At 39.5% G+C, this 117518-nt stretch overlaps 9 protein-coding genes and 1 long non-coding RNA gene across 17 annotated transcripts; 5 read left to right on the top strand and 5 right to left on the bottom strand.

Moving 5' to 3' along the window:
• Positions 1-585: 585 nt before the first annotated feature.
• tut4 (terminal uridylyl transferase 4) lies at positions 586-13657 on the bottom strand. Of its 4 annotated transcripts, none has more exons than XR_013787872.1 (30): positions 13459-13657; positions 10788-11265; positions 10375-10511; positions 9542-9658; positions 9236-9413; positions 9061-9149; positions 8921-8972; positions 8520-8586; positions 7900-8026; positions 7704-7823; positions 7402-7587; positions 7147-7321; positions 6521-7056; positions 6209-6359; positions 6043-6129; positions 5836-5939; positions 5214-5271; positions 5026-5129; positions 4856-4945; positions 4615-4728; positions 4457-4534; positions 4206-4383; positions 4076-4123; positions 3900-3982; positions 3698-3813; positions 3424-3569; positions 3221-3324; positions 2316-2453; positions 1291-1443; positions 586-1063 (listed from the first exon to the last, which is right to left on the bottom strand). XR_013787872.1 is itself a non-coding variant. In XM_079478735.1 (30 exons), the coding sequence occupies exons 2-30, from the start codon at positions 11200-11202 to the stop codon at positions 981-983; spliced, it is 4452 nt and encodes a 1483-aa protein (XP_079334861.1). In that variant the 5' UTR covers positions 11203-11265; positions 13459-13648; the 3' UTR covers positions 586-980. The 4 variants fall into 4 exon arrangements, 2 of the variants coding, with proteins under 2 accessions (XP_079334861.1, XP_079334860.1); XR_013787873.1 differs by having other exon boundaries at positions 1258-1443; positions 13459-13648; XM_079478735.1 differs by having other exon boundaries at positions 1898-2453; positions 13459-13648.
• Positions 13658-15856: 2199 nt separating this feature from the next.
• Positions 15857-19791, top strand: gpx7 (glutathione peroxidase 7). Its single transcript, XM_079478859.1, has 3 exons — positions 15857-16128; positions 18149-18410; positions 18736-19791. Exons 1-3 carry the CDS (start codon positions 15994-15996, stop codon positions 18897-18899), a joined length of 561 nt encoding a protein of 186 aa, XP_079334985.1. The 5' UTR covers positions 15857-15993; the 3' UTR covers positions 18900-19791.
• Positions 19792-22657: 2866 nt separating this feature from the next.
• Positions 22658-32874, bottom strand: LOC306906330 (protein shisa-like-2A). Its single transcript, XM_079477643.1, has 3 exons — positions 32508-32874; positions 27509-27645; positions 22658-24210 (listed from the first exon to the last, which is right to left on the bottom strand). The coding sequence occupies exons 1-3, from the start codon at positions 32687-32689 to the stop codon at positions 24026-24028; spliced, it is 504 nt and encodes a 167-aa protein (XP_079333769.1). The 5' UTR covers positions 32690-32874; the 3' UTR covers positions 22658-24025.
• Positions 32875-39642: 6768 nt separating this feature from the next.
• On the top strand, positions 39643-65598 carry slc1a7b (solute carrier family 1 member 7b). The gene is made up of 11 exons (XM_079478531.1): positions 39643-39993; positions 46651-46730; positions 53739-53954; positions 55118-55160; positions 55335-55569; positions 55657-55756; positions 55848-56081; positions 58528-58722; positions 61877-62011; positions 62578-62677; positions 62938-65598. Exons 1-11 carry the CDS (start codon positions 39853-39855, stop codon positions 63199-63201), a joined length of 1743 nt encoding a protein of 580 aa, XP_079334657.1. The 5' UTR covers positions 39643-39852; the 3' UTR covers positions 63202-65598.
• Positions 65547-77934, bottom strand: podn (podocan). The gene is made up of 10 exons (XM_079478530.1): positions 77789-77934; positions 75283-75692; positions 74160-74253; positions 72972-73036; positions 71451-71560; positions 71221-71377; positions 70686-70801; positions 69943-70600; positions 68757-68905; positions 65547-66975 (listed from the first exon to the last, which is right to left on the bottom strand). Exons 2-10 carry the CDS (start codon positions 75571-75573, stop codon positions 66813-66815), a joined length of 1803 nt encoding a protein of 600 aa, XP_079334656.1. The 5' UTR covers positions 75574-75692; positions 77789-77934; the 3' UTR covers positions 65547-66812.
• A 5086-nt stretch (positions 77935-83020) lies between these two features.
• scp2b (sterol carrier protein 2b) lies at positions 83021-89199 on the bottom strand. Its single transcript, XM_079478898.1, has 6 exons — positions 89131-89199; positions 88792-88979; positions 87758-87857; positions 87183-87312; positions 86011-86090; positions 83021-84366 (listed from the first exon to the last, which is right to left on the bottom strand). The coding sequence occupies exons 2-6, from the start codon at positions 88812-88814 to the stop codon at positions 84271-84273; spliced, it is 429 nt and encodes a 142-aa protein (XP_079335024.1). The 5' UTR covers positions 88815-88979; positions 89131-89199; the 3' UTR covers positions 83021-84270.
• Positions 89200-90408: 1209 nt separating this feature from the next.
• Positions 90409-94747, top strand: gmeb2 (glucocorticoid modulatory element binding protein 2). 5 transcript variants are annotated; one of them, XM_079478885.1, is made up of 10 exons: positions 90409-90508; positions 90786-90955; positions 91041-91153; positions 91394-91518; positions 91882-91985; positions 92308-92465; positions 92585-92653; positions 92737-92874; positions 93410-93532; positions 93675-94585. In XM_079478885.1, exons 2-10 carry the CDS (start codon positions 90810-90812, stop codon positions 94247-94249), a joined length of 1551 nt encoding a protein of 516 aa, XP_079335011.1. In that variant the 5' UTR covers positions 90409-90508; positions 90786-90809; the 3' UTR covers positions 94250-94585. The 5 variants fall into 5 exon arrangements, with proteins under 5 accessions (XP_079335011.1, XP_079335014.1, XP_079335013.1 ...); XM_079478888.1 differs by having other exon boundaries at positions 90415-90508; positions 90781-90955; positions 91041-91120; positions 93675-94747; XM_079478887.1 differs by having other exon boundaries at positions 90439-90508; positions 91041-91120; positions 93675-94627.
• Positions 94748-95341: 594 nt separating this feature from the next.
• Positions 95342-97253, bottom strand: pdyn (prodynorphin). Its single transcript, XM_079478754.1, has 3 exons — positions 97123-97253; positions 96870-97012; positions 95342-96222 (listed from the first exon to the last, which is right to left on the bottom strand). Exons 2-3 carry the CDS (start codon positions 96993-96995, stop codon positions 95611-95613), a joined length of 738 nt encoding a protein of 245 aa, XP_079334880.1. The 5' UTR covers positions 96996-97012; positions 97123-97253; the 3' UTR covers positions 95342-95610.
• A 1077-nt stretch (positions 97254-98330) lies between these two features.
• On the top strand, positions 98331-103755 carry LOC306906977. The gene is made up of 3 exons (XR_013787874.1): positions 98331-99135; positions 99570-99687; positions 103320-103755. It is a non-coding gene; the product is annotated as an uncharacterized lncRNA (long non-coding RNA).
• Positions 103756-106130: 2375 nt separating this feature from the next.
• stk35 (serine/threonine kinase 35) lies at positions 106131-114612 on the top strand. The gene is made up of 3 exons (XM_079478333.1): positions 106131-107243; positions 108794-109553; positions 112254-114612. Exons 1-2 carry the CDS (start codon positions 106766-106768, stop codon positions 109510-109512), a joined length of 1197 nt encoding a protein of 398 aa, XP_079334459.1. The 5' UTR covers positions 106131-106765; the 3' UTR covers positions 109513-109553; positions 112254-114612.
• Positions 114613-117518: the final 2906 nt, after the last annotated feature.

Genomic DNA, 117518 nt, shown 5'->3' on the forward strand with positions numbered 1-117518 from the left:
TGGCCTTGTTAATGATGTGACAGCATGAGTCATCAGGGTATGAAGTGGCCAAATTTTCACTATATTGTGGACAAAATAATTGACTATAATAGTATTACTCTGGACAGAGTTCGTATCCATTGGGGGCAAAATAAACCAAGTGTGCAGTACCACGTATCAACCCGATATTGGCAAATAATTATTTTTGCTATTAGTGTGTGGTATGAACACAAAAGCAATAATCACTTTGTTTGCCAATACAATGTACAGCACACGTCGGAAAGCTTCCCTTTTCAGTTTTTTATCACTACACAAATGTCTGAACAAAATTAAAACCCAATGAAAATGTTAATGAACAAATTTGTATGACTTATACATGTAAGATTTAACAAATAAAAATGAAACTGGAAGTTTGTCTATAAGTGGTAAACAAATTTGGAATTATTGCAATTAAAATATTCACTTAAAAATGCTGTGATAATAATGTAACTTTAAATGAAAAGAAAACTGAAGGCGCACGCACAAAACACAATAACACGCTGGCATGTTGGTTTGCTTTTTCTTTATTTTTTTGGTCTTTTCTTGATATTTTTCTGCTGTTTTTTTGACGGTTTTCTTGGTTTGCTATAGGGAAGATTTTTGGCACTACATAATTTTCTCATTGGCTGTAATGTTCGATTTTCCTACCTAAAGCCTTTGTCCTTATGCAAGCAAAATAGGAATACAGCTAATAAAAATAAAGCGAATACATTTTAAATCCTTATTTTACACACAAAATAAAACACTTTTTTGGACCCCTTCCAAAAATAGGGGTATTAAAATATTTGACATTTTGCATCACAAATAAATGCGATGATAAACAAAGAAATTAAAGGAAAATAAAACATAAAAACTGTACAAAAATGATAAAATTCTTTTTTTAAAAGTTTCAAAACCAAATGATGCAAATATATTTTTTCTATAAGGACCTTGGGCATTGGTTTAAAAAGTAAAGTGTCATTTCATTTCTTCTGTTGAATGTAGTTCATATTGCCATGCCGATTGTGTTGAATAAGTGGATAATGTTGATTTGCCACCACCGAACCTGCACAAGAAAATTGTGTTAATATAAATCGAAAATCTGTGACCTGCTGTCAATAAACACTGGCATTCATTTTTTTCATTCATTCATTCCAAGTACTTAAAATAAATTACAGACGGATGTACAAAACATAGATCAACAGAAATTAAGCCTTAAAGAAAACACAAATGCACAGTCACAAACACATGTTTACTTACTCTTGAATCTCCCGCCTGTCTCTTTCGACGTACCTTGTGAGATGAAAGGTTTGTTGGGCGGTTGCAGGTAGGGTGGCACGTGGTAGGGCATGTACGACGGGGAGAGTGAATACTGAGCACTGTTGCTGGCCTCCCAGGACCGAGAGCCCTGATTCACAGCCCCATACTGAGATGAGAAACTAGGTTCTGTGACAAACAGAAAAAAGACAGATGTGTAAAATAATCCTAACACAAGAATCATTCCAAACACGGCCATTCTGAAACCATCAGCTTTCCCTTATAATCTACTGTTCGATAACTGTTTTTATTTTTTACTTGAACTTAACCACAGAGATGATAAAATCTTGCAATATTATAAACCCTGGCCAAAACAACGTTGAAAGTGCTCCGTCTTAAACAGGTGATGTCACCAAGTGAGCCCAACACACCTGTTAGACTTACCGAAGCTCGAACACAACATGTTTTTCTTCATCTAGTGAAGAGAGCAGCGAAATGTCCACACAAGTACATTGTGATGACATTGGTGTTAGTGAGAATATTTAACCTTTACAAACATAAATAAACCTGAACACACACACACACACACACACACACACACACACACACACACACAGTGATTGTGAGAACCACATCCGTGTACCTGTTTTATTTCCCACTGTGCCTTTTCCCACTAGTGGCCCTGGATTGAGATGGTGATTTTGCCAGTGGTGACCCCTATCTCTGCCCGGACCGCCCACCCCTCCAGTCACCCGTCCCCCAGAGGGCTGGGCAAATATTATGCTGGGGTCGTTCAGGTTCATAGTAGCGGCGTTTACCGCCTGCCCGCCTCCGGTCCTGCCCCCACCCCGCACGGCAAACTTAATGCCGGGCGAGGAAGCGTGCTGGCTAGGTTTGGAGGACGGCGCCCCGGAGCCCTGAATGATAGGACCGTGGACGGGCCAGGGGCCCGGGATCAGGGGTGGCTGTGAGGGGTGGGAGGGCAGCAGACCCAGTGCAGATAGTCCGGGGCGGAACTGGCCCGGGTGAGGGTGCGCTAAATTGAATACGTGAGGTTGGACCTTCTTCGATTGGGATGGTTTGGCGTGTCCAGCGGAGGTAGAAGAGGACGGGGAGTTCTTGCTGTTCTGGGGTGAGACGGAACCTTGGCTGTATGGAGAGGGCTGGGGGGAGTATGGAGGAGTCTGACGTGTATCAGACTTAAGAGAGAGATGGAAAAACAGATTAGAGTCTACAATTCCTAAAAAACAACGTAATAAATGTTTTCACTTTGGTTGTAAATATATCTTAAAACTGATTTTGTTATAAAAATATAACATTGACAATAAATAAGAATGTTTTTAATCAATGCATTTTGATGTTTAAGTAAAATTTACTTTATTTTAATTCTAACATTTGATATCAACGACATGACAACAGTGGATGTTGGTTTGAGTCTATTGAGCCATTTTAGACCAAATATTCGTATCATAAATAAAATAAATAAATATATTAAATATGAACACATTAAATCAAAATATGTATAAAAATGAAATTTACGTAAACAAGGTTAACTAGGTGTGTAACAATATATTGTGATACAAAAATATGAAGACATCATATGTTACTGTAGGTGTGGTGATTTTTCTTACGATATGACATTGTGATGATAAACGACATGACATTTAATCCCATTACTAACACGTGATCAGCATTAACGTGTTTTTAAAATAATGATGTGGTTTTACTGGTTTAAGAAGTTCTCTCTTGAGGTTTAGCCTTATGTTGAAATTTCCCATTCAGTGACAGACCTATTTTTTATCGATTCATTTACATACAGAATGTTTGATTGAACCTTTAATGTTGTAGATTCTGTAACGTATTAGTCTCTTATTTTGTCGTTCTAAATATTGAATTACATAACCGTTAACCCAGTCTCGTATCATGAAACGAATTTTGTTGCCTTCAAAAGGTTTTGTTCACGCACACATTCAGAGGTCTGTCTGTTCCGACGGACTCGATCCTGGCCTGGTGCACCTTGAGGAATGGGGATGGACTGAGAAGACGCCATTGTTTGAACCATATGAGGTACTGTAAACAAAAGATCAACTCCGTTAAATAAAACCTCTATACTATTTTGAAAACCTTTAATGGATAATTATATTTAAAATGTAAATGATGGATCTTTACCTGCGGCCCTCTGACGCAGGTGTTTATAATCCGGACAGTCTCTCCTCACGTGACCCATGTCGCCGCACTGAAAACAGCGCCTCTCTCTGGGCTCCCTGTCGTCCTCACGCGCATCTTCATCTCTTTCATTCTCCTTTTTCTTCATTCTGAAAACACAACGCAGTAGATCATGAACTGCTCGAGTCATGCAGTGGAAATGAGATTACACAATGAAAGCAATTTCACTCATGCCAGAATTCAAGAGGCAAAGTTTAGATGTAAATACAAATTTCACCTGCGCCTTTTTGGACAATCCTTCATATAGTGACCAATCTTCCCGCAGATCCGACAGCAGCGGTCATTCGGAGCCAACTCACCATCCGTCAACACCTGAGAGTCAAAGAAGTAATCCTGACAGAGAGAGAGAGAGCAATAAATTAAAAGACATCTCTTTTGGCACTGAAACTTCAGTGTCGATGTGCATGTCTGTAACTCACAACTTCTGTTCCGGGATGAGGGTAAAACGGGGTGCCGAAGAGCTTTCTGCCATTGATAAAGGCTTTCATGATAAAGTTGGTCACTGCGCAGAGAACAGACACCATTAAACCACATGTTTACTCTCAACTTCAAACTCTGACAGGTGAAAGTGTAGAGAAATATTCTTTCTGCTCACTTTTGCGAGAGACGCCAGCACCAAGGTTGTGGTTCAAGTCAAAGGGATCTGTTAAAACAAACCAGAAATGTCAGTTCTTCATCCACACAAAAAAAAACTATTTTATAAAATGTTCTAAAGATGTCCAGACCTTCGATTGCGATGCATTTGGATGTCCACTGCTTCTCGAAGGTGGTGAGGCGCTTGTGTTGGCGGATGGAGATGACGTTCTCTTTAAAATCAAACTCTTCCGTGTAAAAACGCAGCAGGCCGAGCCAAAGCTCTCCAACCGTCTCCTTGTTCTGACGAAGCTCCGGGAGACGTCGTCGCTGCACAGACACAGACACTCGGGTCAAACGTGAACTAAACCGTAAGAAGGACACATTCAGAAACGACACTGACCATCTCATCCAGGTCGTTGAAGAAGTAGGCGTTCCAGCCGTCGACCATCCTCTGAGGTGCCGAGTTCCCATCAAAGATCTGCAGAACCAGCAACAGAACATTACAGACTTGAACTGAACCCTTCCACAAGATATTCTTAGATGTGCACGTGTGTTTACCTCCTGTAACACGGGTATGACCGGCGGCTGCTTCTGCTGGAGGAAGTAAAGCACCATGAGGATGTAAGCGTAGGACGAGAGGCTTCCTCTGGAGGCGTCGCCGATGTCACAGCGCTGAAAAACACACAGATTCAGTGCCAAAAAGCACACACTCACAACATTTCAATGCCATCAATGTTAAACAAATCCTCCACAAAAAGATGTATTGCATGACAAACTTCAAAGTGATTTCGGGCCTTACCTTTGCAAATACTTTCATAGTGTAACCCAGATACTGCACACGAGGGTCTATGGCCGCATATGTGGCCAGCATCCGTGTGTTGTGTTGGGCCTGATAAGCAAGACACATCTATAAGAATCGGATTTACGTACGCACACATCCATGCGTGTTAAAGTATGCGCGTGTCTTACCAGTGTGTTGTAGAGGCTGATGTCCCCCTCCAGTCCGCTCTGCCGGTGCTCAAACTTCACTATAGGCACTTTAGCGGTTGTGATCGGCAAGATGTTCCTCAGACCTGATTCACACAAACAAAAGAGATCAGTTTTAGTTTAAGAAACACTCTTGAAACTGTATTTATCTTATGAGAGTCATTCATTACCTGTGTGCTTCTTCAAAATCTTCGCCAAACCTTCGATGATCTCCCTACAGTTAAGTTGCTGTGAGGAGAAACAGAACCGTGTCAAAATTGTATTTCTATTCAAACAAACTTGTCGCAATGTATAAGAAACAAAGAAAATCATAAACACGTACTACTGAGGTTAGATATAAGGCTGTAATTTAAGACAGCAAAGCTGATCGTTTTGAAAACAGGAGCAGAATTTCCTGCTTCTAACTGTTGTTTGTGTAGCACCCCGGGTTGTGTGTGACACCACAGGAAATTAAAATAGTTTGAGGAAAGATTTTCTGTTATATTTCATTATGGTTTTATTTCATCATAACTCATCCGCAACAGCACGAACGTAGTGCGGGAAAAACTCATGACATCTGCCCAAAGCTGGTACCTGATGACAAAATCTTACTGCCCTCTTTAGTTTTTAAGCCACTTTGGAAAAAAGCATCTGCTAAACGGATAAAAGATCATTTAAGAACCACTGGTTTAAAGGATATTACAGCAGAGAAAGAGACGTATTGATCCAAGACCGTGAAAAAGGGAACTGGGCAAATGAACAGCCTGACATGAAGATCAACAAAGAAATGACACCAAGTGTTAAGTTAAGCACCTCTGCTGAGTCATGACCCTCCAGCGTCATACAGATATCCAGATCACTGTCACGGAAGCCGAAGCCATTCTTTGAAGAGCCGAACAGACAGAGCTGGGCCTTATCTAAGGATAAACCAAGAATCAGTTAAAGACACGGTGAGCCTCTCTGGTTCATGTGTTTATTTCGCAAAAGCTACATTAAGTTCAGGAAAACTGTTGTACACACCGTTGTACTCTTTTCTAATGAAGCGCTCCAGACTGGCCAGGATCTGTTCTCGTTTCTGCTGCTCCCCAATAGACGGTGACAGCTCACCTACACACATAAACATTACATGTGAACGTGTTCACAAACAAATGCGTGTCTTTCATTTGGTGTAACGCTGGGCACTTACGGTAACAGAGCAGACAGAGGCCGTCCAGGATGTCTCTGAAACGCCCGCTCATGGGCGGCAGGGGCTTCAGCTCGATCTTCTTGAAGTCTTCAGGACAATCGTCCTTCAGGTGGCCGTCTCTCTTGCAGATGCTGCACACGACTGTCGGAGGCTGTGGAATAAACCAGGCACCCGATGTTTACCAGAAAAATGACCATAGTGAAGAAACAAAAATTAACTACATCCTTTTTACATGCACACTATATCAATTTCTTTCATTGCAAAACAAAAACTGAAAGGTAATATAATTGTAATATTGTTGGCAGGTGTTACCTTCCCCCCGGTGAAGATCATCCTGTCAAAGATATAATGCATGTCCTCCGGAGCAACACACTCAACCTTCAGCTGTTGCACTTTCTCCTCCTCCTCCTCCTCATCACTGTCCATCATCAGGCCGTTCTGTGCCGATGAGTACATGATAGTGGACGAGAGCGCTTGAGAAACGGCTTTATCCGGCAGCCCTGCGTCCGTCCGAACGTCACTCGCCAGCAGCTTCCTAAAACCTGCCCTTAGAGTCTCATCTTCATCCTCATCCTCATCCTCATCATCACTGGTTTCCTCATCCTCCTCTTCTCCAGCATTCTTTAAATTGTGGCTGTCAGATTTGGCCGTGCCGTCGCGAACGTGCCGGTGAGCCCTGGCCCTGCGTCTGGATTTTTTCCTCAGGTAGCCACGGCTGACATTCGTACCGTTCCGGCTCTGAGGGCAGGCGAAGTACTTGTACGCCGTGCGGAAACGCTCCTGTATGTACTCGAACACCATCTGACTGTTCAGACTGCGAGCCACGTTCCTCTTCAACGCAAACGGGTCTGAAAGAATCAAACCACACAATGTGCTCATTTACAAACGGTCCGTTACATTACATTTTGAAAATGACTGACTAACCACAGCTCACTTACCCTCGATGGCGAGCCTGCGGCGAGGCCAGTTCTTCAGTTCCCGTGGCAACAGCTCTTTCAGACGGATGCTGATGATGTGTTCTTCCAGCGCAAACTCCAACGTGTAGAAACGCAGGAGCTCCAACCACAGCTGACCCAAAGACACACTCTCTACTTCTTCCAGTGTCAGACGAGCCTACAACGAAACCCACATTGTCATTGTCAAAGAGTCTTTAAAACAGTCTGAATGAGGAAGATGTCAAACCAGGCGGTCACCTTGCCCGTCGCGCGATCTCCCTTCTTTTCTGTCTTAACCGTGGAGCTCTTGGGACCATGTTTGCCTCTGTTCTCCCCGCGGCCCTCAGACGGAGGAGCGGGTCTGTGTTCCCATCCCACAAACAAAGTCGATTCCATCCCTGTCATGTGATATTCATCCACACGCTTAACATCGAAGCCCTCGATCTGATCAGACACACAAAAAAGCCAAACACACTTAGTCGTTTTCCCTTCTCATGTTACGTTTTAACACTAAGGTTGTGTAATATCAGAAAACTAATTTGAGAGATGTCGGTTCTCACCCAAGTTCCCAGATAAACAGGCAGGATGGGCGTTTCTCTCTGCTGTAGGAAGAAGATGACCATCAGAGAGAGGGAGTATGATGGTATTCCGCCTTCTGTCTGACAGTCAATGTGACACAGCTACAAAAGAAAAAAAACTTTAGTCCACAGTCACCATGAGAAACACATCCTAGGTGAGTGTGCAAGCGAATCATACGTTTGCCCAGTGGCGGAACGCCAGCACTAGAGGCACCAGTCTCGGCTCCAGTGTAGCCAAAGCTGTGAGATGATTGGTGGTAAGGCATGCGACATCATTGCCTGCGCTCACTTTGCACATTAACCCACTGCGGAGACAAAACAATTCACATCAGTTTTACTACACACATCACAATATTTAAGGGATGCAACAGATCAAAATCTCAATGTACGGTGATACCTTGTAGTTAAGTCCACGGTACGGTTTTTGATGCGATATTTAAAATGTCAATGACGACTCTGAAACGTGCCATGAGCATCCACTTAATAACTGTTGCTTAGAGGTATGGGTTATAGTATGAGAGTGGTCAAACGACCTTAAATCCCCTTAATAAAATGAAATAATTGCACCAGATGGACCTTGACAAAGTTAACATCTATTCTATTTCCTAACATTCTCTATGTTCGGCCCGGAAGACCTATCGTTTCATACAGTCAAGTGACCAAAATAATATTGAGACAATTTTAGTATTGCGATAACACGATATCGATAATATTGTTACATCCCAACATGATTTATTCTGCTAAGTTTAATAGCTTCTGAAGTACGTTTGTTTGTTTTCTTGGAGTGGTAAAACTGACCTTATCACATCTCTGCAGAAGACGACAGGGACTTTGGCATGAAAATCTGACTCCACCTCTGTAAACTCTGGAAACAAAAGTGAAACTGGAGTTAAACTGAGCTCTCGAAACTTTCTTGTGTGTATCGGAATCGCTTGCGAGTAAAGTGATAGGTAGTCAAGCAGAACTTATCAACATCTGCAAAGAATCAATTTCCTAAATAAAGAAACGCTACTACTTGGCAGTATTTCTTCTTTTATATCCGAAATTCCCTGAAACACAAAGATTTATGTTTGCATTAATAACTAGGAGGTTTTCTAGTAAAACGTTCACTAAATGCGATGTTCTCTAGTACGTTTGGACAGATGTTTGACAAACGTCGTAAACTAAATGTTTTTGTAGGGAAATGACGGAACACCCACCACTGTTCTTTAAGATCTCCAGCACCTGGATCAACACATCAGGCTGAGTCATCTGCAAAACACGCACGTGATCATTCAGTGATTTATGTGCAGTAGAGAGAGGTCATATACTTATGTGAAATATATACGTTCACACTCACAGTGGAGGGATAAGACACATCGATGTTGATGTCGCTGGTTTTGAAGGCGAAGCGTGTGAGGCAGGAGCCATACAGGCGAAGAGAACAAGCTGCGTGAGAAAGACCTATGACCTTCTTGATCTTTTTAAACCATTCAGAGTTTACAGACTTGCATGAGGGAAGTAGTTCTGCGTACCGGTGAGTTGTTTACATATAATGTCCTCCATGCGGAGCAACACGGCATGCCTCTGCTGGAAGTCTTCCTCGGAGATGCCATGCACCTTTGCCACCTCCAGCACGACGGAGTCTAGCGCCTTCAGCTGGCCCGGAGAGGGAGGAGGAAGCCCCCGTAACTCATTCTCCTCCTGTTTCTCCTGCAAAGAGACACAATACAGCCAATCACACGATGGGAATGTATAACTAAACAACACGAGTTCACCAGTTTACGACTGAATCCAGGATTTTAGTTTAGACTTGATATGATAAAACCCAGTGTTCTTACCATTATGTTCTTCTTGTGTCGTTTCTCTTTAATATGCTTGTATGCACCCTGGATGTTCTCCACGTGGACTGAACACAGTTTGCATAGATACTGGAAATTCGGGTACTCTGGAGATTGCTGTGGGAATAGACAGTGACACGGAAACCTGTCAGAACGCACGGTAGAGATGCACACGGTCCACAGACGTGCGAATGGGTGAATGTCAAAAGTGAACGACCCACAGTCATTCAAAAACAGATCACCCTGTGAGTGTTGACAGATACGTACTTGTGATCTGATTTGCATTCCTATTGAAGTTACATTAACTGTCCATTCACACTGCCCGCGACAAAGCCACGCGATGTCATTAATTTCAATGGAGAGCCGGCGACTTCCGGCAACACAGGCGACAGTGACCGTGGGTGACAGGAAGTGGCCGTGTCTAGCGACGCAACAAAGTTGAGATTTGCTCAACTTAAGGCAAATGATGAGCGACTTTCGGAAGCGACTGTCAATAGGAGAACGGAGCTCACGCCATCCGTCTCTGGTGCAGGGTTTGTTTATAAATGTTACTAGAGCAAACAAAGCTAGGAACGCTTCTAGCGACCTCGTAGCACTGAAAACACAGTTAAAGGTCAAATATAGCAGCCCGCAACCAATGATAGTTTAGTAATAGTAGCGACTGCATTCCCTCAAATGTAACTGTAACTCACAGCTTATCATTGCAAATAACAGATTCCTTAAAACCATAAATATATGTTCAAGGCTCAAAGAGAAAAAGAGCCTGTTGTTTTAGAAGGGGAGATGTGAAACTTGTCATTTTATTTAAGCACACATCTATGGGTATTTCTGACCTTGAGCAGTCGGTGAATGTAGTCTCTCCTCAGTCTGTCCTCAGTCTGTTTGAGTCCCAGCTGCTGGTCAGAGGTCAGATCATCCACCTCTGTGAGCTCTGCTACAGACTCGCCCCTTTGTCTACCTGCCTCCCTACCTGAGATTTAAAGAAATGGCCAACCATTAAAAGGATAGCTCACATAACATATAAATTCTTTCATTTTCATGTCATCTAAAACCTGTATAACTTTTTCCTGCAGAACACAAAGTAGGTAGGATATAATGAAGAATGTTGGCAACCAAACAACATAGAACCCCTTTGACTGAACACAAAACCAGAGACATTTCAATGTGTGTGAGCAATTTAAGTAAGCTGCTAAAAATAACAGGCAACCAGACACAAAAACAAGGGAATCAGTTTTCATTTTCTCACCAGGCATCTTGTCTCTAGCCATGACGAAGTCCCTTCGTGTTAAGTTCTCCTCTGGTGTGCTGGGCAGTGATGTTGCTCCTACGTCTTTACTCACTCCACTGTTTCGGCCTGGAGTTCTGCTCTCAGGGGTTTGCTGATGGGAGTCGCTCTGCTGCGTCTTCACCTTCCCCCTCTCCCCAGAATTGGTTCTACCCGTGAGCCTGCGGCCTTTGCCCCTCCCCTGTTCCTGAGGGCTGCCAGTGTTGGTCCTGCCACCGCTATGGCCACCCTGAATCTCCTCTTTCACTCGGAGGACAGCATCTTTATTCTGACGGGGGGATTTTGTATTGTCCTTCTGTGGTTTGGAGGAAGAACCACTGCCCCGGTTTGAACGGGATGGTTTGACCACCTTCACGGGGCTCTTGGGGTCCTCCATATCGATCCACTACTCACCCGACAAGACTGAAGAAAAGCCCAAAGGGCTCTGGATTGAAGATTTCTGTAAATGAATATAGATAACTACAAATGTTTCATCAATGACAGAAATAGGTTTGTTATTAATTTCACTTCAGCATGTTTTTTTATGCCTGTACTTTACAGCCAATGAATGAGTTACACCTTACTTCAAAAGAACGAAAACATTTACATTTTGTGACCTTCGGAATTAAACCTTGAAACTTTTTTGTAACTATTGGTGACCCTTCATGTTTGTCTGTGGGGTTTGCAAAAATATATGAAAATAGTAGAAATGCAGTGAATATAGTTGCAGTTTAAAAGATTCAAGCTTTGTGTGGAGTTTTGTGCTTGCTTTGAAAACATTTTCACAACAATTTTGCTCAATTAATCGTGAGAAGCATGAATCGCTATCAATATTAGCCCTGGAAAGAGATTACATTGACAATAGAACTGGACTACAAATCTGTGAAATTTGGGCTATTTTTGGAATTGACTATCACATAGCAATGCAGTGTTAACTTCGTTTTTTTTCATTACTGACCTCATTATCAGTAAGTTTTAAGTTTATTCGACATCTGCACAAGCTGTCAGTGACATTTATACATTGAAATGCATGATGTGAGGCTCAGACATTCATAATATTTACTATAAAATAGTATGGCAACACAATAAGCTGCTATATGTTAACAATTAGTTTATGTATTTGTTAACATGAAATAACAACAAACAATACTTCTAAAGCGTTTATTACTATTAATTCATGTTGATTTCAGCATTTACTAATACATTATTAAAATCAAAAGTTGTCACTGGTAACATCAGTTAATGCACCATGAATAAGAATAACTGTATTGACATGAACTAACATTAACAAGGATTAATAAATGCTGAAAAACGAAATTGTTAGCTAATAGCACCTTATTGTAAAGTGTTACCAATATTATTTACATAATAGCACATCTACAAACAAACAAGCATGTGCGGTGTTGTTTTCACATGCAGAAGTTCATTGTCAACGGTGGAATTTATGGATGAAGGTATATTCTTGTAAATCACGTATGTGTGCAAGGCATGTCAATAGAATGCAAACATCGACAATGTGTTTAAAGAAATATCACGCCTTATATAACCTTTGTTTCGCGATATCACAATAGAAAGCAGCAGTCAAGTCAATTGCATTGCGTTACGGATGCACCGATACCACATTGGTTTGGAACTCGCAGATACCGATGCCTGCACCTCTTCACAACGTCGTGAGACTAATACAAATAGTATAGCTTCCACCTTAAACGCATTATGAACTAATAAATCATTGCATATGCTTGTCGCAAACTTTCAAAGCGGATTGCACAACAAATGTCAGTCAGTTCCGTCACTGTGCCTTCATCGGGCCGGTATCGGTGCATCCCTACATTGTGTCGTTCCATACACCATTCAATGCATTGTGCTCACAGTACAGGTATTTCATACATGCAGAGATGATTGACAGCTAACACCGTGTCAATCCACGATTTATAAGTAATATCACAATTTTAAAGATTCAAACAGGGATAAAGGATAATAAACATCCAAGTCGACATTGTTTGAACTTTGCAAGATGACACAAACTTACTTCTATATTTAAGCATAAGGTTTAAACGAACAAGAAGGTTAAGGGTTCATGAGAGTTTGCTTTAGTAGCTTTGTATACTGTGCTAGGCTTTAATGGACTAGTTTTGATGCACTTATGTTGTATTAATCGCTTCCGATGTTTCCTCGTCGTCTGCTAAATGACTAAATGTAAATGTTTTGAACATCCGAGTTTTGGTTTCAGGTGAACAAATGTGTCTCCGTTCATCTGCAAGTGTAATGACCTGTAGGCCCCAAGAAATACAAAACTACAGCCAAACAAAAAACGACATATTGTCAAAACATCAACGATGTCATTTCTGTGTCCAGATTCATCTCTTTTAGAACAGTGCTGGTTGATAACTGTTAGCATGCTAAAAACATTGCGTTCGCGTAACCTTGCAATGAGGAAAACATTGACAACGCATAGACACGACGACAACAGCTCGCTTCAACCGCATCCACGACTTCATTTCCCCGAGAGTTACGAAGACTTTCAGCCGTCTAACGTCTCGCGAATTTTATGAACACTTTCTCAACTTCTGTCTATTTATACGGACTTAGCTCTCGCGTCGCGCTGCAAACGCCTCGCGCACCCCCTCTCTCGTTTATCGGCTTTTCTTCTCACCTGAATTCTCGAACGCGCGATCGATCAGCAGCGCATGCCGGACGCGAGCGTCGGGAGGTGCGTTGGCGAGCGCTGTCGCGTCGGCGGCACGTTAAACGCAGGGAATCGCTGCGCTCAGGTTGTTGTTGTTTTCGGCCCGCTCGAGACAGCGAGCACGCACGCCATGTTAGTTCAGCTCGCGCGAAGCATTGTGGGCCGCGGGCCGCGTCACTGCGGCAGGCGGAGAAAACGAAACCGCAACCGAGCGTGTCATTCAAATTAATACATAGAATATTACCCTGTAAAACATGACTTTATAACATTTGAAAGCGATTTTGATGTTAATTGCATGTTTTGTGACAGTTGCCCTGAAACTGTGGTTCACTTATTCTGGAAATGCACATTTGTAAGACCAAGAGGCAAAATGTAGGTGGTCTTATCACAAGAAACATCGATTAATTTATGTTGTTTTGGAAACATATTTTATTCGGTTTTTGGGAGAACAGTAGAATCAAGCATAGTCTGGTTTATATAATTCATTTTATTCTTTTAATGGCAAACTTTTATGTTCACTAATGTAAATTTTCCTGTAAAAAAACTGTTTTACTTCATTCAAGAAAGAAACTGAGCTTTTTATTGATTCACTCCGATTTTCTATGAAGCATAAAGCAATTAAAACATTGAAAATTTGTAAATGCTTTAATTTTTTCATGTAAATTAACAATAGCCCCCTAACGTGCAAATCTTTATTATGTTTATGTTGTATTTCATTGTATACACGAATGTTTGTAAATAATTATTTTTGTTGTTAATAAAAAATAAGAACCGCCGAATACCGTACAAATACTGTATTCCTAATAAAATAAGAGAAGTACATTTTCAACCTTGCAATGGGCAAATACTTTGATATAGGCCTAGATAATATATGCACTTAGCAGTGCCGATGAACACGCTCACTTATTGTTTTCATTTAATTTGTTTTCACATTTCTGGAATGATCTGAGTTTCTACTGTTTTTCTCAAATGAATTAATACATTGTCTATGTACTACCAATTTTTTTAATTTTGAAAAACTAAACAAGTAATTTTTGTAGCAAAAAATGGCGGTCTTTCATGTTATGTAAACAATACAATTATTACATATTGTAAATATAATAATAGTTTTTCCTTTTTTACGGCTATATGTATGTATTAGGTTTCTTTTTACTTTGTTCAAATAGGTTTGTTCGTTGTAAAAAAAAATCGCTGCGGGCTCCAACGCTTCATTAGAGCATTGCGTTAACAACGCAAGGTTGTGGGTTCGAAACCACGGGATCGCACATACCTGTAAATGTATTGGATAATGCAATGTAAGTCGCTTTGGATAAAAGCGTCTGCCAAATGTAAAAAATAAATAAATGTACATAAATAAATACAATAAAATAACGACGCCAATGCATGCAAGGGACGCGCTGTGGCCCACGTGAAAAAGAAGTGTTCGTTGATGTTAATAAAATTAAATACAAAATACATACATTAAATACTTATAGACTTAAACATATATCTCTGTGCGTGGAGATGTTGTTCAGGTCTATAAATGGAACTTCAATTAAATTTAAACGTATTTATTTCCATAAATCTGCATGAAGATTCAACTAAGTACAAATGAAAGGGGGAAATAAATCATATAAAACATTAAAATGATAAATAAGAAAAATGCGTAATAATATTATACGTAAAATATGTCACCCAATTCTTAATATAATCATTTTACTGTTCATATCTGTTCATATCCACCTGTACATTAATGTTCATAGTATATAGCCATCTGTATATATTGTTAATAGTATATACCTACTGTCATATTTTCATAGAACATACCTACTTGCAAAGTATTTTTATAGTAAATGCCCACTGTATAATATTCTCTCATATTGTATTCTGTATTTATTCTAACTGTATATCCTGCACTTGCTAACTGCACTTCTGGTTAGACCTAAACTACATTTCGTTACACTGTACTTGTATATGTGTAATGACAATAAAGTTGAATCTAATCTAATCCAATCTTACATTTTCATATTTCATTATATATTAAAATGCAATGTATGCTTTCTCTGACTTCTAGATTCAAACGAATAAATTACATTTACGGTCATGTGGTCTATTTTAAACGATGATATCAGGATAACTAACACAAACTCTTTTCTTGCGCAATATTTATACGAACAATATGAACGAACTAGCCCCGCCTCCCTTCCGTTACGTAAGCGAAACTCCGTACGTTGAGTGCGTGAAGTGTCCCACGCTTCATATTTTCGGCATCATAAGTGCACTTATTCTTCGATCATTTCAACGTGAACGCACTACTCACACTATTTATACGACAAAATGGCGTAGAATAGTGCATAAGTGCGCGATTTGGGACGCGTCTCTAGCCACCGGAAGCGTTTGTGATTGGTCGGTTTGGGCAACGAGTCTCAGCGTCAGAACGCGCATTGCATTCCGTTCCAGGTTGATTTATTTCTGTCCCGTTAACTTCTCTTCTGTAACCGAGTGCAGGAACCCTGTTGCATTATGGAGATGATTGTTAGGGCGCTTACATTACTCACTTTGTCATGTCTGATTGAAGCTAAGCAGAAAGACTTTTACACGTTTAAGCTCGTGAACAGTAGAGGGAGGTTAATCTCTCTGGAAAAATACAGAGGGTCGGTAAGTGTGTAAAGACTGAGATGACTATGACGTACATGGTACTAACATGCATGTAAGAAAGACTTCATTACTAATGTTGCATGTGATGTAATGACACAATGCACGTGAAGTATCATGATAAATACCGACAAACCCTCTGGAGTCGTGCATGCATGCATTCATTCAATGCTGTCTGTCGGTGTGTCTACGTGGCATGCTCGATCTTACGATGCATCTCGGGCTACTTCTAAGAAACGCAGCATTCATTCCATTAATAATGCTCACAGACACTGCTATATTATTAAAGAATGTTAACAAATGCATGTAAAATGTAAAGGCTGGTAATTTCATGAAACGTTGGTTCACATAGAATATGCACACTTGATTTATTGTTTAAACGTTATGTAGCCAACACATTAGGGCTATTTTTTGAACATGCATGAAATAAGTAGGGTTTTTGTTTCAATTAAAATAAAAAACTGAAATTCTTAAATTCTAGTCTTATGATTGTAAAATAACAGCATATTTTGCGCGTTGAGTCGCAAGATGTCGCTGTTGACTAACGCTAAAATAACTTTTAAGTTAAAAGTTTTGCTTTGTGATTTAATATGTTTTCATGATTTTATTTGATTAAATGGGCCCATTATTTGCCTGGACGTGTTCTACATTTATATTTACATTTAGTCATTTAGCAGACGCTTTTATCCAAAGCGACTTACAGATGAGGAAACATTGGAAGCAGTTTTAACAACATAGGCAACAAAATACATAAGTGCATCAAAACTGGTCCATTAAAGCCTAGCACAGTATACAAAGCTAAAGAACCCTGAGTTTCTTTGCCTATCGATCATTATGCAGTGTGAGATCTATACCCAGCAAACAATTTTTGGTTCCCAGAACGTCCTGGGAACGTTAGCATGTGGTTCCTAGAACGTTCCCAGAAAAGATATTCTAACGTTCCCTGTTGGTTTTCCAGGAAAGTTTTCTTGACGTTAATAGAACGTTCCCTGTAGGTTAGAGGAACATTCCCCTACCTTTGTACTAACGTTAGGGGAACGTTCTGTGTTTGCTGGGTAGGTAAGGCTTCGAGGCTCGGGCGTGTTTCAAATCGCCCAAGGCATTAATGTTAAGAAACTATCATTTGGGCAATTCCATGGAAATGTCAACCTCATAAATGTTTTTACTATACTTACAGCACAGTTATTAACATTTTGTTTTTATTCCTCATAAATGGGCACATGGGAATGAAATGAAACATGTTCTGTGAAGAGGCATCACTTCTGCATGTGTTGGGTATCATTGCTTTAGGTTCGTGCATCAGAATTCACAGAAGTTTGTTGTCCAATAGAAACCTTGTGCATTTTTTGTCACATCCATAACGCAGGTTTCCCTTTTTTAAAATAGAAAACTTGTGCACATAGTGATATTTTTCTGATGTTTAAACTCTATCAACATGGGTGCGCTTAAATATTAACAAATGGTTCGGTATATTTGTAACAAAAAACATCTTGAGCGTTTATATGTCACGTGCGTAACGCAAAATATCACATCCATAATGCTGGAATTGCCCATTTGCCGTTAACCGTTTAATGGCTTGAGTTTAAACACACAGGCTCTGTTTAAAATTAAAATGAAATTGTATTCTATATACTGTAATGTATTTAAAATGCTGTGTTTCAATCCATGTTTGGCTCAGTGTGGGTACTTCATACCAAGAATTGAGTTGGTCCATATCGTACCCCTGTATGCATTTGAATAGTCAAACAAGAACTACTATAATCATTACTAGCTGTACTACTATGAACATCACTATATAATGCCATTGTGAAAACGAAAGTGAAGTGGTAAAAAAAGAGATGAAATAAAAGGGAATGGAGAGGGAGAATGAGGGCACCATTAGCAATAGCACAGTGGCACTCAAGTCTCTGAGTCATAGTGCAGCTTGAGATACACTCAAATGGCTTAATTTGGCTTTTAAACCATAATTGGTCAAACATAATCCATCTGTCTTCCTAAAAATGAAAGTTGTGTGTTTGTGTAGGTCTCATTGGTTGTAAATGTGGCCAGTGAGTGTGGATACACCGAAGACCACTACACAGATCTCCAACTGCTGCAAAAAGACTTTGGGCCTTTCCATTTCAACGTGCTGGCTTTCCCCTGCAACCAGTTTGGCCAGCAGGAGCCCGGCAGCGATAAAGAGATCGACAGTTACGTGCGGCGAGTCTACGGGGTTTCTTTCCCATTATTCAGCAAGATTGCTGTGATCGGTGCAGGGGCCAATAATGCTTACAAATATATCGTGGGTGAGTGGAACTGTGGTTCTAATAGGTTTGATAATCACAGAAAGAAGTCGATGTTACTGCAACCTCAAAGAGCAAGCGAGCAAATTAAATTCTCTGAAAGACATTTTCCCAGAACTAACTATACTTTTCTCGAGCAAGATGATATTATATGATATGACCTTTAAGAATCTGTCGTCTTTGAGATGTAACGTGTGTGTAGTATTTTGGTTATGTATTATGTATATCCGTCCTTATATTACATAGCACAACAAAATATGAGTAAAGAAGCATTTCATTTCCACATTACATCTGATCTGCTTATGAATTTGCTCTCTTCTGATCACAGATGCATCCGGAAAAGAGCCAACCTGGAACTTTTGGAAGTACCTCATCGACACAGATGGCAAAGTGGTGGATTCGTGGGGTCCTGACGTCTCCGTGAAGGAAATCCGCCCTCGCATAGCGGATATGGTTCGGAAGCTTATCATCAAAAGAAAGGTGGAGCTGTAGCGTCACATTAGTCTCCGAGAAACTCTGAAATCTGTCAACGCTCAGACCTCAGAAATGGATTTTTTTTGAAGAAACAGATGCTTGTTGGGTGATTTAAAAAAAAAGCACTGAGAAACTCGGCAAAAATAGACCACCTTTGGGACCACTTGCTCGTGTTCTGATATGCTGAATAACCCACTCTGCATCTAATGGAACGACAAAATATGAGAGCAACCAAACTACTTATATGTGTCTTTTACTTTACTTATATATTTTGGGGCCCAGGTGAAAAACATTCAATCTGTTTGGCATTTTGTAGATGTTAATCATAAATTTAATCTTTGCAAGATGCCCAACGTGAGGTCTGAACCACATAAAAATATAATTGATAACCCAAAACGATTTAGTATTTTAAGGCTTAACTGTGCGGTTGTGTTTTATACACACTTAAAGCAGAACATTTGGACATTATCAAGGACAGGTTCACATCTTTTTATCCATCTTGCACAGAGGTTTTCAGGACATCTTTAAACATTCCATTAGTTCAAGTAAATGCTCAGTATGTGTGAATGTGACGAATAAACGTGAATATCGAAATCACAATTCAACAATGGAGATGTAATGTCTTAAAAGGGCCCTATTTTGCTCTTTGATGCAATGATGATGATAAATAAAGGAAATCAATCGAAAGAACGGACTTAAACCATCTCATGTTTTTAATGATATTTCATGCAAAAATAAAACTGTCATCACTTTTTTACCCTTATGGGGTTCAGAATGTATATGCAGTGTATATGAGTCTTTCGTCTGCCGAACACTAAATTAAATATTTTGAGAAATGTCTCAGTGATTCTGTGTTCATACAATGAAAGTCATACAGGTTTGAAGTGACGTGAGGGTGAATAAATTATGGAAAAAACATGTTAATGTATGTCGTGTGTCATGTACCAACACTAGTGGGAGAGATAAATAGTTTCCAGTATCACCATATTTCTATGCAGTTTGGTAATGTGTCCCACACCAATATGTATTTCTCCCATATTATAACTTGGCTTGAATCTGTCAGGATGTGTTGAGTTTCTTATAATGTAAAGCTCTCATCTATAATCAGCTTTGTTCACAATGAACTTTGAAAAAACGAAATATCCGAAATAACATTTGATATATTATTATATATTATATATCATGTTTCAATTTGACCGTTAGTTAATATAAAACTTGGATTAACTGTTTCTTTATGAACACAATCTCAACACTACATCGATGTATACGAACCTCCAACATAATATCTCTAATGTCACTATCAGACTTTGACACGCAGACTTTAAAGCAACGCTTCAAGCACACACGGTGAAATCAATTCAACACTAAATCATTATTCTTTTGACTGATCACATGCAGGTACGTGACCATCAATTCGGAATATATTCATAACCAAGAAGCTTTATCTTATTCATATCTCCTCTGTATTTATGTGTTTATCCACATGTTGTTTTTGTGTGTTTCAAGGGTCAACGGCACAGATTGTGGTATAATGTATGCACGATGACGTACAAAAGTGCAACACACTCATTGATTTATGAAGCAAATTTCATGTTAGGCACAAACCCTGAGGACGAGAGAGAAAACACATCATGCATTCTGAATGAATGAACAAACAAATGGTTCTGTTAACCCACCGGACTCCACAATCCATGATGAAAAGTGTATAAACAAAGGGAGTGTGGTTAAGATCGGGGATAAGAAATCAGCTTGCTCATTTGCACTGTTATGGAAACTAAGAGCTGAGAAGGTAGAAAAACAGAAGAATAAAGCCAGAAAAAAATATCTCCCTGATCTGCAAACATGTCACGTTACTGACCTGTTGATGTCCTTCATTTTTAAAATCTAGAGCTTTCGAGTTACCAAACTTCGGTATTAGAATGTAGAGCAGAATCTAATATGAATTTGAATTTGCATAATCAGAAGCAGCACAATATAAGGAAAATATATGCAATCTCACAAAGTCTGTCAAGAACATGACTGGGGACATATTCCCCCTGAAAAAGAAAGGGAATTATACTTTTTTATATTCAATCTTCACGCACTTTTATTCCTCAGCTTCGAATTCAATCTGAGGGTGCATGGATTTCATTCGTCCACCGGTTTTTATTTTGATATTATTTGTTGTTTTGTTTTATATTATGCAGCACTTTGGTCTTTACATGCCCGTACGGAAGAAAAACACAAATTAAATCTCTTTAACATTTTACTTATTTCTCCAGGCGTCAATACGATTTCCGGGAGAACAAATGGAGACTTGCATTAAGTCTCAACTGTGTCTCAGATATTTCTATGCCATAATAACCCCCTCCCTCCCTTTGGTCCTGGTCTCCTGATGCCTAAAGTAAAGGACCAGAGCCAGGCCTGGCTCCAGTGGCCATCCCGAAGCATCGTTCTCAACAAATGAGGAAGGTGAGGTCAAGAAAGAACATATACACAGAATGCTTCTTTTCACTTTGACGTCATTTTGTTTTTAGTACAAGGTATGACCATCATCACTTCCTGGTCTTTCAGACATGTTTAAAATCGCTTATACTGTATGTGACGCTTGGTTGGTTTGGTGTGCTTGTTAAGGTTAAACAAGACAACACTTTCCTTGGTTAACCAGTATCACCAACTAGATGAAACCAGTTTGAGAGTTTATGATGGGCAAGCTGGTCTCCGAACATGCTGTTGTCATTGAAGCGTTTTGAGCAGCTATCCCATCGTGCTCTTGTGTTGAGCCTGTGAGAAACGGTGGCTGATGTCTCGTGAAAGGTTTTTAGGTGAAACAGCTAGCGGCCAAACTTCACCTCCTGTGCGTGGAATTGAATTATTGGCTGATGTGGTAAAACTGCCTTGAAACTTGATCAAACCCTGAAGGATAGTCTCTCAGGACTTCACTTTTTTTATCCTCACATTAAGAAATGCAACTTAGATTGAAATTTAAGGTACATTTGTTAACTCGAATAGAATCGCGAGTGGGTTAGCAGAAACATGAAAAAAAGATAGTGGTATGAAATCTGCAGTAAATTAGACTGCTTGATGTATTTCAATGAGCTTATCGACGTTTACAGCACCTTGCAAGACTATGGGGAACTGGTGCTAAGCTTTGTGTGTGAATTTTTTAAAGGGATAGAAATGAGAATCCTCATGTCATTACAAATCTGGGCTGTAACTCGCTGGTTAAGCTCTGCATCACGCTGCATCGTTTGAGAAACTATCTAGCTACTGTTTCTCAAAAACATGGTCACTTTGTCGCACATCCGTCCTTTGAACCAAGTCGGTTCAACAACATAGTTGATGATTGACTCCTGTTGTATATACCACCCAGACATTTCTCAAAATATCTTCTTTCGTGTTTACAGGAGAAAGACCTTTTTTTGAATGACATTATTTTTGTGCGAACCGTCCCTTTAACTCAATGTATGTACTCGCCTGCATTGCGAGGCATATTGTCTAGTCATATAGGGTAAGTTGTGACCAAAACCCATAACTTAACAACTCATGGTCAGCTCCTCTTAACCAATAGATTGTGGTTATCACAGCAAGAAATGTTGTGTGTGCCGACATGCAATGTGCAATTATAGTTTTGAAAAGTGTATGCCAGGAAGGCTACAAGGTTACAGCCGCAGATTCAAAGAACAATGTGACCTCAGGAAAAGAGAGAGAGAAGAAAGTGCTCATGGTCAATTATATTTTTTTGGTAAAAGAAATCTTGACTTAAGTTCTAAGCGGATCTAAGAAGAAAAGTGTTTAATAAGTATAGAGTAGGACCACTTTATTGTAACGACAAAGCGAGCACTTACTGTAGTAACACAAATTAAAAGCTTGAAACATTTTCTTAGCAAACGAAAAAAAAAGACTGTAGTTTATTTATAAAACACACATTCCAGGATGTTGCACTTTGAAACAAGTGCATTTTCATCATAGGTTACTTTGGGCAAGACTTGTGAAACACGGCGAGAACATTACAGACGACAACAAAGACCAAATATATTATTTAAAATGTCTGCATACTTTGCGCGCATGCGGTGTAGGTGTGCGTGGAGTATACACTGAAGCTCAGCATTGAAAAGAATTGAACGAGGCTTGGCAAAAAAGAACACACGGCACATGAGCAAAACCCAGGAGAATGACTGCTGTGGACAAATCAAGAGCTATTTGCTAATCACTGTTAATGACGGATACATCTGTAGTCCATGTTTCATTTGTTTCACTTTTTCTATGCATTTTTTGTATGCATTCAATTTCCTGATGCTATTTGCCACATAATGTTGTCCAATAAACACCGAACAGCGATGGCAGCCATTCACAAAACAAATACTGCAAATATGAAAAAAGCTAACATATCCTTCGGACATCACGTTTGGCCACTATTATATATATCCCATCCAATTGTACTCTAGATCGCACACATGGTATAAAAGCCACACATCTTAAGTCTTTACTCATTAAAATAAAACACAGATCTACTTTCAATGCAAAAAATAGAACAAGTAGCAAACACGTGTTTAACATCAGGTTTAACATTTGGAAAAACAGCTTTTAACAAGTCTGTTGCCAAACGTGTGAACAAAGCAAAACTTCAAACACAAAGAAATGCAATACAATTTAAATCATCTTTGTGACTCTGGATTCCTGCTGAAGTAGAACTTGAGCTCAAAGCTGAATTAAAGGCATTGACTGCATTAAGACAGGGCACAGATTGGACTCATGCTGGTGAAATGAGCTTCATAAACTCTTTTTGATGGCCACAGCAGGAACCTTGAACACTTTTCATCTGGTTCAGTTCAGTTCGGCTGTTCAGAAAGCACTTTACACGAGTCTGAGTCAAGGGTTACAAACCTCCAACGGCCGACACTGCGTTATTACCTCCTGATGTTCAGATACTGATTGAACGACTCTCAAAGAGTCTCACAAACTCTCAAACAAGAGTTTATTTTTTGGATTTAAAATAAGGTAAAAGGCAAGTCATTGAGGCAGTTCACTGAAATCATTAACCTTGTCCGACAGTTTACAGCACTTGTTGGATTACACCACATCTTCCAGGTTTAAACATCTGATCACAGGATAAAACAGGTGACTGCTGCGTAATGTCCTCTTCGTATGGACGGCTCTTGAATCTATGAAGGACCCTCTACGTTGATGGTGGTGACCGTGGCCATAAAGCAGCGCTGGAACAGACGGTCCGGGTCGGTTGGCTGATTATCACAGTCCAGTTTGCCTCTCAGGAAATGCTTGCGGAAACCCTGCGGTCCTGATGGTGCGCTGGGCTGACTCGGACCCTCCTGAGGACTGGCACCAAAACCTAGAGATGAAAAAGACATATCAAATAAGGTCCAATAGAAAAATGGAAATATGCATTTTGCATACATGAGAAACTGAAGATTCGAACTTTGTTACGAGAAATACATAATTTTACTACTATTAAAGAGACGGTGCACCAAAAAAAGACACCTCATGACTTTCTTCTGCAGAACACAAAATATAATATATACAGCATCATTTAAAACACTGCTAGTTTGAGTCCAGCTAACAGGGCCACGTTCCAATGGTTTAAATAGTTTGTAAGGATCTTGTCAAAAATGCAAAGCAACAAACTGTATGGGTCTATAGACGGTTTCATCGGACGTGTGCGTCAGGACTGCAATTAACTTCCGGTTTGTGTTTGACTAGTGTCTAATAATATAACTATTATATTTAATTTAATTTATGTTAACATTGTTATTTTATAGGAAACTAATTGCATTAAATAAACTATTTGTTGAATGTTCATTTTATTAAATAAGCAATTTGTTGAATGGGTCCTGTAGTTTTGTAGCATTTAAATAAACGTATTGAAATCTAGTGGTTGAGCTTGGTATCGCAGTCTAAATTCAAAATATTGGAGAGTCAAGTTTAGCGAGGTAACGGTTCTTATGTTTTTTTTTTTGCTTATCATCAGAAATAATCTACAGGCACAGACGTTAAGTGCAGCCAACGAATGCGTGCATGCGCAGTAACGTTTGTTTATGTTGTCACTTTGAAACCTTCTATAGACAAGCCATGCATGTGAATCTAGAGAAATGCAGATGAAATATTCACGCTTTTAAGTGAGATACAGGGGTCTCTAATGAATTTATAAACTCATTAATAATCATCCAATCATTTTATTCCTGCTGTAATTTAACATTAAGTATTTTGCTCAATGACACAGCATTGCCATGAGCTCACATTTTAAGTTCTTCTTAAAAAATCCATCACCATACACGACTCAAATTAAAGCATGTTATAAGAAAGAGCCTACCAGAGATAATAATAACAAAATCCACTTTAGGTGTTTATTATCCAGTTAAACATTATCATGTGTATGTAACCTTTCATTCCCAAGGATAAGTGAGGGTAATATCAGCCATGATATGTACTGGAAGCCCAAATGATGCCATTTGCACTACACTGCATTAAAAGGATATTGCTCTCTCATCATTTATGTCATTCAAAACCTGTAAACGACTCTTTCATCTGTTGAAAACAAAATATATTTTCAGAAATGTCTCAGTGGTTTTGTGTTCATTCATACAATGGAAGTCAACATTCTTCAAAAGCTCTTCCGCAGAGATCCTGGAAATACACGGAAAATGTGTCCAGGAATTTACAAGTGATTTTGTGGGATCTGTGCGTCCCGTGAAGATCCCGTAAAGACACGTGGCGTAATATACAGCAATATAATGTATAATGTTGTGAAAGGAAAAGTGCAATGTATATTATTTTGCTTCTGGGCTGGGCTGTTTTTTTGTGTAAGTTCAAGGGAAACATAAGATTTGTTGCCTTCGTGAAAATCCATGTTTTCCTTGTTATCCTTTTAAACCAGGCATTTGTGCAGACAGGAGAAAGGAAGACACATGAGGCTTTGAAAAAGGCAAGAAGAACTGCTTTCTTCCTATCACATCGATCTGCAGAGCCTTTATCAAAGCCCTTTTATCTGTTAAACAAAAAGAAAGAAAACCATAAAGGACGACTTGTCTGCTAAATTACACAAAGGGATATTGCGATACCGTTTCAACTCTCCCCAAAGAAAACAGGAGACAGTAAGGGCTATAAAAGACGACACTGCAGGCCAAACTGTGCCGTGCAGAACAAACACTGTCGTATAAAGAGAAATGAACCTTGCTGGTGAGACAAACTGCCCTTCTTTACAGCCCAGCTGAGCAATGAATTGTAGATGTTTGCTTGTTTCAGAGTTTGGGAAGACAAACAATGTGTGCGTTGAGGATTCCTACGACAGCTGCTCTGTAGTTTATAAAGGTCAAAGCTTTACAAATGGAAAGTTTGATGATAACTGCAGACTGAGCAAAACTTACATCAAAATGATGCTGGCGTGGTTGCCATGGGTGTTGCTATGCAAGTGTTAAGGCCTTCTGTGAGGTCCAATTCTCGAAATGTCCTTTAGCAAAGCGAGAAGCGAACGACGTGCACAAGTAGCACTGAAAACACTGCGTCAAAGTGGTACTCGTCTCTAAAATAAATGCAAATGCTTTGTTAAATAGAAAAACAGATCAATCATGAAGTGATCTGAAACGGTCTCAAAGAAAGTCGTTTTGTTTAACCCAGTCTCTCTACCTTAAAACAGCATGTCACATAAACAGTTCAGACGCATCTGAATTTGTTCAGCACTTTCATAAACTTGTGAACAGAGATCTTCTGAGTCGACTGTTAATGAACCATCTAATACCAACGTGTGTGTTAATGTCGCTCTCTCATACTCTCTCTCCCTCTCATATCCGAGTAGTTACTATAAGAACACACTTCATTTTCAATGAGTGGTGAAACAAATACGACATTATGCATGTTAAAGTGTTAACAGAAGCAATAATGACACCTGCAGGTCAACATAAAGAGCTGGATCTGGCACTTTAACTGGGATTCAACACAATTTAAAGCTATGATCCACCCAAAAGTGAAAATTCTGTCATGAATTACTCACCCTCCAAACATGTATACATTTCTTTGTTCGGTTGAACGCAAAGAGAGATATTTTGGAATAATGTTAGCATTAACTAAGATCCTTGAAAACACAAATAGCCACAAAAGCACGATTAAGCGACTTTGTGCTTTAATAAAGACAAAGAATCAACCGACAGAGACAAACTCACCAACCTCATATTGCTGAAAGGTCTTTAAACTGCTATTAATAATGCCTGTGCTGTGTGCCATATATCGGTTTTTTTATAAACTTTAATAAAAACATCCATCATGAACCTTGCGTGATGTCAATAGCTTAAATTAATGGCCTTGCTGAACTCATGGTCTGAAACCTAAACTCCTTCATCCTTTTGTATCTCCTCATGGCCACAAAAATTGAAGAAAAAAAAATCAGCAAAAGACCATTTTCCAGGAGACTGAGGGACAACATCAGGACCACCACTTACTCCAATAACAGACCATTTACTATTCTATCATCCTGAAAGCACCACTGGTGGCTTTATTAACCGTTTACCGCCTCACCAACAGACTAAAATGTATGAATGCGTAGGTCCTTTTTCCTCAAGTGTACAATGCTTTTGTGTGCAAAAGTGTAACATAATAATACAAAAAGATGCAGTTGTGTATTTGTGTCTGACTCATACCTGGAGCTCGCAGAGGCAGTCCGTTGTCCAGTCCTCTGGGTTTAGTAGCAATGAACAGATAGCAAAGCACACAGAGAGTAATGATGAATGCTAGGAGCACCACCGCCGCGATAGACAGACCCACCAGAGCCCCCAAACTACAAAGAAAGAAAGAGAGAAACGACTAAATGTTTTTTGCGTACAGGATGAGTAGCATTTAGATGTGAAAGCAGCCAGCCGCTCCTTATCACACCGGTAATCTTATAATGATGATTTGAGCTGTCGAGTTTGTTTTAGCAGGAAAACATGTTTATAACCCAATTGAAATGAGTGTGTATTTCAAGATGTTCCAAACAAAGATGGAGATAGAGAGGCAAAAGAAAAGAAAAAAGTTTGCTTATTAACAGGTGCTTCCTGGGCATCAATCCTGAAAGAACAAAGAAGCGGACAACAATGAACCCTCATGTGAGCACCCTTTTGAGGAAACTTATTGACTTTGAGAGGGCATCATAGCTTTTTTTTGCAGCGGTAGTTGACAGGCTCAGTTAGCCTTGTTCTTTTTGTAATTTTTACACAATGCTGTTGCGTGTGGACTGATCATGTGGTTTGAGACTGAGAGGAGCGCCTGACCCCTTTACGACATTCCTTCATCGCTCTCTCCCTTGCTCTCTTATCTTGCCATGAAGGCCTCCTTCCCATCCTGTCCATTACTGTTATTGTGACACAGCTAGTTGAATAGTTGAATTGTGAGACAGGTAGTTGAATTACAAGTTTGCACAACTTCTATGCATTTTCTGTATTTTAAGATGGCTTTTATGACTAGAAAGTTGAATTTCTTGAACTCTTGAAGTTCTTGGCATCTGCTGTACATTGAAAAATGTTTATTTGTTAATGAATATGCCATTGGGCTAACATTGACTTTATCCCAGAGTTGTTTGTTGGGGGAGGGGGTTAATTGTACAATGATTGTAAATTCACAGTAAATGGAAGCTTCATCTGCATTACCTTTACAGTAAGTTACTGGACAATTTTAGCATGACTTCCACAGTATACATTTTAAAATCACAGTAAATTATTGTCAACTTGTCTATTACTTTCACAGTACATACTGTAAAACTACAGGGCCTTGTTGTAATGATGTACAGCAAAACTGTAATATCACTGTAATATCGCAGTAATTATTTTGTCATTGAAGCTGTGAAGTTACAGTATACAGTTGTGCTTTTACAACAATGCATTGTAATATCACAGATAAAAAATTACAGTTCAGGTCACGTCCGAGTCGACCTTCCAGAGTCAGGTCACGTCCGAGTCGACCTTCCAGAGTCAGGTCTCGCCACGTCTGCCCAGCCAGAGACTGCCCGCGTCACGTCTGCCCAGCCAGAGACTGCCCGCGTCACGTCTGCCCAGCCAGAGACTGCCCGCGTCACGTCTGCCATATCTGAGCTCTGGGACAAAATGACCATCGCCCAGTCAGAGCCTCATCCCAAGATGGCCGTCTCCACGCCTGTGTCTTCGGACAAGATGGCCTTCACCTCGCCTGTGTCTTCGGACAAGATGGCCTTCACCTCGCCTGTGTCTTCGGACAAGATGGCCGAATCCACGCCTGTTCCTGAGGCTGTACCGGTTCCTGAACCGTCGGACCCGCGCTATACCCCTGAACCGCCCTGGCCGCCTTCACAGCCTGCTCCGCCCTGGCCGCCTTCACAGCCTGCTCCGCCCTGGCCGCCTTCACAGCCTGCTCCGCCCTGGCCGCCTGCACAGCCTGCTCCGCCCGGTTCCACTTCCGCCCCACCTGCTCCGCCCGGTTCCACTTACGCCCAACCTTCCTCCTGGAAAGTTTTAGGATCGTCTGGAATCCACTCCTTAAAGGGGGGGCTATGTAACAATCACCTGCTGGAGTGCCCTTGAAAACCACCAGAGGGCACTCCACATCAAACTTATCATTCACTCACAAAACTACATCTCCCTTAACACACTTCCCGGACTCATCATCACTGATTACATTCACCTGTATCTCATCCCCCTGTTAATCTCACTCTATATATACCATGTGCACTTATTCACACACTGCGAAGTCTTGTTAGCCTGTCTACAATTCTGAGCGTTTCCTGTATTGATTCTTCGTGTATTACCTTGGACCTTTTTTGTTGATTACGATTCTCTGCTGCCTGCCCTGACCCCTGCTTGTGACCGTTGACGTCTGGATATTCCCTAACATACCATACGCTGTTGTTGATCACTGCCTGTTTGACCATTCTCTGAAATAAAGCTGCATTTGGATCTGACCTGCCTGTCTCGGAGCAGTTTCATGACAGGCCCCAGTTGAAATCTTATTGGACCCTGAAGTGCCCCTTGTCCTCTTTGGGACTCTGTAGCCTACACCTGATATGCGTTTTGGTCGATCGGTTCACAAGTGGACGACGTTAAATACAGGTGTAAACGGGCTGTGAAACGTTTTGAGCTTGTCGACTTTTTACCACTTCCAGTATAAGGCATTCGACCGGATTGTGTTTGTGGTGTAGATGCTCATGTGGTTGAAGGCATTCAAGCAGCCACAAAAGACCGCCTACTCTGCGCGCGCAAGCCAGACACGATTTAAACTTTACTGGCTAAAGACCTAAAAGGTTGGTTTGAACTTTATATTTGTTAGGTTAATAGTTTTTGCTGTGTTATTATGGTATCTAATTTTAGATAGTCCAGTATAAAAAAGTGTGCTCTTTTAGTATCCAAGCACAAAACGCGTAAACCAATGAACAAGTACAATTTTGTACATGTTTTTAATTGCAGTGCACCGCAACAGCCAAGTGATCTTCCACAAAGGAAAGTTTGGGAACCACAAATTCTGTGAGTGCTGGAGTCGAAAAGCAGAGTATAGGCGATCCGGCCACTATATATGATTAATATTCCCAACGAGTTATTACAAAAACAATTACAGTACTGTTTTTGTCACCTCTGTCATGACCAATTTTCAAAGCGAAGTTACGCCACTGAATTATGGTGTCATACAAATTTGCTAATTTGAATACAAGATAACACGATGGGCAAAAAACAACAATAACAACAACTATTTCATTTTTTGTGTCAGGGCCAGTGAAAATGTTGGCAGAGCAAGTAGAAATTTGAATCGCTGCCTGGACCAGTCAAAAAATCCTTGGCATGAGCCATGCAGCTACAACAATACACTGGTTTATTAGCTTGTTTACCTTATTTGTTCAGCAGCTAGATTTAATGTAGGATTCGCATATTAATTAAAAGTTGCATATAGTTCAGGGAAGTAAAATAGTTCAGTGTCTGACTTAAAACCCTACAATATTTGGTCAAAAGCGTGTTTATGAGTATATAAAACTTTGTTTTGTGTTGTGTTGGCTTGCTTACTGAACTATACTCATCTCTGTTCATCATTTATAAACCTGCATCATTCTCAAACTCATCTCCAGTGTTTTGTTCAGAAATCCGTTAGTTCCAGCAGCAATTGAAATATGAAAATTAATTGCGCACTATACCTGTCCTGGCCCCCAATGTAAATTGTGGCCCTTGCTTTTAAAAATACCTAGATCCGCCGCTGACAGATAGCATCAGCAATTTCTTGTAAAACGGAAGACAGTTTGACCTAATGACTTTAAAGGAACAGTTCACACAAAAATGTTAATTCCCGTCTTCATTAACTCACCCTCAAGTTGTTCTAAATCACAAATAAAGATATTTGGAAGAAGGCTTGTAACCAAAGAGATCTCGCCCCACAATTGACTTCCATAGTATTTATTTTCCCTACTATGGCAGTAAATGGGGGATGAGATCTGGTTTCTTCCACTTATCTTCCTTTGTGTTTAGCAGAACTTAAAAAATATACAGGTTTGGAACAACCTGAGGGTGAGTCAATGATTTTTGGGTGAACTGTCCCTTTATGATCTGCAAAAGCATATATGAATTTAGGCACTATTGGAAAGTTCAACAGACACTCAATAATTCAATAGAAAAAAATATTTCCCTCACAGTTTATTAAAACCGTGTTTACTGCCGAGATGAGGTGTTTTGCATGAACTCCCAAGCCATAAATATTAATGATGAATGCAAAATGTTGACCTTATCATGATATTTATTCAGAATTAAACAGAAGTGCATACAAATTTCTGTGTGAACCGTTCATGAATCGTCTCTAACATAAATTGTCAATTTATGTTGCATGTCACTCATGAATAATTCACACTTGCTAGAATGCATTTACATGGTTTAATTAACAAAAACAAATTGTTACTGTACATTACAGCAGCTTTTCTTTTTAACATGTGCCTTAAATGCTGTTTTAACTTTGAACACGCCCAGTCAACTATGATTGGTCAGCTAGCTAAATCTGCCAGTTTAATCAAATCAATTAAATCATTATGTTGAACTGTGATGAAGGATTATTCTTTTACCTGTGTCTTAAACCTGTTTGTATGTTCTGTTGAACTGCTCGTGTACTGTTTCTTCGATTATTACATTTTCGTAAATATATATGACGGACCAGATATATGAACCCCCTCACGTAAAAAAAGCAAAATGCAAATTTTCAATGTATACTGTTTCAAAGCTTAATCTTATATTTGACATTTTTTTTGTGAGTCGCTTTGGATAAAAGTAATTTTCACTTCCCATACAAAATTACAACAGCAATTTTTACCTTTTAACAAGTTGCCGCAATTCATAACATGATAAAAAAATTGCATTTTACTAAAACTAATTTTGTAATTGACTTCATAATGATTAGTTTAACCACGGAATAGTTGCTAACGTGGTAAATTACTAAACAAGTACAAAACAAACTGAAAGCTACAACGTGCGCTTCAGTTCGGACATTTTCCGTATTTATCCGGAAGCAATAAAAATGATGCACATTCAAAAACGTCGTATACGGTGCACAAGTCGCGTCTCTTCATAAGGTTTATGTACTGATATTAGTCCGTTTATTTACGACAGTGGAGGCTAATAATGACACATGGTAGTGTTTTCACGAGATAAAACTGTTCAGTGATCTTACCTGAGCCACCACATGTATCCATACTCATATGGGAAGAAGCTGTTGGGATCGTCGCAGCAGTATTTGACGTCATTGAACCCGCAGCAGAAGATCGCGCGCTCGTCGCCCTCAGGTTTGGGGCACGTGAAGGCGCTGACAAACACGTTATCCGCGTTATAATAGTCCGCGCAATCCGCGCTCATGCTGCCGGGAATACGAACCTTAAACCTGCCACTTGTTAAAAACGCTACACCGGACTGATGTGTGTGACTCCATCGGGAACGACTGATGCGAGACTCATCTGAGGCGACTGAGGAGACGCGCGAACATCTGCACAGCACCCTTTACGATCTCTCTCTCTCCCTCTCTCCCTCTCCCTCTCCCTCTCTCCCTCTCCCTCTCCCTCTCTCCCTCTCCCTCTCTCCCTCTCTCCCTCTCTCTCCATCTCTCTCTCTCTCTCTCCATCTCTCTCTCTCCATCTCTCTCTCTCTCTCTCTCCATCTCTCTCTCTCTCCATCTCTCCCTTCTCTCCGTCTCTCTCTCTCCGTCTCCCTCTCTCCATCTCTCCCTCTCTCCATCTCTCTCTCTCTCTCTCTCTCTCTCTCTCTCTCTCTCTCCCTCTCTCTCTCTCTCTCTCTCTCTCTCTCTCTCTCTCTCCCTCTCTCCCTCTCCCTCTCTCCCTCTCTCTCCATCTCTCTCTCTCTCTCCATCTCTCTCTCTCCATCTCTCCCTTCTCTCCGTCTCTCTCTCTCTCTCCGTCTCCCTCTCTCTCCATCTCTCTCTCCATCTCTCTCTCTCTCTCCATCTCTCTCTCTCTCTCCATCTCTCTCTCTCTCCATCTCTCCCTTCTCTCCGTCTCCCTCTCTCCGTCTCCCTCTCTCCCTCTCTCTCTCTCTCTCTCTCTCTCTCTCTCCGTCTCTCTCTCTCTCTCTCTCCGTCTCTCTCTCTCTCTCCGTCTCTCTCTCCGTCTCTCTCTCTCCCCCTCTCTCCATCTCTCTCCATCTCTCTCTCTCTCTCTCCATCTCTCCGTCTCCCTCTCTCCCTCTCTCCCTCTCTCTCCGTCTCTCTCTCCGTCTCTCTGTCTCTCTCTCCCTCTCTCCATCCTTTCTGGTTTTGTTGTAACTCAAGATTTTGAGACAGAAAGATGAATCATGAATTACTTTTCTGATCACTGAAACACAGAATACCTTATTACATGATGTACGCATTTTTCTTTGCAGCTTTTCCACATTTAAGAATCCAAAGAAGATTTGATGGCGTGGCGTGTCGCTTTATGCTTTAGGGGTTGCGAGCGGCGGATGTGATTTGTTACAACAGACCGGCCGTAAAGCATCCGGATGATCACCTGAAGCCCACGTGGTGCAACGTTGCCATGGTAACATGGCAGCATCCGTGCGGCGAGGTATCCCTGTGCCGTCCAGGGTAGTTTCGGGCTGGTAATGGTTCTTTTAACATGGGAACCTGTTTGAGTTCTGAGACTAACGGATATACTCTGACCCATTTAATGAGCCTGCTGAGCTTTGGTCCTGTGTGCTCAGTGGAGAGATGAAAAGAATTATGTGGTTCAGCGAGGACATGGCAGTGCTAGAGCAAGGCTAGTTAACAGCAAAATAAAACAAGGAATGTTTGCAGGAGAAGGGTCAGAGCGATATATGAGAACAGCGGGTAAGGGCGGTGGATTGAAATGATTGAAGTTGAGTAATGTTGGTGTCGGCGTGACCTTGTGGTCAACCACTGTATTGACCGAACCATGTCTTTGAGTGTTTTTTTCCCTCGTAACGTAAAAATCCACGTTGCATGTTGTCAGCAGAAACAGCTTTCCGAAATGCCTTTTATTTTTTTCACGCATAACCTGTGCATTGTGCAGATGTTTTCCTGCAGAAATCTTGATTTATTTATACGTTTGTAGTTCATACTAGTTGTAAATGTAATTTGTATTTGATTCATTGGTTAAAAAGTGAACAAACATCAGTTGCCGATCAACACTTTGGTAAGTTTATAATACATATGTACAAACTGAGCTGTCAGGTATGCGGGATAGTCATGATTTACTCTCCCTTATGTCATTTCAGACCTGTATGACTTTCTTCTGCAGAACACAAAAGAAGATATTTTGAAGAATATAACCAAGCAACACTGAAAGCATTGACTTCCATTGTTAGAACACAAAACCTCGGAGACATTGCTCGAAATATCTTCTTCTGCGTTCCCCAGAAGAAAGACTGTATTAACGAATAAATTATGACCTTTTTGGTTATGAATTGCAAACAATGCATTATAGTGTAACATGTTGTAAAATGCTGTCTGTGTAGGCGTACTTTTTAAGCTAATGAGATTTCTGAAACATCATCACGAAGAGTCCAATGCATATTGTGTTGAATTCCAATTGTTTTAATGATCTTGATACAGCTGACCAGACTGTCTTCGTAGAGTAAATAAGCGAGAGAGATGAATTGTACAATTAGATGTTTACATTTTAAGGAAAAATTGTGGCGCCGGGGATAGGGTGTTGTGTGGGTGGTGGTTGCGAAGGTGTTTGTATTTATCTTTTGCTGTACAGAAAAGCATCAGTACAGTGTTTTTTGGGTGGTGCTGTACAATATATTTAAAGTATTGAAATATTGCAGCTGTGCATATTACAGTGGTTAATAATAACCAAATCATTTTAAACTTAAAAAAGTTGATGCAAATGGCATAGAGAACGGTGCATGAACGTTAACTTTGGTGCACACATGTTGGGTCATTTTAAAATCAATTTTAGTTCAAAATAAATAGTTCAAATACATACAAATTAAATTTAGTAAACTATGCCTTACAGCAACGGTAGTCAAAAAAATGGTAGTCAAAAGTTCCCAAGAACTGTTTGTTTTCCTAAATTCTTCAAAATATCTCATTTTGTGTTTAAATGTACAAAAATATGCATGACTACTATGGTAGTCAGTGCCAGTGGTGCCCCAAGAAATCTCAATTGCTAACATTCATCCAAATATATTTGTGTTCAACAGAACAAAGACATTTACAGGTTTGGAAAATTTAAGGATGAATAATTCATGACAGAAGTTTCCTTTATGGGTAGACTATCTCTTTAAATGGTTGCTATAACATTGTTAGGTTGATGCAGCAGTGCAGACTGTTTATTGCAGCTGGGACCTGCTGGTCTCTAGATAGACGCAGGTCCGTCTGCAATGCAAATCTATTGGATTTTATCTTCCGCCAGACAAGAAACGTAAATCCCATTGCTTAGAAAAATAGTTCAGACAGACAGTTTTGTATTTGCAGTTTGTGTAATTAATGCGAATAAACCGAACGAGAATCAAACAGTCGACACAATGTTAGTGGGTGTGTTGCTCTTATGACAGACACATTAACATCATTAATGAGTGTGTGAATGGGTGCGCCAGCCGCTGGGCATTTGACTAATCTCTGCTAATCCCGTCCCGATGAAACCAGATTGAGCAGAAATATTGGCAAAAGAGTGGGATTATAGAGAATAGAGTCTGGGGAGCCGTGACGCAAGCTGTGACAAATACGCAAGCATTTCCACTGGTTGTCTGCATTTATTTTTTTCCAATAAATGGCAAAGAGATCATGTATACTGTCCCAGGCTGCGGTAAACAGAGTGTACATGTGTGACGTACGGAAGTCGTAAAGTGCCAAACAAAACATCAAATCGCAAAACAAACGAATCCTGAATCACAATAACAAATCTGAAAACACATTAACAAACCATAAAGCACAACAACAATTTCGGAAACAAAACAACGACAAGTCGGTCAAACTGGAAAAGGTAGGTCTTTAGTTACTGCTGATTGGACGGAACCCCGGTCAAAAATTCAAACGGTCTTAAACTGTCCAATTTTGGTGAGCTTGTGCAAATTGTAGCCTCTCTTTCCTATTTGTAGCGAAGATGAGTGGTACCCGGTGGGGTCTTCTGCTGTTGTAGCCCATCCGCCTAAAGGTTGTGCGTGTTGTGGCTTCACAAATGTTTTGCTGCATACTTCGGTTGTAATGAGTGTATATTCAGTCAAAGTTGCTCTTCTATCAGCTTGAATCAGTCGGCCCATTCTCCTCTGACCTCTAGCATCAACAAGGCATTTTCGCTCATAGGACTGCCGCGTACTGGCTGTTTTTCCCTTTTCACACCAATCTCTCTGTAAACCCTAGACATGGTTTTGTGTGAAAATCCCAGCAACTGAGCAGATTGTGAAATACTCAGACCGGCCCGTCTGGCACCAACAACCATGCCACGCTCAAAATTGCTTAAATCACCTTTCTTTCCCATTCTGACATTCAGTTTGGAGTTCAGAAGATTGTCTTGACCAGGACCACACCCCTAAATGCATTGAAGCAACTGCCATGTGATTGGTTGATTAGATAATTGCATTAATGAGAAACTGAACAGGTGTTCCTAATAATCCTTTAGGCGAGTGTATATGTCATACAAAGAGCAATAATACAAGTTATTAGTTTTTCCTTTTTTTGGCCATTTATTATCTATAATGAATATACTAGTACTGAATATCCAAATTCAAATAAAGTATACCTAAGTAAAGTTCAAGTATATTGTCAAGTATATTTTATATAGGAAGTCAATGTACTAGTAGTGTAGGATTCTCAATACTGGAAAGACTGGTTCACTCTTTAGTTTATAAAAGCCTACTTTTAAGTATTCTTTAACATTGTACTTATAGTATATTATTTAAATATTTTTTTTGCATTGTAAGTATACTACTATGTTCCTATTAAGATATTTTTTAATACTTGAAAGATCCTCTTAACTGTACTTTTGGTGTAGATTTTAGGTACTGCATATCTCTGTACATCAGGATTAGTCAAGTATACTTAAGTGTAAGTTTTAGTGTACTTCTGAGTAGCACATGAAAAATACAATAGGAATTCTGAGAAGTACATGAAAGGGATTTTCACACTGCACTTAACCCCGTTAGAACGATTCAACCAGATGCTTAGCAACAAACAGCCAATCAAAAACTGAATAGCGCTTACCTAATACAACAAGATGTGTGCAGGGTACTGATCTATAAATCTATAAACCAACGGTAGGAGGTGAAGCCACCGGAAGTGATCGTGCCGCCATCTTGGTATGCCCAACTGACAGAGAGCGCCATGGACTTTCAGTCAAAATGACGATCTAAAATAACCAGTTTTTTATGATAAGTGTTTAGTTCACATGTGTTTAAATTCATTGTTACTCCTGATGTTTTTCCAAAGTTTATGTTGGGCAGAATTGCGGCGTATGGATATCAATGTCACGTCATGAGCAATCCAGTCACTATCCCATTATCTGTGAGTGTGGAAAGATAAGGTCAGAGAGGACACGCTGTAGGTTTTCTCGTATAGGAGGTTGTAGCGGTCTGTGATCCAGCTGATCTTTCAGATCTTTTAAATAGAGGTTTATTTTGTTATGGTTGTGGACAGAACCCAAGCGCAGGCAGACATGTGTCGAACAACAAGACTTTATTTCAAAACAAAGACCCTCGATGGGGAAAACATGAACACAAACAAGACTGAAAACTAAAACTTCCCACAAGGGGGACAAAACAAACAAGGTCTTAAGAATAACAAACTAAGCCCACAAACTTGAGTCCAGGGAACAGGAACACGGGTAATCCAGACAGACGAAGGGTAAATGTGCAAAGTGTGCAAAATGAACAGACAAGGGACAGAGGGAAACTGGGGCTTGATAAAGGGAAACAATAACAAGGACTGATGACACAGGGAGAGTGGCGGCAGGTGGCATGGATGAAACACTAAGGGAAAGCTAACAGGAGGATTGCACGAGGCAGGTGAGGGGACTGAAACACTAAGGGAAAGATGGACCAGGGCTGGAGACAAGACTAACACTAATTGGCCGCTAACCGGGGAAACAAGGGGGCGGGACTAAAGGACGTGACACCGGAGAGAGAGCATGGCTTCTCAAACCAAAACAATGCTCTTTCTCCACACAAAACACATGGGACTGACATGACTCGAAAACCAAGACAAGGAGAGGCAGGATCATGACATATTTGAAGCGTTATGTTTGTTGAGGGGAGAGCCAGGCTTTGAGAGTCATTGATAAGTAAGACAGCTGGAGACAAACGCTTAGCCTTCAGTCTTCAGATTAATTGTGAATGAGAGCACGTGCCGTGGATTATGTCATACGATGCTTTTTATTCTCTTTAAAAATCACTGACTCTGCACATCTTTAACACATGTTGTTTATCTTGATTTTATATGTTGACTTGTGTTCAGTGGAGCATCACACCGTAGTTCTCGTGCTACACTCAAAATATATCTTTTTAAATCAAGACATGTTTACTGGAGAAACACAATGACCTAAGATCAGTCTTGTTTTCTGGAAAGAAAATTTATTTAATATATTTATAATAATATTTTTTTAAATAAAAGTGCTTAAAACAAGAACAAATTTATGTGAATACTGTAAGAAAAATAAACTCAAAATTAACATTGAAAGCAGAATCAAGCAAATTTTTGGAAGATATATTTTCTTATATTTTATATCTTGATTTAAGATATCTTTATGTCTGTCCTGGACAATAGGACAAGAATACAATGGTTAAATAAATAAGGCAATGTACAATTTGACCAGCATGTGTTTTATTTATATTGAAAACTAAAACAAATTCTTATTAAAAATGTGCAATTATTTTCCCACAATATTTTCTTATTTTATCTACCATCTTCACTTCATATTTAATTTGACTGCCAATTGAAATACAAATGCAAATAAAATTATGATCAAATATATAAAGATTTCAAATAAAACAAAATAAGCATTTAATTAAGCTAAATAAAAACAACAGCAAAAAATACATTTAATAGTGTATGAATTTGACAATTTTTACCAAACCAACAATTCATTCCTTGATTCAATCCAAACCTCTTTAACAGATGTTCCATGGCCTGCTTCATGCACGTTTGATAACAACCTCTAACCACCACACCATCCCATTACACAATGCTGTGTGTGTGTAATCCATGCTACAGACCCATTTACACAGTGCGCTTTCATTAATAGGATTGCATGTGCACAACACCATCATCTCATTGGCTGAACAAGAAAGTGGGCAGAGACGATCTGCTCCAAATGGGCTGGGAAAAACCGAGGATGCTCGGACACTGTGATACCCACCTTAGTCCATCGCTGCATAGCACAGGAGAGAGATAAAGCGTGAAACGCAAAGAGTATGAATCTGATGTTTTTAAGCCTTAGCGAAACCGCACGTATAATCCTGTCATTTGATTTTTTCTGGCTTGCTGGCGTTTTTCGAGTCGCTCTGCAGACTGGTTCCTGGCGCTGGATTTATGGAGAGCTTCTAGTGTAGTTGGAAGCCTGTGAAACGCAATGGCCGTGGCGTTGGACGCCATGTGGGTGCGAGTGAAGGGGGTCTGTAAGCAGAACGGCCTGCTCATCCTCTCAGTGATGGCCGTCGTTATCGGATGTTTACTGGGATTTTTTCTGCGCTCCAAGAACCTCTCGGAGCAGGTTAGTCCAACTGACCACTTCTCGTATGCACCAGAACCTCTACTGCAGAACCCAACAAACTCTCCCCAAAACCTTAAAACCCAACCCACCTACAGTGACTGTGGAGTCCAGACGTGTCCTCATGGTCTACTTCATGTGCATAAACCTTTTGTCTCCTTTTTTAATATTTCCCATAGAAACATACCCACCATTAATGCACCAGCCCAATTTTTTCCAATGACTGTGAGACAATTTTTCCAATGCCGTTCAACATCTCTTTCCATTCATTTCATTTTCAAATTTGATTTAGCATTTTCGGGCGGTTGTGGTTTACAGATTAGATTTACAGAGATCGAGGGGAGGTGACGTGAGAGATCATATTTTTCCTAAGTGAATCTAAAACCTGAGAAAATCACACGAAACATTATAGTGCTGTTTATTTTATTACGTCTATAGATTAAGTTTAAAACGGGCAGCTAAAGGTTGCATGTTTCCCTTTTCATTTTGAGACGGTCACTTCCACTAAAACCTCTGTTATGATTCTGAAATACGGCTAAAAATAAAGCCAGCGAGAGGCATTTGCTGTGACGGCAGGGGATTACTCTCCAATCATACAAATGCTCTCAGTAATTGTACATTAAGCAAGAGCTGCTTAGTGTCACAGCATTTAAAGCAGGTCCATCCTGCTTTCTGCCATTTCAGCTAAATTACAATGTGCTCCTTCAAAATTGACATCTTGGCTTATTTTTTAAAGAGAGGGCAATTTTGAAAAACAAAGAAAGGAAGAACGAGATGTTCTTTTGACGCCCTTTCTCGTTCATTTTCACACTGTCACTAGATACACGTGCGGGCTTCTGAGAAAACACTTGAAAGTGATAAACAGATCTCTGTCACACTCGTGGTGTCAATAGTACACACACATAAAAGGGGCTCTAGACTAGGACTGTGCAATTTATCGAAAATTAATGGTAATTGTCAATTTTAGCCAATTTAATTCACAGCTTTACAGCGGTTCAGCAGTGCTATTTCTTTAAATAAATGTTTCAGCTAAATTCAGAGATTAAAAGCCAAGTTTTTTTATTTTCTATGTTGTTTTAAAGGTTAATGAGTAATCGTGTTAAAAAATCGTGATCTCAATATTGGCCAAAATAATCGCGATATCCAGTGAAGTGTTTTCCTTGTTAACTTCTATCTTTTGCGATGTCCTAACAGCTGTGAAAAACAAACAGCGCATCAATGTCCGCCAAAGTCGATTTTCACGTAATGACTCAATTGAACCAATTAATTTTGTTGAAACAACTCGTATGTCAAACACTGAACTCATGATACTCTCTGTCCAACACTCTGCCTGAACCCATCAGGTCAGTCACTCAAAACACCTCAGATCACAAGCGTTCTTAGACCATTTACCAAGAGTGGTTAGAAAGATTTAGTATTTCAAGGGTATTTATGACAATGTGTAAAGTACATATATAATCATTTAGTTCCGAGTAACGAGAGCCGCGAGGGAAAGGTGCGAGGCCGGGCGTCAGCTGTGCGAAAACAAGCGTCAGCTGTGCGTGCAAGGTCTCTCATCTCTCACGGAATGGCTTTTTGAAGGATTTTTACTGTTTAGGACATTGTGCGTAACAACCGTGCCTAAAGCTGGCTAAATCTAGCCTTGAACAAAGTATAGCTAATCCAAATGGATGTAATATTTATCTATACTTAAATGTATGAAATGTGTAGAAACACACGTGGTCATGAATTTAGTTTTGAAATGTTTTTATTTGAGTTCCATGTAAAAAACTCTGGGTCATCTTTAAGCCAGCGTTTGGTTGAAAAAAGGGACAAAACCAACCGTTGGGTCACGAATTCACCTAAGCGGTGTTGTTTCAACACATTGTTGGGTCAAAAATAAACAAGCTTAATTTAACCTGCCGGTTTGGTTCGTCCCTGTTTGACCCAAAGCTGGGTTGAAAATATCAAAGCGTTTTTTTAGCGTGAATTTCTGTGTTCAGACGGGTTTTTTTGTAAGGGTTATGCGTGCATCGCAAACTTGTATCATAAATACATTTATTCATGATTTTTTTTCAAGATCTGCCTTCACTTAAAAAAAGGCCAAAGAAGAATCTTTGTGACATTTAAATGTCGCCATGTTTATTACACTCTTTTGTACGGATTCAATTGTGGCTTTCTTTGTAAGTAAATGTAAAACCTTGGAAACGTGTTCTTCCCCTGGTCAAAGAAAGCCTTTTTGTTGGTAGTGTTGTTTTAAACTGCATTCCGGTGTGTAAAATGTGTGTAATGAATTTTGCACATAATTTTCCCAAGATGTGTAAGATTCATAAGCGCTACCGCTTGCGGTTTACAGATAGTGTGGTTGCATCAGTAGTCGTGAGTGCTGTTGAAATGGAATGTCTGTACAACTATCAGTGACATCAACATGTGCGTCAGTCATCCTTCACTGGTCCAAACCTGTATGATCTTTCCTCTTTTCCATACAAAAAAAACGTGAATGGAAAGAAAGACAGTCAGTTCAGTGCAGATCGGTTTTATTTATAATATTTGGATCTTTGCACAATGCACATTCATTCCAAGCTAATTAAAAAAAAAATCACATTTTACAGGTTTATCATGGATGGTATTATTTTAGGTTAAAGTTGTCATGTCACAAAGGAAGAGATTTTGGTAACCAAACAACATCGAACCCCATTGAATTCCATTGTATGAACACAAACACTCAATATATTTTCTCTTGTGTTCTACAGAAGAAAGAGTCATACTGAGATTTAAACTGCTAAAAATATCCCTTTGTGTTGTAGCTCTCCAATCTCACATCCTATTCATGTTCTGCATATTTTAAAACACATATAAATGTTATGATGTGAGAACAGATGCTAAGGTTTAACAGGTTACTTTTAGTTAACAATATTCATTGTTTCTGCTTTTTTAAACAGTTTTACACCAGGAAATTCATTTTGAATTAACTTAAAATGATTTAGTGATCGGCTCTCGAGCTCAACAAAAGTTTACTTTTACATTTTGTTGTTCAACACGTACGACGTAAAGTGTTCGATTGACACCGCTCATTTGTGTGTTTCTGTTTTGGCACGTATGTTTAAATAAATCATAACGAAAGAAAAAGCCATGCTGGCCAAATATTTAGGGTATATGTAAAATTTCAATTTTCTTTTAAAGAAATTCAGTTTAAAACTGGCACTGCAAGACTGTTTAAGTAAAAGATAAAACGTACGAAAATATGATTAAAAGAAAAAATAACCTACACAAAACTGTACCAAGTAACAGCCTCTTGAACATTTAGGACGACCTTTATTCAGTCTTCAGATTCAAGCAAATGAAGAGGATCTTCACGTGTCAATACTTTTATCAGAACACAAAAAGGATCTCTACACTTTGAAACTGACAAAAAGCATCAAGCAGATTCAGGACATTTTCTACAGCACGTCTAAAAGAGATTTCTTTTAAACACATAGTGGAAACTTTCTGCGCTGCCGTCTAAAGTTCCTCTTGGTGTGAGAATATCGATTCATTTCTTGATCGAGGAACAATGTTAGCTGATTAACAACTGTTTCTCATGTCGACACGTCTAACAAGCAATCAGTGGGTTTGTTTTACAAGATGACACCATGCGGGGAAATGTCTTTATAGGGAAACTGACTGTGTACGTATACGCTCAGGCCGGATTTTGTACTTTAATGAAGAAACACCGGACTCCAAAGCCCAGCTGAAGTGACTTTTCAGGGCAAAAGAACAAAAAGCTGTTCTTTGTTAATGCTTTTAAACTTCCCGGCCGTACAACATTTGCAGCGGTGGAAACCATGCTGAGACACAAATAGGCAAGAATTACAGGACGTTTGGGTCCATGGGTTCAGCCGGGAGTTGAACTTGCTGTTTGTGACCGTATCACTGTTTTTGCTGGGTCATTTTGGATGATTGCACTTTTTAAATAACATTCTTGTTTCTCTTTTTATGTGCGATGTAATAACCGCAACCAAATACATTTAATACGATTTAAAGGGATAGCTCAACCAAAATTTTGAAAACTCACTATCATATCATTGTAAACCTGTTTGACTTTCTTGTCTCCAGATGTTTCTACTGGACCTTAAACAGTAAAGCAAAACCTGTAATTTCTATAGTTGTTACATCACCATATACGAGCATCCCTCCCAACTCCAGTTAAGCTATTAAAAAAGGGTTCCTCGTTGCCCTGTAGGTGCACGAATGCGCTTTCTTTGCAATCAATGAGTTGAAAAACCTCCATACAAATCAATGGGATGTTTAAAAACTAAGATTCTTCCCAAAGCACATTGTGGGTATAAAAGCATATCATTACAGTTCTGTTGAGAACATTGAGCCTTCACATACAAAGGAAAGCATAAAGCGTCATAAATAATGTAGAAATCACGGTAATCATTGTTCTATTGTGAATAAAGAATCTCTGCATCTGGGCTTTTGTTCGATCATTTTGAGTTCCTCGGTGTTCCCATTGTAATTAAAGTTTTGCAATGTTACGACAAAAACCTAAGATAGATTGTGCTGGAAAGTTTTGGATGAATGATAGCAAGATCTTTTATGGTTTTCCCATCTAGCCTGATGTCACAGGAACTCGCAACTATTTTACGAGATGGCTAATTTGCATTCAAACGTAATAATGAAGACCAAACCCCTTAAACTAACTATCACTCCCGTGAAAGAAGATTGCACAAATTCATACCCATTAGCCACCGCGTAAAATAATGAATTCAAGATTGTGTTGACCACTCATTGAACAGTATACGAGGCCGCTGTAAGCAGATAAAAGGAGGCGTTTTGTGCTGTATCTAGGCCATCGTGATATATATTATACACTGCCATGCAAGATCTTACCTATACTCTTATAATGATACACTTCACATAAAAACAAGTTCTCCTGGCAGCAGTGGATGACCACAGATAGCATTCTCTGCATTGGGTATCAGATATTATCAGTCCGTTGAGTCCTCTTGATTGACCGCTGGGTAGGATGTCAATAGCTCGATCAAAGGACACAGCTCTCTCTCTCTCTCTCTCTCTCTCTCTCTCTCTCTCTCACACACACACACATTACCTAGATCCAATCCTCTTCTAAGAGACTGAAATGCTCTTTCTTACCCATGAGATCCATCTCTCTTATACTTCACTTAACTATCACATACACAAATGAGAAAGTGTATTAAAATACATTAGCAGTATACAAAGATCAAATGAGTGTTGCATAATTCAGACAGCTTGGTTTTGGAAAAATGTTACAATGTATGTTTGTGTTCATATTGAAATGTTAGATTTCTTTTGTAGAATTGAAACTCATCTGAGACTCAAATTTTCCACATGTAACAACATCGGTATGTTTCATGTTAACACGTGGATCTTGACAGTGACTTTACACAGTGTTTATAGATTTACCTGGATCAGTTTCTCTGCATAATTATCTATTATTCACTTTACAGTGCTGTGATACAGTATGTGATATGAATAATTATTTGTGTTTTACTTTTTTCTTTTCCTTTAAAGGTAAAGCAGGAAATCTAAGATGCATCACAGATCAACTGAGTTGCAATCTAATGTGCATTGAATATTTATTGCGTTTCTCTCACATAACTTACTTTAAAATCCTGTGCGCTTTACCGTTTGTGGCCATAATGTTTATATTTATATGTGAAAGTCTGTATGTGTGTTGATCTCTTCATGCAGTTTTTCATCAAAGTTTGTGTGTATAATGAGGTTTGTATGGGTGTGTTGATGCTTGAGATATATAAAAGTGGGTGTGTGTGTGTGCTTACAAGTTTTAATATTGTGGGGACCAGCAGATCGATTAATAAACATATTAAATAATTCGTATTAAAAATGTAAAAATGCAGAACGGTTTGTGTGTGGGTTAGGGGATAGAATGCACACTTTATAGTATAAAATTCATTATGTGTATAGAAAGTCCCCACAGTGTATAGAAAGGTTTGTGTATGTGTGTTTGTGCATTTTCGGCATGTGTGTGATCGGTGTATAGAGTGCTAGTCAGAGTTTTAAAAAGGATTAATTTCTCAGTTCTGGCAGTTGACAGCACATAACAGACAGCGCTTAAAGCAAAGAGGCTTTCTCAAAGAGGAGCTCTGTCTGCCAGCCAAATATCCAACTTCACAGAGAGAGAGAGAGGTTGTGCGATATGCATTGTACATACGTATTGTCATAGTTCAGGACAAGTAGCGCAACTCTGATCAGCTTTGTCTCTAAATGTCTTCTCTTAACTAATCATATGTTGTCAAAGTCCTTTATGAAAAATGTCTTCTGAAACTCCACAGGATAGATGCGGGATTACTGGAGTCTCTCTCAAGAGAAAAATTTGGTTTTGAGTTGGTTTGTTTTACCGAGTTCTGTCAAACTCAAACATATTGAATCTTTTTCACAGTCCAAATCAGATTTTGGAAAGACATTTACCTTGGTAGTCACAGTGTCTGCCAAAATAGCTCGATAGTAAAACTGTTGGATAAGGTGCATGCAGTTAGACATCAGATTCATATTCATCCATCGCTTTGAGTCTGGTGAAAATAACTATAGTGAATGTGTCGACAGAAGTATCGGCCTACACAAGTCACTCTCCCACATCGCTTGAGTTCATATTGTTTTTCTTAATTCAGATTTTCTGTTTCTTCTTTTCTTCAGGAGGTGAAATATTTCCAGTTTCCAGGAGAGCTGCTCATGAGGATGCTGAAGATGTTGATTTTGCCTCTGGTTGTGTCCAGGTAAGATTTAACCAGAGGCGGAAAGAGCACTGGAAATTTTTACTGACGTACAAGTACTGTTACATTGCTGAAATTAAACTCGATTACAAGTAAACGCACCGGTGTTAGATAAGCAGGAAAATTTACTCTTCTCAAAAACGACTCCGAGTACTAGTTACTCGATACTTTTTAGACGGTGTTATTAAATGAATTAAGAATATGTATTAATAATCAAATTTGGAGATTTATATAGAAAATAGGTACTTTTAACAAAAGTCTTTACCTTACTGATAAAGCATATAACTGGATACAACTCCAGACAATATATCCATTCAATGTGTTGTTCTGTCTGTCTAATATGAGTCTGTCTATTATGCTCTTCAAACACTCTTCAATCATGTGTACTAGGCCCCACAATGCAGAAGTGAATAAATAAGTGCCCCAATTACGGCATGCAAAAAATGCAAAACATTTGTAACCTATACTGCATTGGATTAGCATTAACAGTCATATCTGTAGAGGATCAATTACTCAACCCATCCAATATGTTTGTGACATTATTTCTTAGGTAGATCAATAAAGATTTTTACCTGGAGTTGTGGTCCATGGTTTTTCATGGTTCATGTCTTTATAAATTCAAAATACAGATAGAGGCAACATACAAGTAATACCTGCGGCTTCTTCCGATGTATTAATGACGTGTTATTTAAGCGAAGCTATCTAACTGCGTGCACTTCGCGTGCGTTCCAATCGTATATCTTCCCTACTCACTTATAAGGGCAGAGCATTTGATGTAGAGACTTTGGAGACTTTTGGATAACACTTGGCGAACATACAGGAACTCAATATTTCTCCATATCGCGGACGAGCCTTCGTATTGTGTGCCTTTCCTTAAACTAACCATCACTCCCGTGAAAGAAGATTGCACAAATACCCATTAGCCACCACGTAAAATAATGAATTCAAGATTGTGTTGACCACTCATTGAACAGTATACGAGGCCGCTGTAAGTGATATATATTATACACTGCCATGCAAGATCTTACCTATACTCTTATAATGATACACTTCACATAAAAACAAGTTCTCCTGGCAGCAGTGGATGACCACAGATAGCATTCTCTGCATTGGGTATCAGATATTATCAGTCCGTTGAGTCCTCTTGATTGACCGCTGGGTAGGATGTCAACAGCTCGATCAAAGGACACAGCTCTCTCTCTCTCTCACACACACACACATTACCTAGATCCAATCCTCTTCTAAGAGACTGAAATGCTCTTTCTTACCCATGAGATCCATCTCTCTTATACTTCACTTAACTATCACATACACATGAGAAAGTGTATTAAAATACATTAGCAGTATACAAAGATCAAATGAGTGTTGCATAATTCAGACAGCTTGGTTTTGGAAAAATGTTACAATGTATGTTTGTGTTCATATTGAAATGTTAGATTTCTTTTGTAGAATTGAAACTCATCTGAGACTCAAATTTTCCACATCGTAACAACATCGGTATGTTTCATGTTAACACGTGGATCTTGACAGTGACTTTACACAGTGTTTATAGATTTACCTGGATCAGTTTCTCTGCATAATTATCTATTATTCACTTTACAGTGCTGTGATACAGTGATGCAGTTTTTCATCAAATTTTTGTGTATAATGAGGTTTGTATGGGTGTGTTGATGCTTGAGATATATATAAAAGTGTTTGTGTGTGTGTGTGTGTGTGTGCTTACAAGTTTTAATATTGTGGGGACCAGCAGATCGATTAATAAACATACTAAATAATTCATATTAAAAATGTAAAAATGCAGAACGGTTTGTGTGTGGGTTAGGGGATAGAATGCACACTTTATAGTATAAAATTCATTATGTGTATAGAAAGTCCCCACAGTGTATAGAAAGGTTTGTGTATGTGTGTTTGTGCATTTTCGGCATGTGTGTGATCGGTGTATAGAATGCTAGTCAGAGTTTTAAAAAGGATTAATTTCTCAGTTCCGCATTGACTTTCAAGCGTGCGATTTGGACGGGGTCACATGATGGGACTGATTATTCTCCTTGGCCAATCAGATGCAAATTAAACATATAAAGTAGCGACGACAATGTGACGAAAAATAGTGGAGTAAAGTACAGATACAAAACACAATTTTTTTTTAAACTACTTCCAATTCCATTGGATTTAACCATTATTCTGTGACTTCATATTGAATTTATTATTGACTTTTCAAATACGGACTTCAGTCATATCGACTTTTGAATGCAGACTTGGCTAATCTGAGCTCGGTTTGAGTCACTGTTGAAATCCCATCCGAAAGTTTTACCTCATTTGTAAGTCGCTTTGGATAAAAGTGTCTGCTAAGTGACTAAATGTAAATTGCAGAGCTGTATAAACATTAAGCTCAAAATATCGGCGGGTGACTTGAAGCTCTTAAGGGTTCAATAACATCTTCTGATTCATATCTCTCGGTTCGGTTTGACTCATATTTAAGTGATAGTAATGACAGGCTGAATGGCCAAATGGTTAACACTCATTTGTCTCATCGTCATCCATTAGACAAATAATTAAACTTTCAGCGGTGCGTATTTTAGTCAGTTTGAGTGAAGTGTTAACTTCAAGTTTACTAGCGTCCTTGACTGAAAATCTCTCTTTCCGTTCAGCGAAAGGAGTTTCTAATTTGTCTGTATTGATTCTCTTACGAAAAGCACTGCAAATGAATATTCTCATGTTCATGTTAAAAACATTACAAATAGAGCAATAATGAGTTCTTTAGTGAATGCGACAGACAGCGTAGTGGTCTCTTGGGGAATTTTGGACGTTGCGAGGTGGGATTATTCACGAATATGCTGAATGCTCCGGTATATAAAACGGGAAGATGATCTCCCGGCTAGATGAATCTTTATCAGCTGGTGTGTTCATCTCCCCGAGAGTCAACCTGCAATTGGAAAAAGAATAGAAAAATAAAAGACAAAAATAGCCAAATAATCAATTAAGTAGATACGGATACGAGGTTTGAACTGGTAAAAATGATCCCAAGGGGGGGAAGTGGGTGGTCTGATCAGACTGGGGAAGTGAAAGTAGAAAGATCTCATGAATTACATTCGTAACGTTGTCTCGTTTTATTCATTAAAGTCTCATTAGTTAAATTCATAAGAATGTTTGAATTATGGATGACGAATGTTGATTAAAAGCTCGATTTCAATGTTATTTCTATTGGTGGTGAGATAGAAAATAATATCTCCCAAAACGATGTGAGTGATGTCAGTAAGTCTTGGCAGCGAAGCGGGTCAAATGAAAACATGCAGATGTGACGCATTTCCATAATCTTCTGGACATGCGGCTGTTGGTCTTGTAAACTGTTTAACAAGCAGTCGGAGTGCAAATCTCCATTTGGTGCTTTACAGCGGCTGTAGAATTAAGTTCCTGTTGTGATTTTAAACTGGGAGTGCAATATTTTACATTATAATAAATCTTCTTACAGAAATGGCATTCTTCATACATTCTTGTGTATTTTTTTACCCTTTCATCGTATTCACTTCGCTCTAGCCACTCAAACATCGCTTGAAGCATTCAAAGAAATAGTTCACAAAAAACGTTGTCATGCTTTGCTCACCGTCCAGTTGTACAAAGCTGTATACATTTCTTTATTGTGCTGAACACAAATGAAGATTTCCGGAAAAGATGATCTGCTGGAGCCAGGCAGGGGGAGGGAACTACAGCACGAGCACACAATACATCATCGCATTATCTCGTCATGTTGTTTGCATTATACACGTACGCGCCGATTTCCTACAAAACACAGACTTAGTTTGACTTACCGTGTGAGGTTCATGTCTGGCATCTTTTAGCGCTGGGACCGCGCCATCTTTCAGTTTCAAACGATCTCCAAATCCAGCGTTTATATAACATTCATCATCGAAATGCAGTGAGCAAACAAACACAGCCGTGAAGTGGCATTGATGGACGTGCTCTTTCTCATGCTTGCTGGATGACGCGTGGGCTTGCTTTTCCGGGAGAATGGCCAATAAAGGGAAAAAGAATTCTGTTACGAAACAGGTATCCAGATTTTCCGAAAGAAGTTGGAGTGCTGGGGCGAATCGAGCACAGCAATACGATGCCATATGTCCATTTTTATTTGTTAATACGTTGACCATATTAAGCATGAGAAGCCAGCACGTTTAACAGTGTTATGAAGACAGATTGCATGAAATAGCAAGTTACCCTATCTTTAATGAAGGTTTGTAAATATAATCCATTTTGGGTCACCATTGACTTTTATAGTAGGACATAAAATTACTATGGGAGTCAATGGTGACCCAAAACTTAGTTATACACTTTCATAAAAATATCTAAGCACAACAAAGAAATGTATACAGGTTTGTAACTTTGTAACAACTGGATGGTGACCAATGTGTGTGTCTCAGTGTGGTGATCAAATGTCCTCACAAAAAAGTAATAGGCTTACCAGTTATTTTTGGGATCTACAGCTTTCTAAATCAAACTAAATGGTGTTTATTTGAAAATGTACCTAATAGAATAAAATCAGTTATTTCACTTACTATAAGAATACTTTTCATGTGTAATTTCTTTTGAAACAGTTATGCTTCACATTTATCCTCTTTACGTGAAATGCACTTACAGTATTTCCTATCATAAGCATTAGTGACGCACATGCATGTGCATCACTATCACCATTGCTCGGCGTCATGTGTAAATATGTGCTGACAAACCTCAAATATCTGCCTTTCGTAACCTTTTTGTTGGACAAATATTTTAAGCTGCTCCACAGATATATACAAGTACTGTATGTCTAATGACACTCAGCCATGGTGATAGTGATGAAGATGCATATGTGTCCTAATTCGTAGCATCTCATATAGTATATCAATGTCCCTATTCCGAATGAGTAAATTTCACTCATTTACTGTAAAAAAAGACAATCATTTTTTCTTCCCTAAAGTATGTTTCCCACGGTATATACACAACTGCACATTGATGAACTAGTCCTGAAAGAAGCTCATGTACAGAATATGAAGTTAATGTGTAAGTGCAATTCCTCCAGTATTCTGTCTGTTCAGTTGTGGCGGTGCATTAATCAGGTCATCTCATCCTGATCTGCTAGAGAGCCTTCAATAATCAAAACAACATCCAATTTACAACCGTCTCATCTTCGATCTCCAGTCTTCGTCTTGCGGTTTCATTACAGTTATCATGCACACGTGCCGTTCGCTGTGAAATGTATTTTACTGCGTGTTGGGAATTGAGCGAATTAGATTTGATCTTTGTAATATGGATTGCGAGGAGGTGTGGAAAGTATTTGTGATGTCAGGCAAAAAAGAAACCGCACAGCAATTCACGAGTTAACCTCGCAGATAATTGGGACTTTAAGCAGCAGCTGCGGATGGAACACGACCGAAAGTGGGCGGTTATACCACCATAGCCACTAATGCGCAAAACACTAAGCAAATCAAATGTATAGGTCAGCTCTCCTGAAGTGTTGTTTCCAACAGTAGACATACCTTTTAACAAACTTTGCATTTAAAACATATCAACACATTCAAAGACTTATGATAGAATGATATACTGTTAAAAATACATAATCACATGGCATTAAACATAACCTTTATTTGCTAAGTTTTGATCACTGTTGACTTTAAGCCTTGCTTAAAATGTATGATATTTGTTTGTAAAAATATCTCTCCTTTAAAGACTACTAAGGGTTAAAAACATCTTAAATCCAGCACCACATGCAATTTTAGATTGAACTGCCTATGGATTACCCACAATGCTATACGGGTCACGATCTTGTACAAGAGGACAGACCACGCACATATGCTGCCCCTTAAACTGACCCGATATCAGCTTTGCCGTGTTCAGACAGAGCGATTGAAAAGGCCGACCTCTCAAGATGAACGACTGATACGCTACAGCTCATCCGTATGGAGTAATACAGGTGTTCTGTATAAAGCTGTTTAAACTTAATTACAAAAATTACAAAAGGAAAAAGTTGAATTGCTGAATTCATTAAGAAAATTAGACACAGTCCTAAAGGTTATCGTGGAGTGTTGCGTAAATGGCTGTTTTGAATGCAGTTTGTATTCATTTTTGTGACTATAAGATACATGCACAAGGATAAGAGAATCATAGGTCTGGTGTTCCTTCTGGCAAACAAAATTCTGTGTGTTTGATGAAAATTATGTGATTTGTCCTTCACAGTGCAACACGTGTCTTTGAGATACTGGGGTACACCGGGCGGTTGCTATGGCACTGGGAGGCAGTTGCTAGGGTATTGTTGGTGGCTGCTAGGTCTTAATTTTAGCATAAAATGTATACATAAAATTTCCAATAGGAAAGGAACAATACATATTTCGGTAATGTCAGAAGAGTTTTCAACAATGTCACAAACTGGGCTCAGATATGCCAAGTCTGCCAACAAAAGTGATGTGACTGTATAACAGTATTGCGTTTGAAGTCACCTGCGTTTTTGTTGTTAAAAAACTGCAACCCAGGCAGAGAAATAAAAGTCATGGATCGGAGTGAAAAAGCTATATTTTTGCTCTGACCTTTCCAATGCGAGATGTCCTGCTGTCATGAATATGTAATCTTCGGCCTGATGCGGCCAGCTGTTCGCAGGTCATTTGGAGGAGACCTCCTCTCGCGCTAATCTTTAAGCTTTTGTGTGGATGACTGCTCGTGGTGAAGTGAGATTTACACACATTACTATTCAACAAAATAAACATAAATAATCGAAAAAGGGTCTGCGTAAAGATGAGGGAGCGATGAATGGGTGTGGTCTAGGTAAGAGGTGGGGCCATGATGGCCACACCTACTCTTCTACTGGTCTGTGGGGCGAAAGGTGTTGTGCCTTTATTTAGCGACGGTACGACACTGGGTCTTGCGTGTCTCAATCTCTCTCTCAATAAATGTTCTAGATGAGTTGTCTATGTAACTTGCATTGTTAACTCAATCAATCCTCCTCACACCTCAATAAATCAAAAACACGAATGTGTATTTCTGTCCTCCCAGTTTGATGTCCGGTCTGGCGGCGCTGGATGCTAAATGTTCCAGTCGTCTGGGCCTCATCACCGTGTCCTATTACCTGTGGACCACCTTCCTGGCCGTTGTGGTGGGTATCGTCATGGTGTTAATCATTCATCCGGGTGGTATGGCACAGAAAGAAGACTCAGAGGACAGCGGAAAACCCATCATGAGCTCGGCCGATGCCCTCCTGGATCTCATACGGTTAGACGGCTCTTTTGATATGATGCTTCCATCAGTCACTGTCTCAATGCGCTTCGAAAGAGATTTGCGGTGCTATCCAAATGTGTACTTGTGTCAAAATCTTAACGTCGCTGTCATTGCGAACAAGCTGAATGATGGAAATCGATCCGGCTGTGTTGTTTAAAGGGTTACTCTGAATAATAACTGACCCTCAAGTAGTTTAACATCTTGATAATATTTTCCCAAAACGCATATAAATTTAGTTTTGGAAGCTTTTTGACTCCTCGGTCTCCTCCTTAGATTGCAACGCAACCAAACACACGAGCCACATGACAGTGCATCCGGTGTCAGCATCGCTCGACGCATGTGCGTTCTGACCACACAAGCTCTACATCAGAACGTGCATGCGTCGAGCGATGCTGACACCGGAGGCACTGTCGTGTGGCTCTCAGGAACGAGTGCTGGAAACACACACAAGTATATGAATATAGTCAGTGTTTATTTTGCACACAAAATGTATCCTCGTCGCATTGTATTAATTTATACTGAACCAACAGAGTTGCATGGACAATTTTACATTGACTTTATTGACTTTCAGTGCTTTGAAGATTGGTTGCGTTGCAATCTAAGGAGAAGTCTAAGTGGGAAAGTTTCAAAGACCTTAATTTGCCTTTGTGAGAAAAATGGTCATACCGATGTTACACTACTTGAGGTTAATGGCAGAATATTTTTCGTCGGAGTAACCATTTAAGTATCTCGTTCTTTGTCAGAAATAATTGGACTTTAACTACGGGGTAGGTCAGTAATATGTCAGAACTATCGTCACAGACACGATCTCCAGTCAGCAGGTTGGGTTTTTGATTGAAAGCATATTGCCACATGATGTTTATGAGGGCACTTCAACCTGATGGAGAATCTGTAAATGCGTTCAAGAGCTCAAAAACTCTGTTTATCAATCTACAGTATCTATCTATCAGTCAGTCTGTCTGTCCTTCTATCTTTCTTCCCGACTCTCTGTCGGTTTCGTTCCCTCTTCTCCATCTTTCTATCAGTCTTTTTTTATTTTTTTACACTCGAGTAAACCTCACAAATCAGCAAGGACACCATCCTGAATGACATTTCATATGGATTTGATATTGTTATAATTCATGAACTCATTGTCACGTGTTTATGTTCCCAAACAGAAACATGTTTCCTGCGAATCTTGTTCAAGCCACATTTCAACAGGTAAAACAGCCATCTTACCTTAACATTTTGGTCATCTGTTATGAATCACTTAGTTTATCTTTTTTTTCTGCTTGAAAATTACTTACATTCCTGCATTCGTTTGAACTGATAGCAAAAAAATCGACTGTGAATTCGAATAAAAGCTGATGCATGTCTTTCTTACCTTTTCCTCAGTATCGTACCAACAGCGTACCCATAATGACGAATCCAAAGACCACCGTGAGCATGGGTCTGACACAGAGCACCACCCGTCGGGCTCTCATCTACGGGATTCAGGATGATAATGGTACGGACATCCAGAACTTTCAGCTGGATCTGACCCCGCCTCCCGACGTGGTGTTCCGAACACTTCCCGGCACCAGTGAGGGAATGAACGTCCTGGGAATAGTGATTTTCTCCGCCACTATGGGTAACAATACTGTCCTCTTATATATACTTGAACATTTGTGATTTTATTGTAATCTCACGAAACCATTCCTCTGCTTTTTCCGATCAGGCATAATGTTGGGCAGAATGGGTCCTAATGGCAGTGCCCTGGTGAACTTCTGTCAAAGTCTCAATGAAGCTGTGCTGAAAATCGTGGCTATAGTCATCTGGTATGTTATTGTTTCTTACCTGTAGCTCCACCCACTGAAATTATCGAGCATTTGATAAAAACAAGTGTGTGAACTTCCTGTTGTTCGGTAGGTATTTCCCGTTTGGCATTGTGTTTCTGGTAGCCGGAAAGATTCTGGAGATGAGCGACCCATCTGCGATGGGGAAGAAGCTGGGATTTTACGCCATCACCGTGGTGATGGGCCTCATTCTGCATGGCCTCTTCATCCTGCCCAGCATGTATTTCTTCATCACCAAAAAGAGTCCCATCGTGTACATCAGAGGAATCCTACAGGCTCTGCTCATCTCGCTGGCCACATCCTCCAGGTAAAAATCACTCACCACCTGGAAAAAGATGAGAAATGTTTAGTTTCCCGGTCATCCTGAAGATTTGAATTGCTCAGGTGTTGCACTTTCATAGGTCAGGAGAATGGATGGAGTTCTCAGTTGTGTTTCATTTAAAAGGAAAGTTCACCCAAAAATACCAAATTCTGTCTTCATTTAAAACACCTTTGAATTGTTCCAAATATGTATACACTTGTTTGTTTGGCTGAACAAAGAAAAAGATATTTGGACGAATGCTTGTAACATAACAGTCCTTGGACTACCATAGTAGAAAAAATGACAATGGTTGTCAAAAGTGCACTAGAACTGTTTGCTCTCCTACAGTCTTCAGAATATCTTCTTTTGTGTTCAACATGGAAATATATAGAGCAATTCTCCTTCTATGGTAGTCAATAAGGGTCTTAGAACGGTTTCAAAGTCGAAGGTTAGGCACATTTTGGGGGGAAATATAAAAAGAGAAACAAATAGGACTGTAAAGTCGAAGTCTATAAAGAGTATGGACTACAATGTTGATTGTAGAGGTAAAATAATCTGTATTTGGGTAAATTTGGTGTAAATGTTTGGGTTCATATTGAGATCTTCTATAATATTGACAAATCTGAGCTTAGTTTGAGACATTGTTGACATCTCTTCTGAAACTCGAATGACAGACATTTGTGAATTTTCCGACGCATTTCTCAGGGTAAACATCTGAGACAACGATCAAGCTTAAAAAAAGGTCCCATGTCTAGAAATCTTCTTTCCTGTGGAAAATCAAAGGAAATCACATTTATTTCTATAAATCTTATTCAGATGATAAACTCACAATTTAAAAGATAAAGATTTTACAGCCATATTCAGAAAGGTGCAAAAGTTCAGAAAATGCAGTTTAACGTGAACAACCGACCTCATGTTTCTGTTATTCACGAGGAACAAACCAGATCTTCTTTGTGTGGGCTGATGTAAGTTTGGACTGCTTGGAGAGGTCAACGTGTGCCTACAGACCACCGAAAAACATGATATACATTACAGTGGTGTGCGGTGGACTTAAAAAATGAGGAGGCAGATTTCTATCCATGTCATTTTTGTTCATCTCTGCACTATTAACAAGTGCGTTTGTCAGAAAACCAGTGTCATTTCAGTGTTTATGTATGAAAAATTCCTTTTAATTACTACAAGTTCATTACAGTATGTACTTCTGATTTTTTTAGTTTTTTATTTTCCCTGCTTTGGGAAAAGGTACATCAACACCACCTTCATCTTCTTCTGGAACATTTGGGATTTCCTATATAAGAATAACATCATTACCAATACCATCAATTTAATTATTAGCAGTCCCAGAAATACTCAAAGCATTTAAGAGATCAAATCAAATAGATATGACCAGGGCCGCTGCTAGCCATTTTGGTGCCCTAAGCATAATTCCATTATGATGCCCCCCCCCCCCCCCCCCCCCTTAAAGGTGCAAACTTTTCTTCAGTAAACAGAATAGCAAAACAAAAAACTATCAATGTTTAACAGTAAAATCTCAATTCAGATCGCAAGCTGCACCGAAATTAAAATTGCTCGCCCCGCGCTGCACGGTCTTCGAACCTACGTCGATCCGAATAGGAGACGAGCGTTCTAACGATGAGGCTAAAGCGTCTCGCGTGGTAGGAGCGGCGGCGCTGGATGTGACTTACTTTAGCCTTGCTGCTATCCTGAGCAAGCCTGATCACAAGCAAAAGTTTTTGAACAAATCTGAACCACGTAATATTCTGTCAACAATCGATAACTCCTCTGCCTCCGCCATCTCCGACACGAATCCTAAACTCCGATTAATACAACTAATAAAACTATTTAATTAACGTTCAATCTAATTTAGCGCCCGCAGTTTAAAATGAATGACGAAGACGAGCAGGAAGGCGGGATCTCGCTGATGAGTTAATCCAATCATAGCCCGTTGGAGGCATTGCCTCCTCTCACGTGACTTTTCTCCATTCTTTTCAATTACCCCCACTCAAACTCACGGCACGCTTTAGGGGTTATATGTAAAGTCAATGAGCTTAGAGGAGGCAAGAGAAACGCTGTCTCCCTTTGGAATTCTTTCGAGCGGGGTCGCTGTTTCACACTGTTCTACACGCTGATTTATCTCATATTTAGCTCAATACGTTATAGCCGCTGTCCTATTCTATTTCTGAACTGTTAGTAATATTCTCATTCGATTATTTTCGAGGGGGAGGGGAGACACTGCCTCCCTTGCCTCCTCGGAGGAAACGCCCCTGATACATTATGCATTCACAAACAAACAGCAGTGCTTTCATGCACTAAAAGTCATCACTGTGAGAGGGAAGCGAACATCGATTAAAGATTGTTTGGTTGTAAGGAGAGATACCGTTGATGGTGAAAATAGTTACTTCTCTATCTAAAAATGAGAATTTTTACATCGGTATACTTTGGTTATTTTCAGTTCTGCCACACTGCCTATCACCTTCAAGTGCCTGCTTGAGAACAACCACATCGACCGGCGGATCATTCGCTTTGTGCTGCCCGTAGGTGCCACCATCAACATGGACGGGACTGCGCTTTACGAGGCCGTGGCGGCCATTTTTATCGCCCAGGTCAACAACTACGAACTTGACTTCGGCCAAATCATCACCATCAGGTACCAAGAAGTTCAACCCTTGTATGGTTTCCATGTTTTTGTGACCCAAAACAATTTTTTTACACGTGTCACGCGATAAACCCTGCGTATTTAGCGTGCAATATAGTTATTAAATATAAATATTTATTTATGTAGTATGTAATACAAATATCTAATATTACTATTAAAAAAACATTTGATTCATTTATTATTTAATAAAATTATATTTATTTAATTTATATTTAGCCCGTGTTTAGAATCACCACATCATTGCTTCATGTCACGCGTGGCTTGAACTAGAAAGAGAAAAGCACTTCAGCTCTGTTCGTGTCCATTGATCTGAGTATCGGAAACCATTGAAATGAAAATACCCAAGTGTTTAGACATTCTTGCCTTTGTGATGATGCATTCCTGTCGTGAAAGACGTACACAGCAAACACCTGTACATTCAAACACAGATGTGCACGGACAGCTCACACACGCCCATTCAAGGTTTCTCTGTTTTTCCAGTGGTTACATGAATGTCACACTATAGACATGAATGTCACACTTCAGCGTGCAGCGCGAGAACGGCGTTATCTCATGAGTCTTGTGCTTCTACATCAGTACTTTCAACCTTGAACCAGACATCTTCTGCTGATGCCCATTTCTAAATGATCCAATGTGTAATGCTTTACGAATGAAAAGTACAGATGTACCACACTTAGCGTTGACCGGTGGTTCTCAACTGGTTTGGCCATGGGACCCACATTGTCCCATGGTCATCAAGCTGCGACCCACTTTTTAGGAAATATGATGTCATGATGTAGTTTGTTTAAAAAACGAGTGACTAATACTAACTACAAACAACAATATGGGAGGCTGGTTTGGTTTACATCACCGCAATATAAACGTTACAAAATAACACAAAGGGAAAATAACATGGCATTTTGGGGTGATAGAAACAAGAGTCACCGAGGTGAATACACAATACTAACATGAACGGTTAAAGCAACAACGAGACGTTTGTCGACCTTAAAATAATCTCTCTAAAATTATTTTAGTGGTAGGACAATTCTTAACTGGATGAATTTTCCTGCCGCTGCTAATATATCGGCTGAAATCACACTTGTAACTTTGGTACACAGGCAGGTTCACAAGCCCCGCCATCACCTGCTTTACGGCATACGTTTTACTTATCCGGGTACGCCGGTTACAACGGGGAAACTTTGCGACAGTATTTACGATACACATATCAGACATATTGCGCTTATCAACCACATGGGGTAACCATACACCAAAACGTCTCGTTGCTGCTTTAATGAAAGATGAATATCAAACCTTCATGTAAATCCTTCCCAGCTAACACATGAAGTAGCTGTTATGTGATTTTTAGGTACTTTCTTTTATTTCACACGTTGCATGCCCTGCTCGTCGTTTCTTTTGTGCTTTTTTTACGCATTTGCGTGAGTATAGCACTAAATGTGTGCCCAGGAATTTCAGGTGCATCCTTTAGAGTCCGACTCTATCCACCGCATACATCACATTTCAATTAAAAAAACATTATTTACATTTAGTCATTTTATCCAAAGCGACTTACAAAGAGTTCAGGGAGAAATAAGTGACATGTCATAAAAGAGCAATAGTACATTAGGTGCTAATACAAAGTTAGACGTATAATTGTTGTGGTAAAGTCATACAGGTTTGTAGTAAATGATGACGGTCAATAAAGTGATGCTATGTCACAATCATATCAGTGTTTCATTTTTGTATTCATGGTTTTATGGTTTTTATACAATGTATATTATACTCTTCCTGAACTTTGTTAATTAAACATCATATAAATTGTGTTTATGAGCCATAAATATCGTTTTATGTTGACGGGATGTAGTGATGATAGCCGAGAGACTGTGTATGCCTAGCAGACTATAGTTTTTTTATCAAATCAAGTCAGTATCTTTTTTCAGAATTACGTGACATAAGGAAATTTTTCTCAGAAATGCGAGATGAAAATGGGGTGTTATGAAGTGTGAATTGCGGAGAAACGAAGCCAGTACTGAAAGACGAAAAGTCGCAATTACCCTTTTTTATTATTCAGTGGCGGAAACAGGCTTAAAACACAAAGAAAGGTATTTGTAAGAATGTTAGCAATCTTTTGTTCTGTGACATCATCCACCACCCTAGTAGGAAAAAAGCTGTGTATCTTTTTCCGTTTGGTTTAACACAAACAGTTCTGAGACACGTTTGACTACCATTAAATTTTTCCTACTATGGCAGTCAATGATGTCACAGAAATTGCTAACGTTCTTCCAAAAATATCTTTCTTTATGTTCGTCAGAACAGAGTCATTTATACAGGTATGACATGAGGGTGAGCAAATGATGACTGAAATTCTCATCGGAGAACTCCTGCTCTAAAGGTTTGACTACCATTGGACCCGCAAATCCAGGCCAGGACATGTCCGGGAAAAATGGCACGTATGGTCACCTTAATCGATCCGCGTGTAACAAATAAACATTGTGCCTTAATGATGTTAGGTGGGACAGTGAGCTTGAGCTCAAAGGTTAAATGAAAGGACAGTCGTGATGCGAAAGCCAGAGATCAGAGAGGTGGGCAATAATCCTCTGGTAAGATGCCATGTGACGGGGTAAATCACCATCCCCCCCGCACACCGCCGGTCCGCTTTTATCCCTGTGACCGCCTAAAACTCTCTCTCCCCCCCCTCTCTTGAAACTCTATTCACTCAGTCCAGACATTATTGCATCAATTTATGACTTTATGTTTCTAAAAATATGTCGAGTAGGTTTGAAGTTTTATATTTGATTGTTAATATCAATGTTAATATAATGATCTTATAAACAGTTGGCACATGTTTTCCCAGTTATTGTTTGCAGTATATTTTCTGTATTCAGCTCACTCTCCTGTCACATCCCTTTGGTTTAGTCAAATTTGCATCTGATTTCGGCCAAGAACACTGTAACTTTGTTAGCAGATATCAAATCTTAAGCATTCACAACACTGAAGAACCCTACAGTACATTATTTAAATATATATATATATATAGAGAGAGAGAGAGAGAGAGAGTATATACTGTATGTTGTATAATGTTAAGTTTGCATATATAAAAAGCATCCCATGATGCAATGGTCAACATGAAGTTTTTTCCAGTTTCTTATTTGTTGACCTCGTTTCCCAGTATCACAGCAACGGCGGCGAGCATCGGTGCGGCTGGAATCCCACAGGCTGGCCTGGTCACCATGGTAATAGTGTTGACATCTGTCGGCCTGCCCACTGATGACATCACTCTCATTATCGCTGTGGATTGGGCCCTGTAAGTAAAGACATGTTTGATGTTTATTGACCATTTTTACAAGCCTGTGATGACGCGTCCAACGTTTATCAGCATCGTGAATCCTTTTATATAAATTAAATGTTCTTTTTTGTTATGTATGTATGTTTATAAAACTATACTTTATATTATATTACCTTTGCATCAAATTACCAAAAATAGTTAGCGAAAACACCATCGATGAGTTTTTCTTTTGCTCTTTGAACAAATGATAATGCAAAAAATATATTTGTGCTAGTCTCCCATTCACCGCTATAGAAGGTTACCTAGAAGTTTTACTTCCGCTGCTGAGAATCCCGGAAACGTAAAATCCATTCTTGATTTTAATAATTATTATAATATTTTATTATTTTATCAAAAACCACCAGTGTCCGTCTCTCACTTCTTCAGCATTCAATGGTTCAATAGAACGCTTAGAAAAGATCACACAAGATGTGTTTTATTAATGATCTTAAAACTCCAAACTTACAGATGTGAAGAATGAATTTAATGTTAAGACAGAGCTGTTGGTTGAGTTTAAAATCCTGTACGGTTTCTTTTCTTCGCAGCGACAGATTTCGCACTATGGTCAATGTGATGGGGGACGCGCTGGCTACAGGAATCATGGCTCATATCTGCAGAAAAGACTTCATCAAAGAGGGAGACGGGGTCAGTTTTCTTGTGTGTTGATGAGCGGGGCGCTGTATGAAAAAATTGTGTTTGTTCAACCTTCTTTAAGCAAAACACAGCATTGGAAATTCGTAACTGAAATGTTTCTAATGATCTTAAAAATAGAATGCTTACGGTGTTATTATCATTTGCTCGAGAATGAATTTAGGCATGTTTGTGTTGTTTTTAGAATTTTCATATACTGCATGAAATTTTCATTCAAGATGATTTTCATTTGCCTTGTTTCTCATTGCTTTCAGGTCCCACTCATCTGCGAAACAAAGGCCCTGAATAACCAAAGCCTGCCCAATTGTCAACAGAACAACGGTAGTTTCCAGCCCCCTCCAGCAGGGGGCAAACCTGAGCACATCCCACCTGATGTGGCCCGTCTCATGCAGCTGGAAGAAGGGGTTCGCCCACCCCCCACGGAGCGGAAAAAGCCCCCGGTGCCCCCTCGCCACCTGAAACACAGAGACAAGGACCATTGTGCAATTGACATGAACGGTCTGGAGACTAACGTATAGCAATCCATCGGAGATTTAAGACTAATATCGTATGGACAACCTGAAAACACAAGCTTCTACTTCAGAGTGGGTGTCTGGATGTATATTATTTCCTCTTATATTTTGGGTTACAGCATTTTTTTTTTGTTTTTTTCAAAAAGGTGATAGTCCACAGACTAGATATTGTGATGTAACACATGATGCGAGTCTGCACATATGGGCCAGTGCTCCAGTTACGCCATTATTGGCGGCACATGTTGGTTGATCCGTTCTGTGCATTAGATAATGAGATATAATGAGAATAGAAAGCAGGTCGAGATCCGACAAGCCAGCGTTTCTTTGGGTCGAATAGAGCTGGCAGATGGCAATATATTTATGGCCTTGAGAGCGAAGCTTTTCCTGTAAATGTATTTTGTAAAATGGTTGGTTGTCAAGTATTTGCAGTTGTAAATACACAATACAGTAACTGCTGTACTGTACAAACTCTATTTATTTATATTTCCAGTTAATATCATTTTATATTTGATTGTTATTTATTTTTGTCTTTTGACGCATTTTGAGTCCGGTCATTCTCTGCGTGTGATGAGAATCAGAATTATCCCTCATGTTTTTCTGTGACATCATTAGTCTTAAATCTGGGTCAGTCTTCGGCAAAATATTACTTTATTAAACCAATAAGCACTCAGAAAACCATTTAAAGGGGCAGTTCACCCCAAAATGTAAATTCTGCCATCCTTTGTTCATCCTCGTGATGTTCATATCCTGTATGATCCACAAAATATATTTTGAGAAATGTCTCAGTGGTTTTGTGTTCATACAACAGGGCTCATTGGGGTTCAGTGATTTTCGGTTACCAACGTTCTTCAAAATATCTTCTTTTGTGTTCTGCAGAAGAAAGAAAGTCATACAGGTTTGATATGAGGGTGAGTAAATGATGTAAGACATTTCATCTTTGAGTGAATTATCTCTTTAGGTGAGAGGTTCTGTAGCATGTTCATTATATCATGTCCAGACAAGTTAAAGGAAATGCAGTGATTTTTAAATGAAAAAATGTACTGTTTAGGTAAAATTATGATTTTTGTTTCATTCTGTGAACTACTAACAATAACTCTCCCAAATAGTTTCTATTCGCATTTATTTACAGAAAAATGAAAACCGGAGAACCAGGTCAAAAAGATGCGCTGTGTTATTTCAGACCAAAAATGCAGCAAAGAAAATGAGTTCATGTTTACTTTTACAACGGTATTATTTCCACATGCATTTAGGAAAACAGAAAAACATGAATTGATAACCACTTTTATCACAGTTTTCAAGTGTCTTGTCATGCTGTCAGTCTTTCACATTACTGTTGGATGACTTTGTCACTCCTGAGATTTGATTTGACTGAAATACAACAGACCCAGAGCGTCTGGAATGACCACAACACATCTAGAAATGAAGATTTGAAATGAAAACTTGGAGCGGTCTCTTTTTCCATGGCTGTTTGTAAATGATATTTCCTTTTACATTTATTTCATAAGTACTATTTATTTTAAGAAAGAAAGGGATTTGTATTTGTGGGCTTGCATTGATGTTCTTAACCTCTCACTATTAGCGTTGCTAATAAATGATTCATTCAAGATGAACTCAATAAGGTTGAATTCACCTCACTCAGCTGATACACAGGTTGAGAAGTCTCAGTCGCCGAGGGTTTGCTTTGGAAACGAATATTTTTTTAGAAACTGATTTAACATCCTGTTTGATATGGAAATGTATTCGACTACAGCTTCTAAGTGTCAAAAGGGATTTCGTGAAGTGCTTAAAATGGCAGTTTTACGCTTTTTGCTCTTCTGAATTTTTTTTTCTGAAATCTGCCTTGAGGTTGGGTTGATGTATTTGGTGGTAAAATAAATGTTAAATCAGGTTCTGTGTACAAAAGCTGAATGCTTCCCAGTTTAACAAATGTTGAATTGTTTCAATCTGTGTTTGGGTAAAATGTGAATAAAATGGCCATGTTTGACCCATGAGACAACCCAGCACAGGTTCATTTAAACCCAACTGATGTGTTTGTCCATATTTTACACAACCATTGAAACCAATGAGTGTAGATGCATGTATAGACAATGTGACACACGTCGGCTCATTAAAATACAGTAATACAGGTCAGTGTTACCGACGGCTTCACATCATTCGTTTTGCTTTTTTGTCTTTAATGCTTTTCCTCAGATGTTTTAGAAATGATTCATTTTATACGCTGGTGTATTTTTTATATTGCCACATGTTAAAAATGTGTATGTGCAACATTGCAGATATCTACTGTAAACAAACAAACAAAAATATTGTTTTTACACAGTGTCTCCGCCATAAAATAATGAGCCGAAACAAGAGCTGTTGACTGTAATCTTTACCAGTAGAAGATTAAAGGCCATTGCATTGTGGGATAATGTATTCTGCGCGGTTCTTTAGGTCATTTCGATATTTTATGCATACGGAATACATACACACATACTATATACTGCAGAAATGGTAAGTACGAGTAGTACGGTAATGTGCTGTTCTGGAGATGGCACATCCCAGACTGCTGAATGATGGGTTGAGTGTTTGTTTTTTATCAGAACAAAGTCTGCTTTCAAAACATGAAGGATCAGTCTGAAAGCTTAAAAACTTCAAATCCTGTTTAAAAGGATGAACACATAAGCAAATGACAAGTGCACGCTCTGTGGGATGCAACCATCACACATTTGTGTTTTCATCACAAATTGTTCGTATAGACATGAAGCGAATTCAACTAAAATCTTTCTGGGAACTCGTTGAGTTGTCAATTTGAAACAGTATGCCTGGTTCAAAAGAGCTCATTACTGGGAATTTCTGAAAAAGGTTTTCCTAGAAAACATGCACGGCACGGCTGAAGAGCCTTAAAACAAAGCTCAGCCTGCTAAACATAAAGCAAGTTTCAAAAGTTAGTAGAGTTCGCCAAAATATAAACATTTTGTCTTTACTTGCAGTTACAGTATGTGTCCCTTACAAACAACGAAAATAAAACAGTTGTGAAATGCATGAAGAGGTCAAATAATCTGGATTTGGATCAATTCGATGAGAAATTTTTGGGTTGACATTGAGATCTTCAATAATATTTACTTTTGATCGCAGACTTGACAAACCTGAGCCAGTTCGACACATTGTTGACATCTCTTCTGAAACTTTAATGGAGACGTTGGTGAGATGTATTAAGCATAAACATCGGTGAACATAAATGATTAAGCTGCAAAATAAAGAAAAAACACAAAATATATATTTTTCTGGCATCCTGCACCATTTCTATATCCAAGCTTTCGCCCGTAAGCATAAAGCACAATTTTAAATGGGCTCTAAAATATTTTCTTACGCATCGGATGTCGTGTAGAGACTTTGGTTTTAGAGATGAGGAGGTGGTTTGTAGAAAGATAAATGCTGTAGTTACATGCACAGGCTTGTCGGCAGTCGACCCGCAAATATAGTTTCTATCGTATGCAACAGAGCAGCGATATGATTCTGAAAGAACGATTTCACGTATGAATTTTCATTTGGAGTAAACTGTCCCTTAAGCAGCAACAACCGGCTCACGATCGTATCATTACTGGTTGTTGTTTTTAGGAAAATCTTTCCCGGCTGACTCATAAATGCGTCTCTTCATCATCTCCGTGCGGCAAATCCTCTTCTTCATCTTCCTGCCCTTGATTAGGAGAAATGTTGCCGTGGCCGATGTCCAACACCTGAAGCTTAGACAGGTGAGAGAAAGACTCCTCGGACACCGAATGGACTGAGAGTCGGTTATATCTGAAAAGAGAGAGAGATAGTTTGTCTATATGAAGAACGGTTCATGTCAAACTTCTTAGAAAACTGAGTGGATGGATCGTGACATGTGCTTTCCTCGTTCTCTGAGCAATGACGATGATAAGTGTTCTGTACTGTTATAAGTAGATCGGCTAAATTGCTCAAAAGTTACACTGACATGGACTCTAGTGCTTCAGGCATGTCCATTAGGAAACTTTCACTGAGCTCAGGATGTTGTCCACTCAAGATTAAATGCAAGGTTTTATTGACTCACATAATTCAATTTACCATTGCACTCTTTTATTATTTATTTATTGATAGAGCTGAAAAGGGAACATGCTGGCATAAAGAAGCAGGATGCTGGTTCTCTGTCATTTAAAGGGCCAGTTCACTAGTTTCAACTGCATTTCTATAGGAAATGAATCATTCGTGCTCGGGTGAAGAAAGTCTCTGAGCTGGCATGAGTAAATTATGATGGAATATTCGTTTTTTGATTGAACTTTTCCTTTAACGCTGGAAACAATATAATCTCAGCAGCACCTGCGTCAGCACACGAGCAGCTATTACACACCTGCCGAGCTTCGAGTGTCCTTCATTCAACCCACAACATCACACAATGACCCCAAACCCCAGCGCCGGTCATGTTCCGGACACTGAGCGCTTCAGAGTGCACAAGCCATTTTGAGCAATCCGTTGTTAAATTACATCATTTAGTTCGCTTCATAATGTCTCTGCCTCATTTACCAGTCTGAACATTCTGGTCCGATGATGAGTCAGAACAGGCGTAAGAGCTCGTGAATTTGTTCTATTAGAGCGAATGAGACGAAATCCATCAGACCTGCTTAGTTCATGAAGCAAAGACAGCACATTATGTACATTACACGATATTGTAACAGCGCGATTTATACGCAATTGATGAGAATGGGTTCATATATATATACAACTGCATAAACTAATCCAGAACATGAAATCCATTTTTCAGGGACACGTCGTACTTTGTGATACTGCGTAGATTTACGGTTTCTCCAAGACATCAAACTGGTCCCTCTCAAAGAAACGAAAGGCGTTCATTTAAAATAAAACCAGCTTACACGATGGTGACCACAAAACAACTACGGTAACCGTATTTCAACCATGGTATTTGTGGTAAAACTATGGTATTACAAATAATTATCGATCCACCTTAAAAACTTCAAATGCTTAAGTTAAATCAAACTGGATATCCTAGTCATTTACATTTAAATTATATTAAAATGACTTTTAACCTTTGAAGTTAAAATATAGGTAAGATTCTCAAGTCAGCTTAATACGATTTTGATCTAGATTTAATTAAACTTTTCAAGGCAGCTTTTAATCTTAAATCGAAAAATAGGTGCTATGGGTCCTATAGTAAAAGGTTTTTATTAACGGTTCGTCAGATGCATGCGCTGTCTCAAAGTTAACTCCCGGTTTGTGTTTGGTTATAATATAACCATTTACAGTATATTTCCTTTATATATTATTTATTTATATCAATACTTTATTGTGTATTAAATTAAAACTACTCAATAGTTACTGATTCTTTATGGAGGTCTTGGCCACATAATGTTTCATTATGTTGGTGACGCAGAAACCGCCTATAACGGGAATTGATGAGCTTTCCTGTGGCTCAGTGGTTAGAGGATGGTGCTAGCAACGCCAAGGTCATGGGTTCCATCCCCAGGGGATTGCACATAGAAATGTATAGTACAATGCAATAGGATAGAAGCGTCTGCCAAATGTAAATGATGAAAGAGAATTGTGACCTGAGGAAGATTCCTTTGATGTTGGGTGTGTTGAGGAAGGCGGTAGCTGTGATTGTACTGATTCTGTTGTTCTGAAGATGAAGATATTCCAGAGACTCGGGCAGGTCGGCAGGAACGTGTGACAGCATGTTAACTGACAGATCCAGCGTCTGATACACAAACACACATCTTATGTTAGATATCTGAAACATGATTGCAATGTTAAAAGACTTTGTCGTTTTGAAAAGTGAGCTGACGTATACCACAATCGAGCCCATTTTCAATGTTTACTAAAAATTGATTCGTTGCTTTTTTATCCTCAGACATACGGTACGCCCTACTGTATACAGTATGTGTTGAACAACATGTAAGTTACCGTGTGTAAAGTATTTTTACATAAATGTTTATGTCTTGATGTATCACTTTAACATTGCATTAGCTGCGTGGGGGTCATTGGTATGCAGGAAAAACTTTTTTATAAATAACATATCATCTATTTATATATCTCAATATGAATAAATATCAGTTTATATACACATGCAAATATTTCCTAAATATAAATATGTATCCACAAACTTTTATTCCGAATGCCAATAACCACAATTTAAAACGTAAAGAGAAACAATGTTGATCCAGGTCTTGCTAATAATCAATTTCTTATGTTGAGATTCAGAAGCTGTTTATTTCAAAACATCAAGCAAAAGTAGATGTTTCATGATGTGACCTCTTTACAGTCGAAGCTTTGGGAGATGGTGATCATTTAGCGTGGTTTTGCTACAGTACATGTTATTTAGCAGACTGATTTGCATAACCACGGTTTAACTACAGTACAAATACCATGGTAAACTATACTGTAGCAAAACCAAGTTGCAGTTAACATGGTTTAAAGTCCCGTGAACCAGAAGTAACAATAATTTTTACTTGAACATTTTCACGCACTTTAACTATGGCATCCCTGTTTTGTTTTTCGTACATTCTGTGTCTCTGTTAACATGTGACACGTATGTTGTGGTTTGCTGTGATTCTCTTGGGTGGTCTCCAGTGGCTTCCAACAAAACATCTGGCTATTTTTTGGCCGGAGTTTCATACCGTTGTCTGTTTCTTGGTATTTACGCAACAACGGCAGGGCGAGCCAAATCTTGAAAGGAAATGTTCTTCCAACAAACCCCCAGAAATTACATCTCTTTTAAACAACACAGAATCTCACCGTGAGCGCGCCCAGCTCCCGCCACGCTCCCTGGTAGATGGAGTTCAGCTTCAGCTGATTGTTGGCCACATTGAGCTCCTTCAGTTTGCTCATCCCCGACAGCGACCCCTCCGGGATCTCTGTCATCTGATTGTCCTTCACCTTCAGAATGAGCAGGCTCTTAGGAAGTCCCATGGGAAGCGTCTGCAGCCGGTTCCCCGACAGATCTAAGGTCTCCAGAAGCCTGAGTTTCCTGAAGGCCTCTCTGTGCAGCTTGGCGCTTGTGAGGCGGTTGTAACTGAGGTTGAGCTCCGTCAGCGTGTAAAGCATGATCAGGTCGTTGCGTCCGATCTCGCTAATGAGATTGTGGAGAAGCATGAGGGCCTTGGCTCGCCGGGGGAGGCCGCGGGGAACTCGCTCTAGGAGGTTGTTGTACATGTGGACGGTGTGCAGACGTTTGAGGCCGTGAAAGGCGGACGGATGGATTAAGCGAGAGCGGAGCTTGTTGTTGTGGAGGAGGAGGTATTCCAGGTTACGGATGGGCGTCAGAGCGTTGGCCGCGATGCCCTCGATGGAATTCTTCTCCAGGTGGAGCAGAATGAGATTTCGAGGGATTCCGAGGGGAACCGCGGTTAGATTGTTGTTGGACAGATCTAGATATTCTAGACTGTTCAAAAGGCTGACGAGAGACCAAGATATGTTTCATCAATGACAGCTAGATTTGTACAAGAAGATCCAATAATAGAAAGAACAATATTGGTTACCTGAAGGTCTCGTTGTCGACACCATCATTACTCAAGACATTGTTTTGCAGGTAGAGCTCTCGAAGATGAAACAAATGATCAAACGCACCTGAGGGAATCTTCTCCAACTTGTTATGCTACAGCATAAAAATAAAAGATTTCTGTTGTTATCTTCTGTTGTTATTTGAAGCATACTTTATGCTAAAGTATACCAATGTGCTAGTAGTATTTCAAGTGTACTATTTTAATAATACTCGGTTAATTCTTGATATACTGATGGTTTACTAGATTAACGCTTGTAGCAAATGTTGTATTTCTTGAAAGTACACTTCAAAGTTTACCTTCCGTAAAAGTAAACAGTAACCTAATCACAATCGAAGTATACTTAAATATCTTTCAAATATATATACACCTAAAAGTATCATTAAGAACAAGTACAAGACCAAACATGTTTGACTTTTTTGTCAGAATACTTAAAGAAGTTTGTTTTTGAGAAGAGTTTATAGGAGCACACTGGAATAAACGTCTTCATATTTTAGTAGTGTGGTGGTCTTACCTTCAAATGTAAGCGGTAGAGGGCCCTGGGCAGACCCTTGGGAACATAGCGGAGGAAATTACTAGACATAATGAGGATTTCAAGGTTATCGGATCCATTAAACATGTTCTCCGGTAGACCGGCATCCGTTAGCTTGTTGTTATGAAGATACACTGACCTGTAATATAACACACATGACTGACTCACACATAAAGCACATCATAATACATATCAAAACAGTCGATGCTTACTTCAGAGCCGGCTTTTGGCCGAAAGTGTCGGGGTAGATTTTGGTGAGGTGGTTAGCAGCGAAGTCAGCGCTGACAAGGGAAGCTGGCAGTTGTCTGGGAGCGGCTGTGAGCTGTTCGAATTGACATTTTTTTTTTCATTATTATAATCTGTTCTCATGATGTCTGCATAGTATTATTGATCCATTAAAATGTTAGTTGGACATTTTGTTTACTGTACAACAACGGTGACTGGCAACATTTAATACACGCAGCAAAAAGGAACAAGTTTCACTAAAGTAAATGGTGTGAGACGATGAATACAATAGGGAAACAGGTTTGACAAGGTTACTTCGAAAAATAATGTTTAAAAAAAGCATTCAACACAGAGGCAACACAAAAACGTTAAGCAACAGTATTGACAAAAACACATCCAATTTGTGTCCAACAGGGATGTTCAATACCCTGCGACTGCAATTTACAACACCATCACATCCGCAAAATGAAATGTTTTATGAAACGATGAAACAAGTTGTGACAGGGCTATTTTTACTTGTTGTTATAAAAGAAAGTTAATGGCCATTCATGTTCCCTGCTTCCCTTTATCAAGGCCTCCAACGTTTTTCTTTGGATGGAGGGCCACAACAGTATGAGTTTAAAAAAGGTTATGGAAGCTGCAAGGTTATTGGTAATGTGTGTCATAAACCGGAATTCGGCACACAATGAAGTCTTTTCAGCAATGAGGTAACACGTCATCAAAAAATAGGTTACTTGACCGGCAACGCCCCAATTTGCGCTTTTCCATCAGGATGGTACGCACGCCGGTGTCGGACAGCTTTTGGCATAAAAAAAGCTGAGATCAAGTGAGATATCTTTCTCTTCCCGATATCCTTTTTCAAGTCCATCAGGCACAAATCCGTCCATTAGCACACGCTCCATGGAAACAGCTGGAGTGTTATCGCTTGGAGCGCGCAGCTGGGTGATTCAACAGAGAGAGCTCGGGCGGTTCATCCAGAGACGGGGGAGCGAGGGCATGCGTCCGCGTTAAAGCCTGTTGGCAGGCTGGGATGTGAACAATCTACACTTGACGAAATGTGGGCAGCAGCAAGTCAATAGCCAAGTTGGCACCCATTACCGGGACATACGGCTCAACATAAGCATCAAACTGTGATTCCCATCAGCCACAGATGTGGAAATGACCGCGTAGGAAAACGTAGGTTGAGTCCCTTTTGGAGGTCGCGACCACACACTCTGGCCTTCTCACAAAAGATCCTTTTCTTTGTCAAAACACAATTTATTTCTGGTTTTACAACGGGTTATAAAAAGGTGCACGTTTTTCCGATTTCTGAAATAAAAACTAATGTGTAAGTGGAGGATTGTTTGATAAATCGACATTGCAAATGAAAAACATGATTTCAATTTATTTTGTTATGTTACACTTCTGAACACGACAGTGTGAACTCTGGTGCGCAGCTGATAATAATTTAAGAACTTCACGACTGATTATATGAAGTTCAGCTTTGGGAATTCATGTTCGTGACTCACCTTATTATTTGCCAAGTATAAGTAACTCAGTCTTTCCAGAATATGAAACGCTTCTTTGTCAAGGCCTGGACAACACATACACACATGTGTTAAACAAGGTACACAAACCTTATGTTTTACAATGTTTTTTTAAAGAATGAACATTAATGAAGAGAATAACTCCTAAATATCGACTATAAGGGAAACATATCTCACAAAAATAAATTCTCTAAATGAAACCCTCACGTTGTACCCAATTGTCTATGAAACAGAAACGGTGACATTCTGGACTATCTTTGGATGTTTTCATAGCAGTCAATGTACAGTCATCGAAGGTTCTTTGACGATCTTGTGGGAATTTCTATGTTTTTCTTACAATGTGGTCAATCCAAATAAACTCATGCAATCTCAATCTGCTTTGGTATCAGTAATGCATGGATTCATTATTCTAATAACCATAGTTGTTTCATTATTAAAAATGTATGAATTTATACCAATTACACTCCTTTTAAAATTGATCATAAAAAAAGACAAAAGTAGTAAATAAAATTCTGCCTAAAAACATATTTGAACAGCCATGTTGACCACACATGCAGGAAACCGTCAAGTTCCTCTCCTGGCAAAGACCGCAAACACATCCCTCCATCCTGCTCTCTCTCTCTCTCTCTCTCTCTCTCTCCATCCCCTTTTTTTCTCTATCATTCTCTTTCCCTCTCAGTCTTTCTCCGTCCTTCCCTCACTTTTCTTCTCTCTCTCTCTCTCTCTCTCTCTCTCTCTCTCTCTCTCTCTCTCTCTCTCTCTCTCTCTCTCTCTCTCTCTCTCTACTTTATTGGCATGACAAAGTGTACATTCGTATTGCCAAAGCATTTGCAGCTGGGCTGCGTACAAACGAAAAGAAAGATAATATAGTAATAAAATAAAATAGGATAGAATGGGATAAAATAAAAAGTGTCATGTATGTAGTGCGCTAAAAGTGGTTTAAAATATAATATATGTGTATATATATATATATATATATATATATATATATATAAATATATAAAACCAGACATAGAGTATAGTTTAGACAAGATTTACTAAATCAAAATATACATTAAAGTAGCAGAATAAAGGGATATAATAATATAATGTTATGAACATATATTATTATATATACTCTCTCTCATATGTTGATCATCTGCAGGACATTATTGCCGTCCTCGTGTGTACCTTGTGTTGTAAGACGATTGTTCTGCAGGTTCAGCGTCTCCAGTTGCTGCAGATGTGATAGATGTTCCAGTGTGACCTCTGTGATAAGGTTATTCTGAAAAAAAAAAACATGGAAAAAACCTTTTTAACATGGCTACAAAAATAAGTTCCTTCATGAATGTATGTTTTATGATGTTGATTTCCAAAGAAACTTAGGCCTTGGAACGTTTGAGGATTTTATTAAATAAGTTCCCCCAATGAAAATACAGTCCTGGTTTACTCACCGCTGTGACGTGCCAAACCCGTAGGATTTTCTTTTCTTCTGTGGAACACAAAGGGAGAAATTCAGCAGAACGTCCTTGATGTTTTTTCTTTACATCGAAAGAGAAATAAGAGCGGACACTCCCGAGCTCCAAAAAGGATATCTCAAGTCCTACGAGGACACACGGCAACTTTGGATGAACAGAAGACTACATTTTAATGAGCTTAAATCCAATTAATTTTCGACATTGTGTTGCATGAACTCGATTTTGTGGCTTGGATTTTATGCTTTTCCATTTGGCATGTACATTTGATCAGTTTCCTGGAATTCAAACCTGTGATCTTTGTGCTCCAACATAACCAAAAAAGAACGAACGGATTTCAAGCAAGCAAATTCATCTTTAGTGGATTCCTCAAACAATGCTATTGTAGGACTTTACACATCGACTTTAATGATACTCTCATGTTGTTTCTTTTGTCATTTTTGGAGCTCAACAGCATCAGTCTCATTCGCTCTCATGGCATGAAAAAGTGAACAAACAGCTCAACATCTCTGTTTGTGTTCCACTGAAGGCATGTGGGATTGGAACGGCGTCAAAGTGACCGAAAACATGAAAACTAAATACTTTATGAGCTGGTGATTGGCAACACTAATGGAGGAACGACACTGTATATTCATACGAATTTGTCACCTTGTAAAAAAGTTACAAACAACATTTTGTTGGCTGAACTGTTAGTTATAAAATGAAGTAATTCATGACAGGAAAAGGCCTTAACATTTCAGACCTCGGAACATCTGATGTAATTTAACATATTTCCTTCATTCCTCCGATCGAAGCGTCGAACGGTCAAGACACGGGCAGTAGATTCAGAACACACACACCTGCAGAGAGAGCTGACGGGTGTGATCTGATAACTCTTCTGGGAATTCATTCAGACTGACTCCATTACAGTCCACCGATCCCTCCGCTGTGCAGCTGCACTTTTCCGGACAAGCTATTTTTCCTTTTGCATTCGTCACCGATCCGGTCGAGTCTTCCTCCTCCCCGTCCATTTCCACGTCGTCCTCCTCCGGCAGGTCAATCTCCATGTGTGTTTCCCCCTGACCTCGCACAAAGATGTAGCTCAGAAGCACCAGACACACCAACTCCAACAGGCCGCACCGGTGACCCATCGCTTCCGGGCCTGAACGCTTTCACTTGGGCCAAACAGAGTCCTGAATTTTCCTCCCAGCTCTCGAGCGGTCTAGACAAAAACTAAACGTAACAGCAGCCGCTGGTCATCCAAAGAAACCTGCATGAATATACAAGAGGAGAAGAAGGATTTCCATTCATTTTCATTAAAACAGGATCAATTGCATGATATAATGAAACTTTTAATAAGAGTTCAAATTAGATCTCGGTAGGAATGAAACAAAATCCGGCACGAAAATACATATTTGTAAAAAAACTGAAAACTATTTCACACAAGCTTTACAAGATTACAACGCAGTCAAAATGATCCACCAAAACAACCCAAAAAATGCTCCGTGCATAAATGCATCCCTAACATGTTCCGTATCCAAACATGATCTCTCTCATTTGATTTATTACTTGTGAAAGGTTTGCTCTGGACAACAAACAACATTTAATGCTCCTACAGAACATAATAATGTGCTTCATTTCTCCCCCGGTAGGTGAAAACAAATCCTGATTTATTACCAGGGTTCATTCTTCGTCCATAAAATACTTTCAATCCACTGATCTGCGACTAGTTTTCTCCAGCATGTTCGTAACATCAGCATTCCTGTCCGAAGCCTTGTTTGCCAATATACAGAAAAAAACTGGATGCAGCATAAAGAGGAAAAAACTGGTAGATTTCCAACCCTGATACACAGGTGTCTTATAAAAAACACTTGAAATGTTCAGAGTGGTGGTGCAGGTCTAAAGTGCTTAATGCTTCTAGAATCCAACACAGTCTCAAACATTGCAGTCTGAAAACAATAGTTTTGGACGTATTCTCCTAAAACTGGACACGTTCCTGGTTAAACATCTTTCGCTGGTCCTGCAAAAACATTCCAGTCAAAGAAACATACACACGTCCAACAATATCAGTTAACCAGCCTTAAAAATGACACACAAATGATGAGAATGTTGTTTCAGTCCAGCACAGCCCTTTCTACAAGAGGTCAGATGTTCACGCTTTTAATAAAGAGCACAACATGCACTTTAAACAAATCAAACTTCTGCCTTTACTCAACTGTCATAAAAACACTACCAGATACTAATAATATCTCACGATCACATCCATTTTTATATTCAACTTTTTTCTAAAAGCTTTTTGTTGAATTTGTAAATAAAAGAATTCAACTATATAAAACAAGGTTTTGATTGTAAAGGCCGTAGCATTTGCAACACGTTCAAAAATAAATGTTGTGTCACATTTACACAAATCACATTTACACAATGCCTCCGATATTTTTGTCCGTCATAAAAAATTCGGACTGGTTAGATTTCCTGCGGTTTCCGCATCGGTAGCAAGCATTTCGAGAGGAGTTTTGACTAAACAGAGACACCGTTCAAACAAGCGCCAAATACGAATAAATGCTATATGTGCAAAGACCATTAATATTAACATGAACTAACTATAAACAATTTTGGTTCGTTTTGTACTAATACATTTTAAAGCGATAGTTCACCCAAAATAAAAAATGATTGTATTATTTATTCTTCCTCATGTCATTCTGGAGGACTTTCTTTCTTCACAAAAGAAGAGATCTTGAAGAATGTTAGTAAACACACAGCATTGGGACTTTCATAAATATGTCCAGAAAACCACGGAGACATTTCTCAAAATTTCTTCTTCTGTGCATTTCCCAGCAACAAGAGTGTGAATATATGAACGATCCTTTCTACATCAAAAGTTGCATATGCACAATAAACCAATAACAAACAATTGGTATTCGTAACTATTTACAAAGATGAATCCATTTATCGTTCCATATCAGTTCATGTTAGCTTATGAAAGAACTAGAGTTATTGAACCTCACTATCCAACCTTATTGTAAAGCGTTACTGGTAATTCTTTGCAAAATAATAAAATCCTCCTATAAAATAAATGTACAGTGTGTTCTGAAACAATACCAGATTCATGCACACATACCCACATGCTGGTTTTGACGTTTGCTGTTACGTAACACAAACTGTAACTTAAGAACATCCGCAGGTCAAATACTAGTAAACATACCATAAAAACATGACATGAGATCAGCCACCAAACCTGCTTAACATCAGAACATTCAGAACACATCTGTTGGACATTCCCACGTTCGGCAAAAGCCGAATGAATCTGATAGAAAAACTCGAGTCTCCAGAGAATTGTGCAGCAGAAACTATGAACAGATTCCATACCTCAATGCCCTCTGAAGGAAACAAATGGCCAACGTTCAGGATCTAAAGCTGACGGCTCCTAAACGAGTCCAATCCCATCCTAAGAGCAGCGGTTCTGGAGAGACGGTCACCGTGGCACCCTCCAGATGTCTGAGGAGCGCGAGGGTGGGAGAGAAAGGCAGGAAAGGGTAATAAGTGCCGTGGCCAAAAATCTCAAATCTGGAAAACAAGCTTTCCATTTTTGTAGTGGAAATATCAGGCTATAGATTTCTGCTTCTGGGAAACATCAGAAGTGAAGTAGCTGAGGGAAATATTTGAGAATGTTCTCACTTTACACTTTATAAACAAGTTTATAATGTTGTGATTCGTGTTGGAAAACAAATAGGTCAGGCCAGTAAAACATGTGGTTTTCATTTATCTCTCGGGTTTAAAACGCATCGGTTATCTTCAGAGAGCATCTGCTGAGATGGTGTTGATTCCAGCTGCGTGCCGTGTGGACCCTGAAGCTTTATAGTGTGTCACAGCTATTCTCTTAAATAAAAATGAAACAACCATTTCACTTTTGTATCCAGGACGCTCAACGAGAACATATTTTGGGCGGGACTTACCGAACCATGCATTTAGACCAGAATTGACCCAGATGTGTTTAGGTTTGCAATGGACCCTCGGCATTAGACCCTCACTGCAGTTTTTTACCTGACATGGAGGCTGAAGGTCAGGTGTAACCTCTTCATGTGTTGCCATGCATAACACATCTTCATCAAACCTTTCTTGCTTGCTGTTATTGTGATCGTACACTTACTGCCGTTGGAGTTAACAGAAAAAAACAGGGTCTGTTTCCTTTTTAAAACTGATATTTAATATGTGCAAAATTCATTCAAAAATGAAAAACATTAGTTATGCCAGCTTTTAACAGAATGATCCAAAACTCTCTTCATTTGTTCTGGATGAACAAACACACAATTCATGATGCCGCCAAAGATGATAAAACAAGAAACACATTTCACATGAACTTGGAAATCACAGATGCTTCTCATTAATATCAATAAAACTAGATGGGTGCACGGGGTATTTTTTATTTAAGGTTAATTTACATGGTTTATTATAAATGCCACCAACTCACACAAAAATTCAGAAGCAGCAATAATAACTCTGTTGTTTGGTGACATTAGTTTTCATTTTTGAAGAGCATCACTGTTTTCCCTCTCTCCTGTGTTTGGTTATTTTTTGTTTCTTATATTTTGAATGGATATTTCAACAAAATAAATATTACATTTCATCTCCTGAAGGTTTGTCACTAAAACTTAACATCAGTCTCTGCATGATTCACTACAGCACACGCTCATATACAATAACAGTGGTTTCAAGAATACAGCACTGAAGGCCCTTCAAGACATTTTAAGTATTTTATTATGAGAAGATAAACACGACCTTGTTCTTTTGGTTCAGGTTCGTTCACTGCTGTATTTATTTAGTGATTCTGTGGATCATAGTCTGGAGATGACTGTGTGCCAATATTAATATGGCAATAACTAATAAGCCTACTGCTAATGGCTGCAATACACTACGAGTGTAAAAAGAATTAAACTAGACATCATACACTTGGAGAAAGTTTTAGATAGAAACACACCAACTGATCAAATCTGCACACCGGCACAGACTTTCTGCAGACGGAAAATATGGGCAAAGTCTGTGCAAAAGTCTTGTAGTGTATTGTAGAAAGCACACAGAATGGCATAACCAACGGTCTGCTTGCCGTCTCATGTCGCAGAATACACAAAATGCACAACATGCGTTTTGTGATGTTCTCCCAAACATCACAAAACAGAGACTGTGTCTGTCCCCCGGATTAGCAAACATAAAATAATGTAACGTAAACCTCTCAAAGGTAATTTAACGTTCAACGTTCATCAAATGAAACATGAACAAAATACAGATAATAAACTGTTACCACTCCGTTTGCTAAATATTAGATCTCTCTCTCTCTCTAATAAAGCACTTTTTGTTAACGGTATGATAACAGATCATAAAATAAAAACATGGCTAAAGCCAGATGATTATATTACTTTAAATGAGTCTGTACCCCAAGATTATTGTTATAAACATGAGGGGGATGCACTTTACAATAACTCTTTAAGCCAGAACTCTAACCCTAAATACAATTATTTTGAAGTCATGATACTTCATGCATCAACACCTAATGCTTTGAATAATAAAATGTATTCTGTTTATTATAGTTTATTAAAGAGTCCCTGCTGTCGGTGACTTTAACATCCATGTAGATAACAGATACAGATGCTTTAGGAATGGCTTTTAAAGACACTCCATGGGCGTTAGACAACATGTGTCAGGACCCCCTCACCTTCGTAATCATACTTTATAAATGTGGACAACGTTAAAATTCTTAAGCAGAGCGAAGACATTTCTGATCATTATCTGGTATTATGTTTGCTTCACTGGCCTATGGCTGCAAATCAAACTCCTTGTTACAAATATGGGAGAACAATAAATTCGACTACGTTTCTTGATAATCTGCCGGAATTGTCTCAAATCTCTAGCATGAGTAATAACGTTGAAGATCTTGACTTCACCATCGACGATTTTAACTTTCTCGGAAACGCTAGACACAGTTGCTCCTCTGCGCCTCCAGAAGATTAAAAATAGCTGCCCGACACCGTGGTATAATGAACACAATCAGGCTCTAAAGGAAGCGTTTCTCTCTCCTTATCTTGGGTGTACGGTTCTAGGTGATGGCCGCTCTGCGTGTGTGTCTGTCTGCGTGTTTGGTGCATGTTCGTATTGTGTGGAGTGTTTTGTATGTGGGTGTGTCTGAATCTGTGTCCGTCTTCTGTGTTACCTTATATGTTTTGCTTATAGTCAATATGTTTTCTTTTACAACACAATAAAAATTGTGAAAAGCGTTATATAAATAAAGTTGACTTGACTTGTTGCCTTAACACTCACAAAGATCAGCACAGAGGAAATTAACGTCTGTCTCTCTCTTCTGAATCTCTTCAAGCGGTCGGAACAGCTTTTTGTTCCCTTCTGTGACCGCACCAGAAGGTCCCCGGTATCGAAGCATAGACTGTCTAAATGGATAGTTGAGGATATCGTGCTGGCATATTCTTAGAGCCCTTTCTACCTGGGCATGGTCTCCATAGCGGATATCTGTGCGGCGGCCTGTTGGGCTTCCCTTTCCACATTTACCAGATTCTACAGTCTGGACGTTCCGGCCTTACCGGGTCCTTTCTTTTTATGATAGGCTGCTGGACCACGTTTTCTCCAAACCGCACCGGCACCTAGCACACTGTTGGGATGATCGATTGGATAAGGCCTCCTTTTAGCTTGGCTTTCCACCTTGCCGAAGGAATTCCCTGTTCCAATTCCCTTTCCCTGAGCCACGGCTTCGGGACTAACTGGTGTTTTTCGTTCCACTTGTAGCACGGCGGGATTATACTGGTTCCCCATAGCGTCCTGCTACGCTGTACGAGTGAAGTATTGATAGGGAACGTATTTGGTTACTAACGTAACCTCGGTTCCCTGAGATACGGGAACGAGTACTGCGTTTCTGGCCATGGTTACAGGCAGCATATGGTCGTCGCTTCAGTCGAAGTAACCGGAGGACCCTACGGTGATGTGTCTGCTTATATAGCCATAAACCCCGGCCCTTTTGGCGGGTACCACCGCCATAGGACTGTGCAGCTCCGCTGCCATTGGTTTAAAGTTTGGTTTAACGTGCAGTTTTACTGAGCTACTAAAAAAAGCTTCAGTCATCGAAAAAAAAAGAGTTTTCCCCCATAGCGTCCTGCTACGCAGTGCTCTCTCCCGTATTCTCTCATTTTTACTGCTGTTGCTCTGGTAGCTGTCATGTCAGATTGAGAGGAACAGACCCTTGAAATTTACTGCACTCCCTTTAAAATCTCTTCCTGGGAAGCGAGCAACGCGCAGAGAGCCGTAAAACATTTCCAGGGGGTCACACAACACCCATTCTCCTTCTCTCTTCAGCAAATAAAACGGATATTCCTGAAACTTACATGAGACTAGATAAGGGCCTCCAAAACAAACACAATTCAAGACCATAGCTGAATGAATTCCATTTCAGCAAAGCTACGTTTGAGTTAACCTCTTTGTAAAAGTGCAAGAAAAGGAATGCATTGAACGATAAATAATACCACTAGAAAGACTCTTGACAGCCATTACGCTGCTATTCTAGGAAACACTGTGTGAATTTCTTGGTATTACTTAAAGACAGAATGTTACAGGTATTAGCTGTATAAATGATTCAGACTTCAAAAGACATACGAGTTACTAAATGATGAGAGAATTTAAGGAGACTTGTAAAAATAGTGACGGTTTAACATTGCTGGCACAAAACACGTCCTTTTAACTATGAATAACACAAGGACACTCAGCTCGAATGCACTTGTTTATCCTTATCCTTAAGGAACATTAACAGTTGTCTCAGAGAGAGAGAGAGAGAGAGAGGAGAGAGAGAGAGAGAGAGAGAGAGAGAGAGAGAGAGAGAGAGAGAGAGAGAGAGAGAGAGAGAGAGAGAGAGAGAGAGAGAGAGAGAGAGCGAGAGCGAGAGCGAGAGCGAGAGCGAGAGCGAGAGCGAGCGAGAGCGAGAGAGAGCGAGAGAGAGCGAGAGAGAGCGAGAGAGAGCGAGAGAGAGCGAGAGAGCGAGAGAGAGCGAGAGAGAGCGAGAGAGCGAGAGAGCGAGAGCGAGAGAGCGCGAGAGCGAGAGAGCGCGAGAGCGAGAGCGAGAGCGAGAGCGAGAGAGAGAGAGCGAGAGCGAGAGAGAGAGACAGAGAGAGAGAGAGAGAGAGAGAGAGATAGAGAGAGAGAGAGATGAAGATAGAGACAGGGAGATAGAGAGAGATAGAGAGAGAGAGCGAGAGAGCAAGAGAGCGAGGTGGAATCTAGGTCAGAGCTCATTAACAATTTCAGGGATTTAGTGGAGGAAAACAAAAGCGTGGCATGTTGGACCAGAGCCTGGTCTAGTTGGAAAGTTTGCAGGTTCTCATATGTGCTGAACAATTTAACATTAAAAAACACAGACAGATAAAATCCAACACAGTTCATTAAACATTTTCTGAGAATTCTTAATAAAAATCAATAAATAAAAACAAATTCAGAGACATTTGCAATGATCTCCAGACACAGTGAAAGATTTAGACAGAGCACATACTAAATATGCCAGACTCAAACTCAGTCCGTCTTCTGTTCACACGACGTTAAAGAAAAGGAGAAACTGAGAGAGACACCTTCCATTTTAATGCGAAAGATTCAAGTTTATTTAGTACAAAATCATTTTAAAATCTGGTCAGCGAGGTGCATGAGAGATGAACACACACAGAAAGATAAAAGATGCTTTGACGACAACTGCAACAAACCTGTATGATATTCAAAAAGATGTACTGTATCTCTCTATTGACCTGATAAATGATTAATAAATGGTGTTTATCTAAACCGTATTGTAAACACACCTGATGGAAAATCTGGAAGTTGAACATTTTAAAGTGAGGGTCCATGCATTAAAGCGTTGTATACTGTAGTGCGTGTGTTGTTGACACTTCTGTTTTTGAGTTATATGTTGACATTTTTCCCCAAATAACCGACAGGCACTTTAATATTCAGACCAAGACAGTACTGCTGAGCTATAACACGTCATTTATACACAGGAAGATATTTTAATAAATCAATGAACGTTAAAGGTTATGGGGGCCAACTAAACAATATCAAATTGAACTTATTAAGAATATTATTTCGTAGTGTTTTGTGAATACCTATCAGACATACCCAAAAACGACATTTCTGCCACTGTTTACTCGCCCTCGCATCCTCGTTACACAGCAGTATGCTTTTATTTTGAAAAACGCTCAGTTGTTTCCATACAATTATGGAATTAGCTTTCCTGTAGCTCAGTGGTTAGAGCATGACGCTAGCAGTGCCAAGGTCATGGGTTCGATCCCAGGGGATTTCTCATAAATAGCAACAAATGTACAATATAATGCAAGGCAAGTCGCTCTGGTTAAAAGCAATAGGCCAAGTGCATAAATGTAAATGTACATTAAGGTTCATATTAATCAAACTGTTACAAAAACACTGTGAAATGTATCTATGATCCGCAAATAAATGAGAAGGGAAAATGAAGAAATGAACAGAGGAAGAATTACAGTCAACAACATATTTTTCATTCTTTTTTGGTGTGTTCCTCACACAAAGCTCTCGTGAAGCTTCGGAAGACCGGAAACATGACTTTTAAAATGCTGTGATTGCTTTTGTCTGATTTGGATATGGAAAAGAGCAAAAATTCACAAGCCCCTTGGAACTAATGAAGGCGAGTAATTGACGACAGTTGGCGATTTCGGGTGAACTTCACATCTAACCTGTTAGAGACGAGCTGGACACTAAACGCAGACAGTGATGCTCGTGATGCTACACTAATGAGTGCGTGTGTGGGCGGGGCTCTTCCAGACACCACCCACATGAAGCTCCGCCTCTCACAACTTGGCTTTGCCTGGCTGCAGCTGGAGGCTCTGAAGTTTCATGGCCATGCCCATGTTTCCAGTGATCTTGAGTTTGCCCTGGAAGAACGCCTGCGTGGACAGAAGAAAGATAGATCGGTGTATCATCAGTGATATCACATTGGATTCAGCATGAATTGTATTAGATCAACTATTTAAGAGACACTTGAAATGATGTACAATCTGTAAATCTGCTTTTGACATGACTCACTGCACATTGCAAATCCCGATTCCTCTTACAGAGGACAAACTGTGCAAACAAAATGCAACGAAAAAAATCGATTTCGCATGTTGCGTACGCTCGAGTCGACGTAATGACTGCGTGCCACGTCCAGGAAGATAAACACTCGATCAATAAATCACTCGGTTTGAAGACAAACATTCCTGTCGTTTTTTTCCACGATTAACACTTTAAAACATCCCTGAATATTTCTGCAGGTTTTATACACACCTCTCTAAAGCTGTGGCTCAACTGATTTGGTGCAATTTATCCAGATGCTATGATTAACTCAATGTAAATGTTAGAGATGTAACAATATTATTGATATCGTGTTATGGCAATGGCACAATTGTCTCAATATTGTCATGGTCACATGACTGTATGAAAGGATAGGTCTTCCGGCCCGAAACAATTTAAAGATGTTACCTTTGTCAAGGTCCATCTGGTGCAATGTTTTTATTTATTAAAAAGGATTTTGGGTTCGTTTGACCCATCTCATACAATAACTCATACCTCTGAGCAACAGTTATGATTAGAGGATAAAGAAGAGAGGATGCTCAAAGTCATCGTTTGTCGATCAAAATATTGCAATGAATACTGTACCATGGGCGTCATACAAAGGTATCATCACACAGTGAGATTTTGATATGGTTTCATCCCTAGTAAATGGCTCCTGAGAAACACGTTGTGATGTAACTGTAAAACAATACTGTGATGTGAGATCTACTCCTCCTGAAGGGCAGAAACGCTCCTCGCCGAAGCCGATGTTGTTTGTAAGATGAAGTACTACACAAATTAATCCTTCAACCGCTTCGTGCAAACAGAAGCACTCAGGTAGACCTTGGAGACTTCTCTTCAATGTTTTTTGTGCAATTACCCCACTCATTTATAGCTAAATATAACCAGCATTCATTCTGATATGCTTCACTAAAACGTGTACAATAAGAAAACACCTTTTAACTCCAATGAGGCTCTTGATGGTGATGTGGCTAAATGTCTCGCTTCCTTTCAGAAACTGTATGACGCATACAATTTGTTGACATGTTACAATGTAAAACTAGGCAACAAAAGCGATTCGATAACTCGATTTCGTCATCAAGGAAAAAACTGGAAAAATCTCTAACAGTCCTACAAAATAAAAAATAGAAATAAATAATACATTGAAATAAAAAGAATAAAGAAATCAATAGAAAAAGCAGTGAAGTGTCAAAAATCATACTGAATTCACATCAGCCACTTGTGCCGAGATGTGCTTGTGCTTTATTGTTAAACACACTTTTCCAACAAAGCTGGAAAATAAATCGAATTTAATATATTTTCTTTTAAAACACATTTTGGCCTCTCACAACTTTGTTTTGAGGATGTCTACATGCTTTAACAAATAACCAAGACAAGAGTAGGGAGAAAAATGACAGTTGCGTTGGCAATTGTAACAGACTTTTTATTTCTGCTTCAGACAAACGTTGGGTTTGAACATCTGGTCCTCCTGTACTCACCGTCTGTGGATTCATCTTTCCAGTCATGAGCGCCAGCAGGTCAGAGTCAGACATGGCAATAGTGCAGTCGGCTTTCTTTTCTGGGAAAAGACACAAAAGAAGGTAAACCAGGAGCAAATGAACAAGAATGAACTTATAATGGAGGAGATTCACTTGTGTATTCGTTCGGGTAATGAATGGAAATCTGGCGCATTATGTGTGAGCTTGATCTCGATCATTAGGTCACAAACACATTCTCATATGTCCACATAACATTTGCTGAACATTTGCGCTGTGGACACACTCTTGGGCAATTCCATGCAAATGTCAAGCTTTTACCAAAGGTTTTTACTATACAGTAACAGCATGGATATTAAAGATGAGGTAACACACGCAGTTTCAGCAAAAAATCCTGCATTTTACTTCTGCGATGGACCTACGCTGTTACTTCTACGCCGTAGGCTACGTGTCAGTTTTCATCTTTACTTCTCCGTCGTTGTCAGTGTCGACAGGCAATGACCACTGGGTGTTGGTGTCAGTGCCCGCCCGTGCATTGCTTGTGTAACCAAGACAAGAGCAGAAGAAGAAGCAGCTCATTTGAGAAGCATTAGCAGTGATAGCTGGCAAGTAAACATTACGTTTTGTTGCAGTTTGAGATGTTAAATTCAGAAGAACAAATCATTAACTTAGATAATTCATTCGGAAATGCGTTGGAGTAAACATGACGGTTACGCAGAGTGTGAGGTCTCTCAAGTTTTTAAAGCATTTGTTTTATTTCAAGTGCATGATTTCTCATAGTCTGGTAAGTGCTATTTTCAAGATTTTCACATCCATAACGGTACATATTCCTCATGAATGGACACATACAAAATTAAAATCATGTATTTTATGTTCTATATAGAGGCATCTCTTCTCTATTTGTTTGGATATTATCGCTTCAGGTTTGTACATTTTAATTCACAGAAATGCCACAGAGTTTATTGTTTTTATTTCACATCCATAATGCAAAATGTCACACCAATAACATTGGAATTGCCCACCTACACATCATTAACTTGTTTGTGAGACGAATAACTGCAGTACAGTAAAAGTGATCATCTTTACTGCTCACGTGACCTCACGGGATAGAACAGTGTCTATCTGATGGATACTGAGAAATCTCAGCGGAAACAGTGGATCATTTTCAGACTCACCTGTGTCGTTGTGAACCGAGCCCCTTCCGTTCTTTACATCAACAATCCAGGTGGCCTCTTTTTCATCTGGACCGTTCTTCACCTTGAAGGCGAAAACACCTCCGATCTTCTTTACAAACTGCTCTCCATCCTACACACACAAACACACATCACAGGAGACGTCAGTTTCATACCCACAGAAAACAGCTTCTCTGCATGTTTCACATTTAAATTGGGTCATCATCCAGAGACGTGAAGAATTTCATGTTGAATTTAAATATAGTACGAAAGTTTAGAACTGTTAATACCTAAAGTGCAAAACGAATAGAGGAACGGACGCATGTGTCACGGAAAGATGCATACACAAGAAAGACAATGGGTTCAGCATACAGTATTTCTCGTTTGAATAAACTTCACAAGCCAGTGAAGACTGAAAGCACACAGTAGATCAATGCGTACAGGACTGTAATTACACAACTTCAGAGATATTCGCCGCAGCACGTCTGATTTCAGAGCAGCCACGGGCAAACACTCGGGAGGTTTCACCACCACAGCCCATGAATTCACATCAATTAAGCGAGCCGTGCTCCTCGTACCTCTTGCAGCTTTTTATTGATCTCCTGGAAGACAGCGTGAGCTTTAAAGCCCTCTAGACCCGAGGAAGCGCTGGTCAACGCTGCACGGATCCTCTCAGAGCTGGAAGCAAAGACAAGATTCACATGAATGATGCGTGATCACAACCACAAATAAAAGTAATGAATTATAAAAAGGTCAAGTGCACTATATTCAAAGTCACAGGGCACACAATGGATTTGCATGAGAAAGTGAAGCGTCATATTTATTTAATCTGCTCTTGGATACCTGTATACGTGTATTTTTTCTCTTATAATTTATTCCACAGTGACAAATTCAACGAAAGCAGACACTACATACATTAATTCTCATTTTCTTATAACAGAAATCATAGTAGACAGATTTCATGTTTGTCTGTTATTCTATTATCACAATTGTCTTTATCGAGTTCCACAACTTTGCAATAGCACAGCACAGCCATTCTGTCCTTTGCCTCATGGACAACAAAGTCACTTTTTTGATTTCCATCCCAACAAAAGATCGGCACGAAGTTTCTTAAAACTCACCAACAGAGTCAATTCTGTACCATGACTTCTGATTCTGCAATGATGAAGCATTAAAGGCCCATTTAGAAACAAAACCTTCATAAACACACACAACTGTGTTTTTTACTTTCAATTCCACAGTACACAGCATGTCTCATATACCGATAGATATCTTATTTTAAATCAGCTTTGCCACAACGCAAAATTGTGAAAGGGCCATTGAAAAACACTTCAATTGAACAGAATACTTATGTCAGTAATAACAATAATACTGTACAGTACGTTACACATTTAGTTATCAACTTTGTACATTTGACACAACATCGCATTTACAATTAATGACTTTGATCAAACCATCAGAAACTCAACTGTTGTTTAACACACACGCATAAGAGCAGTACACTGTATAAGATGACCTCCACATGCTCTGTCACTTTGCTTCAGCTTTGTAAATGACATCAAACACACAAATGGCGTAGTGTAGCGTTGATCATCATCATCATCCTCCTCACCTTGTCACTTCTGTAACTCTCATTGTTCTTATATGCGGACAGCAGACAAACTCGTGCACTTTTATCAAAGGGCCGCTTGCTTTCCAACAAACAGCAAACGTTACATTTGTATCTGAACTTTACTTCCGGGTTCTGTCGTCATAAGACAGACGCGAAGAATCAAACGCCGATGGAGTCCATGAGTACGCCTGAAGTTTTTTATCAAGGAACAAAAAAACAATGTCCATTGCATCAAACACGATTAAACATTTATACTAAATTTAATAAATGAGAATAGGGGCCGGTTGCATAAACATAGCCACGGTTTTAAGACAGCGTGTAAGAATTAGTCTGACTTACTAAAGTCAACGAAGAAAGACTGTTGCATTAAATAAGCTCATGGTTGTCTTTTGTAAGATGGTGTAAATTGAGGGAAAAGAAAGACACTAAATAACACTAAACAAAACGGCCGAAAGGAGGCGCTAGACCCAGCTTTTTTTGCTGAAAATATTCATCGCTGCCAAATCAACTTAAATGAACAAATCTAGTGATCACAGTACAAATAATCATAAAAACAAGGCTTGGACTACAGTAACCGGGAACGTTAATAGTGTTCGGTCAGTTTACAAACCATCACGTACACTAAATAAATCTCCATCATTTTCATGAAGATTTACAGTGGATTTTATTGGCCTTTAAACTCTCTTCCTCTTCTTATTGTCCATTTATTAAAATATATGTTTTAAATAGACGACTAACTTGTAAAACCGGTCTTAAACATTTGCAAGACCTACAGGTATACCTTATGTGGGTTTGTTTATAACTTCTTTATTTTAAAGATGATTTAACAGAAATGTGACAGTTATAGAAGACTTTAAAACTGAAAGAATGGGGGGATGTGTGAAACACAAAGCATCAAAAGGTCATTATTAGACTAGTCAATTCTTTTAGGATTTCTTAAACATAGGATGACAGTCTGCTGCCACCCACTGGACGACACTACAACAACTGAAACAACTAGAAATCAAACTCCAAAGTTAAAATATGTTTAAAACTTAATTCTCTACATCATTTCTATAGTTAATTTAAGAGTGACGAGAGAACTAGGGTCACCACCCAACAAACCAAATGTGCGACAATGTGGGACACCATTGAACGGTAGCGCGAAACTGTGATATATTAAATAAATGTGTTAGCTTATGAAAATAATATAAAATTTAGTCCATTCCAACTACAACACAATAAAGGCTTATGTAAAATGTTATAAAACTTTTTTAATGGCGATTTCAATTTAAGCTCTTTAAATTTTGAGCGCATACGCGGTAATCATTTTGTACTTTTCTCAAAAAGAGAAAAAAAAGAACACACATTCAAACCGTGTTATGTTTTGTCTCACGTAAACATTTAAACTGTATTTATTTCATTCTTTTCATTCTGAGTGTTTTCTGTCATACGATCTTATTCTCTTTTTTATTTTTTTAAATAATTAACAACAAATTTCTTTACAAACATTCGTGTATAACGCTTAGCAATCTATACCAAATAATTAAAATAAAACTTTATAACAGTAATCGCAAACAACTTTGATTGGTCCCCGTTCGTCAGCGCTTGAAAAGATAACAGATCCCACGTGACAGCTCCTTTAAGGCGTGCTTTGCGTCTGACGTCATCTGAAAGCATGCGCAGTAGCGCCCCGTTTGCCGAACGCTTCCTAAACACAAATCCACAACTCGAGCAGGTGAAGTTTCGATCTATATCGTTTATTTTTGTATCCTTAAACAGAAATATCGTTTATCTAGAAATATCTATTTTATTTCGTACATTTGTTTGGGTAAATCGTGTCTGCATTTGTAAAAAAAACTGTTGGTAAACATGTGTTAGTTTTAACCGAAGTGTGTGTAATATCGCTTAAAGTTTTATGACATCATTACTGGACATCATCTAGTACCACGATACTTGTGGCATGACTGACACGGAACTGTCTATCGTATGTTTTTTGTCTCTCCGTAGTTCAGGTGTGAGCGATCGACGCCTGTCAGATGCTGCTCCCCATGGCTTCGACCTCTGAGGTGAACGTCCACATGGAGGAGGTGGTGGTGGTCACGACCCCGGACAACACGGGTCAGACGTCTTCCGCGGACGAGGAGAAGAATATTCTGGTGGCTACGGACCTGGAACAGTCTAGGTAAGAATCTCGCAGATGTGTCTTATTGTCTCCCATCATGCACCTGTCTTAGACTCACAGTGGGGTCCTGTGTGTTGTCTTACAGTGAAGACATTGTGGAGCAGACGTTGGATTCGGAAGCCGAGTCAAGCAGCTCCATTTCCCTTCCCAAGGACACTGTTTTGGGTATGACGTGTTTCCACATTAAAGACACACGGGGTAATGAATTTACTTTAAGGGTTTGAAACTAAGCAAATCAGGTTTACTTCCATGAAATCACTGCGTGTGTAAAATATTGGCAACAGTAAGGCACATTTTAGGCTCGTGTAGAGCATCGCCTGGGCTTAAAGTGTGTGTGATAGTCATTGTGTGGTTATCCGAACAACTAACAGCATGTATTTGTTTATAGAGTCGTTTATTTACAGAAATAAAACGCGTGGCATGCTCCTATATACGCAGTGAAAATCTCTGGAGATATGGATGTAGAGGGAGATATTCTTTATCCAATTACCTGCGGGGAAAGCAAAGCCAATCTCGTATGGAAGAAGTTTGTGTGTCCTGGCATCAACATCAAATGTGTGCAGGTAAATACATTCAATTACATCATTGTGATCGCATTGCTTAGATAAGAAAACACACTAGAGCTTTTCTCAGAAATAACTTTCATTTTCCGAGTCGGTTTTTCAAAGACATATGACCGAGGTAGTCTTAGTGGAAATATAAAGTCCTCAAGTTCACGCGGACTTGCTATCACAATTGATTCATATAGATTTGTAATAAATGGCATCAAAGCTACCCAATGGCCTTATACTACTTTACTATACTACATGCGCGCCTGAATAAACCCTGATACTGAAATATTATTTGCGAGTTATGGTAGTGTTAAGGTTTTCCTGTACAGCGATGTCTTGGGCGTGTAGAGAGTTTTAACTCATGCTTTGTTCCAGTTGAATGAGCATCTCATCAGTCCTAAAGAGTTTGTGTATCTGGCTGGCAAGTCGACGCTGAAGGATTGGAAAAGAGCCATTCGCCTCAATGGGACCATGTTAAGGTTTGTGACCATGAAAATATGTCCTACGTATATTACTGCTCATGTCCTGTGTGTAACCGTAGGTGCTGGTATGGATTCAGATCCCTTTTTACTTGTATTAGTATTCAGTTACATATATGCCTACTGAACACAAAACTGGTTCTCAAATCATCCTGACTTTCCTGGTTAAAATTAGCTATAGATGGGACAAGACCGTTGAAAGGGGCAGTTCACCCCAAAAAATGTGTTTTATATGATATTTATTCACCTTTACCTATACATGACACATTCGATTCCCCTCTAATTTTGTATTCCTGAAAGTAAAATTTTTGTTATTCTATAGGAAAATCATGGATTCAGGCGAGCTGGACTTCTATCAACACTCCAGACTCTGTTCAAACACATGTCGCAGTACCAAGATCGACCCGGTGGGGGCACGAGTGTCACTCAGTAGCCAGCCGTCCACAGAGACTGCCCCCGCAACCCCGGCTTCAGTGGACGGTACGAACCAGCCCCACAAATCGAGTGACAAAATGATTTATAGAGAGCGTTCGGCCCTATATGAAAGTAATGTTTTAAAATTGTGTTTATTAATTAGTTTGTTTGTATTGTTACTGCAGTGAATGGTTCCGCAGCTTCGTTTTCCACCGATTCTGCTGAGGATACCACAGAATGGGTCACATTAGGAGGTGACTGAGTGCACCCAGGAATGTAACCTTGGACATTTTGAAATGTCCGTGTTGTTGATTTTTGTCGTTCCGTTTCCTGTCAGAGGACACTGTGACGATCTGGAGAGGTCTGAAGGACGCGGGGTTACTAGATGAAGTCATGGGCGAACTGGAGAGAGAGATCCAGGAGATACTGAAAGGCTTGGAGGAACGCATCCATGACCCTCCTCTCCAGGCTAAAGGTCAGACGCCTCTAAACCTGTTCACAATCAGTATAACTTACGCTTCCCCCTATATATTCTCTAATATAGTGTTGTTTGATTAGGCACAAGTATTTGTTCTTTATTGTTCCTGCTTTCTAAGTCAAGGCTAAGTATGGTACAGGAGTGTTGGTGTAGAAATGAGTGTATATAGCAACCAGAAAAAAATCAATCAAAACGATCTGATATTATTTACGCATTTGCTGGCTTCTTTTTCTTTTAGTTTTATGGCATTTGATGAAATACAATATAACTATAAAGACCTTTATTGGAGAAATAAGCAGAAACAACAAAATTGATGATCTAGCATTATAAAATTAAATGCATTTTCTTGAGATTATATCTTTTGATGTGAGTTTCGTGGCATGAATTTTCTTTTGGGGAGGGCACCCTGCACGAGGTGGGCCTCACTCTAAAAAAGTTTAGAAACCACAGATTTATTATTATTATTAATTGCACGGTTCTACAGCTTTTCGGTATCAGTCATGCTCATGACATTACTTCAATCTATGAACAGATGCCGCTCTACTCAACAATATCGTTCAGAACTTTGGGATGTTGGATCTGGTGAAGAAAGTTCTTGCCAGTCACAAAAATCAGATGGACCGTTGCAGAGAGCAGTACACTCGCAGCTTAGTGGGTATGTACCAGATTTGTGCTCTGTATGTTTTTCTGGGGTCTGTTTATTCTGCTCCTTGTGTATTCTGTATATATTAGCAGTTCAGTAGCAACAGGTGAATGTTGACTTTTTCTTTATCCCTTTATCCCTTTTACCTTTATAGCTCTTGAACAGCAGTGCGACGAGCATCGCAAGCACGCAAAAGACCTGAAGAGCAAATCCCAACACCTCAACAGCGTCCTCATGACCTTGACCCCCGTAACCTCCCCTCCACCATCCAAGCGCCCTCGTCTGACCCGTGCCGTCTCTGGACCCGCCACGGTCGCGCAGCCCACGCATTTCACCCTGCCTATCACTCAGCTCTCCGGCATCTCATTGGATAAAATGTTGTCAGCCCAGGCTCAGTCTCCCATGATTGGCGGATACACGGTGTTGACTTCCCCCGCTGGAGCCGAAGTCCAGCACGATGGTTCTAATCTAACGGTGCTGAGCACGGCAGCTGTACAAGATGGAACCCAAGGACCCACTTTCGTCAAAGTAGTCAGTCCGTTTCAGCTGGTCACGCTTCCCACGATGGGCACCGCAGCCACGTTGCAGAACCTGGCAGGGACAGTAGGGGGGGCTACAGGTAACACTGTTGTCGCCATGCCTGTTAGCATGGTTAGTACCGCAAATACTGCCTCGCTGGAGACAGTGGGACCACACGCAGAACAAACTTCAGAACAGAGAGATAGCTAGAAGGAGAAAGAGTAAATATTACCCTGCAACATTTTAGTTTGACCAATTTAAGTGTATCACACAGAGGATGAGCTTTTAGCGTTTCTGCCCGACTGGTGCTCTACCAGCATCTCTACCAGCTCTGTTGCAAATCAGCTAGCATGATTTGAAATGATATTTTGTGCGTTGCACTTGGTTCATTAATAATTGCAGTTCGGATGCAGCACTGGAGTTTCCACTGTACGTTGTTGTTTTACTGTTGTAGTGCTTGGCTGCTTTGTTTACCGTTTGTACCTTAAATGTAATGTCGTTTGGATGTAAATATCACTATTTATACTAAAGGGAAGTGTTGACGTGACATGTTTTCTTTGTCATTTTTGTATCTTTGTCACTTGGTAGAAGGTAGAGGTTCTTCGAAGACACTCTCTCAATGAGTCACATCCGTAGGAGAATTAATATGAACGATATCAACATAATCTTGTTCTTGAATGATTAAAATGATCTAGTTTAAAAACGTAGACTTTGAGAATCGTTCAAAATAAATATGAATCACGTTTACAACAAATGATGTAAAGGATATGTACGGTTAACATAGGACTGTTCATCGCTAACTACAGCACATCAAGGGGATGTTTAATTATTCTCATTTTAAAGAAATTGTTCGTCTAAAAATGACAATTATGTCATCGTTCACTTACCCCGCATGGCTTTCTTTTTCAATAATAACCATCGACACTGTCGCCCATTGATTTCCGTACGTGAACACAAAATCACAGAGACAACTTTCTAAATCTCTTATTTTGTGTTGCACAGAAAAAAAGAGTCAAACCGATTTCGAACAACTTGAAGGTTAACTGATGACAGACCTTTTTGGTGGATGGTGCGATGTTGGTTTTGACCAACAGGTGGTGCTGCTTGTCTAACATTAAAACACCGTTTCTGCGCTGGAAGGTTAGTTTGCAGATTAGTTTGTAAATCATCTTTGGGAATATAGTCATCCCGTAACCATTTCAACATTAAAGCACCTTCTCTAAAACTTCTTTGCGTCTTCCGCTTTTATATTCCTAGGAAAGAATCGGCGGAGGAGACACTTATTAAGACACAAAACTTTTTCAGTTTAGCAGGTAAAGTTCTTGCCCTTTATTTGTCATTTTTAACAAGCATTGTCTGCAATATGTACTGTTTGCTTATACAGGATATCGTTAACGGGAAACAACAAGTGGCCGCTCACTGTTAAGTCCTCAACACTGGCGAGTGATTGACAGATGATTGACAGCGGGGATTCCGGAAGTCAGCAGCCAGGTTGAGAAAACACGTATGACATTTAAAAAAAACCAGAATGCGAAATGAGTTCAAATGTAATATAATTTTATAATACGACCCTATAAACCGTAGTCCTCGTACGATGAGGGCTCTTCGTCGGATCGCACGGATATTTTAAAATGGCGACGTAAAAATCCGCCGTATCGCTTCTGGTTGTCCCATCGCAACTTCGGGCGGATTCTTCTCATAAATCCGCCGTATCTTTTCTGCAGCACCTGCCGGCTGGCGTCATCCACGTCGCTCCGTTTCGGGCCGAATTTGCGCAGAAACCCCCCGTATCGTTTGACTTCGTTTAAAGGAAGGTTGTTATCGTAAAGTCCGGTTTCGTTTTCCGCCGCGATGTCTTCTCCCTCCTCGTCTCCCGTCACGGACGGGACGTCGCGTTCGCTCAGTTTCGAGAGCGATTCTCCGTATTTCTTCGCGAACATTCCTTTCAACACGGCGTTTTCTTTCCAGGGTGCAAATAATTTATTTTTGTTTTTGTCGATCCTCTTAATGAATCCTCCGTATCGTTTGGCCACCTCCGGCGCTTTGACATCCTCCTCGCTTCGTTCTGCGTCTTCCTCGGTGCTGAGGTCCGATAATTCATCCGATAGCTTCTGTAAAATCGTCTCGCATCTGTCCAGTGTACCAGTGGATGAAACGGCTCCTTCACATTCTAAAGTGCACGTCTGTAAAGACAAAGAAGAGGTTTAACTCATAACTGAAGTCTTCAAGAGTTTACTGTCATTCTACAAACACGAAGAGTCCATTTGGGTCCAAATTTGACGCCTTGTGCTTTGTCCTTTGAACTTATTTTGTGAGTTAATGTTTGGTCTTAAGAACAGCAACTAGAAAACCATGTGCTGATGCTTTACAAAACCAAGAAGGATTTTGCTTTTACGTTTTTTGCTTTGGATGATATATAAAGTATAACCAACCAATAGCTTAAAGAACTTCCAACATCAAGAACTTTTTCACAGTTTATAAACCTTGTACAGCGCAAATCTTTTCGCTTATAAAGTATATCTTCAAGTAAATAAACAAGATCTTGGGTTTTAGTTTTGTTATAGAAAACACGTGTTTTCATTTGTCGGAATGACAATGTAAATAATAAATATGTATTTTCTATACCGCGTATTTTGCGACGCGCGTGTGCGCTCTCCGTGGTGCTGAAAACTCTTATTTACTAAAAATGACTTTTTCTTGCCTTTATATCTTTCGTTTTTGAATGTATGCCTTGTTTTCTTTTAAAGTTATTTATGTCTTCATTTGCCATTGAATATTCTGTTTTTCCATGTTAACATAAATCTAAATCAGAGAATTGGGAGTAGTTTACCAAGCGGTTGACTGCGGAGTCCAGGTCGGAGATCTGTTGCGCGCATCTCAAGCATTGCGCCGTGCAGTCTGCCTGACTCAAGGTGGGCAAGCTCAACATCAACAACAAAACATACAAGTCCATCATCTGTAGACTACTTATTCCTAAAGTGCAAGAGAAGAACAGAAGCAGTGCAGGCTGTAAGTATTAGGCTACCCCATGCCTCAGGTTTGAAAAACCTAAAACTAATGCATATATACGACCAGAACAGTACCTTGTTGGAACGGAGATTCTTGTTCTCCAAGCGTCAAGGCAAGCACTTGTGGAAACTAGTTAAAACTTCGCTGTTTTCCTGTCCTTGGAGAAAAAAACACTCTGTATCCATCCACGGTTTGCTCTTATTTCGACTCAATCAATCCACTCTCCATTCTTTTATTCAAGCAGCCCACGCAGCCATCTGAACGAAACGTTATCTAACCAATAGGAAGAGGAAGAACCGGTGTTGGTTGGATTGATCCCACCCATGCGATGATGGTGTCCTAAGAGACCAAGTGGTTTATATATGTTGTTTTACGTCACAATAATGTAGTAGTAAAAAGAAAAACGAGGGGGAATAGAAATCACAGGGATTAAGTTGCAGCCCATTGGGAATATTCACGGTTTATGAGATGTGTTAAATCGGAAATTTCATTCTCATTTCAGCTTTAACAACAAAGAAAATGTAGTGTCTTCATATAATGGTTTTACATTATTTAAATAGAATTTGAGCCATTGAATAAGAACTTCGTGCCAGAGATCACAGTTGGATGCTTTAAATCAAGGCCGTCTGCGAACAAGGCACATTCTTCATTATTGAAGTATTTGCTATAAACGTTTTCACAGAATTGGATTATTCAATGTAAGTCTACGGGACTTTCGGTGAAGGACTTTTATGACTCGATCCCAATAAATCAGAGGTTTAAACCCAACGTTTATAGAAATCGCTCTTTATTAAGAAGCAACCTTTCATAAGTTACTGGTTGTGAGCATTTGGCTAGCATTTAGATGTATCGTGTGCTAAAATAATACTAGGTTTTCACGAATGCTAGATTTCCATGTCGAAGTTGTAAATTTGAGTTTTAAGCGGATTCTGTCAATGAAGTGCTGCATCTTCGCCGTTCCGTCGTCATGACAACATCGTATAAAGACAGCTAGTTGCGTGAAGGTCACGGAATTTAAAGCATAGAAAAAGACATTGTGTAAATCTAGTTTATAAATTGTATTATTTTCAGTTTGCTTCTAGGGCTAGCAGATTTTTGTGTCAATTACGATTTATGTCTCTGAATTAATTAAGCAGACTTTTTTGTAAATATTTGTTATTGCAATGCAGCCTTTGTGGTTTACTTATCACAATATCAATTCTGTTAAAAAATAAATCATAAAAACGAATCGTACATAAATCCTTTAACCTACAAGTGTACTATATGACAGTATTTTTGTATAGGCCTTCTGTTCAGTGGAGTGGCCTAATGGTGAAATAATAAACTTTATACTGTAGTAGTTTAATATTTACATACATTAAAGAAAGTTTGTGAACAAAAATTATACTACATAATGTTTTTATGTGGTAGGCTACATAAATCATATAGGTATATTTTTCACATTTGCGCTTAATCCTAAAAGTAATTCTACAAAATTGTGGTAAATGTGTTATACCAAGGATTTGGATAAATATTTGGGAAAACCAATCCAGATAATCTTTGCTATCTTGAAATAATAGAAATGAATCCCTCTGGAAAAACCAAAGGTTGTACTTTAAGTGTCGAGGGCACAATGGTGACAATAAATTATGCCGGGCTCAAACCTACAAGCACTTACTGTATTAGCCCTTATCTTTATTCATTAGGCTACCCCACCCTCAGCACATCATCACGGTAAGAAATTGAGCTATTTGATATATGGTATGGCAGTACAGGGGAGTTACTGTTGTCAGTGATGTTCAATAAATAAATGGTAGTTTCTAAGCAACCTCACCTCAGAGTATAATGTGTGTTAGTCTCTTGAGCTCATTTGGACACCTTGATCCTCGTGCATGTGGCCAAAGAAAAACAATTAATTTGCTCGTTACGCAGGACGCACAATCTTGTCCCTAGAGAACTTTATGTGTGAGAGGCAAAAATTGTGTTAAGTGTTATTGCAATTTCTCAAAATGGACACAGAGTGAATCACAAACCAAGTACTGTGATTACAGTTAAGAAGAGGAAATACAGTTTCTGTCCAAATGATGACAACATGCCCAAAAACAAGGGTAAGCACTCATTTATTAAACCAGGTTCAACTGTTATTCATTAAATACAAAAAAAACATCTTCCACAATTTGAAATATATTACTGACTGTTTAATGCACTGAGTTTCAGCCATGTAATCTCTTGAAATTGTGAGAATTTGAGTAACAAATAAAGCCGTTGTTTTGACCCATCAGAAATTATGTTTATTAATATACAACATGTGCTAAAAATTCAGGGGACGAATTAACAAGAATGATGCTTTAAACCAATCTACATAACCACTGCTAAAACAACCATTCATGAAATGAGACTTTAGATTCATTTGTGTGACAGGTTACTAACCCCAGTTAGGTTTAGAATAATGATATTTTGGACGTAGCTAAACACATACTGAAGCAATATGTGTGTATAAATTCTCTAAATGTAACAGCTGTTTTTCTGTGAAACCCTATAGATAATAGAGGTTGCCTGTGTTTTTAAATGAGAAAGATGGAGCATTCTTCCACACACACCAGAAGAGCAGGTCCGGACAGACCCGTGTTGTGTTCCAGCCCTCCGCTCTGTGGTGACGAGTAAGTATTTAATAAATCATTAATCTAATGCTGAGCCTGTTCAAACACAATACTCAATTATCCGTGCGGTCTCATCCTCTGTACTCCCCTTTTCCACTGTCAGTGTTTATACTTCTCAGTAACCTGGAGACAGAAGCATGTCAAACCTGAGCCAATAAAAACAGAAATATCCTCTTTTGCAAGATCGACGTATGATATGCTTTAAAATGTTTTGTAAGTATGTGGATGCATTTTAAAAAACACCTCTGTGCAGGCAACAGCAAAATCCCAGAGTGCAATGCGACGGGGTGAATAAATCTTCTTTAGCGTTCCACAGAAGAAAGAGTCAGCATTTCTTTTTAGTGAACTATCGCTTTATCCCCCTCCCCTTGAATGAAACACCAACTTTTCTCCAATCAAATTAAAGTGGAAAAGCAAGCCACACCCTCTTTTCTCTCATTCAGTATTCCGTTTCACTCTGAAATACGTCACAATACATTCAACAGTTGTTTTAACTTTCTTTTACGATTGACAAAAAAGGCTCACAATTTTTTAAACTTAAAAATAATAAACTATTCATGTCAAAATGTGTGCATCTTCGAGTGCTGCCAATACAGAACTCTGTTGCGAGCAGCAAAACCAACAGCTGCATACAAACCAGATCTACACTTAAGATTTGGGATGCTGTGTTATAAGCAACAGAGCCATTATGTGTGTTAAATATGGATGCATCGAACAAGAAGCATATTTTCTATGCTGTTTGATTCCTGAAGGCCAGATATGACATTCTCCCAGTCCACACGGGTATAGACGGCTTGATGTTTTGAAAGCAGCGAGCTCCTGACGTACAGAAGAGAGAAGAAATACATTTAGCTCATTTAGATGAATAGCACCTGAACTTTTTCCTGCACGTGGTGTGAACGTAACCATGGCAGCAGAGACAATTGTGTTGTTACCATAAATAATTAGTGTAGGAGTTGCAACTTTTAGCATCTCATTACATCCCATAACCCCCGACACGTCGACAGAATTGCATTAACAGAACCAATAACAGGTGAAATGAAAAGACGCGTGTTTGCGTGTTATTTCGCAGCGTGGTAAATAGCACCTTGTGACGTGCTGCATTAGGTGAAATCACTTTTTCGAAAGGAAGATGCTGCGCGTGATGAACATGTTTTTCGTGATTCAGATGGATAAAAATACTTTTCAAAGAAGGACTTGGAACGTAACAAAAGGAGCCTCGCTATAATCAGTCGCACCGTGCTTTTCAGTCAGCAGATTTATTGAGCTGTTTTTGTCCGGTTTCACACTTCGTGTACCCATGTGCTTCATGTGCACAGCTGTTGTCCTTCAGCAAAAAATATAAAAGGAGTAACTCCACCCAAGAAAAGAAAATTATAAGAAAAAGAAAATTGAAATGTGACATTTATCCCAATATAGCGTTGCTTGGTGACTGGTGGCTCGTGAGGTGTTGTTTTATTCAATTATTCATCGTTAAGCCATTGTAGTTATTGTAATTACTTGGAATGATGCCCACAATAACATTACTTTAACAAAGACAGATTCATAGATTTTTTCCAAGAGTGCAAAGGAGATGTGATATAATATATACAGCTATGTAGATGCAAAGACAAGCAAACGTGTCTGCCGAATGTAAATATGAAGTCATATATGAAGATGTCAAAGAATGCTTCCCAAACCCGATGTCTTCTATCAGGCGAAGATTGTGATGTTTTCTCTTTCAGATTGTATGAAGTGAACAAACTCCATCGCACACTGCAGGTGATAGGTGCGTAGGATAACAAGACCAAATAAGTATAGGTCGTATCAGCAGATAAGAAACTATCGTAACTTGCAAATAAAATAAATATTTATTGACTCAGCCATGTATGAAGTGAAACCGAGCAGATTCTGCAGGGCTTGATGAAATGACTCGGAAGTTATTGGAGGTGCTTGAGTTTCTCTGTGATGTGATGCAGAACAAGGTCATTTTCTACTGTTAATTCTCAAGGTGAAAATAACAGCCATTCAGATTTTCTCTCTCTGAATCATGACATAGTGTAGATCTGATTTGGATTTTTTCAGCGTTGAAGTATTGCCTGTGTACTTCGTGAGCTCAGAGAAGAAGGACTTTATCATGATTGAAAGAGTTTTAACACATGCAGTAGAAACATTTGCGTCATAGACGTCACATGCTCGGGTGAGACATTATGTGCCTCACGCTGCCCCTCGGACCTGTGATTTGGCATTCTGGGTGGTTACCGACAGTCATGGTGGATAAGCAGTTTTGAGTTGTTTTTTGTTCTTTGCATTGCCGTTTTGGAGGTGTTGCTGATAAGATGTTGGGGGACTGGTCAGGACGTTCTTGGGAGTTCTGAGCATAGATATGCATATAGAGTCCAACACGCGACCACTCCAGAAACATTAACATTTTAGATTTTAACATTTAAAGATTTTAATTTCTGTAGGCATTAGATCCTTTCACAGGTGAGAATGTGTGTGTCATATGAACTCTATAATACGGTAACTTTTTAATGTCGCGTTGACTGACGTCTTCAACGTGTTAGTTTAACAATTATATCGCCCTTGACCTTTCCAATATGGCAGACGACTTATGTATAATGGTCCATAGAGATAACTACTAATGAAGCATCTATGTATATTCTCTATGTTTGTGAGAATGTTGCTAAGCGATTGTGAGGTTTCTAAACAACTATAACAATAATTTGTCATAGCAAACACTTATCATAATGATCCAACGGAGATGATTTGGAAAGCGGAGAACAGAGCTCTTGTTTGCACTTTGTCTCAGATTCTGTTCATCTTGATTTAAAGAGAAACAAAGCCACTTTCTGTTTGCTTGACCGCTGCTGAGAAATACTTGACATCAGAGTCAGCTGCTTATTTTCCCACAAATCCTTTTTAAAATCCCGATGTGAGATTAGCTCCAGAGGTTTTCCATGATACTGATCTCAGAGCAGGATTTGCAGACACAGCCCCAAGCCTTGTAACCAACCCTATATGGGAAAGCTTTTTGACGTTTCCTGACCATGTACAAAAGCTTTCCGTTCTGATGCAGCGGCGTGTCCGTGGTTCAAGGAAAACATCTTGGTGGACAATAACTAGCATACTTCCTACTTTCTCAAAATAATAGAGAGGAAATTGCTCGGGCGCGAAGCCGTCTCTAAGCTCTGTAGGTATTGAAAACATGACGGTCGTGAATGTCAATGAAAATGACAATAACAAAATCGCTTGTCTGATAGTGCTGACTGCGGAGATCTTGTGATTCTGTCCTGGACTTCAATCATCGTTCATCATCATCACAACTCTCCTCAGCACTTCTGTTTGAGCTGCTCTATTGATCTCTATACAGTAGATGCGGTTCCTAATGCCAGAGCCAGCTAATATACCGACACTCATGTCAGGGAAGCGGAACCAATGGTTCTGATAGGGTTTACCCATTTATCTGCGTTCTGAAGTGTCTGAAAAAAGGGGAAGCTTTTCTCGATTTGGCTGGAAAGATTGGACGTCAAGCATGAAAAGTTAGCATATCGTTGCATGGTGATTTTTACAAGGTCTTGTTTTCAGACACAGTTTACACCTCGCACCTGTGAAGTCTTGCTCATCTCTAACTCACAAACCTTTTTTTTCAGACAGGAGGAGGCGCCAGTCACTGTTATTGCGCGGATACATACAACATCCAACAACAGGTTCTCCGTCTCCAAGGACAACATATATCAGGGCTCACATGCAACTGTATGTAATGTAAACCTGTATGTAAAATGTGAACTTTGGTGATTTTATTTTGGTCTTTTCAACACCCCCCCCCCCCCCTTGCTCTTTCTCTCTCTGTATTTATATCTTTCTCTTCAAGTGCTGTTTGAGATGTAAAACCCACTAATGATGTGGGTTGGGCTGATTTTTCATAAGTTACTGAGAGGCTTTTAAAAACTCTCAGTTTGTGAAGTAGAAACCAGTGGCAAATGGATATAAGAATACATTGGAATTCCCAGCTTGAAATTCAGTTTTGATCATGGTGGCAAAAGATGTTCCACAATTTCGTTCGTCTTAAATAAACTTTGTAAAGTGAAAATGTTTGTTTACCTTTAATGGCGCATGTTGCATATAGATGTTCACTCATCACTTTGTTAATCGGATTCATTTTTACTTCCCCACAGATGATACACATCAGCATGTTGCCATGAAGCTGCTTCTAGGCATTTTTCGTACAAATAATATACGCTGGCCTTCATGTTGTCATGGCAACGGATGATACATTGTGTCGAATGTAAAAGTACGAGTATACAATAAAGAGGAAAAAGAGAGAGAGAGAGAGGGAGAGAGAGAGAAAGAGAGATGTGTATGAGTCATAAGTCGATGTGACCCTGAAAGTTAGAAAAGCGAGAACTAATTATATGTAAGGTTAAATAATGAATAATAAGTTTTGCCTTCAGAATGATCTGAAAGAGAAAACACAAACGTACATCAAGTGGGTACATTCAACAACAAAAAACGTCCCCCGCGGATGCTGAGCATAGTCTTCTAAGCATATCTGTGATTTTTCAGAAGCGGCAACAATTATGTTTGAATTCTTTCACATCCAGGGGCCATTTATCAATCTTGGTTAACTGGCTGTTGAGTCACAAACTAGTAGAAGAGGAGTGTGATGAACCAGCTCAAACGCCTAAAGGGTAATGGAAAAGTTTTTATTGTTATTAGGCTATCATCAGAGGCACAGCGTTGTGATTTATTTAACATTTCAAGGTGTCTTCAAGCAGAGTTTGCCAGGCAGATTTTAATGATGTAAAATAAGACCTGCGATTGTTTTTTAGACTTTTTGTTGTTGTCGTGTCTCAAAGCGCCTGGACCTATCACTGCCGTTGAGTGGGCAGCAATTACAGATGTAAACCCCTGCAGATCTCTCTCCACACACGTTAGTGTATTGAAGACAAAGAAATATCATGCAGTTTTTTGTTGAACTGCACTACATCCTCTCTAAGTGCCAGTGTATTGTTTTGTGTTTGTTCTCCAGCTCTGGATATTTAAGAATTGCCTGAGCAATGAAGAGATTCAACCAGTTTTTAAGTGACGGAGGTTATGAGGTCATATAGTGACATCACTTAAATTAGCCAGTATGAATCAGAGAGAGCTTTATTGCCTTAAGTGTGCTTGCACACACGCGTTGTTTCTGGTACTTAAAGCTTTCAGTATACAACAGCAATAGTAAAGTTAATAGAAAATGTTATATTTACATTTAGTCATTTAGCAGACGCTTTTATCCAAAGCGACTTACAGATGAGGAAACATTGGAAGCCATTATAACAATAGGCAACAAAGTGCATCAACCACAGTGAGGTTAGTAAAATTTCTTTTTTTTGATAAGAAGTCAGAAAAGAATTAGAGGTTAAAATCAATCAGCTACATGTTGACGGAAAAGATGCGTTTTCAGACGTTTTTTAAAGATGGCAACAGAGTCTGCTGATCTTGTAGCAGCAGGTAGATCATTCCACCAATGTGGAACAGATCCAGAGAAGGTACGGGAGAGTGACTTTTTTCCTTTTTGGGATGATACCACTAGTCGTTGTTCCTTTGCAGACCGCAGTGATCTGGCAGATACATAGGTCTGCATCAGCGAGTGGAGATACGATGGTGCGACCCCGTGGTGGTCTTGTAGGCCAGGAGCATAGCTTTGAAGCGGGCGGCAACAGGGAGCCAGTGTAACCTGATGAAGAGCGGAGTTACATGCGCTCTCTTCGGTTCATTGAAGACCACTCTTGCCGTCACATTCTGGATCATCTGGAGAGGTTTGATTGTGCAAGCAGGAAGTCCAGCCAGAAGCGCATTACAATAATCCAGTTTGGACAAGACAAGAGCCTGGACTAGGACTTATTTTCCTAATGTTGTAGAGGATGCATCTACAGGACCTGATGGTGCTGGCAACATGACTTGAGAGGTTAAGCTGATCATCAACTACCACCCCTGGTATTTTTACAGAGACCTTGAGCTTAGAAAGAGTGTTTTATAAAGAAAGCGCCACCATTATTTTTATTATTAGGTAAATAAATACAGTATTCTTCTACAGTATACATTCACTAATAATAAATGAAAATATTCCAGAATACGGTCATATATTTGGTTTAAATGACATATATACAAAAGTGAATTATCAAATTAACTATATACACGATCATTTAAGGTGAATATTTAAAGAGTTCATTTGCAAAACCAGATCAAATATGCAAATCTTGTTCTTTTGTTGTACATTTAAAAAAATATCAAACTGAAGTTCGGTTATTTTGAGTAACAATAGCAATAAAAACACATTTTTATCTGTTTTTGCAAATAATCGCATCATTGTTTTATTTAAAAGGCCATCAACAAAATAAAACATACTTAACAGAAGTCAAAACTGGTAAAAGTATTTAAAATGTGAGAAATGTGAACGGGCACACGAGCGCACATCTGCGTGGCCGTGGGTACGCGCCGCGCTGCACGTGCGCGGTCCCGCCCCTGACGTGAAATTCCACGCTGCTGCGCGACGGACCCCAGCAGCTGTGATGGCGTCCACGTGCGTACGCACGTTTGCTATTTAACACGACGGACTCTGGATCGTTTTCGTCGACTGAATATTAAGCAAATAACCGTGAAAACATTTCCCAGCGCTGCGTGGACGGCCTGTCATTCATTTACATATTACCGACCGAGAGCCTAACATCATATGGGTCAGACTTCACAATCGCCGCACTTGTATTGCAATAATAGCGGTGTTTCTGGGTATTTTTACATTTAATAAACTCTACTGCATATATAATTGTAAAATATTTAAGTCGAACCTTTTAAACGGATCGTCACCGCGGTGCGTTCCACCCTCTCGTTTAAATGGTACGGTCCGCGTAAGCCACGCCCCGTCTCTCATATCCGGATGTCATTGAAGTTGTTATTGTTTTTTAAATCCGGTTGACGGCGAAGAAGTTCATGAAAACACTCAAACGAACCCGTCGAGTTTCGCCACAATAACACGTTCCTCCCTATCTGGGGACGTAATGATAAACAGAATTATTACCCCGAAACACATGTTCGCGCGGTGGTTAACAAACTCATGGAGCAGGGGAGAATAACGCGCAGACGGGGTTGCAAGAGACCCGAGCCGCCGGACGCGACCATGAAGCGCGACGTCGGTAAGGTCCTGCGGCCGCTGCCCGTGGAGGACAACGACGAAGCCGAACTCGTAAAGGAGGAGCACTGCTTCTCCATGGGCTTCAGCAAGAAACCGTCGAGAGCGCCTCGGTACAGTCTGACGCGGGAGGTGGGTCGCGGGAGCTACGGCGTGGTGTACGAGGCCGTCGCCCGCAGCTCGGGCGCGCGGCTGGCCGTGAAGAAGCTCCGCTGCGACGCGCCCGAGACCGTGGAGCTGGCGCTGGCCGAGTTCTGGGCCCTCGCCAGCCTGGAGAAACGGCACGAAAACGTGGTTCATCTGGAGGAGTGCGTGCTGCAGAGAGACGGGATGGCGCAGAAAATGAACCACGGAAACCAGAAATGCAAACAGTATTTGAGATTGGTGGAAACCTCTCTGAAAGGTGAACGAGTTTGTTTGGATTGATACCAAGTGTTTGACGTGGTTTTTGTGCTGTGACTGTCGTTTAAATGCTGCTTGTGGACATTCACTTAATACGCGATATATTGTTTTGGTGGATTGATATATGTAATAGATCTTGTCGAGTCAAACTTCTCAAAGCAGAAAGTTTTATGCATGTGATATTACTTCATGCAATGCATGCAACTCTTATAAAATGCATGCGACTCTTATAAAATGCATGTGACTCTTATTAAACGCATGCAACTCTTATTAAACGCATGCAACTCTTATAAAACGCATGCGACTCTTATAAAATGCATGTGACTCTTATTAAACGCATGCAACTCTTATTAAACGCATGCAACTCTTATTAAACGCATGCAACTCTTATAAAACGCATGCGACTCTTATAAAATGCATGTGACTCTTATTAAACGCATGCAACTCTTATTAAACGCATGCGACTCTTATTAAACGCATGCCACTCTTATAAAACGCATGCGACTCTTATTAAACGCATGCAACTCTTATTAAACGCATGCAGCTCTTATAAAATGCATGCAACTCTTATAAAACGCATGCCACTCTTATAAAACGCATGCATGTTATTGTAAAGATTTGATATGCACAAAGCAGTTGGAGAGACGGCAGGCTGTACGCGAGAGAACATGATGTCCCAGCACATATGATCATTAACCCTTTCTCTTCCATACAGGGAACTCTTTCATAACAAATGCTGCTGTGGTCTTTGTGAAGTCTTTGTGTCTTGTAGTGATCACCTTAATGCCAATAGTTGTCCAAGAGTCTTGACAAGTCATTGTTTAATTGTTAAGATTAGATCCCATTGAAATGTGCATTCATAGAAACGTCCAACTACAGTTGCTGTCAAATCCGAAAAGCAATAGCATTGCAAAAAGTTATGTCTGTTACATTGCAGATGAGAAGGCGTAATACAATTTGAACTAAAGTTAAATTGTGAATGTAATCTTGTTATCTGTGTTCAAATGTGGGTGTACGAACTGAGCTCTGTTGTGCGATGTAATAATTTCGAGAGCACAAATTGAATGAAACTAAAGTATTTTATTTTAGTAAGGATTCATATAGCTTTAAACTTTCTTAATGATTGTTTAGGGCTTATATTTCTTTAGTTAAGGAATTTTTGACATATGTTTGAACAACCAGCTCTGTATTGCTTGGTTTTGCTTCTGTGTTCGGGATGTATAAGGAGGTCACTTCATGCGATTTCAGTTGCAATAGGTGAACAGATGTTACTGGTCGCACCTCGATATGACCTGCATCTGTTTTCAGGAATATGAAAGAAACGAGAGTTTTTCTTAGAGATCCTTTTCTTAGTCTTGTTGTCTATACATCCAATTCCCCCTGATGTTCTACAAAACTTGTGTGTCACTCTTGAGAAATGTCTTTGTGGTTTTGTGTCTATACAATGGAAGTCAATGGGGCCAGTGTGGTTTGCTTACCAACATACTTCAGAATATATGTCAAATGTTATCTTCCGCAGATGTTTTACATTTCATTCTGCTCTCTTCTCAGGTGAGCGTATCTTGGGCAACTCTGAACAACCCTCTTATCTCTGGTTCGTTATGGAGTTCTGTGACGGTGGCGACCTCAACCAGTACATCCTCTCCCGACTGCCCGACCCACGGACCAATCAGAGTTTCATGAAGCAGCTGACCAGCGCTGTGGCCTTCCTCCATAAGAACAACATCGTCCACCGCGACCTCAAACCAGACAACATTCTCATCTCGCAGAAATCGGGGACCCCCGTCATCAAAGTCGCCGACTTTGGCCTCAGCAAGGTGTGCGCGGGACTCGGCTGCTTCGAGGACGCGAGTCACGAGCAGGTAAACAAAAACACTGTCAATGTTAACAAATTCTGGTTGTCTTCAGCGTGCGGCTCGGACTTCTTCATGGCTCCTGAGGTGTGGGAGGGCCACTACACGGCCAAAGCGGACATTTTTGCGTTGGGGATCATCATTTGGTCCATGATCGAACGAATCACGTTCATCGACGCGGATTCTAAACGCGAGCTACTCGGCACGTATGTTCGCCAGGGCGCCGAGATCATCCCTGTGGGGGAGGCCTTGTTGGAAAATCCGAAGATGGTGCTCCACATACCTCAGAGGACCCGTAGCGTGATGTCAGAGGGCGTCAAGCGACTCCTGCAGGACATGCTGGCTGTTAACCCGCAGGACCGGCCCGACGCCTTTCAGCTGGAGGTCAGAATGATCCAGGTCACGTGTGCTGGATGAGCAGAAGTGACGGACCGACATATCGCACAACTATATTTCAGGTGAGCTCATGTGGATTGTCTTTACAGAAAAAAAGAATGATATCGCTGGGATCACTTGTAAATGTACAATAAAAAGCTGATGTACGATAAAGAATGCGTTCAGTCAAAAGCTATTTGAATTGAAAGAGCTAGCGTATTTAGGTGTGAATGGGCCTTAACATGGCAACATCTGTTAAAGAGGTAGTTATCTTAATAATACAAGTTTTTACAGTTTTAGAAATTGTGTCTTGAAATTTGTCTGATGTCAGCTAGTGAAATGTTTTGACAACCCTCCAAACCCAGCCCTCCAAGTTATTTAACAAATTTGAAGACTATTGGCAGTCTTTATGGAGGATACAGTTAATCAAAACATACATACATATGGCCTCAGGAGTAACATGTACCCTAGACAGCTGCCTATCCCAACCCATTGCCCTTTACACCAACCCGTTCGGTTTTTGTTAACCGCCGCCACGCCCTGTACTCGCACCAGCCATCCGATTAACAAGATCTGACACCTTTTTAGTAGAGGATTGCAAAGCGCCTGGGGTCGTAACACCGTGTTGACTCTCAGGTGTGGGTGAGGGACAAATGTTATACAACATGGTAATACTTCATTCTCTTAACACCATTCCACAGCTGGAACGAAGCTCTGTTAAGCCAGCGCCCTCACAGTTTATTGCGTTCTTTTATTGATTTTATATGTTGTTCAGATGAAAAGGAAAATAAAGAGCTTGGCAGAATCCACTTTATAGTTTTCATGGAAATTCATCGAGCTTCATGTCCCACGCTAGGAGATTCTTGACGGCTGAGGCTAGTGCGCATTTCCACCTCTGAATAGCAAACGTTCGGCTTTAGGAACGCATCATAATGAAGAATAATGTGATGTAATGTGTGATACAATAATAATTAAAAGTGTGTAAAATATATTTAAATAATATTATTAAAATATATTTAAACAGGTATGTAATTATGTAACCAATAGGCACGTTTCACATACTTCCTGGGGAAAAACTCTTCGAAATGAGATTTTGACCAAAACTATCACAGTTATTTCGCCCGATGTTACTGAACACGATTACTTATTGACAAAGTCAATACAACAACTAAGTTGTCATTTTAACACTGATTCAACTTATAAACAAATATAAGTTGCCCCATCGAGTTTAGTTCTCTATGATTTGGTGTGAAATGGAAGGGCTTGTTTGTAGAGACACGTCACATGGCAAGCCTGCTGTCTGATGGCCGTGTACGTGACTCGTGCGTCAGGGTTTACCAGCTCGTTCCTCCAATAAGTTGTGCGAATATGGAGCAGTTATGCAACACGCCACGGCAGGGCACAAAGCCTCTTTCCCCCCACAGTGTCCTGAATAAACTCGTCCATCACAGCAGGCAGGCCTGAGACTGAGCCCTGAATTTGGGTGTTTGTCTCAAAGGGCATTTCAGGGTGACAAAATGGGCGGCTTGGAGGAGTAGATACTTTCAATGGACACTTACAGTATTATCAGCTCACCAGTGGTATGGAAAACACACATTAGCCCCCCACTCATTTCCAAACGGACCCTGCCCATCCAACCCCACCCGCTGTAGGGCAGCCTGGGACACAGTGAGGCGTCTATGTCGCTCATGTTCAGAACATTCTGTTCTCTCACGTCGACCTGCGCTTGTGTTGTGCTCATTGCTGCATGTGTGCAGCTGCGGCTGGTGTTTGTCACACGTTTGTTTGTTTATTACAGTAAAGTCATATTTTTCAAATGTACATTTTAATATCTGCCGTGCAAAGCCAATTGTTGTTATCATTTATTAATGTAGTCTTTGTTTATTGAAAACAATTGTATCTTAGGGCAAATATATATGGAGCTCTGGGTGTGTTTTGGAGCCGTAATGTGCTTTACATGAAAAAATCGATATTTACATTTATTCATTTGACAGACATACAAGTCAGAGAGAATCTAGATAATAATGGAAATAATAGAAATCATGCAGATTATTAGAAATTAATTAGAATGCATCACGATACGAATACAAAAATAAAATTGGGCAAATTTATTAGGAATAAGATTGAGATAAATGATTTGGACTCTGTTATGAGGCCAAGAATAACATTAGGGTTCAGTTGGTTGTTTTGTGGCCCAAACTGTCCTAAACTTTAAAAGCATCTGTACAGATATAATATGTGCTTCATACATCTCCCATTTGTGTTAATATTTTACTTGGTTCTTAAAATAACAATTGCCATGTCATGGCTTAGAGAAACAATAGCAGATAACATTATTGGATTCCTGCCCCGAGCGGCCTGTAAATGAAATCGATTGAGACGCTGACACAGATACACAGCCTGAATGACATGGTGTTTTATTCCGTAAATCATTTATCTGATGTCTGACACATGAAGCTCAGATTAGAAACACGGCAAATGTTTAATGCAAAAATGCAATGACGTTTATATTGTGATCTAATCTTCCAAATGTGTCAACATAAAGACATGTCCGTTTAAAGATAAGTTTGGAGCTTTGGCTTCCCACATAAAACATCCACAGGGTTTCTCTACACGGTGAACGAGGGCGAGTTTCATGAAGAACAAGATGAGGATGATGATGAGGTTGACGGCTAGGAGGATGATGAGAGTGGAGATGATGAGGAGGAAGACGATGAAGAAAATTGTCAGATATCATCTGTGCACTAAAGTGATGTTTGTGTAATTGTTTTCTCTGTTTTCAGATTTGGTGAGCATTAAAATACGGAAGAGCACGCCGATGAGAACATCTAAAGGAAACTCTGAATCTGGTGATTCTCATGGAAAAAGGTGAAACTTATCTGTAACAAAGACCCATGAGATGGAAAAGCTATGCAGGCTTCATTTCTACTTCTGCAATAAATTCCTCTTAGAAACAAGATCCGTAGAAACCATATGCAACTCTCTCGTGTTTTCTGATGTGGCCACATCCACATGTTTTGGACCAGACGTTGCACTATGTCTCCATACAAACATCCTGTGAAAAGTACCTACTGCCCCTGTACCAGACAGTTTGTGACCAAGGTCTCTTAATCAAAACTGAGAAGGAAATTATTATAAAACTTGTGTAAATGAAGACATAAGTATTTAATGTGAATACGTGCGTATATAGTGACCCAGTCTCTTGTGTACACTCTGGAAATGCAGGGTTATTTTCAATCCAGTGTTGGGTCAAAGAGGAACAAACCCAAATGTTGGGTTAAATTAACAAGGAAAATGTTCAGATTTGACCCAACAATGGATTCAGACAAACCAACATTTTGGTTTAATTACAACCCAACGGTTGGATTTGTTCCTTTTTACCCAACGCTGGGTTGAAAATGACACAGAATATTTTTTGGTGTATGTGTGAATGTTTGTGATGTGAGCAATCTGCACCTCTTTCTAAAAAACACGTTGTGCCTTATTTTGTTTTTTTAAGACGGTGGGCTGTTTTTAAAAAAGATTTTATGCATGATTTTATCCGAAGAGTTTTATTTCTGTGGCGGTTTAAAGGTTTCTCAAACAGTCTAATTGTATTCTTAAAAAATGGCAAAGTTATATATAAGAGTTTTAAGTACAGCCTTTGGGAGAAATGTGTAGTTTTGTTAAATATTCTTAAAAACTTTTTGTTTTCAGACGTTTATCCATCAAACATCATCATGTACATGAATAAGACATGCACAAATAGATCAATTAATATCATTCAAAAAAATTTATCAGCAATGCTAACATTTGATTGTTTTGCTTTCAACAATTGTACGTTTTCAACACTGTTAATATTGTATTTTATGGAATCAAAGAAGGTGAACTTCTTTTTGTGAATGAGAGCTGTGACATTTACAATCCGTTTCAAAGTCTAGATATTTGTCGGCCGTAGATTCTAGTTTTGACATGAAATGTTCAAAGCTGCAATCCGTAAATTTGCTTTCTTTATTGCCATATATATTTAAAACAAAATTGCCTTTTACTTTACCTGTGTTAAAGTGTAGTTGCTTAATGACAGATTTGTGTTCATTTTTAACCAAGAAAAATGACAGATTGCAGCTTAATTTTTTATGCCACGTATTGCATAGCTCTGTGGATATCATTGAGGTTAATGGAACGCTGTACGTTACTGATTTGAGTTGCTGTTTAACACACACTACGTTACCAAATATTTTAGACGATTGCATATTTTTAGACTGTTCTCTTCAGATCTGACAAATGAATGATTTAAATGTTACACTCATGTTAATTGTGACCATGTTCAAGCTCGGTTTAAAGCGACAAACCGCTGAAACGGCAGTGAGACATTCTTCTATTAGTTAAAACTGATTTCTGTTCAGTGTTCGGTTTACAGTGTTTCTACCTCATTTTCACCATCATTTTAATCACCACGTTTCAATGTCAAGTCTAGTCACTTAAGGTTTGCGTATATTCAGTGACAGTTTTTTGTCAATAGCTTTGTGTTACATAACTTTGCATTTCACTCTTTGTGTTTGAAATGCACGTTCATTATTGGAGTAAAACCGATGAGGGTACACATTTATTTTATGTTCTGTTATGGGGGGAGCTCGATAGTTCAAGTTTTTCCTGATAGACCTCCAGTTTAAGAGTTTTGAGATCCTTTCAGCTGGGTTCTTTCTAATCTCTTCCAGACGTGCTTTTCAAGTCAAAATCCATAGCTCTGAAGACGTCAAACCATAAATGAATGATAAAAACATAAACGTAGTCTTCTTTCTGAAAGTACATGAGAATTATATTAGGGCGTGTTTATGTTCCCATGTGTCACCAGAAATGTGAATTGTACATTTAGTAACTTGCCTCAAAATACCATAACTTTCACCTTGATGGTTGCTATTTATGCATGTCCGCTGTAAAATGTTTACAGGACAAACTAATGCAATTGAACAGTTCTGTAGAAAACTCGCATAACATAATGAATCACTACAAACACCAAACAGTCATCTTTCTACTTGAACATTTCTCAGTTTATTTGTTGTCAATATACTATTTTTGGTTTTAATGCTATGAGCCATGAGATGTTTTTGGAAATCAAAATGTCGATACTTATTTTCTTGAATAAAGGAATAGAAATATTGAGTGATATTTGTTTTATGTTGGAGATTCACAACTCAGAAAAACCAGCCATGAGATCGCTCTAATATGTTAATGATGTATTCATGACATCACTGAGATTAAATTGAGTGCAAGTAGAAATTTATGCTCGAGTCTCATCTGCGTCTCACATATTTCTCCTGCGAAAGTCTGAAATCTCACAAACGTCTCTGTCATTCGAGTTTCAGAAGAGATGTCAACCATATCAGAAACAGAGATCACATTTGTCATGTCTGCAATCAAAAGTCAATATTATTGAACATCTCAATATGAACTGAAACATTTCTCATCGAATAATCTTACTTTAGCAATCGACATTCATTTAACTCCTCCCTACTCTTCATGGGTAACAATGGTCTCATTCTCTCAAATAAAAAATGATTCCTAAGAAATTTAAGGAGAAGCTCCTGAGCTGAAAGAGCAAGGTCTGAGCAAGAACACTTTTCCTCTGGAGATATGGCACGAGTTGTTTGTCAAACTATTTTTCTTTGGTATTCGTCGCTGGTCTGCAAACACATGCGTTATTACCCACGCAAATACGTGCAAAACTTGACGTGGCTCTTGTGAGGTTCCCACATATTGACCTTAAGATGAAACACGTAATGAGAGGCGCTCTGAGGTCAATGTTATGGGTTGAACACATGGAAATAAAGCTAGTGACCTGAAAGTAAAGTTGTCAGCAGGTTTATCACTTCTAAATGTGTACTGCAGAATAAGATGCAGGTACATGTGTGATGTGCGTTAACGCTGCAGGAGGAACTGTGATTTTATGGCACGTGCCCTAATCTGAGAGGACAGGAAGTGTTAGAGCAGAATGATATGTGTTTCCTCATAAGATCAAAAGTGGAGGGTGCTATTACCATGACGACCGCAGCACATCCCAGCGGACGGGACGTGTGAATGAAATGTCGGTGTGTCTCCTATGGTGCTGTGTCACGCTGTCCTGAAACTTTGAGAAGTGTTACTTTTATTGTTCTTTTCTGTTTCCGAGTGTCTTACGTATTCCATTAAGGAACTCATTCACAAATGGAAGTGTTTTATGTTGATGTGTGTGTGTGTGTGTGTGTAAGCACTTTAAATCTCTTTTTATAGATTATTGCTTTGGTCTGTGGATATATTTTAGACACTGTTATATAACTCTGTGTGTGTGTGTGCATGCGTGTGTTATTTGAGTGCACAGGCAAACATTAATAATATATTTTTGTGTATTTAAAAAAAATTATAAGATGTTATCTCAACTTCCACCTTGTTGATGAACATAGTTTTCTAGTTTTTACTTCTTTTGTTATTTGTCCGAGCAAATAAGAAATCTACACCGATCTTCATCATCTAGGCTTAATGACAGATTGATTTAAATAAATAGGGAAATAGAAATAAATTCTCTCTCTCTCTTTCTCTCTCTTTTAGCACACTATGAAGAAAATTAGACAAAGTAATTAATCACTGAGTACATCAAATATGTTTTGTATCAAATTTTTCATTTTCTTCCCATTCTAAGTTAAGAAGCATTGCGAGGAGCTATTGGAAAGATGGACCATTTGGAAATAAAAGAGACGGAGACAGCTCCTTCTGCTCTCCAAAACGAAAACATTTCCTTTCTTACCTTTCAAGAAACCCATTACAAAAGTCCCCATTAACACATTAAGAACATGCTACTTTCTATGTGGCTCTCTCAAATGTGTCTCTGAAAGGACCCTTATCGATTATCCTCATAGATACGTTGCTGCAAGCATGCTTAAAAAATAAATAAATAAAATAATAAACAAACATCAGTCCTTTTAATTAGCTTACAGAAGCCATCGGACTGGATCTTACGACCTGCAGCGTTGAGTCACGGCATCCATCACAAAAGATGCTATGCTTTGAGGGCCCGAGACGCACGGAACCCTGAAAAGGTAAAAACTAATGGACGACATTATTGTCTGCAGGCTTTTCATGCTGAGAGATGCTGGTCTGAGTCATGCCACTCAGACTTATTACAAAGACTCCACAAACGTATTATAAACCCTCATTTCATTTTGCGGTGAATACTGCAGTACACAGAGAGCAATGAATGATGCTCTCTACGTCAAAACACATTTCCAAGGGTATATCTGTGATTTTGTCAGCTTTCGGACTTACTATGAAAGGAAGATATGAGGTTGATTCACATAGAGACAGTGTGATTTTAATTTAAAGGCATAGTTCATCCAAAAATGCATACAGGCAGTTCTTTCAAATATTTTGTGTGTTCTGCAGAGGAAAGAACTTCATAGAGGTTTGGAATGACAAAAGGATACATTTACATTTAGTCATTTAGCAGACGCTTTTATCCAAAGCGACTTACAAAGAATTCAGGGAGCAATCAGCAATATGTCATACACAAACAATAGTACGATAGATGCAACTACAAAGTTACTGGTTTCAACAAAATCTAGACCACTACCTGTTGAGAGAAGAAAGAGGGTTAGTGTACTTTTTAAGAAGGCAATAGACACTGCAGGTTTGCTGAACGCATGGTTCTTGATGGAGTGTAGGAGGGTGGGAAAGTATGTCGGTGTAGATCCAGTGAGAGTCCTGTAGGCAAGCATCAGTGACTTGAATCTGAGAAGGGCTTCAACCGGTAGCCAGTGGAGAGAGATGAATAGGGGTTTCATATGAACCCCTTTGGGCTGTGTTAAAGATGAGGCGTGGTGCTGCGTTTTGAACCAGCTGGAGTGGTTTGATAACCTTTGCAGGAAGACCAGCAAGGAGAGCATTGCAGTAGTCCAACCTTGAGATTAGCAGAGCCTGGACAAGGAGTTGTGCCGCATGCTCAGTGAGGTAGGGTCTAACCTTTTGAATGTTGAATAAGTCATATCTGCAAGATTGCATTTTCTTTGCAATTTAATCATTGAAGGACAGCTGTTCAT

Source organism: Barbatula barbatula (assembly GCF_947034865.1).
Source record: "Barbatula barbatula genome assembly, chromosome: 17".
In the NCBI taxonomy this organism is placed as follows: Eukaryota; Metazoa; Chordata; class Actinopteri; order Cypriniformes; family Nemacheilidae; genus Barbatula; species Barbatula barbatula.

What these genes read in the sequence shown, in the direction of transcription:
- pdyn (XM_079478754.1), bottom strand. Translation starts at nt 96,995, where the DNA reads ATGATGGACTTGTATGTTTTGTTGTTGATGTTGAGCTTGCCCACCTTG. An exon ending in ACTCCGCAGTCAACCGCTTG is followed by an intron (nt 96,223 to 96,869) that starts GTAAACTACTCC and finishes TTGTCTTTACAG; the next exon opens with ACGTGCACTTTAGAATGTGA.
- slc1a7b (XM_079478531.1), top strand. Translation starts at nt 39,853, where the DNA reads ATGGCCGTGGCGTTGGACGCCATGTGGGTGCGAGTGAAGGGGGTCTGT. An exon ending in CCAAGAACCTCTCGGAGCAG is followed by an intron (nt 39,994 to 46,650) that starts GTTAGTCCAACT and finishes TCTTTTCTTCAG; the next exon opens with GAGGTGAAATATTTCCAGTT. An exon ending in GCCCTCCTGGATCTCATACG is followed by an intron (nt 53,955 to 55,117) that starts GTTAGACGGCTC and finishes GTTCCCAAACAG; the next exon opens with AAACATGTTTCCTGCGAATC.
- stk35 (XM_079478333.1), top strand. Translation starts at nt 106,766, where the DNA reads ATGGAGCAGGGGAGAATAACGCGCAGACGGGGTTGCAAGAGACCCGAG. An exon ending in GGTGGAAACCTCTCTGAAAG is followed by an intron (nt 107,244 to 108,793) that starts GTGAACGAGTTT and finishes CTCTCTTCTCAG; the next exon opens with GTGAGCGTATCTTGGGCAAC.
- LOC306906330 (XM_079477643.1), bottom strand. Translation starts at nt 32,689, where the DNA reads ATGAGCGCGGATTGCGCGGACTATTATAACGCGGATAACGTGTTTGTC. An exon ending in GGATACATGTGGTGGCTCAG is followed by an intron (nt 27,646 to 32,507) that starts GTAAGATCACTG and finishes CTTTCTTTGTAG; the next exon opens with TTTGGGGGCTCTGGTGGGTC. An exon ending in ACTGCCTCTGCGAGCTCCAG is followed by an intron (nt 24,211 to 27,508) that starts GTATGAGTCAGA and finishes TTTCATCTCTAG; the next exon opens with GTTTTGGTGCCAGTCCTCAG.
- tut4 (XM_079478734.1), bottom strand. Translation starts at nt 11,202, where the DNA reads ATGGAGGACCCCAAGAGCCCCGTGAAGGTGGTCAAACCATCCCGTTCA. An exon ending in ACATTCACCGACTGCTCAAG is followed by an intron (nt 9,659 to 10,374) that starts GTCAGAAATACC and finishes CTATTCCCACAG; the next exon opens with CAATCTCCAGAGTACCCGAA. An exon ending in GAGATCGCGCGACGGGCAAG is followed by an intron (nt 7,322 to 7,401) that starts GTGACCGCCTGG and finishes GTTTCGTTGTAG; the next exon opens with GCTCGTCTGACACTGGAAGA.
- gpx7 (XM_079478859.1), top strand. Translation starts at nt 15,994, where the DNA reads ATGGAGATGATTGTTAGGGCGCTTACATTACTCACTTTGTCATGTCTG. An exon ending in TGGAAAAATACAGAGGGTCG is followed by an intron (nt 16,129 to 18,148) that starts GTAAGTGTGTAA and finishes GTGTTTGTGTAG; the next exon opens with GTCTCATTGGTTGTAAATGT. An exon ending in TGCTTACAAATATATCGTGG is followed by an intron (nt 18,411 to 18,735) that starts GTGAGTGGAACT and finishes TTCTGATCACAG; the next exon opens with ATGCATCCGGAAAAGAGCCA.
- scp2b (XM_079478898.1), bottom strand. Translation starts at nt 88,814, where the DNA reads ATGAGAGTTACAGAAGTGACAAG. An exon ending in TCAATAAAAAGCTGCAAGAG is followed by an intron (nt 87,313 to 87,757) that starts GTACGAGGAGCA and finishes TTGTGTGTGTAG; the next exon opens with GATGGAGAGCAGTTTGTAAA. An exon ending in GAAAGATGAATCCACAGACG is followed by an intron (nt 84,367 to 86,010) that starts GTGAGTACAGGA and finishes CTGTCCACGCAG; the next exon opens with GCGTTCTTCCAGGGCAAACT.
- gmeb2 (XM_079478885.1), top strand. Translation starts at nt 90,810, where the DNA reads ATGCTGCTCCCCATGGCTTCGACCTCTGAGGTGAACGTCCACATGGAG. An exon ending in CCACATTAAAGACACACGGG is followed by an intron (nt 91,154 to 91,393) that starts GTAATGAATTTA and finishes CTATATACGCAG; the next exon opens with TGAAAATCTCTGGAGATATG. An exon ending in CTCAATGGGACCATGTTAAG is followed by an intron (nt 91,986 to 92,307) that starts GTTTGTGACCAT and finishes GTTATTCTATAG; the next exon opens with GAAAATCATGGATTCAGGCG.
- podn (XM_079478530.1), bottom strand. Translation starts at nt 75,573, where the DNA reads ATGGGTCACCGGTGCGGCCTGTTGGAGTTGGTGTGTCTGGTGCTTCTG. An exon ending in CCCGTCAGCTCTCTCTGCAG is followed by an intron (nt 74,254 to 75,282) that starts GTGTGTGTGTTC and finishes TTTTTTTTTCAG; the next exon opens with AATAACCTTATCACAGAGGT. An exon ending in GGGAGCTGGGCGCGCTCACG is followed by an intron (nt 68,906 to 69,942) that starts GTGAGATTCTGT and finishes TTTGTGTATCAG; the next exon opens with ACGCTGGATCTGTCAGTTAA.